Genomic DNA, 144,179 nt, shown 5'->3' with positions numbered 1-144,179 from the left:
TGATGATTAAAGTTTATTAGTGAATGATTCGTGACGCCACCTGTGGTGTTCGACAATGAAGATGTTAAGCTGACACTGCAGACAGATCCTCTGGGACAGATGATGTGGTGCAGCAATGATGTTGTGGCCCTCCACAGTTAGGGCAGTAGTCCCAGGGCAGTGTAGGTGAGGAGGTAGGGAGGAGACGTAGATGGTGCAGTGTCAGGCACAGCGATGTAGCAGTGCTAAGTGTGTTGGCGCAGGAATAAGCAGAGGACACCAGGGCATGTAGTTCCAAAGCTTTACTCACAGTCTTTTGTGCATACAGGTGACCGCCTCGGTGCCGTGTCCTCCAGGTCAGGGGCTCAGCCAACCTCCAGGCAAGATGAAGTACTCCGTTCCAACACTCCGCCAACATATGTGCCTTTTCTGAACGTCTCCCTCCTTAGCGCTCGTAGTGAAGTACTCACAGTACTGAGTTACACTGGAGTTCATCTTTTCTGATGTTCTTAGAACTCTACTTGTATGGCAGACAGCTGTAGCCTGCTTCGGTGACTCCTTGCTACTAAGTCCCGGCTCACTCTCGTTGCTGTTGTGCCCCCACGTCTTGTGTGGGAATAAAGTGGTGACAACTTCTATTCCTCCGGTGTCTGTCGCAGGACCATTAGTATCCATACAACCTCGGGGACCGGACCCCGACCTTGCACTCAGAACTTGAGGAAGGGCTCTGCTCTAACCCTAACCCTTAGTTCTCTTCTTCTCCTTACGTTCTGTACAAACTATCTTTTTTATGGAGAATTAGGCTTTCTGAATATCTCTTTCCTGTGCCAGCAGACTCAGGTCACTGAAGTCTGCTGTAGCACTTCCTTCATCCATCCCTCTCAGGGGATCTTCTCTTACAGACTGACCTAGTCAAACTTCCCAGTCGGACTGACCTAGTCCTAATGATCTCCCGCTCTCTCTTGTGCAGACTAAGCTCCACCCACCTCCCAGCACTCTTCATGTTCCAAGCAGGGAGCCACCAAAGGTGCTTTGCTACACTACTATGTTGTGTGGGATGCAGGTGTTGGAGTGTGGTCAGGTGTCTCCACCTTACCTGAATGGTGGGGTATCACACCTCAGGAGGAGGTGCAGTACCTCTGTGGCGACTGAACCCTCAGGGGTGCCACATACCCCCCTGTTAAACACAGCACGTCCATGGGCTGCAAGTGAAACAAAGATATTACAAAATAAGGAACATACAAAATTTTTGAATTCTAAATAAACAGTTCTTATCTAAACTTCCCAATTTGGGAGGCACTGTCTCTTGAACGTTGCAAACAACTTAACTAACTATCCATACTTAATATATATTAAAAGCTATATTACCTAATTTAAAGTGCTATTGGATAATAATAATTACTAAGAAGTTTACTGCTAATTCAAGTACCATCATCAACACATTTTTCCTTTTCTTTTGTCTTTTACATTTTCTATACTCTCCTTCCTCTAAACCATGAGTGACAACCGCTGATGCCTGGTTCGTCACCTGTATTCAAATCTTTATTCAAATTTCACATATCTTTATTCCTAATCAAATACCTAGATACTACTACAAACCTATTCTATTGCTATCAACATTTTTATACGGCATATTATACAATACTTCACATTAAGACATCAATAATTCTTGAAAGTGCTGGACACCGCTCCCAGCCAGGATTTCTTGCAGTGTCCTTAGGTTGGAGCAATGCTCCAGGTTGAGGTAGTCCTTATCAATAAAAGACCTATGTAAAACCAAGAGAGGGCACCTTAAGGGTTGCAACTATTTACAACACAGTTTGTGGATCACTCATTGTCCATGACCTCTGCAGTTCAGTAAAAATGCTGCCGACGCAACTAGGCAAAAACTGGAATCAAAAAGAAAAAACATAATAAACAAGAAGGCACAACGATGCTAATACCCTCCTGGGTAACAGTTTAGTTATTTGGGGAATGTTTCTCTAGTGGTGGTCTCCTCCTGGGGTGGTGGAAGCTGGGTTGTTTTGCTGCTTTGCTAATTCCACATGTGTTAATTCATAGTTTTGATGCCTTCAGAGTGAATCTACAATTTTCATAGTCATGAAAATAAAGAAAACTCTTTGAATGAGAAGGTGTGCCCAAACTTTTGGTCTGTACTGTATCTCTGTATACAGGAAGCTGTCCCTAATGACTGCAAACCAAATCTTATGTATCTCATTATACATGGATCCCCCCTCTAGTTGCGGCTGCAGGTAGAATCTTATGTATCTCTGTATACATGGAGCTCCTCCTAGTGGTGGCTGCAGACAGGATCTTATCATTTATCTCTTTACACAGGGAGCTCCCCCTAGTGTTGGCTGCAGACAGAATCTTATCATGTACCTCTGTATACAGGGAGCTCCCTCTAGTGGTGGCTGCAGGTAGAATCTTATGTATCTCTGTATACAGGGAGCTCCCTCTAATGGTGGCTGCAGACAGGATCTTATCATGTATCTCTGTATACAGGAAGCTGCCCCTAATGACTGCAAACCAAATCTTATGTGTCTCTTTATACATGGATCCCCCTAATGGTGACTTAACATTATGAGCACATAATTTGTTTTCATTTGGTGTCAGTTTAAGAATATTGCAATCATTCATAATAATTTTTGAACACTCATGATTTTCTTGATACAATATTGCAAAGGTTGATGGAGAGGTCGGTGATATGTTTCTATTCTAGATATACTGTCATGGGGATACCATGACGGAGAGGAGCAAGAAGATTGTGGCTTCTGGTTGCACAAATTCCTGCACTTATTGGAACTCCTTCAACATCCTATTAAACAGAGCAGGTTTTTCTTGCTTTGTCATGGCAAGGGTTAATCAATTCAGTTGATCTCCTGGAGCTCTCCATCATGAATTATCTCAGCTGTTCTGTGTTGGACACTCCCCTCTGGTACATATGCATGTCAATGGCACATGGGAATTGCCAGTGATAGTTTTAGGCTGGTTTTCATACTTTTTTTGCTCTGCGTTTTTGCGCAAACATGCGCATGCATTTTTTCCAATATATAAACATGGGTGCGCATTGTCACGTGTTTATACGCGTTTGTATGCGCATACTTTTTTTGTAGTGCATGCCCAGGTGCGCAAAATGCAACTTGTTGCATTTTTTGTGCATCTGACCTGTCTCGAAAAAATGCATGCGCACACAATGCGCACGGAATTCACCCAAAAACACATTAAAGTCTATGGGTGTCAGCATTTAAAAACGCATGCTTTTTTTGTAAAAACCATGCGCACAAAACAAGAAAACGCATTAAAAACACATGATGTGTTTTTTATGCGCGTTTGCACAGCGCACGCACTGCAGCGCAAAAAAATGCAAGTGTGAAAGTAGCCTTACTTCCTGGTGTGGTGGTGAAGGAGAAAGTTCATTGTTTGCAGTAGTTATTTGGAGAGTTTTTCTGGAGACTGCTGCCTGGAGTTGCTATGCTTGTTTTTCTTTATCCTCTCACATTTGGTTTCCCCTTCCTATACCTCCCCTGTTTCCCACTCTGCTGTTTTTTGAGAATATTTGTATGATTGTAGTTTTCTTTCATCCCTGTCTTCCCTTGTTTGTCTAGTTAGTGTTTTCCTATATACCCCAGCTCCTCACCTCCCTGGGTTGGGGAGGAAACAGACAAAGGTTAAGTTAAGTTGCATCTCCACCTTCAGGAGTAATTCGGGTTACAGGCATAGACTAAGGCACTCCTAGTTAGAGGGATTAGGTAGGGTGGGAACTGCAACAGAGAGAGGGTCCAGAAGACCATGAAGTATGGTTATACTACTCCTGCACTGATTAGAACTGTTTTACCATCATATGAAACAGTGCAGATTTGTCCTTGGTGTAATGGCAATGGTTAATCAGTTCAGTTGATCTCCTGGAGCTCTGGATCCTGAATTGTCTCAGCTGTTCTGTGTTGGCCACTTCCCTCTGGTATATATGTTCCCCAGTGGCACTTGTGAGTTGCCAGTGACAGGTCTACTTCCTGATTAGGTGTTGGAAGAGAAATTCAGTTTTTGGAGTGAGTGGTTGGAGAGTTTTTCAGAAAATTGCAGCATGGAGTTAGTTTGTGCGTTTTTCCTTATTCCCCTTCTTATACCTCCTCTGTTTCTTAAGGTACTGTCACACTTAGCGATGTACCAGCGATCCCGACCAGCGATATGACGCGGTCAGGATCGCTGGTACATCGCCACACAGGCAGATCTCACCAGCGACATCGCTGGGGACGGGGGTCGCAACTTACCTGTCACACTAGGCGATCCTGCTTCCTCCCGCCCGGCTCCACGCGTTGCTTGTCTCTCCACAGGAAGCGCCGCAGGAAGCTGACGACCAGAAACAGTCCTGGAGGTTCTCGCGTGATCAGCGATAACCAGTGGGGGAGCGGGCCGTTGGTAAGTATCATACACAGCGATATCGCTAGCAATATCGCTATAACGTCACAAGTTATAGTGATATTGCTAGCAATATCGCTTAGTGTGACAGGCCCTTTACTCTGTTGTTTTGTGAGTATATTTGAATGATTGTAGTTTCACTTCATCCCTGTCTGTCTTCTCTTGTCTGTCTGGTTAATGTTTCTTATACAATTCATCTCCTTGCTTCCTGGGTGGGGGGATGAGATAAGGGTTAAGTTAGGAGCATAAATAGGTACGAGAACATGGCATCTCCACCTTCAGGAGTAATCCGGGGAACAGGGAGAGACTAGAGCGCCCCTAGTTTGAGGAATCGGGAAGATGCCCACACTCCTGATCACTGCGTGACATATACAGTTCTGATACTATCTTCTGTGATACGGATTACACCAGGTTTACTGATGATGATAAGTCTTCATCCTCGCACCATGTGACAGTGCTTTGCCTGAGGGTGAAGTTGCATCGTTGCGTTCATAACTTGTGTCTATTTTGGGTAGTGAAGAGCTTCACCTCTGTATCTGGAAATTCCCATTAGATTTCTGTCACCAGTTCTTGATACACGGCCAAGTGGAGTCAGAGCTGATGGCATTTAGAGAAGCGCTGCGTTGGGTTGTTTGTGTTTTTTTGCTCTGTTCCATAGTTCATATTTTGCTACATTGGTTTATACCAAGCTCCAGTCCTCCATCTCAAAGGGGGGTTACACAAGCAGGGCCGCAGGGGGCTAATGAGTCATCAGAGATGCTGCATAGATGGGAATAGTGGGACGGGGTCTTCTTATAGTTTGCCTGGGGTTTGTGACAATGGCAGCTTTGACTTTTATGGGTTGATCTTCTGTTTGTAAAACAACGAGAACATTGGGGCTAAAAGTAATGTCCCACTAGTGTTGCTCTATTGATCCATAATACAAAACCAGTGAGGACAGGACTCACATCACCATCATTATGTGAGGAGGAGGACACTCCGGGAAGAATAACAATACAAAGTGAGTCGGACAGTATCACAACTCCTCCACAATTCTCAGACAAATACTTTTGAAAAATCGTAATAACATATTGTGGCTTTAGGTAATATAAGTCTATAACCGAGAACTGATATCAAGACATAGTCAGCAATCACAATAAACTGCATTGGGCTCTGCAACTGCAAAAAAAATTACGGAGACAATACTGTAGTTTTTTTATGCACTGAGAAAAAAGTGCCTTATTGTTCACATACGGTCCATAAAATTTTGTATGTTTGACAACTGTGATCAACATGCGAGGCCATCGCCTCATGTTCCCGCGATGAAGGCTCGAGATGAAGACGAGTCTGTTGGAAAAGATCACAAAAGATAAAGTCTGTTTCTAAGGCCGGGGTCAGACTGCCGCCGGCATTCGGATTGGAGCATTCCGCTGCATAGAAATACATGCAGCTGAACGCTCTGATCCGAGTGCCGCCGGCAGTGCCGGGTATTGACATGCGAGACTCGTCCGAGTTTCTCTCAAGTCTGACCCCGGCCGAACCGAGACCATTGTAATAAGAAAACCAGAAGGTAATATAAAAAGACTGAGAAAAATACAGTCAATGTATCTATCTATCTAAATGTCTATCCATCCATCCATTGTCCTGCCCTGCGCTCAGTGCTTGGGCCGCTCCATCTGGCACATGTGACTGCACTGTTCCCTGTGTATTCTATCAGTCACATTGTGTTATGGACCCCTGATCAGATGTGACGGGTGCAGATCCCGCATTTTTACATCTTCATTGTGCTTCTTCTCTTCTATGTTCAGTTTCTAGTGAATGGAGAAACGTGCCTCAACCCTGTATATGAAGCCTCAGCATCACTGATATCAATCACCATGTTCTTTCTGATTCTCATGCTTTATAACTTGTTGCCTACTCATTTTCAGGGGTTTGTCTTCATCAGCATTCTATCAGCATTATAGGTGTGGGAGCTTCCTTCATCTCACTTCCCAGCATGTATTGCTTGCCCTAAATTGCCCCATTTTAATAATAGACTCCCACCCCACTTCCTGTGGAGAGAGAATAACCTGCCCTTGCTTCCTGTCAAGACAAAACCCTGCCTTCTGCAGAGACTAGGACACGCCCCTGCTTCCTGTGGAGACAAGGACCCACCCCTGCTTACTGTGGAGACAAGGACCCAACCCCACCTTCTGTAGAGACAAACACCCGCTCCTGCTTCTTGTAGAGACAAAGACCTGACCCCGCCTTCTGTAGAGACAAGGACACACCCTTTCTTCATATAGAGAAGCGAACCCGACCTCGCCTTCTGTAGAGACAAAGACCTGCCCCTGCTTCCTGTAGAGACCATGACCCTCTGCCACCTTCTATAGACACAAGGACCCGCTCCTGCTTCCTGTAGAGACCATGACCCTCTGTCACCTTCTGTAGACACAAGGACCCGCTCCTGCTTCCTGTAGAGACCATGACCCTCTGCCACCTTCTGCAGACACAAGGACCCACTCCTGCTTCCTGTAGAGGCCATGACTCTATGCCACCTTCTGAAGACACAAGGACCCGCTTCTGCTTCCTGTAGAGGCCAAGACCCTCTGTCACCTTCTGTAGATACAAGGACCCGCTCCTGCTTCCTGTAGAGACCATGACCCTCTGCCACCTTCTGTAGACACAAGGACCCGCTTCTGCTTCCTGTAGAGGCCATGACCCTCTGCCACCTTCTGTAGACACAAGGACCCGCTCCTGCTTCCTGTAGAGACCATGACCCTCTGCCACCTTCTGTAGACACAAGGACCCGCTTCTGCTTCCTGTAGAGGCCATGACCCTCTGCCACCATCTGTAGACACAAGGACCCGCTCCTGCTTCCTGTAGAGACCATGACCCTCTGCCACCTTCTGTAGACACAAGGACCCGCTCCTGCTTCCTGTAGAGGCCATGACCCTCTGCCACCTTCTGTAGACACAAGGACCCACTCCTGCTTCCTGTAGAGACCATGACCCTCTGCCACCTTCTGTAGACACAAGGACCCACTCCTGCTTCCTGTAGAGACCATGACCCTCTGCCACCTTCTGTAGACACAAGGACCAGCTCCTGCTTCCTGTAGAGACCATGACACCATCCCTACTTCCTGTAGAGAGAGACAAAACTCCGCCCCTGCTTTCTGTAGAGAAGAGGACCTGACCCCGCCTTCTGTAGAGACAAAAATCCACTCCTACTTCCTGTAGTGAGAATGACCCTCCAGTGCTTTCTGTAGAGACCAGGACCTCAATGTGCTGTAGAGACAAAGACCCTGCTTCCTGTAGAGAGAAGGACCTGTCCCTGTTTCCTGTAGAGAGCATGTCACTCTGCCTCCTTCTGTAGAGACAAGTCAAGGACATAAAATGCTAGGGAGAGGCATCTATGGAGGTCCCAGACCCTTTATATGATCTTTATCACCTAATGAATGGTTGATAATCCCTTTAACTATGAGGAGTTTCCATGTGATGATACATTTGTTTCTGTGTCGCAGAAACATTTGATATATTTTGCTGGTTTTCGTCTACAGGGTTATGATATGAAAGCCTGTGACTGACGAGGGGGCCGCGTCCTTCCTCCTCCCCCTCTCAGCTGGGACTTCCTATGTGCTGGAGCAGAAGACGCGTGTCACAACCATTTTAATGGTGATTGTTATTAAAGGCGTCTAATTGTAGGTTATTCAAAGGTCATATTTAATGTTCTCATCTGAGATGTAAAAGTGACGTCTCCGCTGTAGAGTACAACAGCCGCGCCACAGATAGGAAAAGCCTCAAGGAGGCATCAAACAAACCTGAACCTCAGCAGCCTCGAAAGGCTCCGGAATTCAAAGCTCGACCTTCGCTGTCATTCACGTTGCTTCGTTGGCGTTTTCTGAACTTTGGGATTGTTTTGCATAAGTAATTGGAAGATTGTTTAATGCGACTGATGTGATGACAATGATTAATTAGATTAATATTTGCTTGGTGTTCCAATCCCACTCCTCCCCGTGTGGCTTTGTAGAATTAGCAGCTTGTTTAATTCTTGCGTTAATTGATTTCTTAATATAAGTTGCGAATGTTAATTGAGACGTCCTCTTGTCAGCTCAGGCCTGGAAATATGGTGGCTGGGAAGGGGGTACGACCTGCTCGTATGTTCTGGGAGATTTCCTGAGGAATGATCACTCTCAGTACTGCAGGATGGTAACCGAAAACATTTCTCTTCTGAAATCCTCTGTGCTGCTGAGGACCCTGGTCATTCTATGCAACCTTTCTAATATCCACACCATGGGCGGACATACCGCCCGTTCAACCGGTGCACTGCATCGGGGCCCAGAGCCTCCAGGGGGCCCTTCAATGTGGCTAATGATGAGGGCAATCTGGCCGTTTTCTCCGGGCCCAAGATTCCGGGGGACCCCTGGCCAGATTGCCCTCATGTGTAGCGGCGGGCAGGGAGCGATCCAAGCAGCTCCGCTGCCTGCAAGAGGGAATAGCAGGAGCCGAGCTGCAAGGACCCGTCCTGCTTCCTATCTGACACAGAGAGGAGCATTGCTGAATGACGTCATTATTCAGCGGCCGCTGCTGTGCCAGAGCGAGGAAGCGCGGGTGATGCTGCGGACAGGTGAGAGGAGAGAGGTGGTGTCTGTGTGTGTGTACAGTATGTGTGTATGTCTGTGTTTGTGTGTATGTGTGTGTATGTCTGTGTGGATGGGCGGACATACCGCCCGTTCAACCGGTACACTGCACCGGGGCCCAGAGCCTCCAGGGGGTCCTTCAAGGCAGCTAATGATGAGGGCAATCTGGCCGTTTTCTCTGGGCTCGAGGCTCCGGGGGGCCCCTGACCAGATTGCCCTCATGGGTAGCGGCAGGCAGGGATCGATCCAAGCAGCTCCGCTGCCTGCAAGAGGGAATAGCAGGAGCCGAGCTGCAAAGACCCGTATTGCTTCCTGCCCGCCGCCAGCGCTTCCTGTCTGACACAGAGAGGAGCACCGCTGAATGACGCCATCATTCAGCGGCCGCTGCTGTGCCAGAGCGAGGAAGCGTGGGTGATGCTGCGGACAGGTGAGAGGAGAGAGGTGGTGTCTGTGTGCGTGTATATGTCTGTGTGTGTGTGTGTGTGTATGTCTGTGTGTGTGTGTATGTATGTATGTGTGTATGTGTGTGTGTGTATGTATGTCTGTGTGTGTGTGTATGTATGTCTGTGTGTGTGTATGTATGTCTGTGTGTGTGTATGTGTGTGTGTATGTCTGTGTGCATGGGCGGACATACCGCCCGTTCAACCGGTGCACTGCACCGGGGCCCAGAGCCTCCAGGGGACCCTTCAAGGAGGCTAATGATGAGGGCAATCTGGCCGTTTTCTCCGGGCCCGAGTCTCCGGGGGGGCCCTGACCAGATTGCCCTCATGGGTAGCGGCGGGCAGGGAGCGATCCAAGCAGCTCCGCTGCCTGCAAGAGGGTATAGCAGGAGCCGAGCTGCAAAGACCCATCCTGCTTCCTGCCCGGAAGCACGAGTGATGCTGTGGACAGGTGAGAGGAGAGAGGTGGTGTCTGTGTGCGTGTATATGTCTGTGTGTGTGAGTATGTGTGTGTATGTCTGTGTGTATGTGTCTGTGTGTGTATGTCTGTGTGTGTGTATGTATGTATGTCTGTGTATGTGTGTATGTATGTATGTGTCTGTGTGTATGTCTGTGTGTGTGTGTATGTATGTGTGTATGTATGTGTATATGTTTGTCTGTGTGTGTGTCTGTGTGTGTATGTCTGCGTGTGTGTGTGTATGTATGTGTGTGTGTGACTGTGTGTGTATGTATGTCTGTGTGTGTATGTCTGTGTGTGTGTCTGTATGTGTGTATGTATGTCTGTGTGTGTGTATGTTATGTGTGTATGTGTATGTCTGTGTGTGTATGTGTATGTCTGTGTGTATGTCTGTGTGTGTGTAGGTTAGCCTGACCCTGGAGGACATGAGGAGAAGACCGTGATGGGGAGAGAAGGCCATGATGCCTGGGGTGATGGGAGAAGGCCTTGAGGGGGTAATGGGAGAAGGCCATGAGGGGGTAATGGGAGAAGGCCATGTGGGGGTAATGGGAGAAGGCCATGTGGGGGTAATGGGAGAAGGCCATGATGGGGGTGATGGAGAGAAGGCATTGATGGGATCATGGGAGTGATGGGGAGAAGGCAATGATGGGAGTGATGGAGAGAAGGCAGTGATGGTGTAGGGAGGTTGACCTGACGGATGGATCTGCCTGTAGTGAAGGGCAGAGGGATAGCTCAGTGTAGGAATGAAAGTGCTGAGATGAAGAGAAAAGGGTGCCATGCTGTACAGTGACCATTAGAGGGCAGTGAGGAGAGTAGGAGAGTGACTGTGTAACTGCCATTGGTCAGGATAGCTGTCAGGTGATAGTGGGCGGAGAAACCAGGGCTGGTAGTATAAAAGGCTTAGGGAAGGTTCTAGAAGTTCCCATCAGCCAGGGGAGCTCACTAGATAGGAGGGCCTGCCGTAGAGAGAAAGACGGTATAAGGCCCTTAGAGAGTAACAGACAGTTGAGACAGTCACGGGGGGTGGCCCAAAGGACAGTAGCAGCAGACGGTCTGAGAGTACCAAGTGACGGTGTACTTTGAATGGTGAAGCACTGTGGTGGATGTGCCTACGGCAGCCATAGTCGACATAGTCACCAAGGATGCCATGCCGTACAAAATAAGAAGTGTAGGTACCCGGGTCTGTGTATAAAGGAAATGCGAGATTCCTGTGGCGAAGTGCAGAAGTCGTCAGAAAGGCGGTGAATAAACGCGGACCTGTTGAACTCAATTTCTGTCTCAGTCTCAAGTCTGTCGGCATCAAGACGTGGGTCACCCCCCATTCTTGTAGGATCACCTTCCTCGCACCTATCCTACAATGGGGTGATGGAGATGGGAATGATGGGGAGAAGGCAATGATAGGAGTGATGGGGTGATGGAGCAGGCAATGATGGGAGTGATGGGGTGATGGAGCAGGCAATGATGGGGGTGATGGAGCAGGCAATGATGGGAGTGATGGGGAGAAGGCAGTGATGGGGTGAAGGAGAAGGCAATGATGGGAGTGATGGGGAGAAGGCAATGATGGGGGTGATGGGGAGAAGGCAATGATGGGGTTGATGGAGAGGAGGCAATGATGGGGGTGATGGGGGAAAAAAGAAATGATGATGGGATGGTGGGGGAGAATGCAATGATGGTGGTGGTGGAAAGGGCAATAAATGGGGGTGGTGGAGGAGGAAATGATGGAGGTGGTGGAATGGGCAATGATGGGAGTGGTGGGGGGAGAAAGCAAAGATAGTGGTGGGGAGAAGAAAATTATGGAGGTGGTGAAGAGGGCAATGATGGGGTGGGGAGAGGACAATAATGAGATGTTGCAAGGGGAGTAGGACAATGAGGGGTGTGGAGGATTGGGATGGGAGGAAGGGGGACTTATAATGGCCTTAGGAACAGGGGGAGGTGGAGGAAGACATTATTATCGTTTATTATGTCTTACACAGTCCCTTAGTATACAGTGTACTCACTATGTCTAACACAGTCCCTTAGTATATGGTATACTCACTAATTCTGTATAACACCATCCTTAGTTACACAGTTTCCTCTTTTAATATGTATAACATCATCCCTTATTATGCACCATCCTCTCTAGTTATACATGGTGCCGTCCCTTATTATATAGCTTTCTCTGCTGTAATGTCTCTTAAATAGTGAATTCTTGTTAATTTTGTTATTTACAGAGTCCTCTTTTATTACATAGTCCCCTCTCTTTTTAGATATAAAATGACTGCTGATCGAGGAGCCGGTGACCAAACTACCAGTCCATCAGCTCCTCCATTAGAAAGGAAGCTTTCCCTTGCTTCATCAGCCATCATTGCATTATACAGCTAACAAGACAGGACAGTATGTAATAAAAAACAGGGCTCCATATAATTCAATTTGTAAGGGACGGTACTGTACATAACAAGAGAGGGCACTGTGTAAGGAGACTATGTAATATATATACAAGCATGTGTGTGTGGCTATATATATATATATATATACACACACACATGCACACATAGCTTTGATGCCATAAAAGGAGGGGGGCCCAGACACATTTCTTGCACAGGGGCCCCAAGCTGTCAGTGTCCGCCCCTGATCCACACACTCCTCTCCTGTAATATTCTCTGCTGCTGATGGACCCAGTTCTTACCTCTATGTAGATCCCAGTCTGTGACCTCCCACAAGATCAGAACATTCCTCTCCTGAAATACTCTGTGCTGCTGGAGCATCATCCTGATTATTTAGTTCTTTGTAGCCCCCGCTCTCTATGCTGCTGGGAGACCCCTGTTCGTTACACCATATAACGGGGTCTGTGACCTCCTTTACTCCACCATTGTCACTCACATGTTTGTCGGTTCATTCATGGTTTCCTAGATTCCATATCCCCCTTATTGGACCTGTAATACCTGTTTTGTCCTGTAGTGGCGCTGCAGTCACAATATGCCTAACCCATATAGCGCAGGAGCTGCTAAATGAACTGTTCTTTGTGAGTCCAGAGATAAGAAATCCCAATGGAGAAGTCAAACTATTCTACATAATCAGGTAGATGGATGGAATCATCAGAGACCCGGAGAGCGGAGCGTAAGCCCAATAATCCTGACACGCAGAATGCAATAGTGACAACCGTCACAGGCTCCCGGTGTCCTGACAAACAAATGTCGTTAAAACTGTAGCAAAATGGACATTCAGTGGATTGTGTGCGATGTTGTGTACTAATATAGTATCACTCCAGGAAACAATAGGGAAGCAAGAAATGTATCCAAATATAAGGAAGGATACAATGACTCCCTGCCACCATACACACAGCGATGATGGAGCTCTGCTGCCCCCTACTGCTCCAGACTTGTCCCAGCAGATGAAACTGATGGAGAAGCTACAGTCATAGCAGATAATTTTTATTATTATTATTATTATTATTATTATTAATAATAACATGCTCCGCAGTACTTTACATTACAGAAAGACTTGTACAGACAATAAAGGCATTACAGAGTAACACACAATTCCAGAGGTGCCAGAAGCTACAGTTTTGGAGATGATAACATCCGGACAGTAATCATAAGGAGCCACCATTACTGCATGGTCGCGGTGTTCAAGGCCTGACCCCAAAGCCTCTAGTCTCTGGGCCCCTATTATGGGCTTTGCAATGGAGCCATAGAGCTATAAGTTATTTTTCTTTTCTTCTGACCCCTATAATAGGGACCCAAGAGATTCAAGTTAGGCCTCAGCCTCCTCTGTGCTCCTCTTACAGATTTTGTAATGTGTCCCCAGAGCTTTCTGTTCTGCTTCCGTCCCCCCTCCATATTTACAGTAAAATTAATTGCATTCATGCCCCCAAGGACATGACTCCTCTTACCTGATGAGAATTAATGGGATGAATACCGTAATGTCACATATCAGATTGCCAGAAGCCATAGCCCTGATAAAAAGAAACATTATTTATGCATCTTATATGGGCCACCATGGGAACTAGATACCTCCCAACCATCCCAGATCCAGAGAGCCAGTCTCCAATTTGTGGAGATGTCCTGCAGTCCTGGGAGGTCAGAGGTATGTCCTAACCTCAACTACACCTGTGTCCTCAGCTGAACACAATGGTGGAGCAGAGTGCCATCAGATCCATGCTTCTCCATTCCATCTAGGTAGAACCTGAAAGTCCTATAAGGATCTCAGGTCACAGGATGTTCTCACAGAACTGTGGTCTTGGTAAGTTTTCAGGCTCCATCTAGACTGGCAGCAGAGACAAGTCACACAGGAGAAGGGAGCAGGATGTGACCGGCAAGTGTGATGCTTGTGAGGTGGCATTAAATTGGGTAGGGGTCTGGAGGTGCAGCATTATACTGTGTGCTTAGGGGGATGTACTGTAGGGAAATCTTACTGTGTGAGAGGGGAAAAGTACTGGGAACATCATAGTACGTGTGTGGTGGGGTTTAATGTGGGGGCATCATACTGTGTGTGGGGTTGGGTGTAACGTGGGGGCATCATTCTGTGTGTGTGGTGGGAACATCATACTGTATTTGGGGAGTGCTGTGGGGGCCAAAATTTTGGTGTGGGTGCATACAAAGGGGCACTGTTAGACAAGTGTCTAAGAATAAAATAGAAATTGCTATGGTTCTCTCTGTATCAAGTGTCCCCCTTTACTTTATTTCAAAGTTGGCAGGTGTGCAGCCATAACGAGGGCAGTGGATGACACAGCATGTCCTTGTCATATGGCCGGTATAATTTAACAACTATGCTTACAGGCAAAGGTGATTAGAGGGGTCGGATGTAATTTGTCCATTTACTGACTCTCTGGAATCCTGAGGTTTGATTACAAATTCAGATATAAATGGTTGCACTGTCCCTTCAAAGAGACTTGGGCATCCTATTCAGGCGCAGTTCTTTGTTTCGGCCATATAGTGGCAGAAGATATCATATAACAATTTCTGTCCTTTCAAATATGTGACCCCACAGCAGGTGTCTAATTTGCTAATGGGAATGTATCATTTAGATATTATTATATGATTCTCCAGAGAGTATGTCATTCTGTGCCTACATATTGGCCTGACTATTGGGTATTTGCTGACATTACAGATATATTTCCGGGTACTTACTGACATTGCAGATATATTCCCAAGTATTTACTGACATTACAGATATATTAATGGGTACTTACTGACATTACAGATATATTCCCGGGTACTTACTGACATTACAGATATATTCTCGGGTATTTACTGACATTACAGATATATTACTGGGTACTTACTGACATTACAGATATATTCCCAAGTATTTACTGACATTACAGATATATTAATGGGTACTTACTGACATTACAGATATATTCCCGGGTACTTACTGACATTACAGATATATTCTCGGGTATTTACTGACATTACAGATATATTACTGGGCACTTACTGACATTACAGATATATTCCCAAGTATTTACTGACATTACAGATATATTAATGGGTACTTACTGACATTACAGATATATTCCCGGGTACTTACTGACATTACAGATATATTATTGGGTACTTACTGACATTACAGATATATTCCCGGGTACTTACTGACATTACAGATATATTCCCGGGTACTTACTGACATTACAGATATATTCCCGGGTACTTACTGACATTACAGATATATTACTGGGTACTTACTGACATTACAGATATATTCCCGGGTACTTACTGACATTACAGATATATTCCCGGGTACTTACTGACATTACAGATATATTCCCGGGTACTTACTGACATTACAGATATATTCTCGGGTATTTACTGACATTACAGATATATTACTGGGTACTTACTGACATTACAGATATATTCCCAAGTATTTACTGACATTACAGATATATTAATGGGTACTTACTGACATTACAGATATATTCCCGGGTACTTACTGACATTACAGATATATTATTGGGTACTTACTGACATTACAGATATATTCCCGGGTACTTACTGACATTACAGATATATTCCCGGGTACTTACTGACATTACAGATATATTCCCGGGTACTTACTGACATTACAGATATATTAATGGGTACTTACTGACATTACAGATATATTCCCGGGTACTTACTGACATTACAGATATATTTCCCCGGGTACTTACTGACATTACAGATATATTCCCGGGTACTTACTGACATTACAGATATATTCCCGGGTACTTACTGACATTACAGATATATTACTGGGTACTTACTGACATTACAGATATATTCCCAAGTATTTACTGACATTACAGATATATTAATGGGTACTTACTGACATTACAGATATATTCCCGGGTACTTACTGACATTACAGATATATTACTGGGTACTTACTGACATTACAGATATATTCCCGGGTACTTACTGACATTACAGATATATTACTGGGTATTTACTGACATTACAGATATATTCCCGGGTACTTAATGACATTACAGATATATTCCCGGGGTATTTACTGATATTGCAGATATATTCTCGGGTACTTACTGACATTACAGATATATTACTGGGTACTTACTGACATTACAGATATATTTCCCCGGGTACTTACTGACATTACAGATATATTCCCGGGTACTTACTGACATTATAGATATATTACTGGGTATTTACTGACATTACAGATATATTCCCGGGTACTTAATGACATTACAGATATATTCCCGGGGTATTTACTGACATTGCAGATATATTCTCGGGTACTTACTGACATTACAGATATATTACTGGGTACTTACTGACATTACAGATATATTCCCGGGTACTTACTGACATTACAGATATATTCCCGGGGTATTTACTGACATTGCAGATATATTCTCGAGTACTTACTGACATTACAGATATATTACTGGGTACTTACTGACATTACAGATATATTCCCGGGTACTTACTGACATTACAGATATATTCCCGGGGTATTTACTGACATTGCAGATATATTCTCGGGTACTTACTGACATTACAGATATATTACTGGGTACTTACTGACATTACAGATATATTCCCGGGTACTTACTGACATTACAGATATATTACTGGCTACTTACTGACATTACAGATATATTCCCGGGTACTTACTGACATTACAGATATGTTACTGGGTACTTACTGACATTACAGATATATTAATGGGTACTTACTGACATTACAGATATGTTACTGGGTATTTACTGACATTACAGATATATTACTGGGTACTTACTGACATTACAGATATATTCCCGGGGTATTTACTGACATTGCAGATATATTCTCGGGTACTTACTGACATTACAGATATATTACTGGGTACTTACTGACATTACAGATATATTCCCAAGTATTTACTGACATTACAGATATATTCCCGGGTACTTACTGACATTACAGATATATTCCCGGGTACTTACTGACATTACAGATATATTCCCGGGTACTTACTGACATTACAGATATATTCCCGGGTACTTACTGACATTACAGATATATTCCCGGGTACTTACTGACATTACAGATATATTCCCGGGTACTTACTGACATTACAGATACTGTATATTACTGGGTACTTACTCACATTACAGATATATTTCCTGGGGTACTTACTGACATTACGGATATATTCCCAAGTATTTACTGACATTACAGATATATTCCCGGGTACTTACTGACATTACAGATATATTCCCGGGTACTTACTGACATTACAGATATATTCCCGGGTACTTACTGACATTACAGATATATTCCCGGGTACTTACTGACATTACAGATACTGTATATTACTGGGTACTTACTGACATTACAGATATATTTCCTGGGGTACTTACTGACATTACAGATATATTCCCGGGTACTTACTGACATTACAGATATATTTCCTGGGGTACTTACTGACATTACGGATATATTTCCTGGGGTACTTACTGACATTACAGATATATTTCCTGGGGTACTTACTGACATTACGGATATATTTCCGGATATTTACTGATGTTACACATACGCTCGGCTGCTGGAGCCATAGGTTATATACAGCTGGGAAGTATTCGCCATTAGAGACGGCTGTGGGGGATGGATGTGTATATGATGGTTATTGAGGAGTAATAACATAGACTGTACACAGACCTCATATCATACAAGCCGGGGTCACAGCAAACCCTGATTCTCAGTGATACTTTATACAGTATTATTATCAGTACTGCTCTGCAGAACTTTGGGAAAGCTGGATGGGAAACCATATAACACCCATTGCATCTTCTCTTTGACCTTTCACCCAACTTTCCCAACTTCCTAAATGGCAGATTTATTGACCTTCTCGTCACGTTTGTCATGCAGGAGTCCTGAAAAGCTGGGTGTAGCATTTTTCAATCCTGCTTCTTTTCCACCTGAACTTTCCCTTCTTGTGTTATTTTCAGCCTAGATACAAGGTGAGATGTAAATGAGCAGAATCGTTGTCTCCAAGGAGACGCTGCGCAGCTTTTATTTCATACAATTAGATGCAGAAAGTAAAACTGAATTTTTCATTTCCCTCTGAATCCAGGCAGAATTTGGGGCCCGCATGGGGCCGCCGCCTGGGGCAGTGGAATTTCGGAGACGCCCACGCACCATTATTTATTGAACATGCCACATATTGATCGTGCCGCTTTCATATCAGGCAATCAACTTGTTAAAACCACATCCTAGAGGTAGAGAAATCCTCTAAGAGGCGTCTCCTGCGGAGATGGGGCACATCTGGTGACCCACATTCTTTGATACTGCTTCGTTTTCGACTTGCCATATAGCATTATCTTCAAGGATCTGATAAAAGAGAAATCACGCATCATTAATAACACCTCATGTGTCAAAGGAAGGCTAAACTGCAATACCAGGCTCAGCCTGTGCACAAGGGTGGCACTGTTTCTAAGAAAAAATAGACTAATCTCATAATCGCCTTTATTAATAAAGAGATTTCCAATCTGTTACATTGTATCACATAATTTAATGAATGTCCCACGTTACTGGCACTATGAAATTCTTACTATGATGCTATGTATCATGTCCAAAGGTCAATGATGTTATACATTATAGAGGAGGCTGTTTATGGGACATCCTGACAGAGATAATGCTGATTCTTGGATTTCTCCATTGTGCTTTTGTACAGGGAGCTGTCCGCTGCTCTGGTGCTGAAATGTTTGCTTCGAGCTTCCTGATGGGACCCCATTTACAGCGGAGGTCACTTTGCTGGATATTTGACCTCTATTCACCAGGACAGTCAGGTTCCACTCACACTATATGGAAATGCTGCAAATTTGCACCGTAAAAATCCACAAGGGAAAACAATTCAAGGTTTAATAAATCTCATCCACGTGGCTCGGACATAATCCATCAGAAATTGTCCTAATCTGCAGAGTCGGCAGCGAGCAGCACGTCACGGATTCTGTGGGGAATGGGGTGATAACTGCTGCATCTGTCAGGGCCTGAGGATGGGGCGCCCCACTGTACACTAAGAATAGGGGTCCTGTGTCCAGGGTCTCTGGTTGAATAAAGTGCATAACACCACCCAGTACACAAATGCTGCTCGTATATAACTAACCTGGGCAAAGTGTGGAAATCGGACTGGGCTACCTGACTTAGCCAAACGCTCCAAAACACTGGTCCACAGGCTGCACCATACGGCCGACCCGCATCCAGAATTCACCACCAAATAGTGGTGAATATAATGGAGGACAGAACCACCGACTCCTTCCACCAGTCACATGATGACGTCTGCTGTGCGGTGAGTCCGCGCACACCTCAAAGACCGGAGCAGAGCGCCGGGGGAGCGGGAGCGAGGTGAGTGTGTGTGGGTTTTTTCTTCTTTTTTTTAATGTGTGTTTTGGATTTGTTTCTGGACATAGAGAGATATATGATGGCTCAAACTGTATAAAGGGGGCTATGTGGGAACTCATGCTGTATATAATGAGGCTCTGTGAGGGCTCCTGCTGTATATAGGGGGCTCTGTGAGGGCTCCTGCTGTATATAGGGGGCTATGTGAGGGCTCCTGCTGTATATAGGGGGCTATGTGAGAGCTCCTGCTGTATATAGGGGGCTCTGTGAGGGCTCCTGCTGTATATAGGGGGCTCTCTGAAGGCTCCTGCTGTATATAGGGGGCTCTGTGAAGGCTCCTGCTGTATATAGGGGGCTCTGTGAGGGCTACTGCTGTATATAGGGGGCTCTGTGAGGGCTCCTGCTCTATATATGGGGCTCTGTGAGGTGCTCTTTCTGTATATAGGAGGCTTTGTGAGAGCTCCTGCTGTATATAGGGGGCTATGTGAGGGCTCCTGCTGTATATAGGGGGCTCTGTGAGGGCTCCTGCTGTATATAGGGGGCTATGTGAGAGCTCCTGCTGTATATAGGGGGCTCTGTGTGGGCTCCTGCTGAATATAGGGGGCTCTGTGAGGGCTCCTGCTCTATATATGGGGCTCTGTGAGGTGCTCTTGCTGTATATAGGAGGCTTTGTGAGGTGCTCTTGCTGTATATAGGGGGCTCTGTGAGGGCTCCTGCTGTATATAGGGGGCTCTGTGAGGGCTCCTGCTCTATATAGGGGGCTCTGTGTGGGCTCCTGCTGAATATAGGGGGCTCTGTGAGAGCTCCTGCTCTATATATGGGGCTCTGTGAGGTGCTCTTGCTGTATATAGGAGGCTTTGTGAGAGCTCCTGCTGTATATAGGGGGCTATGTGAGGGCTCCTGCTGTATATAGGGGGCTCTGTGAGGGCTCCTGCTGTATATAGGGGGCTATGTGAAGGCTCTTGCTGTATATAGGGGGCTATGTGATGGCTCATACTGTATAAAGGGGGCTCTGTGAGGTGCTCTTGCTGTATATAGGGGACTATGTGAGAGCTCTTGCTGTATATAGGGGGCTATGTGAGGGCTCCTGCTGTATATAGGGGGCTCTGTGAGGGCTCCTGCTCTATATATGGGGCTCTGTGAGGTGCTCTTGCTGTATATAGGAGGCTTTGTGAGGTGCTCTTGCTGTATATAGGGGGCTCTGTGAGGGCTCCTGCTGTATATAGGGGGCTCTGTGAGGGCTCCTGCTCTATATATGGGGCTCTGTGAGGTGCTCTTTCTGTATATAGGAGGCTTTGTGAGAGCTCCTGCTGTATATAGGGGGCTATGTGAGGGCTCCTGCTGTATATAGGGGGCTCTGTGAGGGCTCCTGCTGTATATAGGAGGCTATGTGAAGGCTCTTGCTGTATATAGGGGGCTATGTGATGGCTCATACTGTATAAAAGGGGCTCTGTGAGGTGCTCTTGCTGTATATAGGGGACTATGTGAGAGCTCTTGCTGTATATAGGGGGCTATGTGAGGGCTCCTGCTGTATATAGGGGGCTCTGTGAGGGCTCCTGCTCTATATATGGGGCTCTGTGAGGTGCTCTTGCTGTATATAGGAGGCTTTGTGAGAGCTCCTGCTGTACATAGGGAAACTATGTGGGTGCTCATACTGTGTGTAGGAGGCTACACTATTCCATACTTTTATTTGAGGTATACTACCAGTTGCCAGACATATAATGTAATATATACATGGTTGGACTCTGCCTATTCCAGCAATTATTACATAACCACGAGGAGGCGCTCTGCACACTTGCTGTCATGTGCCAAGTAGAGTGTCAGCCTTGTCTGCAATGTTTTGTTCACCGACATAGCTGACACTTGAGTTGTCACTTGACTTCAAGTCTGACTGCGCTGACCAAATCTTAACCCAGGCGGTGATAATGTCTTGTTGCTCGGAGCCCAAGGCTCCGGGGGGCCCATGGCCAGATTGCCCTCAGCATAAGCAGCATGCTGGGCAGGGAGGGGGGCCCAGACACATTTCTTGCACAGGAGCCCAAAGCTGTCAGTGTCCGCCCCTGGCCACCTTAGTACGTTTTTAAAAAGGGATCAAGCTGAAATAAGATAAGGAAAGCTTGGTTACTTTCAATACTTTTCACCTCTTTTCTATCTCTTACAGCATCACTGATGGTCTCAGCTTCTTGGTCCCATCTCACCACGTCAGAAGTGCTTCCTTAGCCCATCACTGGCGGCAGCGGTTACCTACTTCAGTCAGTAATTGATGAACTTGAAAGTGTTGTGCCCCTTGTCTAGAAAACCAGACCCCTCTGATAGACTGCAGCGGTGGCCGGTAACCTAGACAATTCAGATGTACAGTGTATGGGAGCTGCCCTTTGCTTTATGTCTCCCTTCTTGAGAACAGAGAGGCTGCACAGTTCCTTGTTTAACAAGTATCAGCAATTTTCGCCGTTTCTGGTGATGAAAAAACTTCTATAACTAATTTTTTTTTTTTTTTAGTAATTTAATTTTTTTTTTCTTTACTTGATTTAGAAAAATAAATGTACATTAGCTAATAATATAATTTGAGGCAGGTATCAGAATGTTCCGCTAAGAAATATTCTATAATAATTCTGGTTTGTGTATTTGCTACAATGTATCAAACCTGAGAGAATATCCTCTAATTGTGGCGATTCATGGCAGGGGATTTTATAATGCCATGAATCTGGCCTAAGGGATGACCACTTAGATTTCTCTAAGGACCACCATTGTCCGAATCTATGACCCCTTCAAGTTGCAGCCCATTTTCCATTTTTGCGTTTCTGTTTTTCGTTCCCCTTCTTCCCAGAGGCATAACTTTTATTTTTCCATCAATATGGCCATGTGAGGGCTTGTTTTCTGCGGGACAAGTTGACATTTTGAACGAAACCATTGGTTTTACCATGTCGTGTACTGGAAAATGGTAAAACATTTCCAAGTGCGGCGAAATTGCAAAAGAGGTGCAATTCCACAAATGTTTTTATTTTATTACCATGTTCACTAAATGCTAGAACTGAGCTGCCATTATGATTCTCCAGGTCCTTACGAGCTCATAGACATCAAACATGTCTAGGTTCTTTTTTATTTAAAGGGTGAAAAAAATCCAAAGTTTGTTAAAAAAAAAATAAAAAATGGCGCCATTTTCCGATACCCGTAGCGTCTCCATTTTTCGTGATCTCGGGTTGGGTGACAGCTTATTTTTTGCGTGCTGACATTTTTGTTGATACCATTTTGGTGTTGATGCGATCTTTTGATTGCCTGTTATTGGATTTTAGTGCAATGTTGCAGCAACCAAAAAAAAGTAATTCTGGCGTTTTGACTTTTTTTTTGCTACGCCGTTTACCGATCAGATTAATTATTTTTATAACTTGATAGATCGGGTGATTTCGAACGTGGCGATACCAAATGTGTATTTTTTTATTGTTTTATTTTGAATGGGGCGAAAGGGGGGTGATTGGAACTTTTATATTTTTTTTCTATTTTTTAAACCTTTTTTTTTTACTTTTTGCATGCTTTAATAGTCTGCATGGAAGACTAGAAGCTGAGATCTTGTGATCACATCTGATACACACCGGCGATGATCAGATCTCCTGTGTGTAGCACAAATGCTCACTTGCTATGAGTGCCTACCGTTGGGCGCTCATACCAATCCAAAAATGACAACCATAGGGGTCTCCTGCAGACCCCAGGTTGTCATGCCAACCCATAGGCAACCCACAGCCATGTGACATGGGCACCAATAGGCGGGATTAGCAGGTTAACAGCCGCAGGTGGATCGCAATTCCATCTATGGCTGTTAGGGGTACATGATAGCTGGAGCCGGAGCCCACATCAACGGGAGGGGCACAACATGCACAGTACAAGTATGGCACATGTCGTGAAGGGGTTAATATATTATTCACTTGCCAGAATACATAAGAAGACTTCAGTGCTTGAACTTGTCCTTGAATGTTGCTCAGACAAGGTCACAGCCTTGTTTTCTATGATACATAAGACTTGAAATGTTTCCCAAACTGTTTCTGCCTCCTGCTTTATGTTATGTGACTTAGTGACTCTGGGGGCATGGAAGTCATTGGCTCCCCTTGCACAGATGAAAATTTGCCCTGATTGATTTTAATCTATTAACATTACTGAGACATTAGCTGAATCTCCTCCGTCTGGTGTTGTCTGTGTGCTGTTCATTTGGAAACTTCATTATCTATACATGAGTACAGAGACATTCCCTGACTGATGATACAGTATCATTGCTCCGGAGAAAACTGTAGAGGGGTAGTTTTGTCCTCATTCACATCTTTCATCTATGTCTTATTTTAAGAGTTTTCCTGTCTAGACAACCCATCGTGAAACAAGGAGATCCTTAATGGAGAGCTGTTCACTTTATCACCAGCAAATTACCAAGTGAAGGCAAGTTCACCAGTAAATTTAGGTAGACCCATGGCAGATCCAATGTCAAAAAGGCTTTCTGTGATTAAGCAAATTCTTTATATCTATTGTGTTAATATTTACTTAATAGAATTAGCATTGTAAATCACATCCTGAGATCTAGAATTACATCCTGTTTTATATGCCAGAGCTGCACTCCCTATTCTGCTGGTACAGTCACTGTGTACATACATTACATTACTGATCCTGAGTTACATCCTGTATTATACCCCAGAGCTGCACTCACTATTCTGCTGGTGCAGTCACTGTGAACACACATTACATTACTGATCCTGAGTTACATCCTGTATTATACCCCAGAGCTGCACTCACTATTCTGCTGGTGCAGTCACTGTGTACATACATTACATTACTGATCCTGTGTTACATCCTGTATTATACCCCAGAGCTGCACTCACTATTCTGCTGGTGCAGTCACTGTGTACATACAGTACATTACATTACTGATCCTGAGTTACATCCTGTATTATACTCCAGAGCTGCACTCACTATTCTGCTGGTGCAGTCACTGTGTACATACATTACATTACTGATCCTGTACTGATCCTGAGTTACATCCTGTATTATACTCCAGAGGTGCACTCATTATTCTGCTGGTGCAGTCACTGTGAACACACATTACATTACTGATCCTGAGTTACATCCTGTATTATACTCCAGAGCTGCACTCACTATTCTGCTGGTGCAGTCACTGTGTACATACATTACATTACTGATCCTGAGTTACATCCTGTATTATACCCCAGAGCTGCACTCACTATTCTGCTGGTGCAGTCACTGTGTACATACAGTACATTACATTACTGATCCTGAGTTACATCCTGTATTATACTCCAGAGCTGCACTCACTATTCTGCTGGTGCAGTCACTGTGTACATACATTACATTACTGATCCTGTACTGATCCTGAGTTACATCCTGTATTATACTCCAGAGCTGCACTCACTATTCTGCTGGTGCAGTCACTGTGTACATTACATTACTGATCCTGAGTTACATCCTGTATCATACTCCAGAGCTGCACTCACTATTCTGCTGGTACAGTCACTGTATACATACATTACATTACTGATCCTGAGTTACATTCTGTATTATACTCCAGAGCTGCACTCACTATTCTGCTGGTGCAGTCACTGTGTACATACATTACATTACTGATCCTGAGTTACATCATGTATTATACTCCAGAGCTGCACTTGCTATTCTGCTGATGCAGTCACTGTGTACATACATTACATTACTGATCCTGAGTTACATCCTGTATTATACTCCAGAGCTGCACTCACTATTCTGCTGGTACAGTCACTGTATACATACATTACATTACTGATCCTGTACTGATCCTGAGTTACATCCTGTATTATACTCCAGAGGTGCACTCATTATTCTGCTGGTGCAGTCACTGTGTACATACATTACATTACTGATCCTGAGTTACATCCTGTATTATACTCCAGAGCTGCACTCACTATTCTGCTGGTGCAGTCACTGTGTACATAGATTACATTACTGATCCTGAGTTACATCCTGTATTATACTCCAGAGCTGCACTCACTATTCTGCTGGTGCAGTCACTGTGTACATAGATTACATTACTGATCCTGAGTTATATCCTGTATTATACCCCAGAGCTGCACTCACTATTCTGCTGGTGCAGTCACTGTGTACATAGATTACATTACTGATCCTGAGTTATATCCTGTATTATACCCCAGAGCTGCACTCACTATTCTGCTGGTGCAGTCACTGTGTACATAGATTACATTACTGATCCTGAGTTATATTCTGTATTATACCCCAGAGCTGCACTCACTATTCTGCTGGCTCATTCTCTGAAATGTTTTAATAAAATCAAAAATATCATAATGAAATATATTCCCGTTTTACACCAAGACGATAAGTTACATGACATTTGAATAGAAGTTCATCCAGCCTATATGAAAAACCACACGACAAACTCAACCTTGTTAATGATTTAGGGATTTTATAGATGTTTTTGCAAAAAAATGCAATATGTGTCAATATTCTAAAAGCCTGCAAAAATACTGGACTATCATAAGGTCAATTCCTTCATTAATTGTGAAACATGCCATGTGGTATATTGTATCGACTGCACTGTTTGTAGAGTCAAATATATGGGATTCACGAGTCGTAAATTGAAAAAAAGAATTTCTCAACACATTTACAACATTAATAACAACAATATTACATACTTAGTAGCAGTTGGACAATTTTTTAGAACAACATGAGGGGAAATTGGATAGCTTTAGTTTTTTCTGGCATAGAGAGAGTTACAACTCCTAAACATGGTGGTAGCTGGCAACATAAATTGTACAAGAGAAGTTTTCGGGATTGTCACACTAGACACTAAACTGCCTAAGGGAATGAATTCTAAAGCAGATGCTATGTTTATTTATTGAATAACATTCTATACAATATTATATTATTGATATGTTACCTCCCCACAGACACAGGTATTTATTGCTACATATTATATATATATACCCTGTTTGTAATCAGGCTTATGGTACGGAATGTTTTTGCGTGATTGGTAATTTGTTGCACATGTGAAGTTTATTCCTGCCCAGACACATTTCTTGCACCGGGGGCCCCAAGCTGTCAGTGTCCGCCTCTGATCAGACGCCATGACAATGATGCTCTTCTTCCTCCATTAGTGGTCAGTCACCTCTGTTCTCCAGGTTTGAGCTGAAAAAGTGTCAGGGTGGCTGGAGACCCCTGATCTACATGTAATTCTTTCTGTCATCCTTCAGAGGCCTCACACAGAGTCTATTAGTATTCATGCTGGAAGAGTGCGACAACCAACTGTACCTCACACCTGCCTCACTCTAGTGGGGGGGGAACAGGGTTCCTATGGTAACACACGAAATGTATCAGTCTATAAGAAGTTACAGGCGTCCGACACAGTATAACATACACAATAAGCCTACAATGTATATACAAAAAATATATACAGGCTGCATAACAAACAGTATACAATATACACCTATACACACACATATATACAGTATATACTGTATATATACACACACATACAGTATACACATATATATATTGCACAATTTATAGTAACCTAGATGAGATATGCACAAACAATGCATAATATAAACTCTCAAAACATTATATATATTTACACAAACCACTAGAAAATATACACAATGGAGATGGTATACCAGCCACGTTGCGTGTATGACTGTCATGTGTCGTGCACTTACTAACAATACATTATCAGTAGATGTGAAGTCACCGGCCCTATTATAATCTGACTCATTTATCAAAGTGTTTGGTAAATCTGGGGCAGCCCATCATTGTCAAAACTAATCAGATAAGGTTGCAATATTTTACAACACAGTGTTGCGTTTAGGCCATGAAGACTTCCCAGTGAAATCACATCCCTTTATTGTACATGGTGCAAAAGCTTCTAAAAGTAATATATATGATGCAAATCATGAAAGAAAGATTTTTGGCAAAAAATTGCTCTGGCACATATAGCAGAACACATAATGCATGCTCCAATGTACATACGATGCATCCAGTAAAATATACACAACTCACCCACACAATACACACACACACAAATAATTCAAAGCACAAAGCAATATAAACCAGCACTATAATATACAGAATCTACACAGTACAATCTACAAAGCACAATGCTATATACACCATACAATCTACACAGTTTACATAATTAAATTGCATTATATTGCATGCAATAAGTATTTGATCACCGACCAGCGAGCAAGAATTCTGGCTCTCACAGACCTGTTAGTTTTTCTGTAAGAAGTCCTCCTACTCTGCACTCCTTACCTGTATTAATTGCACCTGTGTGAACTCATTACCTGTTTAAAAAACACTTGTCCACACACGCAAGAACACTCTAACCTCTCCACCATGGCCAAGACCAAAGAGTTGTCTAAGGACACCAGGGACAAAATTGTAGACCTACACAAGGCTGGGATGGGCTATGGGACAATAGGCAATCAGCTTGGTGAGAAGGCAACAACTGTTGACTCAATTATTAAAAAGTGGAAGAAACACAACATTATTTTAAATCTTCATCGGTCTGGAGCTCCATGCGAAGTTTCACCTTATGGGGTAAGGATGATTCTGAGAGAGGTCAGGAATCAGTCAAGAACTACATGGGAGGACATGGTCAATGACTTGAGGAGAGATGGGACCATAGTCTCAGACATTACCATTAGTAACACACTATGGAATCATGGATTAAAATCCTGCAGGGCACGCAAGGTCACCCTGCTCACACCAGCACATATCCAGGCCCGTTTGATCTTCCCCAATGACCATCTGGATGATCTAGAGGAGGCATGGGAGAAGATCATGTGGTCAGATGAGACCAGAATAGAACTTTTTGGTGTAAACTCCACGCTCCCTGTTTGGAGGAAGAAGAAGGATGATTACATCCCAAAAACACAGTCCCAACTGTGAAGTATGGTGGGGGAAACATCATACTTTGGGGGTGCTTTTCTGCAACGAGGACAGGATGACTGCACATGGGGTAATGTACGGCAAGATTTTGGCCAACAACCTCCTTCCCTCAGTAAGAGCATTGAAGATGGGTCGTGTCTGGGTCTTCCAGCATGACCATGACTTGAAATGCACAGCTGGGGCAACTAAGAAGCAGTCTCCGCAAGAAACATTTCAAGGTCCTGGAGTGGCCTAGCCAGTCTCCAGACCTGAACCCAAGAGAAAATCATTGGAGGAGCTGAAACTCAATGTTGTCCAATGTCAGCTTTGAAGCACGAAAAATCTGGAGAAGATCTGTATGGAGGAGTGGGTCAAAATCCCTGCTGCAGTGTGTGCAAACCAGTCAAGAACTACAGGAAATAGAGCAAAATTTGGACCTTGCCCCCCTCATGTTCGTCAGATGTATGGGACGGGAAGGGCAACACTTCTGAGTGGGACCCCAACCCGGTAACCTTCAATACAACTTGATGACGCACCCTAATAGTGGAGGAGAACCTCAGCAGATGACCGCGCTGTTGCTGAAAATAATGTCTATACAAAGACCAACATGAATATTACCACCATATGGTCAGTGGTAAATACCAGTCCTACAGAACATATAAGTGATTACAGCACAGTTACAGATGGTAACATGACTTACCGCTGATGTTTTTTCTGATGGAATCGTTCACTTTTCACGCCTTTTCCATCTGGCCCAGACCGGCAAGACAACTTCTTCCAGCCAGGACTCAGCTGCAGAGATTACAGCAAAGACACATTTCATGTCTCATATTTTCAGCACTGTCACCAATGGGACTATTCTCAACCTCCACAAACTCCTTATCCTGCTGATACCCCAATGATGAGCCACTGCTGCCATTTGTGTCCCTATTACTGCCCCTGCTGTGTGGTTCTCTGTGTGTCTTATAATTTCTAAAGCAACCCTCTAGAATATAATAATACGAGGTGCAAGTGTCTTGGAAAACAGTGCCCACTGTTGTGAACACTTGTGACCTGACTACTGAGTTTGGGCTCCCTCTGGTGGTTGCTGCGGGTAATGGAGCTGGTTGGGTTGACAGAAGTCAATCACCTGAAGAGGATAATTGGAGGTCAGGTGTTACAGACTGGGAAGATTTAAGTCAGCAAGCTTCACTCAGTTGTTGCTGGTGATTTGGTTTTCTTCCTGTGCATTTTGAAGTCCGCTTGCCCCCTGCTTGGTCCTGCATCGTTCAGATAAGTTATTTGTTTGCTAGAATCTTTTTGCATTTGATCCAGTTTTTGCCTTTCTCTGCTTTCTGCTTTTCTGTGTTGGTTCAGCATTGATCCCTGCTGGGACCAGTGCTGGACCCAGTTCCCTATGCCACAGCTTATGTCAGTCTGTTCAGTATTGCTAGTCCCATGTTATATCAGTATCTTTTGCTTTGCTTCCAATTCACACCAGAGTGCTGATCTAGTGGGGGAGATGTCGTGTGGCCTCAGTATTTTTGCATATCAGACGTGTTGGATTTTTCTTAGGGTTTTTTGCGTGATTGCAGACAGTATCTTTCCTGTCTTGTTCTATCTAGACAGTTTGGGCCCCATCATTTGCTTACGCTATTTTCTGCCTGTGTTTGTGCCTCATCTTGTTTCACCAGCAATATATGTTTGGGGGCTATCTATTCCTTTGGAGTTCTACTCCGGGGTAGTTTAGCTTTCCCCTTTCTTGCTTTAGGCTTTGTTAACTCTTTGGCTGTGCCGAGGTGTCTAGGGCATCGTAGGTACCTCCCACGGCTAATTCTAGTTGTGTTGTTAGTTTTAGGGGTCTGCAATCCGCTTAGTTACCAACCTTTCTGGTTGCCTAGCTTGTTCCCCGGCTATCCTCCTTGGTGACCTAATCATAACAGCCCACATTTTGCCCCCTAGAAAGTAATAGTGCCCTATGTGTGCCCATATGACAGTCACAAAAGATCCTCAAAAGCTAGACCTCATGCCGCGATCCATAGAAATTCTGGAACAAATGAGAAACAAAGTAATTGAGATCTATCAGTCTGGAAAAGGTTATAAAGTCATTTATCAAGCTTTGGGACTACAAGGGAACCACATTGAGAGCCATTAACCACAAATGGCAAAAATATGGAACAGTGGTGAACCTTCCCAGGAGTGGCCAGCCAACCAAAATCACCCCAAGAGCGCAGCAACAATTCATCTAAGAGGTCACAAAAGACCCCACAACAACATCCAAAGAACTGCAGGCCTCACTTGCCTCAGTTAAGTTCAGTGTTAATGATGACTCTACCATAAGAAAGAGTCTGGGCAAAAATGGCCTGCATGGCAGAGTTTCAAGACGAAAACCACAGCTGACCAATATGAACATAAAGGTTTGTCTCAGTTTTGCCAGAAAACATCTTGAGGATACCCAAGACTTTTGGGCGAATACTCTGTGGACTTTTTGGAAGGTGTATGTCCCATTACTTCTGGCGTAGGAGTAACACAGCATTTTAGAAAAGGAACATCATACCAACAATACAGTGTGATGGTAGTGTGATGGTCTGGGGCTGTTTTGCTGTTTCAGGATCTGGAAGACTTGCTGTGGTAAATGGAACCATGAATTCTTCTATATACCAAAAAATCCTGAAGGAGAATGCACGGCCATCTATTCGAGACCTCAAGTTGAAGCGCACTTGGGTTATGCAGCAGGACAATGATCCAAAACACACCAGCAAGTCTACCTCTGAATGAATTAAGAAAAACAAAATTAATACTTTGGAGTGGTCTAGTCAAAGTCCTGACTTTAAACCGATTGAGATGCTGGGACATGACCTTAAAAAGTCAGCTCATGCTCAGAAACCCCCAATGTGGCTGATTTACAATTCCTCAAAGATGAGTGGCCAAAATTCCTCCAGACCGTTACAAAACACTCATTGTCATTTATCGCAAACGCTTGATTGCAGTTGTTGTGGTTAAGGCTGGGCCAACCAGTTATTAGGTTTATGGGGGCAATCACTTTCTCACACAGGGCCATGTAGGTTTGGATTTCATTTTCCCTTAATAATAAAATAATTCATTTATAAATGGAATTTTGTGATTACTTGTGTTATCTTTGTCTGATATTTACATTTGTTTGGTGATCTGAAACATTTAAGAATGAGAAACATGCAAAAGAAAAGGAAATCAGGAAGGGGGCAGACACTTTTTCACACAACGGTATGCCCCCCATCCTGGGCCCGTTTCAGAAATACATGTAACCCATCCTGGTATAATGTATAAAAAATAAAAATTTTGAAGCGATAACAATCCTGTCATTGCCGGAGAATTTTTGTTTTTCCTGCATTTTCACTTCAACCTGAACCAGGGCAGCTTTGTGTGATGATCTCTGTCCTATTGAATATGGTGAGCTGACTCTCCCACTTCCCACTTCATGGTTGTTTATATATCCTGGTACAATGCCACCCCCCCATCCTGGGCTTCACCCAGTAGTAATGTCCCTGTTCTGTTGCTCTCCTCAAACAAATATAAAAAAAATAAATAATTCTACTCCCCTTCCCCCATTCCCATGATGTGCGATGTCCTCTTCCATAGCCAGCAGAAGAGTTAGGAACTGACTTCATCATTCAAGAGATGGGCAACAGATGTCGTCACTGCCATGCAGGGTCGTACTGGACCACCGGAGAATCAGAGGATTCTCCGGTGGGCCCAGGCACTGACACCTGCTGGCCTACTGGCCAGCAGCTGCCTAGGGCTCCCACTGCTCCAGGGAGCCCCCTGCTAAAGAAAAATTAATATTCACGTGTCTCCATGCCCCATGGGCGTGGAAAGGAGTGAATACCATTTCACTTTAATAGCGGGCAGCGTTAGCCGCAGGCTGCAGCTAACACTGCCCGCATGTAAAGCTCCACCACCACCGCTCCACTCTCTCACACACAAAGCACCGCACCGCATACATACACGCAGGAAGACAGACACGCTGCCCCCCCACCTCTCCACAAGTTCCCTGCAGAACATCCCGGCGTCCTGCAAGATTCTTCCTGTCTGAGACAGTGCAGCTGGATGACGTCATCATTCAACGCGCGGCTGTATCAGACAGAAAGCTGCTGGCAAGGAATAAGCTGCCAGGATGTGCTGTGGGGGAAATTGTGGAGAGGTGAGTGGGGCTGTGTGTGTATGCGATGCGGTGCTTTGTGTGAGAGAGTGGTGCGGTGCTGTGTGTGTGTATGTGGTGCGGTGCTTTGTGTTTGAGTGAGAAATAGTGCTACTGTGTGTGTATTGGAGATGTGTGTATTGGAGATTGGCAATGATGGAGTGGTGGGGAAGGATGATGGAGGTGGTGAAATGGGCAATGATGGGGTGGTGGGGCAGAAGGCAATAATGGTTGTGGGGGAGGCAATGATGGAGGTGTTGAAATGGGCAATGATGGGGATGGTTGGGGAGAAATTAATGATGGTTGTGGTGTAAAGGACAATGATGGTAGTGGTGCAAAGGACAATGATGGTGGTGGTGAGGGAGGAGGCAATGATTAAGGTGGTGGAATGGGCAATGATGACAGTTGTGGGGGAGAAATCAATGATGGAGGTGGTGGAAAGGGCAATAATAGGAGTGGTGGGGGAGAAGGCAATGATGGAGGTGGTGATGAGGACAATGATGGGGGTGAAGGGGGAGAACAATGATGGAGGGGGAGAGGGGCTGCATTATACTTTATGAGGGGGCTACATTATATTCTGTGGGGGGACTGCATTATTCTCTCAGGGGACTACATTATATTCTGGGGGGCTACAGTATATTCTATGGGGGGTTGCATTATGTTCTGTAGTGGGGATGCATTATTCTCTCAGGGGACTACAATATATTCTGGGGGGCTACATCATACTATATGAGGGGGGCAGCATTATGCCCTATGAGGGGGCTACAGTATACTCTGGGGGGCTGCATTATATTCTGTGGTGGGACTGCATTATACTATATGAGAGGGGCTGCAGTATACCCTATGAGAGTGCTACACTATATTCTATGGTGGGGAATGCATTATACTTTATGAGAGGGTTGCGTTATATTTTGTGTGGTGCTGCATTATATTCTATGAGAGGGGGCTGAATTATATTGTATGAGAGGGGGCTGCATTATATTCTGTGAGGGGAGCTACATTATTTTATGGGGGGGTTGCATTATATTCTATGAGGGAGGCTACATTATTTTCTATGAGCGAAGCTACATTATATTCTATGAGGAGGCTACCCCAACACCTGCTACATAATTAAGACGTGTACTACCTTATATTATAGAAAAAAAACAAAACAGGCAGAGATGCTTACTTGTATAAACAGGCCTCAATACAAATGCACTAACAGGGTGCAGCAGACCCAAGTAAAATGGCAGCTGCACAAGTGCAATAATACCTAATGAAACAGCCAGCCTACAATCAGGGATTGGCCGTGTGGCACACCAGTGCAAAAAAATAATCCGTATGTGACAATGTTCACACAGGGAATGCAAACCTGATATTAGCACGTTTTACCGCACAATTGGTGGTCTTGTATTTATTTCTATGTTGCTACATAGTGGGCCCCAATGATTTTCTCTGGTGGGCCCAAGGAACTACAGTCCAACGCTAGCTGCACTCACTATTCTGCTGGTGCAGTCATTGTGTACATACATTAGATTACTGATCCTGAGTTACATCCTGTATTATACTCCAGAGCTGCACTCACTATTCTGCTGGTGCAGTCACTGTGTACATACATTACATTACTGATCCTGAGTTACATCCTGTATAATACTCCAGAGCTGCACTCACTATTCTGCTGGTGCAGTCACTGTGTACATACATTACATTACTGATCCTGAGTTACATCCTGTATTATACTCCAGAGCTGCACTCACTATTCTGCTGGTGCAGTCACTGTGTACATACATTACATTACTGATCCTGAGTTACATCCTGTATTATACCTCAGAGCTGCACTCACTATTCTGCTGGTGCAGACACTGTGTACATACATTACTGATATTGAGTTACATCCTGTATTATACCTCAGAGCTCCACTCACTATTCTGCTGGTGCAGTCACTGTGTACATACATTACTGATCCTGAGTTACATCCTGTATTATACCCCAGAGCTGCACTCACTATCCTGCTGGTGCAGTCACTGTGTACATACATTACATTACTGATCCTGAGTAAGGGTACGTGCACACGCTGCGGAATCCGCTGCGGATTAATCCGCACGGATTTTGCAAAAACCGCAGATAATCCGCAGGTCCAAAGACCTGCGGATTATCTGCGGTTTTGCCTGCGGTTTGGTCCTGCGGATTCACTATCTCCACAATGGTGGAGATAGGAACCCGCAGCGGTTTCCGCAGAAAGAATTGACATGCAATTCTTTCTGCGGATTCAAAACCGCAGCAAATCCGTGCGGTTTTTTCCGCAGCGTCGGCACAGCGTTTTTTTTTTTCCCATTCAAATGAATGGTACTGTACACCGCAGCTAAAACTGCTGCGTGTCCGCAGCGGCCAAAACCGCTGCGGAAACGCAGCGGAATCCGCAGCGTGTGCACACAGCCTTACATCCTGTATTATACTCCAGAGCTGCACTCACTATTCTGCTGGTGAAGTCACTGTGTACATTACATTACATTACTGATCATGAGTTACATCCTGTATTATACTCCAGAGCTTCCCTCACTATTCTGTTGGTGCAGTCACTGTGTACATACATTACATTACAGATCCCCTATGGGGGGCTACATGATACCCTATGGGGGGCTGAATTATACCCTATGAGGGTGCTACATTATATTCTATGGGGGTGCTTCATTATACCTTATGAGGGGGTTGCATTATACTCTAAAGAGGCTACATTATATGCTATGGGGGGCTTCATTATACTCTATGATGCTGGTTGCATTATTTTCTAAGGGAGCTACATTATGTTCTATGAGGTGGGCTACATTATACTATTTGAGGTCTGCATTATATTCTGTGAGGGGGCTACATTATACTATATGAGGGGGCTGCATTGTACTCTATGAGGGGGTGACTTTATATTCTATGAGTTGGCTACTTTACATTCTATGAGGAGGGCTACCCCAAGCCCGGCTACATTATTAAGATGTGTACTACCTTATATTATACCCTGATATTAGCGTGTTTTACCACACAATTGGTGGTCTTGTATTTATTTCTGTGTAGCTACATAGTGGGTCCCAAGAATGATTTCCTCTGGTGGGCCCAAGGTGCTCCAGTCCGATGCTGCTGCCATGCACCGCCAGTGACTGTCCCATCTTCTGCCCCTTCCTGGTATTCTGCCCCCCATCCTCGGCCCTTCCTGGTATACTGCCCCCATCCTCGGCCCCATCCTTGTATACTGCCCCACTTCCTCGGCCCCATCCTTGTATACTGCCCCCCTTCCTCGGCCCCGTCATTGTATATTGCCTCGTATTAGGCCTCTTTCTGGGATACTGCCCCACATCTTAGGCCCCTTCCTTATATAATATCCCCAGTCCTGGGCCCCATCCTGTATAATGTCAATTCTTTTGCTCTTTGACAACACATTTAAAAAAAAAATAAACTATTTTCCTCAACTTACTCTACTCCCACAAAAATGCAGTGCCCACTTCAATAGCCGGCAGCTGACTTCTGTGTGCAAGTCATAGACGGCGCATCAAGTCACTGCCACTCATGACAGTCATGCCAATGTCAGCTAACAGCCTCTGACTGGCCGGTAGCATGTATTGCAGTAGTTCTCTGCGCTGCAGTATATTTCATCTGAATGTGCATTCTCAGACAGACACCCAGCTGCTGGCATTAGCGGCCCCTCTGCCACGTGAGCCCGGTCGTGATCCCACTCTCAGCGACTATGATCATTATGCCCCTGTTTACAACACCAATATTTTAGAACTAGTAGAGCAGCACAGTAAAATCTGCACCCACTTGGCCCCATTTAAGCTGCACATGTACCTCTACGGCTTTATGACTTTTTTTTAACACCCCTAAACATTCAAACCCTTTCTATTGAATGTCACTTGAACTGCGGGAGAATAATTGCTCTAAAGTTGTTTTTAAATGGTATCGCTATTAAATACATCTTCGCTCCTCTCCCACTGATGTCTCGCAGAGCTTTATTGTTCGTTTCAAGAAAGTTGCCAACTAAAGTACAGTAAGTATTACAGGGACTTTGTAAGATTCCTGCATTACCAATGAAATGTTTTCTTTTTCCATCCTCCACTCTCCAAAGTGTCAGATAATTTACATATGCAGGAAACCACAGCATAAAACAAAATAACGACTATAATATTGCTCCATATGTGCAAGAATATAACTACCATAATAGTGCCCCTAGTGCCCCCTATGTAAAAGAATATAACTACTATAACACTGCCCCTATGTACAAGAATATAACTACTATAATACTGCCCCCTATGTACAAGAATATAACTACTATAATACTGCTCCTATGTACAAGACTATAACTACTATAATACTGACAATATGTACAAGAATATAACTGCTATAATACTGCCCCTATGTACAAGAATATAACTATTATAATACTGCCCCTATGTACAAGAATATAACTACTATAATGCTGCTTCTACATACAAGAATATAACTATTATAATACTGCTCCTATGTACAAGAATATAACTACTATAATATTGCCCCTATGTACAATAATATAACTACTATAATACTGCTCCTATGTACAAGAATATAACTACTATAATACTGCTCCCTATGTACAAGAACATAACTACTATAATACTGCCCCTATGTACAAGAATATAACTACTATAATACTGCTCCTATGTACAAGAATATAACTACTATAATACTGCTCCTATGTACAAGAATAAAACTACTATAATACTGCTCCCTATGTACAATAATATAACTACTATAATACTGCTCCCTATGTACAAGAATATAACTTTTATAATACTGCTCCAATGTACAAGAATATAACTACTATAATACTGCTCCTATGTACAAGAATATAACTACTATAACACTGCCCCTATGTACAAGAATATAACTACTATAATGCTGCTCCTATATACAAGAATATAACTACTATAATACTGCCCCATGTACAATAATATAACTACTATAATACTGCTCCCTATGTACAAGAATATAACTACTATAATACTGCCCCTATGTACAAGAATATAACTACTATAATACTGCTCCCTATGTACAAGAATATAACTATTATAATACTGCTCCTATGTACAAGAATATAACTACTATAATGCTGCTCCTATATACAAGAATATAACTACTATAATACTGCTCCTATGTACAAGAATATAACTACTATAATACTTCCCCTATGTACAATAATATAACTACTATAATACTGCTCCTATGTACAAGAATATAACTGCTATAATACTGCTCCCTATGTACAAGAACATAACTACTATAATACTGCCCCTAAGTACAAGAATATAACTACTATAATACTGCTCCTATGTACAAGAATATAACTACTATAATACTGCCCCTATGTACAAGAATATAACTAGTATAATACTGCTCCTATGTACAAGAATAAAACTACTATAATACTGCTCCCTATGTACAATAATATAACTACTATAATGCTGCTCCCTATGTACAAGAATATAACTTTTATAATACTGCTCCAATGTACAAGAATATAACTACTATAATACTGCTCCCTATGTACAAGAATATAACTACTATAACACTGCCCCTATGTACAAGAATATAACTACTATAATGCTGCTCCTATATACAAGAATATAACTACTATAATACTGCCCCTATGTACAATAATATAACTACTATAATACTGCTCCCTATGTACAAGAATATAACTACTATAATGCTGCTCCTATATACAAGAATATAACTCTTATAATACTGCTCCTATGTACAAGAATATAACTACTATAATACTGCCCCTATGTACAAGAATATAACTACTATAATACTGCTCCTATGTACAAGAATATAACTACTATAATACTGTCCCTATGTACAAGAATATAACTACTATAATACTGCTCCCTATATACAAGAATATATCTACTATAATACTGCTCCCTATGTACAAGAATATAACTACTATAATACTGCTCCTATGTACAAGAATATAACTACTATAATACTGCTCCCTATGTACAAGAATATAACTACTATAATACTGCTCCTATGTACAAGAATATAACTACTATAATACTGCTTCCTATGTACAAGAATATAACTGCTATAATACTGCCCCTATGTACAATAATATAACTACTATAATACTGATCCCTATGTACAAGAATATAACTCTTATAATACTGCTCCTATGTACAAGAATATAACTACTATACTACTGCCCCTATGTACAAGAATATAACTACTATAATACAGCTCCTATGTACAAGAATATAACTACTATAATACTGCTCCCTATGTAAAAGAATATAACTACTATAATACTGCTCCTATGTACAAGAATATAACTACTATAATACTGCCCCTATGTACAAGAATATAACTACTGTAATACTGTTCCTATGTACAAGAATATAACTACTATAATACTGCTCCCTATGTACAAGCGTATAACTACTATAATACTGCTCCTATACAGTTGTGGCCAAAAGTATTGACACCCCTGCAATTCTGTCAGATAATACTCAGTTTCTTCCTGAAAATGATTGCAAACACAAATTCTTTGTTATTATTATCTTCATTTAATTTCTTAAATGAAAAAACACAAAAAGAATTGTCCTAAAGCCAAATTGGATATAATTCCACACCAAACATAAAAAAGAGGGTGGACAAAAGTATTGGCACTGTTCGAAAAATCATGTGATGCTTCTCTAATTTGTGTAATTAACAGCACCTGTAACTTACCTGTGGCACCTAACAGGTGTTGGCAATAACTAAGTCACACTTGCAGCCAGTTGACATGGATTAAAGTTGACTCAACCTCTGTCCTGTGTCCTTGTGTGTACCACATTGAGCATGGAGAAAAGAAAGAAGACCAAAGAACTGTTTGAGGACTTGAGAAACCAAATTGTGAGGAAGCATGAGCAATCTCAAGGCTACAAGTCCATCTCCAAAGACCTGAATATTCCTGTGTCTACCGTGCGCAGTGTCATCAAGAAGTTTAAAGCCCATGGCACTGTGGCTAACCTCCTTAGATGTGGACGGAAAAGACGTAAAACAGTGTCAACCCGTTCTATCCGTCGGCGCCTGAATGAAAAGGGACTGTATGGTAGGAGACCCAGGAAGACCCCACTTCTTACCCCGAGACATAAAAAAGCCAGGCTGGAGTTTGCCAAAACTTACCTGAAAAAGCCTAAAACGTTTTGGAAGAATGTTCTCTGGTCAGATGAGACAAAAGTAGAGCTTTTTGGGCAAAGGCATCAACATAGAGTTTACAGGAGAAAAAAGAGGCATTCAAAGAAAAAAACATGGTCCCTACAGTCAAACATGGCGGAGGTTCCCTGATGTTTTGGGGTTGCTTTGCTGCCTCTGGCACTGGACTGCTTGACCGTGTGCATGGCATTATGAAGTCTGAAGACTACCAACAAATTTTGCAGCATAATGTAGGGCCCAGTGTGAGAAAGCTGGGTCTCCTTCAGAGGTCATAGGTCTTCCAGCAGGACAATGACCCAAAACACACTTCAAAAAGCACTAGAAAATGGTTTGAGAGAAAGCACTGGAGACATCTAAGGTGGCCAGCAATGAGTCCAGCCTGAATCCCATTGAACACCTGTGGAGAGATCTAAAAATGGCAGTTTGGAGAAGGCACTCTTCAAATATCAGGGACCTGGAGCAGTTTGCCAAAGAAAAATGGTCTAAAATTCCAGCAGAGCATTGTAAGAAACTCATTAATGGTTACCGGAAGCGGTTGGTCGCAGTTATATTGGCTAAAGGTTGTGCAACCAAGTATTAGGCTGAGGGTGCCAATACTTTTGTCTGGCCCATTTTTGGAGTTTTGTGTGAAAATGATCAATGTTTTGCTTTTTGCTTCATTCTCTTTTGTGTTTTTTCATTTAAGACAAATTAAATGAAGATAATAATACCAAAGAATTTGTGATTGCAATCATTATCAGGAAGAAACTGAGTATTATCTGACAGAATTGCAGGGGTGTCAATACTTTTGGCCACAACTGTACAAGAATATAACTACTATAATACTGCTCCCTATGTACAAGAATATAGCTACTATAACACTGCCTCTATGTACAAGAATATAACTACTATAATACTGCTCCTAGGTACAAGAATTTAACTACTATAATACTGCCCCTATGTACAAGAATATAACTACTGTAATACTGCTCCTATATATAATATAACTACTATAATACTGCTCCTATGTACAATATAACTACTATAATACTGCCCCTATGTATAAGAATATAACTACTATAATACTGCCCCTATGCACAGGAATATAACTATTATATTCTTGTCCAGAGGGATAGTACTATAATAGTTATATTCCTGTACATAGGGGCAGTATTATAGTAGTTATATTCTTGTACATAGGAGCAGTATTATAGTAGTTATATTGTACATAGGAGCAGTATTATAGTAGTTATATTCTTGTACATAGAGGCCACTATTACAGTAGTTATATTCTTGTACATAGGAGCAGTATTATAGCAGTTATATTCTTGTACATAGGGCAGTATTATAGTAGTTATATTCCTGTACATAGGAGCAGTATTATAGTAGTTATATTCTTGTACATAGGAACAGTATTATAGCAGTTATATTCTTGTGTATAGTGGGCAATATTATATTAGCTATATTCTTGTACATAAGGGGCAGGGTTATAGTAGTTATATTCTTGTACACAGGAGCAGTATTATAGTAGTTATATTCTTGTACATAGGAGCAGTATTATAGTAGTTATATTCTTGTCCAGAGGGACAGTACTATAACTACTATAATACTGCTCCTATGTACAAGAATATAACTGCTATAATACTGCTCCTATGTATAAGAATATAACTACTATAATACTGCTCCTGTGTACAAGAATATAACTACTATAACACTGCCCCTTATGTACAGAGCGAGCAGGGACCCATGAGCGCTCCTCTGGTCCATATCCCTTCCAGTGGACCAGGTACTGCAAAGAGCGGCGCACCCACCGAGAGTCCACAATATGTCCGACCTCATGACCCTCCACCAGCACTGGAGGAACAACAGACTCAGAGTCCTCTTTGACAGACCCTGCGGGTTTCAACAGAGATTTATGGAACACATTGGATATTTTTAAAGAGGCGGGGAGATGCAACCTATATGCCACTGGGTAGACTATCTCCATAATCTCATATGGATAAATGAACTTTGGTCCCAACTTCGCTGATGGTACCTTTAAGTTGATGTTATGTGTGGAGAGCCAGACCTTCTCTCCCACCTGAAACATGTCTCCCGAAGTTCTCTTTTTGTCAGCAAAATATTTGTATCTCCCCTGGGCCCGAGAGATATTACGCCGGACTTCAGCCCAGAGGTTTTTTAACCGTTGAATGGACCCCTCTGCCCCTGGACAACTGGAATCCACCCGTGAAAACTCCCCAAAATGCGGATTAAACCCATAATCAGGAATGGGGATATTTTGGTGGACTGACTCACCCGATTGTTAAAAGCGAATTCCGCCAACGGTAATGCATCACACCAATCCTCCTGTCTGGCGGAGGTCAGACACCTGAGAATTTGTTCCAGAGATTGATTGGTGCATTCTGTCTGACCATTACTCTCCGGGTGATATGCCGACGAGAAGGAGAGTGAGATGCCCAATTTCATACAGAACGCCCTCCAAAATTTGGCCAAAAACTGCACACCTCTGTCAGACACAACATTCAGGGGTACCCCATGCAGTCGGACCACATGCTGCACAAACAACCTTGACAATGTTTCTGCTGAGGGTAATGCTGCCAAGGGAATGAAATGGGCCTGTTTAGAAAACCTATCTACAGATCACGGTATTACCCCTGGAAGGTGGAAGGCTGGTAATAAAATCCATGGAAAGGTGAGTCCATGGCCTATCAGGAACCGGTAAAGGTATGAATTCCCCAGCCGGTCGGTTATGCGAGCTTTTGGAACAGACATACATGCCACAAGCAGAAACAAAATCCTTGACATCGGACCTTAGTGAAGGCCACCAAAAACCCCTGGCTACTGCCTCTCTAGTGGCCGTGATACCTGGATGAGAACTCAGCCTAGACTCATGAAACTCCTGCAGAAGTCTAGGCTGCAATGAATCTGGAACAAACAGTTTATCCCCTGGCCTGGTTTCTGGAGCTAGGGCCTGAGCCCTTAGAATTTCTTGTTCCAACTCAGTTGAGACCCCCGCTGCTACCACCCCTGGAGGAAGAATGGAGGACGGCGGCTCAGGGGGAGACACTGGATCAAAACTTCTGGACAAGGCATCCGCTTTAACATTTTTGGACCCCAGTCGAAAAGTAATGGAGAACTGAAATCATGAAAAAAAAAGTGACCAACGGGCTTGTCTAGGAGTAAATTTTTGTGATCCATGACAACCGTGATAGGGTGAGCCGCCCCTTCCAAAAAGTGCCTCCATTCCTCAAACGCCAGCTTGACCGCAAGAAGTTCTCTATTGCCTACATCATAGTTTTTCTCAGCTGAGGAGAACTTCTTGGAGAAGAAGGCACAGGGTTTGAGATTGGTAAGGGTGGCCGGACCCTGGGTCAGCACAGCCCCCACCAGTAAGTATTACAGGGACTTTGTAAGATTCCTGCATTACCAATGAAATGTTTTCTTTTTCCATCCTCCACTCTCCAAAGTGTCAGATAATTTACATATGCAGGAAACCACAGCATAAAACAAAATAACGACTATAATATTGCTCCATATGTGCAAGAATATAACTACCATAATAGTGCCCCTAGTGCCCCCTATGTAAAAGAATATAACTACTATAACACTGCCCCTATGTACAAGAATATAACTACTATAATACTGCCCCCTATGTACAAGAATATAACTACTATAATACTGCTCCTATGTACAAGACTATAACTACTATAATACTGACAATATGTACAAGAATATAACTGCTATAATACTGCCCCTATGTACAAGAATATAACTATTATAATACTGCCCCTATGTACAAGAATATAACTACTATAATGCTGCTTCTACATACAAGAATATAACTATTATAATACTGCTCCTATGTACAAGAATATAACTACTATAATATTGCCCCTATGTACAATAATATAACTACTATAATACTGCTCCTATGTACAAGAATATAACTACTATAATACTGCTCCCTATGTACAAGAACATAACTACTATAATACTGCCCCTATGTACAAGAATATAACTACTATAATACTGCTCCTATGTACAAGAATATAACTACTATAATACTGCTCCTATGTACAAGAATAAAACTACTATAATACTGCTCCCTATGTACAATAATATAACTACTATAATACTGCTCCCTATGTACAAGAATATAACTTTTATAATACTGCTCCAATGTACAAGAATATAACTACTATAATACTGCTCCTATGTACAAGAATATAACTACTATAACACTGCCCCTATGTACAAGAATATAACTACTATAATGCTGCTCCTATATACAAGAATATAACTACTATAATACTGCCCCATGTACAATAATATAACTACTATAATACTGCTCCCTATGTACAAGAATATAACTACTATAATACTGCCCCTATGTACAAGAATATAACTACTATAATACTGCTCCCTATGTACAAGAATATAACTATTATAATACTGCTCCTATGTACAAGAATATAACTACTATAATGCTGCTCCTATATACAAGAATATAACTACTATAATACTGCTCCTATGTACAAGAATATAACTACTATAATACTTCCCCTATGTACAATAATATAACTACTATAATACTGCTCCTATGTACAAGAATATAACTGCTATAATACTGCTCCCTATGTACAAGAACATAACTACTATAATACTGCCCCTAAGTACAAGAATATAACTACTATAATACTGCTCCTATGTACAAGAATATAACTACTATAATACTGCCCCTATGTACAAGAATATAACTAGTATAATACTGCTCCTATGTACAAGAATAAAACTACTATAATACTGCTCCCTATGTACAATAATATAACTACTATAATGCTGCTCCCTATGTACAAGAATATAACTTTTATAATACTGCTCCAATGTACAAGAATATAACTACTATAATACTGCTCCCTATGTACAAGAATATAACTACTATAACACTGCCCCTATGTACAAAAATATAACTACTATAATGCTGCTCCTATATACAAGAATATAACTACTATAATACTGCCCCTATGTACAATAATATAACTACTATAATACTGCTCCCTATGTACAAGAATATAACTACTATAATGCTGCTCCTATATACAAGAATATAACTCTTATAATACTGCTCCTATGTACAAGAATATAACTACTATAATACTGCCCCTATGTACAAGAATATAACTACTATAATACTGCTCCTATGTACAAGAATATAACTACTATAATACTGTCCCTATGTACAAGAATATAACTACTATAATACTGCTCCCTATATACAAGAATATATCTACTATAATACTGCTCCCTATGTACAAGAATATAACTACTATAATACTGCTCCTATGTACAAGAATATAACTACTATAATACTGCTCCCTATGTACAAGAATATAACTACTATAATACTGCTCCTATGTACAAGAATATAACTACTATAATACTGCTTCCTATGTACAAGAATATAACTGCTATAATACTGCCCCTATGTACAATAATATAACTACTATAATACTGATCCCTATGTACAAGAATATAACTCTTATAATACTGCTCCTATGTACAAGAATATAACTACTATACTACTGCCCCTATGTACAAGAATATAACTACTATAATACAGCTCCTATGTACAAGAATATAACTACTATAATACTGCTCCCTATGTAAAAGAATATAACTACTATAATACTGCTCCTATGTACAAGAATATAACTACTATAATACTGCCCCTATGTACAAGAATATAACTACTGTAATACTGTTCCTATGTACAAGAATATAACTACTATAATACTGCTCCCTATGTACAAGCGTATAACTACTATAATACTGCTCCTATGTACAGTTGTGGCCAAAAGTATTGACACCCCTGCAATTCTGTCAGATAATACTCAGTTTCTTCCTGAAAATGATTGCAAACACAAATTCTTTGTTATTATTATCTTCATTTAATTTCTTAAATGAAAAAACACAAAAAGAATTGTCCTAAAGCCAAATTGGATATAATTCCACACCAAACATAAAAAAGAGGGTGGACAAAAGTATTGGCACTGTTCGAAAAATCATGTGATGCTTCTCTAATTTGTGTAATTAACAGCACCTGTAACTTACCTGTGGCACCTAACAGGTGTTGGCAATAACTAAGTCACACTTGCAGCCAGTTGACATGGATTAAAGTTGACTCAACCTCTGTCCTGTGTCCTTGTGTGTACCACATTGAGCATGGAGAAAAGAAAGAAGACCAAAGAACTGTTTGAGGACTTGAGAAACCAAATTGTGAGGAAGCATGAGCAATCTCAAGGCTACAAGTCCATCTCCAAAGACCTGAATATTCCTGTGTCTACCGTGCGCAGTGTCATCAAGAAGTTTAAAGCCCATGGCACTGTGGCTAACCTCCTTAGATGTGGACGGAAAAGACGTAAAACAGTGTCAACCCGTTCTATCCGTCGGCGCCTGAATGAAAAGGGACTGTATGGTAGGAGACCCAGGAAGACCCCACTTCTTACCCCGAGACATAAAAAAGCCAGGCTGGAGTTTGCCAAAACTTACCTGAAAAAGCCTAAAACGTTTTGGAAGAATGTTCTCTGGTCAGATGAGACAAAAGTAGAGCTTTTTGGGCAAAGGCATCAACATAGAGTTTACAGGAGAAAAAAGAGGCATTCAAAGAAAAAAACATGGTCCCTACAGTCAAACATGGCGGAGGTTCCCTGATGTTTTGGGGTTGCTTTGCTGCCTCTGGCACTGGACTGCTTGACCGTGTGCATGGCATTATGAAGTCTGAAGACTACCAACAAATTTTGCAGCATAATGTAGGGCCCAGTGTGAGAAAGCTGGGTCTCCTTCAGAGGTCATAGGTCTTCCAGCAGGACAATGACCCAAAACACACTTCAAAAAGCACTAGAAAATGGTTTGAGAGAAAGCACTGGAGACATCTAAGGTGGCCAGCAATGAGTCCAGCCTGAATCCCATTGAACACCTGTGGAGAGATCTAAAAATGGCAGTTTGGAGAAGGCACTCTTCAAATATCAGGGACCTGGAGCAGTTTGCCAAAGAAAAATGGTCTAAAATTCCAGCAGAGCATTGTAAGAAACTCATTAATGGTTACCGGAAGCGGTTGGTCGCAGTTATATTGGCTAAAGGTTGTGCAACCAAGTATTAGGCTGAGGGTGCCAATACTTTTGTCTGGCCCATTTTTGGAGTTTTGTGTGAAAATGATCAATGTTTTGCTTTTTGCTTCATTCTCTTTTGTGTTTTTTCATTTAAGACAAATTAAATGAAGATAATATTACCAAAGAATTTGTGATTGCAATCATTATCAGGAAGAAACTGAGTATTATCTGACAGAATTGCAGGGGTGTCAATACTTTTGGCCACAACTGTACAAGAATATAACTACTATAATACTGCTCCCTATGTACAAGAATATAGCTACTATAACACTGCCTCTATGTACAAGAATATAACTACTATAATACTGCTCCTAGGTACAAGAATTTAACTACTATAATACTGCCCCTATGTACAAGAATATAACTACTGTAATACTGCTCCTATATATAATATAACTACTATAATACTGCTCCTATGTACAATATAACTACTATAATACTGCCCCTATGTATAAGAATATAACTACTATAATACTGCCCCTATGCACAGGAATATAACTATTATATTCTTGTCCAGAGGGATAGTACTATAATAGTTATATTCCTGTACATAGGGGCAGTATTATAGTAGTTATATTCTTGTACATAGGAGCAGTATTATAGTAGTTATATTGTACATAGGAGCAGTATTATAGTAGTTATATTCTTGTACATAGAGGCCACTATTACAGTAGTTATATTCTTGTACATAGGAGCAGTATTATAGCAGTTATATTCTTGTACATAGGGCAGTATTATAGTAGTTATATTCCTGTACATAGGAGCAGTATTATAGTAGTTATATTCTTGTACATAGGAACAGTATTATAGCAGTTATATTCTTGTGTATAGTGGGCAATATTATATTAGCTATATTCTTGTACATAAGGGGCAGGGTTATAGTAGTTATATTCTTGTACACAGGAGCAGTATTATAGTAGTTATATTCTTGTACATAGGAGCAGTATTATAGTAGTTATATTCTTGTCCAGAGGGACAGTACTATAACTACTATAATACTGCTCCTATGTACAAGAATATAACTGCTATAATACTGCTCCTATGTATAAGAATATAACTACTATAATACTGCTCCTGTGTACAAGAATATAACTACTATAACACTGCCCCTTATGTACAGAGCGAGCAGGGACCCATGAGCGCTCCTCTGGTCCATATCCCTTCCAGTGGACCAGGTACTGCAAAGAGCGGCGCACCCACCGAGAGTCCACAATATGTCCGACCTCATGACCCTCCACCAGCACTGGAGGAACAACAGACTCAGAGTCCTCTTTGACAGACCCTGCGGGTTTCAACAGAGATTTATGGAACACATTGGATATTTTTAAAGAGGCGGGGAGATGCAACCTATATGCCACTGGGTAGACTATCTCCATAATCTCATATGGATAAATGAACTTTGGTCCCAACTTCGCTGATGGTACCTTTAAGTTGATGTTATGTGTGGAGAGCCAGACCTTCTCTCCCACCTGAAACATGTCTCCCGAAGTTCTCTTTTTGTCAGCAAAATATTTGTATCTCCCCTGGGCCCGAGAGATATTACGCCGGACTTCAGCCCAGAGGTTTTTTAACCGTTGAATGGACCCCTCTGCCCCTGGACAACTGGAATCCACCCGTGAAAACTCCCCAAAATGCGGATTAAACCCATAATCAGGAATGGGGATATTTTGGTGGACTGACTCACCCGATTGTTAAAAGCGAATTCCGCCAACGGTAATGCATCACACCAATCCTCCTGTCTGGCGGAGGTCAGACACCTGAGAATTTGTTCCAGAGATTGATTGGTGCATTCTGTCTGACCATTACTCTCCGGGTGATATGCCGACGAGAAGGAGAGTGAGATGCCCAATTTCATACAGAACGCCCTCCAAAATTTGGCCAAAAACTGCACACCTCTGTCAGACACAACATTCAGGGGTACCCCATGCAGTCGGACCACATGCTGCACAAACAACCTTGACAATGTTTCTGCTGAGGGTAATGCTGCCAAGGGAATGAAATGGGCCTGTTTAGAAAACCTATCTACAGATCACGGTATTACCCCTGGAAGGTGGAAGGCTGGTAATAAAATCCATGGAAAGGTGAGTCCATGGCCTATCAGGAACCGGTAAAGGTATGAATTCCCCAGCCGGTCGGTTATGCGAGCTTTTGGAACAGACATACATGCCACAAGCAGAAACAAAATCCTTGACATCGGACCTTAGTGAAGGCCACCAAAAACCCCTGGCTACTGCCTCTCTAGTGGCCGTGATACCTGGATGAGAACTCAGCCTAGACTCATGAAACTCCTGCAGAAGTCTAGGCTGCAATGAATCTGGAACAAACAGTTTATCCCCTGGCCTGGTTTCTGGAGCTAGGGCCTGAGCCCTTAGAATTTCTTGTTCCAACTCAGTTGAGACCCCCGCTGCTACCACCCCTGGAGGAAGAATGGAGGACGGCGGCTCAGGGGGAGACACTGGATCAAAACTTCTGGACAAGGCATCCGCTTTAACATTTTTGGACCCCAGTCGAAAAGTAATGGAGAACTGAAATCATGAAAAAAAAAGTGACCAACGGGCTTGTCTAGGAGTAAATTTTTGTGATCCATGACAACCGTGATAGGGTGAGCCGCCCCTTCCAAAAAGTGCCTCCATTCCTCAAACGCCAGCTTGACCGCAAGAAGTTCTCTATTGCCTACATCATAGTTTTTCTCAGCTGAGGAGAACTTCTTGGAGAAGAAGGCACAGGGTTTGAGATTGGTAAGGGTGGCCGGACCCTGGGTCAGCACAGCCCCCACCCCTACTTTAGAAGCATCCACCTCCACAATGGATGGTTTGGATGGGTATGGTTGTACCAACACCGGGGCAGACATGAAACATTTCTTAATCACTGAAAAGGACTCCTTAGCAAGTACAGACCAATTTTTTACATCAGTGCCCTTCTGGGTAAGATCCGTGAGTGGTTTAACCACTTGTGAGAAACCTTTAATGAATCTTCGATAATAGTTCGCAAATCCTAAGAAGCGCTGGAGCCCCTTGAGATCTCGAGGCTGAACCTAGTCAGCTATTGCCAGCACCTTCTTAGGATCCATACGAAACCCCTCACAGGACACAATCAACCCCAAAAAAGACAGTTCCTGTACAAAAAATGAACATTTTTCCAATTTAGCGAACAATTGGTTCTCCCTGAGTCTCTGGAGAACTGTCCTTAGATGTTGCAAGTGAGATTGACTGTCCGGGGAATACACCAAAATGTCATCCAAATAAATAATAACAAAACGGCCTATCAGGTCAGAAAACACAACATTGATGAAATTCTGGAAAATAGTGGGTGCATTAGTCAACCCAGACGGCATAATCAGGTTCTCAAAGAGTCCTTCTGATGTGAGGAATGCATTTTTCCACTCGTCCCCTTCCCGAATCCTTATCAGATTGTAGGCCCCCCACAGATCTAACTTGGGGAACCATTGGGCCCAGGCTAACTGGTTACATAAGTCTGGGATGAGGGGAAGCGGGTAAGTGTTCCTAACCGTTATCTTGTTAAGCTCTCGAAAGTCGAGGCATGGCCGCAAACCACCATCTTTCTTCTTCACAAAGAAGAATCCTGCTGCCACCGGTGACACAGAAGGCCTGATATGCCCTTTGTGGAGACTCTCAGCTATGTACTCCTTCATGGCTTGGCGCTCAAGCCCAGACAAATTGAACAATCGAGCCTTAGGTAACTTGGCTCCGGGTACTAAATCAATGGCACAATCGTAGGGTCTATGTGGTGGCAGCGCCTCAGCCTCACTTTCGGAAAAAACGTCTTTGAAATCCTTCAGGTACTCCGGAATACTTTCCAGAGCGACAGACGACACAGACACGGATTTAACAGTGCTAACAAGATGTCCCAGGTTACCACATTTATCATTGCATCCCCATTGAGTGATTTCCCCTGTAACCCAATCAATGGTAGGATTATGGCGTTCAAGCCAAGGCATCCCCAGTACCAGTCCTGCAGGCAAGTTATCTAGCACAAGACAACTTAGTTTTTCCACATGAGTGGAAGCCACTTTTAGAGAAAAAAGTTCAGACCTGCAACAGATACCGCCCTGGGTAAGAGGAGACAGGATCCTGAAGCCTGACTGTCCCTATCTTATTGAGAGTCACAACTTTGGTATCAGATTCACAGCAGAACCACAGTCAACAAAAGCAGTAGTCTGAACAGGACCATAACCAAGTTCCAGTTCCACCTGCAGCACCATTTTTGCACGTGAGGAAAATTGTACCTGAAGGTCTGGGTAGCCTCCTCGACTACTACCCAGACCTAGTCATTTCCCGCCATCTTGGAGGATGACGGACAGGATGGGCAGTCCTTCTTCCAGTGTCCGGATTCCCCACAATAGAAGCACAACTGCTTCTCCCGGCGGCGTCTTCTTTCTTTTTCCTCACAGGTGACAGCGCTCACCTCCATAGCCACAGGAAGAGTCTGGGTCTCATCTCCACTGAAGAATAACGGTGTTTCCCTTTGCATAACACCTCTAGCCCACAGTCTGCAATCCATGCGAACCGCTTGGGTCATGGCATCCTTCAGGGAGTCAGGCGGAGGATGGAGTGCCAAAGCATCCTTCAGACATTCACACAGACCTCTGTGGAACAGCCCCTGAAGGGCGGCATCAATCCAGGAAATCTCGGCTGCCCAACGTCTGAATTCAGTACAGAACCATTCTGCCGAGTGCTGCCCCTGACAGACACTCATCACCTTGTCCTCAGCCAACCGCACTCTATCAGGCTCATCATAAATAAGCCCTACGGCTTCAAAAAACGCATCCACTGACATTCTCTCTGGGGCAGAAGAGGATAGCGAAAATGCCCAGGCTTGTGGGGACCACCTAAGCAGGGACATAACTACTCCCACCCTCTGTTTCTCATCCCCAGAGGAGCGGGGTCTCAAAGAGAAAAAGAGCTTACAGCCCTCCTTAAATGCCCTGAAATCATCTTTGTTACCAGAAAACGTATCTGGCAATTTAACCGGGGATTCGGGTGGGACCAAAATGACATCTCTATTCCCCACCTGCTGGAAGCCTGCAGACAGTACCCCCTGAACTGAGTCCTCAACCTGCTGTTGAGACTGGGCCAGAGCTTGGTGTTCCAAACTAAGCTTCTGCAGTGACTGAGTCAAGCATTTCACCTGCTCAGATAAAGCACACATTGGGTCCATGCTGCAGAAGTGAGTAGAGAAAAAAAAATTGCAGGCCAGTTATAATGTCAGGAGGAATGTGGTGCGGTTCAGGCACAGAGGTGCCAAGGAGGACCTGCCGGACAGGAGGCTGGTGGTCAGGGAGCACCTGTGCCACCAGATGGGGTTTGCGCCGGTTAATATCTTGGCGGTCATCAATCTGCCAGACAGACAGGGCTATGATATCAGCTTTAAGCTCATGTCTGATCTGGACAGATTCTGGGCCAATTTCCCCAAGTTCAGGGACGCTGATGGCTGGAATAAGTTCAGCTTCATTCCAATATCTAAGCCGGATACCGCCATGGTTAATATCATCTTTTGGAATGAGGCTGTTCCCCCGCAGGACATTGTGGTGTGGCTCCAGAGGCATTGTAACCTTGTCTCAGACCTCACCAAAAACATGGATGAGGACGGTATATGGACCGGTGAGTGGAAGGTGCTGGTGAAACTGCGCCAGCACAACATCACGGCTCACTTACTCAACTCCTTCTTTATCGGGAGGGAGAAGGGAGTTTGCTTCTACCCTGGGCAGCCATGAAAGTGTTTTAAGTGTGGTAAAGTAGGTCACCTGGCAAACACCTGTACCATGGTAAAGTGCAGCCTGTGCGGGGAAGTCGGCCACTTAGCGGCAGATTGCCAGAACATCAGGTGCAACCTCTGTGGGGAGGTCAGCCACCCTCACAGGGACTGTCCAGATGCCTGGCACAATATATGCAAGCTCCTTCCTGATGAGGAGTTAGTGACAGGGACAGAGGCTCAGGAGGAGGAGGCTTTAATGTCAGGGACAGTACTGACCCGGTCAAAGGTCCATCAGGGGTCCGCTCAGGTAACATCAGAGCAGCTTTGCACAGAGGGCACAGAGGGGAGCATGGAGGTCGTCCCTTAGGTCCACGAGCCACATACAGCAACTACTTCGGTATCACCATCTCTAGAAAGTGGCTGTAATCAGGTAAAAAGGAAAAAAAAGGACAAGACCTCCCATAAACCTGAGGAGGAGTATGTCACTAGCCAGGGTGGCAGGAAAAAAGTCCAGAGTTCGGCAGGTGTGATGGTCGTGTCCAATAAGTTTGATGTTTTGTCTGAGTCTGATGGGGACTTGGAGGAAGAGATAAAAAGAATGAGACTGAGTATGACAGGGATGTAGCGGACCATCCCCCTACGAAACAGAAGCCCGTACCTGCTGACACTCAGATACAGTCTGACATGGAGACCGGTGGTAGTCAGAACATCTGTGACCCAGACTTATGATGATGGCTTTTACATCTCTGCTCCTCTGTTGTGGTATTGTGATGGCGGATTTCTCATTAAAAATAACATCCAGTAATGTGAACAGCATTAAGGTGAGGAGGAAGAGGCACGCTGTCTATGACCATCTCCGATACCTGGACGCAGATGTCATCTTTCTTCAGGAGACGCGGCTGACGACTCAGGGGCTTATGAGGGAATCTGAGAGGGAATGGCGGTCTGGTCCCTCTTTTTGGTCACTGGCTGTGGAGCCATACGCCGGGGTCGCCATCCTGTTTAACACCAGGGATGTGACAGTACATAGTATGACGGAGGTGGTTATGGGAAGGTGTCTGGTCCTGGAAGTCACTGTCCATGGGAGGCGACTCCGGCTTATTAACATCTATGGGCCACAGATGGTGACTGACAGGATACAGTTATCTAATGATGTCAAGCCTTATCTGTTCACCTCTCTTCCAGTGATAATGGCGGGGGACTTTAATGCCATACTGACATCAAGTGACAGCTCCTCAGGTAGAACCATGACGAGGGATGGTAGGATCTTGAATAACATAGTCCTGCAGGCCGGATTAGGTGACGTCTTTAAACGGGGAGGTCGAAAGCCAAAATTAACCTATTCCTGCTCCAATTGAGGCAGTAGAATAGATCTGGCTTTTGTAAGTCCCATGGAAGTTACTGGTGCCATGAGTGAGAGAGTCGTCCCATACTCAGACCATCTTGCCCTATATTTCTGCCTGGGGGCTGCTAAGCGAGCTGATGTTGGTAGGGGCTTATGGAGACTCAATTCCAGCCTCCTCCATGATGTCTCTATCCAGAGTTGTGTCCACTCCCTTTTGCAGGGTCATCTACAGAGAGTGGACTTCTATGACAACATGGCCGACTGGTGGGAGGACGTCAAGGATGATATCAGATACCTCTTGAAGAGACTGTCAGTTAAGAAAGGCAGGAGTAAGTATAGCCAGTACCTAAGGCTGTGCAAAGAATTGGAGTCACTCTATTCTGAGGGCGGGGGTAACAAAGAGAAGATCGGCCGGCTGAAATCTGAGATAAGGCAGTATCAGTACAGCAGGTATACCTACTTGGTTCTCAAATGGGATTATGGGGTCTTAGGGGCACCTGATCCCTTTGAGAATTGCCGGGAGCGGATGGCCAATAAATCGGTCGCAGGTCTCATTGACTCCCAGGGTGTATTGCAGGAATCTCGGGAGGGTATCCTGGGGGTTGTGAAATCTTATTATACTGACTTGTTTCAGAGGAAGGCTTTGGATAAACATGAAAGGACTCAATTCTTGGAGGCAACTCCAACGCCTGATACTAATGATCTGGACTTTTCTCCTTTGACAGCAGAATTAACGGTGGAGGAGGTTAAGGAGGCCATTGATAAGTTACATCTGAAGAAAGCACCAGGTCTGGATGGTATAACAGCAGAATTTTATAAGAAATTCAGAGACCTCCTGGCTCCAATTCTTGTGGATGTTTACAAAAATTGTCTAGAAAATCACCTGATGCCTCCATCCATGAGAGTGTCCTCATTAATTCTGCTGTCTAAAGGTAAGGAGCCGAGCGACATCAAGAACTGGAGGCCAATTGCCCTCTTGAATGTTGACAGGAAGATTCTGGCAAAGATCCTGTTTTCTAGGTTAGTCTGCTGAAAGTGGTTGCCTATGAGGATGATGTGACGCTGGTGATATCTAATCCTCATGAGGTGCAGATGTTGTCTGTGGCCATCAGAAGTTACTCAGGGGCCTCCGGGTCTCTTGTCAACCTTGAGAAGAGTCAAGCTCTGTGGACATTGCAATCTGACCCAGACTTTGATTTGCCACAGTTTGTTAAGGCCTCCACCCATATTAAGATCTTAGGGGTTAATTTTGGGAGGGAAGATAATGCCTGCCTAAATTAGGGGGAAAAATTGGAGACCGGAAATGCAAAGGTTCAGCGATGGAAGAACTGGAGGCTGACTTACAGAGAAAGGGTTGCTATGTTGAAAACTTACCTGGTCCCCGTCATCTTGTATGTCTCTGTCGTTTTTCCTTTGCCTGAATCCTTCTTGGAGAGGCTTCTCAGTCTGTTCTTCCAGCTCTTGTGGGGAAACAGGATGAACCTGATAAAGAGGGGGATAACGTACCTACGGCTGAGTGAGAGCGGGCTGGATAAGTTAAATCCAAGGGTTTTCTTTGACTCCTTGTTTCTGAAAGTAAATTTTGGGAGCATGGATTCAAACAGTAGCTCCCTGTGGGCGAATAGTATCAGGTATTGGATATTGCCTTTTGCAGAATCTTGGGTGCGAGGCGGCAGTCTCAAGAGGAGGAGATGGACGGGTGACCACCTTCCCCAGTATCTGGAATATGGTCTGAAGTGTGTCAGGAAGTCGGGACTGGAGAAGTCCTACATTGAGAGTAAGGCTATGTGCCCACGTTGCGTGTTAAAACGCACACCAAAAACCGGACTCCTTCCCAGAAATCGCGCGGTTTTTTCCACGCGATTTCACCGCGATTTTACCGCGATTATGATCGCGATTTTTCCGCGATTTTCGTGTGTGATATTCAAGCACTTTCCAAGCGATTTGAAGCATCGCTTGGAAAGTGATTGACAGGTTGGTCACACTCGCCATACATAGTGTTTGACAAGCGTGACCAGCTTTTTACTATTGAGGCTGCCTTTGCGGCATCAATAGTAAAAGATGGAATGTTAAAATGCTAAAAGAAAATAAAAAAATCGGGGTATATTTACCTTCCGGCGTCCCGTGCTGCATTCCCGGGCCTCAGCGTTCCCAGTAATGCCTTGCGAGACCTGTGATGATGTAGTCTCGCGTTGCTATAGCGATCACGCGAGACCGCTGGAGTCACGCGAGACTACGTCATCACTGGACCGTGCCGCAAGGCATTACTGGGAACGCTTAGGCCGGGAATGCAGCGCGGGACGCCGGAAGGTAAATATACCCCGATTTTTTATCTTTTATTCTTTTTTTTACAGGGGTATGGTACCCAGGGCCTGGAGGACAGTCTCCTCTCCTCCACACCGTGGGTACCAACCGCACATGAGACGCTTAACTTCCCGCATGGTGGGCATAGCCACATGCGGGAAGTAAGTGATTCTCATGCATTCCTATGGGTGCGGAATCGCGGCAATTCTTTGCGATTCCGCACAAAAGAATGAGCATGCTGCAAATTTTTCCGTGATGCGATTCCGCCGCGGATAAAAGCGCAGCATTAGCACAGCATGTGCGGAATGCCATAGGAATGCACGGGGGGGCGTTCTGTACACGATTTTTAAACGTTTTCGCTGCGTTTTCGAGCCGAAAATCGCTGCAAAAACGCTTAAAAATCGCTACGTGGGCACACAGCCTTATACGAGGAAAGATCTGTGTGCTCATATATGTGGGACTTTCTTCCACTCTCCACTGACCCTAAGAGATTGTGCCACCAGGACCATTCAGGACAGTCTCAGATTCCTCAACGGGAGGCGACTTCCAGCAAAGTTTTTTTGACATTGCTTGGCTGTCGCTACATGGGAAGCTCTTTGTGAGGGGGAACTTAAAATATTTAAGTGTTTCGGATCGGAACTGTCCCCTTGGTTATCAGCAGGAGGAAACCATGGAGCATTTTATTTGTGATTGCTGGGGAGGTAGGGAAATATGGACGGAAGTATCGACCAAGCTGAAAATCCCCAGACTGCTGCCCATGAATTACCCTAACATTATCTATGGTGTCCCATCCACTGACGGTAACATCGACAGGGGGACAATGTACCTGATCATTACCACCATTAAGTATTACCACTGGCACATGAGAACCCGAGTGTCCCTCCACAGCGAGCCCTTCCATCCCGTCACCGCAGCCACAAAGATACTGTCCGAGCTCAGAAGGATAAGAGCGTTAGAGATAAAGAAAAGTCAGAGTAATGGGAAACTATGGAGGAATGTGTCTGTGGGATAATAACATGATCGTGTTACTAAAAGTGTTTATTTCATATTCTTCCTTCCACAGGAGTGAACTCTAAGTTACCTTTTTCCTAATGTATTAATATAGTTGTATAATTATTGTCTGATGCATTTATGAGATTTTATGTTTTGTATTAAGGAAGAATTCTGTTTATTTTAATTGTATTTGTTGGTTTTGTATAATAAAAATTGCCCCTTATGTACAAGAATATAGCTAGTATAGTACTTCCCACTTTACACAAGAATATAACTGCTGTAATACTGCTCCTATGTACAAGAATATAACTACTATAATACTGCCCCTATGTACAAGAATATTAGTACAATAATACTACTCCTATGTACAAGAATATAACTACTATAATACTGATCCTATGTAGAATATAACTATTATAATACTGCCCCTATGTACAAGAATACAACTACTATAATATTGCTCCTATGTACAAGAATATAACTACTATAATACTGATCCTATGTAGAATATAACTATTATAATACTGCCCCTATGTACAAGAATATAACTACTATAACACTGCTCCTATGTACAAGAATATAACTACTATAATACTGCCCCCTATGTACAAGAATATAACTACTATAATACTGCCCCCTATGTACAAGAATATAACTACTATAATACTGCCCCCTATGTACAAGAATATAACTACTATAATACTGCCCCTATGTACAAGAATATAACTACTATAACACTGCTCCTATGTACAAGAATATAACTACTATAATACTGCCTATGAGTACAAGAATATAACTACTATAATACTGCCCCTATGTACAAGAATATAACTACTATAATACTGCTCCTATGTACAAGAATATAACCACTATAATACTGCCCCTATGTACAAGAATATAACTACTAGAATACTGCCCCCTATGTACAAGAATATAACTACTATAACACTGCTCCTATGTACAAGAATATAACTACTATAATACTGCCCCTATGTACAAGAATATAACTACTATAATACTGCTCCTATGTACAAGAATATAACCACTATAATACTGCCCCTATGTACAAGAATATAACTACTAGAATACTGCCCCTATGTACAGAATATAACTACTATAATACTGCCCCTATGTACAAGAATATAACTACTATAATACTGCTCCTATGTACAAGAATATAACCACTATAATACTGCTCCTATGTACAAGAATATAACTACTATAATACTGCCCCTATGTACAAGAATATAACTACTATAATACTGCTCCCTATGTACAAGAATATAACTACTATAATACTGCCCCTATGTACAAGAATATAACTACTAGAATACTGCCCCCTGTGTACAAGAATATAACTACTAGAATACTGCCCCCCTGTGTACAAGAATTTAACTACTATAATACTGCTCCTATGTACAAGGATATAACTACTATAATACTGCCCCTATGTACAAGAATATAACTACTATAATACTGTCCCTATGTACAGGAATATAACTACTATAATACTGCCCCTATGTACAAGAATATAACTACTAGAATACTGCCCCCTGTGTACAAGAATATAACTACTAGAATGCTGCCCCCTGTGTACAAGAATATAACTACTATAATACTGCTCCTATGTACAAGGATATAACTACTATAATACTGCCCCTATGTACAAGAATATAACTACTATAATACTGCCCCTATGTACAAGAATATAACTACTATAATGCTGCCCCTATGTACAGGAATATAACTACTATAATACTGCCCCTATGTACAAGAATATCACTACTATAATACTGCTCCTATGTACAAGAATATAACTACTATAATACTGCTCCTATGTACAAGAATATAACTACTATAATACTGCCCCTATGTACAAGGATATAACTACTATCATTGTGTCTCCTCTTGGTGAATAATATAGATCTAATTATTCTTCTTGGTTTTTTTTCTCCCCAGTGATTCCTTTGGATGAGACATCTCCGTTTTCATCTGCAGATCAATAGTGACGCCCTGATATCTTCATTATTGAATTGATTTTCTTGTTTTTGTTCCTTACTTCCAGGGCTGGTGAGACGTTTAATCTGGAGGTTCCTTGTTTCTTTCCCCATTGGATCATTATGATAATAGCCTCAGTTTCCTTGCAGGCTTCTCACATTTGACACTTTGCATGTTTTCTGACTAGAGACCTATTTCCCAGGGCCTGTATCCGGCCCTCACCTGCAATGCTACCCTTGTAATACTGGGGTCCTCCTATGTGGCAGTGGGGTCTTTGGCCCCATATTAGGCTCGGGAGCCTTTTGCTCTTTTTCAGCTTCTTCCAATCATCCATTCAGGGTGCTGACGCTTATGTGTAACCCACATCGAGGACCGTCACCAACTTCCCGACACCGTCTACATCTGCTGGACACTTCGCTGTCAGTCGCTCTGTCCCTAAGGAGCTTTTGTTTCCATAGGAACCTATTTAACCATCGCCTCACTTTATAAATGAACCTCGCTGCAGAATACTCCGCCACCGACACACAAATCTGTGCCAAGGCGTTCACACTAGAATAGCTCGCCATGGATACATCACCCATGCATCTGTTCCCTTCTCTCCGTCGGATGGACAGTTAAGCGTTAAACTTGGATGGCACAGGAGGCTTACCCCTATCAGAGCACCATTGGCAGAAGACAGTGCCTGGTCAGTGCATGCAGGGCTGGGTATGAGCCTGGCAGCAGCAGGTTGGGTCACTCAGGTCTCAGTACCAGTTGTTACCCTCCCCTCATGTAAAAACCTAAGGAAGCCCAAGAGGATGAGCTCAGCTGAGGTCGCCCTGGATCTGTAGAAAAGGGTCTACTCCACCATCAACCATGGACCTCTCCTTCATGGCAGCTCAGGTAAGACTGAGTGCTCTCCATCCATTGCTGCTCCTCTTATTGCACATGAGAAAGTGCAGGATGTGTCAGGGATACTGAGCATGAACATCCCAGGAGGCACCATATAATCATGGACCTAACTGTATTACTAAGTAACTATTATTAGTAGTAGTAGCAATTAGAATTGTATCATTGTGACACACGGATGTCATCAGCTCTGCAATCTTGTTTTATGAGAAAGTGTAACTAACCAGGGGTAATATTACACTATATGCACAGTACCAGGGGTAATATTACACTATATGCACAGTACCAGGGGTAATGTTACACTATTTACACAGTACCAGGGGTAATTTTACACTATATGTACAGTACCAGGGGCAATGTTACACTATATACACAGTACCAGGGGTAATGTTACACTATATACACAGTACCAGGGGTAATGTTACACTATATACACAGTACCAGGGGTAATGTTACACTATATGCACAGTACCAGGGGTAATGTTACACTATATGCACAGTACCAGGGGTAATGTTACACTATACACAGTACCAGGGGTAATGTTACACTATATACACAGTACCAGGGGTAATGTTACACTATACACAGTACCAGGGGTAATGTTACACTATATACACAGTACCAGGGGTAATGTTACACTATATACACAGTACCAGGGGTAATGTTACACTATACACAGTACCAGGGGTAATGTTACACTATATACACAGTACCAGGGGTAATGTTACACTATATGCACAGTACCAGGGGTAATGTTACACTATATACACAGTACCAGGGGTAATGTTACACTATTTACACAGTACCAGGGGTAATGTTACACTATATGCACAGTACCAGGGGTAATGTTACACTATATGCACAGTACCAGGGGTAATGTTACACTATATGCACAGTACCAGGGGTAATGTTACACTATATGTACAGTACCAGGGGTAATGTTACACTATATGTACAGTACCAGGGGTAATGTTACACTATATGCACAGTACCAGGGGTAATTTTACACTATATACACAGTACCAGGGGTAATGTTACACTATATGCACAGTACCGGGGTAATGTTACACTATATGCACAGTACCAGGGGTAATGTTACACTATACATAGTACCAGGGGTAATGTTACACTATATGCACAGTACCAGGGGTAATTTTACACTATATACACAGTACCAGGGGCAATGTTACACTATATGCACAGTACCGGGGTAATGTTACACTATATGCACAGTACCAGGGGTATTGTTACACTATACACAGTACCAGGGGTAATGTTACACTATATGCACAGTACCAGGGGTAATGTTACACTATATGCACAGTACCAGGGGTAATGTAAAACTATATATACAGTACCAGGGGTAATGTTACACTATATGCACAGTACCAGGGGTAATGTTACACTATATGCACAGTACCAGGGGTAATGTTACACTATGCACACAGTACCAGGGGTAATGTTACACTATATACACAGTACCAGGGGTAAAGTTACACTATATACACAGTACCAGGTGTAATGTTACACTATATGCACAGTATCAGGGATAATGTTATACTATATGCACAGTACCAGGAGTAATGTTATACTAGAAGCACAGTACCAGGGATAATGTTAAACTATACACACAGTAATAGGGATAATGTTACACTATGTACACAGTAAAAGGGGTAATGTTATCCTATGTGCTCAGTACCAGGGGTAATGTTATACTATATACACAGTACCAGGGGTAATGTTATACTATATGCACAGTACCAGGGGTAATGTTACACTATATACACAGTACCAGGGATAATGTTACACTATATGCACAGTATCAGGGGTAAAGTTACACTATATACACAGTACCAGTAGTAATGTTACACTATATGCACAGTAGCAAGGATAATGTTATACTATATGCACAGTACCAGGAGTAATGTTATACTAGAAGCACAGTACCAGGGATAATGTTATACTATGCACACAGTAACAGGGATAATGTTACATTATGTACACAGTACCAGGGATAATGTTATCCTATGTGCTCAGTACCAGGGGTAATGTTATACAATATACACAATGCCAGATGTAATGTTATACTATATGCACAGTACCAGGGGTAATGTTATACTATATGCACAGTACCAGGGATAATGTTACACTATATGCACAATACCAGGGATAATGTTATACTATACACACACAGTAAGAGGTATAATGTTAAACTATGTACACAGTACCAGGAGTAATGTTATCCTATGTGCTCAGTACCAGGGGTAATGTTATACTATATACACAATACCAGGGGTAATGTTACGCTATATGCACAGTACCAGGGGTAATGTTACACTATATGCAGAGTACCAGGGATAATATTATACTATATGCACAGTACCAGGGGCAAAGTTACACTATATACACAGTACCAGGGGTAAAGTTACACTATATACACAGTACCAGGGGTAATGTTATACTATATGCACAGTACCAGGGGTAAAGTTACACTATGTACAGAGTACCAGGGATAATGTTACACTATATGCACAGTACCAGGGATAATGTTATACTATATGAACAGTGCTAGGGGTAATATTATACTATATGCATACTACCAGGGGTAATGTTACACTATATGCACAGAATCAGGGATAATGTTACACTATGTACACAGTACCAAGGATAATGTTATACTTAATGCACAGTACCAGGAGTAATGTCATGCTAGAAGCGCAGTACCAGGGGTAATGTTACACTATATGCAAAGTACAAGGGATAATGTTATACTAAATGCACAGTACCAGGGGTAATGTTACACTATATACACAGTACCAGGGGTAATGTTATACTATATGCACAGTACCAGGGGCAATGTTATACTATATGCACAGTACCAGGGGTAATGTTACACTATATGCAAAGTACCAGGGATAATGTTATACTAAATGCACAGTACCAGGGGTAATGTTACACTATATACACAGTACCAGGAGTAATGTTATACTATATGCACAGTACCAGGGGCAAAGTTACACTATATACACAGTACCAGGGGTAATGTTATACTATATGCACAGTACCAGGGGTAATGTTATACTATATACACAATACCTGGGGCAATATTATACTATATACACAATCCCAGAGGTAATGTTATGCTGTAAGCACAGTACCAAGTGTAATATTATACTGTAAGCACAGTACCAGGGTTAATGTTACACTATATGCACAGTACCAGGGGTAATGTTACACTATATGCACAGTACCAGGGGTAATGTTACACTATATGCACAGTACCAGGGGTAATGTTACACTATATGCACAGTACCGGGGTAATGTTACACTATATACACAGTACCGGGGTAATGTTACACTATATGCACAGTACCAGGGGTAATGTTACACTATATGCACAGTACCGGGGGTAATGTTACACTATACACAGTACCGGGGGTAATGTTACACTATATGCACAGTACCAGGGGTAATGTTACACTATATGCACAGTACCAGGGGTAATGTTACACTATATACACAGTACCAGGGGTAATGTTACACTATATGCACAGTACCAGGGGTAATGTTAAACTATATATACAGTACCAGGGGTAATGTTACACTATATGCACAGTACCAGGGGTAATGTTACACTATATGCACAGTACCAGGGGTAATGTTACACTATGCACACAGTACCAGGGGTAATGTTACACTATGCACACAGTACCAGGGGTAATGTTACACTATATACACAGTACCAGGGGTAAAGTTACACTATATACACAGTACCAGGTGTAATGTTACACTATATGCACAGTATCAGGGATAATGTTATACTATATGCACAGTACCAGGAGTAATGTTATACTAGAAGCACAGTACCAGGGATAATGTTAAACTATACACACAGTAATAGGGATAATGTTACACTATGTACACAGTAAAAGAGGTAATGTTATCCTATGTGCTCAGTACCAGGGGTAATGTTATACTATATACACAGTACCAGGGGTAATGTTATACTATATGCACAGTACCAGGGGTAATGTTACACTATATACACAGTACCAGGGATAATGTTACACTATATGCACAGTATCAGGGGTAAAGTTACACTATATACACAGTACCAGTAGTAATGTTACACTATATGCACAGTAGCAAGGATAATGTTATACTATATGCACAGTACCAGGAGTAATGTTATACTAGAAGCACAGTACCAGGGATAATGTTATACTATGCACACAGTAACAGGGATAATGTTACATTATGTACACAGTACCAGGGATAATGTTATCCTATGTGCTCAGTACCAGGGGTAATGTTATACAATATACACAATGCCAGATGTAATGTTATACTATATGCACAGTACCAGGGGTAATGTTATACTATATGCACAGTACGAGGGATAATGTTACACTATATGCACAATACCAGGGATAATGTTATACTATACACACACAGTAAGAGGTATAATGTTACACTATGTACACAGTACCAGGGGTAATGTTATACTATATGCACAGTACCAGGGGCAATGTTATACTATATGCACAGTACCAGGGGTAATGTTACACTATATGCAAAGTACCAGGGATAATGTTATACTAAATGCACAGTACCAGGGGTAATGTTACACTATATACACAGTACCAGGAGTAATGTTATACTATATGCACAGTACCAGGGGTAATGTTACACTATATGCACAGTACCAGGAGTAATGTTATACTATATGCACAGTACCAGGGGCAAAGTTACACTATATACACAGTACCAGGGGTAATGTTATACTATATGCACAGTACCAGGGGTAATGTTATACTATATACACAATACCTGGGGCAATATTATACTATATACACAATACCAGAGGTAATGTTATGCTGTAAGCACAGTACCAAGTGTAATATTATACTGTAAGCACAGTACCAGGGTTAATGTTACACTATATGCACAGTACCAGGGGTAATGTTACACTATATGCACAGTACCAGGGGTAATGTTACACTATATACACAGTACCAGGGGTAATGTTACACTATATACACAGTACCAGGGGTAATGTTACACTATATGCACAGTACCAGGGGTATTGTTACACTATGTACACAATACCAGGGGTAATGTTACACTATATGCACAGTACCAAGGGTAATGTTATACTGTATACACAATACCAGGGGTAATGTTATGCTGTAAGCACAGTACCAGGGGTAATGTTTTACTATATGCACAGTACCAAGTGTAATGTTATACTGTAAGCACAGTACCAGGGGTAATGTTATACTATATGCTCAGTACCAGGGGCAATGTTATAGTATATGCACAGTACCAGGGGTAATGGTATACTATATGCACAGTACCAAGTGTAATGTTATACTGTAAGCACAGTACCAGGAGTAATGTTACACTATATGCACAGTACCCAGGGTATTGTTACACTATGTACACAGTACCAGGGGTAATGTTACACTATATGCACAGTACCAGGGGTAATGTTATACTATATGCTCAGTACCAGGGGCAATGTTATAGTATATGCACAGTACCAGGGGTAATGTTATGCTGTAAGCACAGTACCAGGGGTAATGTTATACTATATGCACAGTACCAAGTGTAATGTTATTCTGTAAGCACAGTACAAGGGGTAATGTTACACTATATGCACAGTACTAGGGGTAATGTTACACTATATGCACCGTACCAGTGGTAATTTTACACTATATGCACAGTTCCAGGGGTAATGTTATACTATATGCACATGACCAGGAGTAATGTTATACTATAAGTGCGGTACCAGGGATAAATTCAAATTCAAAGAAGCTTTATTGGCAGGACTAAATACACATTAGTTTTGCCAAAGCAAGTGTACAGAAGGGAATGGGGATAGGGACTGCAGGAATGTTGGGTAGGAACTGTAGGAAAGGTGGATGGGGGCAGATCCAGGATGGGGCCATAGAAGTCCATGGCATAGGGAAGGTGGATGGGGGATGGGGCAGATCCAGATAATGTTATACTATGCACACAGTACCAGGGATAATTATTATTATTATTATGCATTTATATAGCGCCATTTATTCCATGGCGCTTTACATGTGAAAAGGGGAAATATAGACAAGTATAATAAACATGTGTAAGACAAGGGACACACAAGTACATAAGGAGAGGGTAATGTTATACTATTTGCTCAGTACCAGGGGTAATGTTATACTATGCACACAGTACCAGGGGTAATGTTATACTATATGCACAGTACCAGGAGTAATGTTATACTAGAAGCACAGTACCAGGGGTAATGTTACACTATATGCACAGTACCAGGGGTAATGTTACACTATATGCACAGTACCAGGGGTAATGTTACACTATATACACAGTACCAGGAGTAATGTTATACTATATGCACAGTACCAGGGTAATGATACTGTGCGTATAGTATAACATGTATAGTGTTCATCTTATAATTGTATAATGCAGATATTATACATTGTCATGTTTTAATAATCCGTAGTGCAGTTTATAACAGTAGTTTATAGTTGAGTACAATATTATATTATATAATAGCATGGTGTAGTGTATCAGAGTATAATATGGTACAATATGGTACAAATTCGTTTTATAATACGGTTTTATGTGACATGTTACAATGTAAAATATTATGGGTATTTTATTTCAGCACAGAGCAGAGTATAAGTGTTCAGTGCACTATAATGGTGTAATAGGATGTGATCCCATAGTATACTAGAGTAGTTTATTGGACGGTGCAGTATAGTGTGCACCCTCTTACAATAGTACAGCCCATTAAAGTAGAATATAATAGCACAGTACTCGTATCTTACAGCACATTTTATGACGTTGTATGACGGTTATGTCAAGTGGAGCTGATTTTGTGGCACTGTGGAGCAATCTTTTATAGTACAATAAAATATATTGGCATAGTACGGTATTTTGGAGCATGTTATGGGGTGACGCAGATCAGCATGTTACATGAGAGTGCAGCACGAGAATCAATGAATCTAACAAATGTATCAGCGGTGTCCGGGAACAAGCGCCTGGGTCTGTGGCCGCAGACACGTATCAGCGGTGTCCGGGAACAAGCGCCTGGGTCTGTGGCCGCAGACACGTATCAGCGGTGTCCGGGAACAAGCGCCTGGGTCTGTGGCCGCAGACACGTATCAGCGGTGTCCGGGAACAAGCGCCTGGGTCTGTGGCCGCAGACACGTATCAGCGGTGTCCGGGAACAAGCGCCTGGGTCTGTGGCCGCAGACACGTATCAGCGGTGTCCGGGAACAAGCGCCTGGGTCTGTGGCCGCAGACACGTATCAGCGGTGTTCGGGAACAAGCGCCTGGGTCTGTGACTGCAGAACCGTATTAGCGGCGTCCGGGAACAAGCGCCTGGGTCTGTGGCCGCAGACACATATCAGCGGTGTCTGGGAACAATTGTCTTAGTCTGTGGCCGCAGACGCATTTCAGCGGTGTCCGGGAACAAGCGCCTGGGTCTGTGGCCACAGACACGTATCAGCGGTGTTTGGGAAAAAGCATCTGGGTCTGTGGCCGCAGGCACGTATAAGCGGTGTCCGGGAACAAGCGCCTGGGTCTGTGGCCACAGACATGTATCAGCGGTGTCCGGGAACAAGCACTGGGTCTGTGGTTTGTCAGGTCTAATATGTATATTTGGCTTTGTCCACTTTTTGCATTAAACGGCTAATAGTTAAATGAAGAGGAGTGTGTGATTCTAGGCAGGAGTCTCTGGGTCTGAGCTCGGCTGCACCACTCTGAGGAATCTGGCACATGATCTGATGACCGGACTGCCTGCCTTCATACACCTCAATAAGTGTGGGCCACTGCACATGCCGCCTGTCCCATAGCCATTATCCGGTATTACCGCCCCTCCCTCGACGCACAGTTACGGTTTGTTTTAATGAATTAATTTTCAGCTTAATGACTTCAGTCCCCGATGATCAACAGCGATCAGCACCTCCCCCACCGAATACATCACTCGGTGTAGTAAACATGAAGAGAGAAGGAAGATCCGGCACTGGAGACTTAATAAAATCCACGATAAGTTTTATTCACATAATTTCATGATAAAACCATAAAGGGGAAAACAGACCCCCACGCCTGACGCGTTTCGAACCTTACACCAGGTTCTTCCTCAGAGACATGAAACAAAACAGTTCACAAAATGATTATAAACATTCCTAATCAGCAGAGGGACTCCACACATGTGTATAATCAAAGAGGCAGACAACTAAGCCCTCAAATCACTGGTGGAGTCACTCCCTTGCAAGAAGAAAGAAAAAAAAAAAAAAAGGAAAAGACCAATACAACAATGGACAAGACATAGAATAAATAAAAACATGTGCAATACACACGTATAAATGCATAAATACATAGCAACTATCAAATGACAAAAAAAAAAAAAAAAAAACCCCAAAAAAAAAAAAAAAATTAAAAAAAAAAAAAGTACACAGCTTCCGAGCCGCCTATCCATCTATCTACAAAAAAACTGGCTAGCAGCTCCACATAGTGTGAACAAGTGCAAGCTGCAATGACTGCAAAATACACAACAAAAGCGCAAAGCAGCGTCTGTAAGGACCGAAACTCAAAGACTGAGGACATAAGATGTGAAATGCATTACTGCTAAATAAACTGTGAAGTGCATTACTGCTAAATAAACTGTGAGATCTCATGTATTCAGTGTTTGCATATGTCTTGGCCCTTACAAACTGTGGCTGTGCGCTTTTTTGTCTATTTATTATCTATCTAGTATCTGTCTAGTATCTATTATCTATCTATCTATCTATCTATTATCTATTATCCATTATCTATCTATCTATCATTTATTATCTATCTAGTATCTATTATCTCTATCTATTATCTATCTATCTATCCCATATCTATCTATCTATCTAGTATCTATTATCTCTCTATCTATCTATCATCTATATATTATCTATCGGCCAGCAGCTACGATAAAAGTTGCGTAAAAACTTTTGAAACATTTCAAGCAGTTTTACACCATAAAATTGACAAAAGCTACTGGATGAATATTGGCCTATGGTTCTTTTTCTAAAGCCCCATCCACTCATTACTTATAGTCTTAGAGGTTCTCCCTGCTGACTGCTGTACAGTAGAGTGAGTCTACATGTGACACAGACTTGTTTCAGGTTGTTCCTGTGCAATAAATATGAAGGCATGAAAATGTTACATTGTGCGACATTTAGATACAATCACATAAATCAAGTGATGGAAAATGTAAGAAAAGCAAGATCAAAACAGACTGCTGTTAGAAGCGTTGTATGGTCTATGGAGGAACGATGGGTGATGAGAGAAAGCAGTGCCCTAACTCCACAATCACTAGAGCTTATGCCTACTATACAGGGACCACTCCAGCATCAGCTGCACATCTGCTTGGTTGGGGGGGGGTCACTCGCATCAGCAGCCTGGATCCTCTGTGTGTTTGTGGGGGTCAATTACTGAACTGAACTGAAAGTCATGAGGACGTATAATTGCTTAATGTAAAGGAAATCCAGTTGGACAGCCCCTTTAAGTGATGGAAAATGCTGGTGACAAGTTCACTTCAACAGACCATGATATCAAGTGACAAGTATTCAAATGGCGATGTCAGGAAAATATGAATATATTTACATTCTATGTACACTTCCAGGGTTCGTGCTGCCCTTCCTCCCATCACTTTTGAGCAGTGTCACACTGAGCTCATGTGCAGGCTCGTCGCTGCAGCATCCAACCCCCCCATCCTTTTCCCCACTGATGGAATATCCACTCACCCCTCCTTCCCCCTATACCAGTTTGTGTAATGTGAGACCCTGGTTGGCAGGCTCAAACAGGAAGTGAAGGTTTGAGCACATGCTTTCTTTGTTACTTCAAACCCAAATTTAATAACACAGAATAGTCATAGATGCAGGAAACTTATATTTTTGGAGTCTGCAAAATTAAAGCTATCCACAGGTGGGTTTTGAAGCTTGTGCAGCTACCAGAAATTGAGAAATGGATTTCTGCCCATTCCAGCCTTTTGTTTTCCTTGCTCTATAAACATACGACCACGACCTCCGCGCTAATTACGCTATCCTGTGGGTGGGCTCCTGACCCGATATTGTTATTAATGTCAGATGAGGAGCTGTGGCAGCAAAGTGTTCTGGGGGTTTTTGGGAGACCCTGGCAGTGATGGAACGGGGGTTATGTGTGTATTACTCACCTGAGACTGGGGATGTACATACCGCCCTCACTGCAAAGCAGCCTTTCTGGCGACTACTTATCCTAGGTGTACTTCCCTGACTGACCTGAGTAAGAGGGGTGCCAGAGAGCTGCAAGTTCCAAACCAAAACTGGAGAGTGGGATGACAACTGACAACTGGGGTGGGCAACCACACACCCCCTGTTCCTGACAGGTGATATCATGGCACTCGTAGATCATTACTATCCGGCTGTGCGGTATAAAGAACACGATGGAGCTGTTCTTCATGATTGTGCACCATGAACATCTGTTATGTACAATAACAGCAGAGTCTGAGACACTATAGAGACTGGAAATATCATATACATGAAACTTGTGGTGGCTGCAGACAGAATCTTATCATGTTTCTCTGTATATTGGGAGCTCCCCCTAGTGGTGACTGCAGACAGGAGATTATCATGTATCTCTGTATACAAGGAGCTCCGCCTAGTGATGCAGACAGAATCTTATCATGTATCTTTGTATATTGGGAGGTCCCCCTAGCGGTGACTGCAGACAGGATCTTATCATGTATGTCTGTATACACAGAGCTCCCTCTAGTGGTGACTGCAGACAGGAGCTTATCATGTATCTCTGTATACAAGGAGCTCCGCTCCCCCTAGTGATGACTGTGGACAGGATCTTGTCATATATCCCTGTATACAGGGAGCTCCCCCTAGTGGTGGCTGCAGACAGGATCTTATCATGTATCTCTGTATACAGGGAGCTCCCCCTAGTGGTGGCTGCAGGCAGAATCTTATGTATCTCTGTATACAGGGAGCTCCCCCTTGTGATGGATGCAGGGAGGATCTTATCCTGTGCCTCTGTATACAGGGAGCTCCCCCTAGTGGTGGCTGCAGACAGGATCTTATCATATATCTCTGCAGACAATAATAATAATATATCTTTTATTTATATAGCGCTAACATATTCTGCAGCGCTTTACAGTTTGCACACATTGTTATCGCTGTCACCATTGGGGCTCACAATCTAAATTCCCTATCAGTATGTCTTTGGAGTGTGGGAGGAAACCCACGCAAACACAGGGAGAACATACAAACTCCTTGCAGATGTTGTCCTTGGAGGGATATGAACCTAGGACCTCAGCACTGCAAGGCTGCAGTGCTAACCACTGAGCCACCCTGCTGCCATGGTTTGTATTGTAACCCCTGACATCTCCAGTTATTTTGTAGACTGCATCACTGGCATTTTCTCCTTTGCTTTTAATACTGAGCACAAGTGTTCCAAAATACATAGTTGCATTGGTTGAAAAAAAGACCTCAATCCATCAAGTTCAACCTTTCTCCACCAATTGTCCATGTTGTCACTAAATTATACACCATTCAGTTTCCATAAGACAAGTCTTGCTATTACCTGTGTGAAAGGATGAGAATAAAGATCTGAAATACCCTGTAAATTCCACCCCGTCATCATCCCTAAGCCAGTAAGTTAGGAGCGTTCCTGCTGCTGAGCCATTTGGTGTCGTACCCTATATGCATCACATTACAGGCCAGAATGGGGGCTGCCGACAAGAAATGCAGTGGTGCAAACTCAGACTGTCAGCTCTTCATCACGCAGTTAAATGAACCACCCATGAATTACGGGAATGGAAAAGTGGAATGCGATGTAAACGGTTTTTTATGTTTTTATCGTTGTATCCCAAAAAGATTTACAAATCATGAACATTTTTAAGATCTCTGCTTGCTATGAGCAAATGAAAACATTGGTGCATGGATTGTGACTTAGCTGATATGTCGGAAATTTTAGCCTCTGTAAATCATTGACTACAAACAGGGATCTTAAAACTGACAATTTGGCTGTGAATAAATTGCACAGATTCTTCTAGTAGAGGTGACCTTCATGCTGTAGGAAATAGATTTGTCGGAAGCTTGTTACATGTACATGGGAGCTAGTAGTGTGCGGGGGGGGGGCCTACTCCTGATGATTTGTAGGGTGTCCATCAGGGTTACCCTTGGGAAAATGTTGGTGCTGCATTATTACTAAAGCAAATCAAATACTGATCTGTGTTAAATGAGCAAGGAAAGTTCAGTTGGAATTCTATGTGATAAGAAAACATTTTTTGCAAAAAACGAGAGGAGTTCGGGATATGTATCAGCGTTCATGCAGAGCCCGTATACATTACCCACACACACTAAGGGGAGACCCGCGACTGATGTCTGGGTTTCCGTCCCTTCCAGCCAATGAAACGCTAACTTTGGTTTTGGTTGGAGAATCAACCGTCTGTTTTACTAAATCAAATTCCACTTACTCCTCCTCATTAAAATACCAGAGCGCTCCGAAAACTGATTTAATGGAATGTGAAAAGATCCTTTAGAGCATTTATACATAATTCAGAACATTTCCCGCTCACACAATCTCTCGTCTTAAATCATATTCTGCCAGGAGATCTCCATCTGCATGGAGCAAAGTGAGTGAAAGCGGAGAGGAGCTGATCGATAGTTTGGAATCAACTAATGAGGTTCGCAGGTTCCCATGAATTGGAACAGTTTGGGATGTAATTTATGTGAATTGGCAGAAAAATGCACCAGGCTGTGTCACACACCAGTTGTGGTTTCCCACAATGCTCTGCAGCAGTGGTCCAATGCAGCCAATTAGGGGGAAGTATTACAGTAAGGACCCCCGGGCTGGCATTAAGTGCCATTGTATGCTTTTACAGCATAAGGATAGCGGTCACACTGCACAGTTCATTCACAGGGATAGAAAAAGGTCAAGATTATATTGCATTGCACTACTGCACCAAGGCAGCAGCATGATAGTTAGTCTGTGAATAATAATCCAAACATTCCAGTGAGATAGGAAGGTGCTAGACCTACAGCATCAGTGTGAGAATCTGTGTGAGATATAGAGAGGTGCTAGACCTATAGAATCTGTGAAATATAGGGAGGTGCTAGAGCTACAGAATCTGTGTGATATATAGGGAGATACAAGACCTACAGAATCAGTGTGAGATATAGGGAGGTGCTAGACATACAGAACCTGTGTGATATATAGGGAGATGCAAGACGAACAGAATCAGTGTCAGATATAAGGAGGTGCTAGACCTACAGAATCTGTTTGAGATATAGGGAGGTGCAAGACCTACAGAACCTGTGTGATCAGGGGTGGATTAAGGGTAGCCAGGGCCCGGGGCAGTTCAGACTCTGTGGGCCCCCCTCGTCACGTGACGGGGGTCACGAATCGTAGAGCCGCACTCCGCATAGAGAATAATGGAGCCTCCAGCACCGACCTCCACCCGCAGAGCCGCACTCCACATAGAGAATAATGGAGCCTCCAGATCCGACCTCCACCCGCAGAGCCACACTCCACATAGAGAATAATGGAGCCTCCAGATCCGACCTCCACCCGCAGAGCCACACTCCACATAGAGAATAATGGGGCCTCCAGCACTGACCTCCACCCGCAGAGCCACACTCCACATAGAGAATAATGGAGCCTCCAGATCCGACCTCCACCCGCAGAGCCACACTCCACATAGAGAATAATGGAGCCTCCAGATCCGACCTCCACCCGCAGAGCCACACTCCACATAGAGAATAATGGGGCCTCCAGCACTGACCTCCACCCGCAGAGCCCCACTCCACATAGAGAATAATGGAGCCTCCAGCACCGACCTCCACCCGCAGAGCCACACTCTACATAGAGAATAATGGGGCCTCCAGCACCGACCACCCGCAGAGCCTCACTCCACATAGAGAATAATGGGGCCTCCAGCACCGACCTCCACCCGCAGAGCCGCACTCTACATAGAGAATAATGGAGCCTCCAGCACCGACCTCCACCCGCAGAGCCCCACTCCACATAGAGAATAATGGGGCCTCCAGCACTGACCTCCACCCGCAGAGCCCCACTCCACATAGAGAATAATGGGGCCTCCAGCACCGACCTCCACCCGCAGAGCCCCACTCCACATAGAGAATAATGGAGCCTCCAGCACCGACCTCCACCCGCAGAGCCGCACTCCACATAGAGAATAATGGAGCCTCCAGCACCGACCTCCACCCGCAGAGCCGCACTCCACATAGAGAATAATGGAGCCTCCAGCACTGACCTCCACCCGCAGAGCCGCACTCCACATAGAGAATAATGGAGCCTCCAGCACCGACCTCCACCCGCAGAGCCGCACTCCACATAGAGAATAATGGAGCCTCCAGCACCGACCTCCACCCGCAGAGCCGCACTCCACATAGAGAATAATGGAGCCTCCAGCACCGACCTCCACCCGCAGAGCCACACTCTACATAGAGAATAATGGGGCCTCCAGCACCGACCTCCACCCGCAGAGTCGCACTCCACACAGAGAATAATGGAGCCTCCGGCACCGACCTCCACCCGCAGAGCCGCACTCCACATAGAGAATAATGGAGCCTCCAGCACCGACCTCCACCCGCAGAGCCGCACTCCACATAGAGAATAATGGGGCCTCCAGCACCGACCTCCACCCGCAGAGTCGCACTCCACACAGAGAATAATGGGGCCTCCAGCACCGACCTCCACCCGCAGAGCCGCACTCCACATAGAGAATAATGGAGCCTCCAGCACCGACCTCCACCTGCAGAGCCGCACTCCACATAGAGAATAATGGGGCCTCCAGCACTGACCTCCACCCGCAGAGCCGCACTCCACATAGAGAATAATGGGGCCTCCAGCACCGACCTCCACCCGCAGAGCCGCACTCCACATAGAGAATAATGGAGCCTCCAGCAACGACCTCCACCCGCAGAGCCGCACTCCACATAGAGAATAATGGGGCCTCCAGCACCGACCTCCACCCGCACTCCACATAGAGAATAATGGGGCCTCCAGCACCGACCTCCACCCGCAGAGCCGCACTCCACATAGAGAATAATGGAGCCTCCAGCACCAACCTCCACCCGCAGAGCCGCACTCCACATAGAGAATAATGCAGCCTCCAGCACCTACCTCCACCCGCAGAGCCCCACTCCACATAGAGAATAATGGAGCCTCCAGCACCGACCTCCACCCGCAGAGCCGCACTCCACATAGAGAATAATGCAGCCTCCAGCACCTACCTCCACCCGCAGAGCCCCACTCCACATAGAGAATAATGGAGCCTCCAGCACTGACCTCCACCCGCAGAGCCGCACTCCACATAGAGAATAATGGGTCCTCCAGCACCGACCTCCACCCGCAGAGCCGCACTCCACATAGAGAATAATGGAGCCTCCAGCACCTACCTCCACCCGCAGAGCCGCACTCCACATAGAGCATAATGGAGCCTCCAGCACCGACCTACACCCGCACTCCACATAGAGAATAATGGGGCCTCCAGCACCGACCTCCACCCGCAGAGCCGCACTCCACATAGAGAATAATGGAGCCTCCAGCACCTACCTCCACCCGCAGAGCCGCACTCCACATAGAGAATAATGGAGCCTCCAGCACCTACCTCCACCCGCAGAGCCGCACTCCACATAGAGAATAATGGAGCCTCCAGCACCGACCTCCACCCGCAGAGCCGCACTCCACATAGAGAATAATGGAGCCTCCAGCACCTACCTCCACCTGCAGAGCCGCACTCCACATAGAGAATAATGGAGCCTCCAGCACTGACCTCCACCCGCAGAGCCGCACTCCACATAGAGAATAATGGGGCCTCCAGCACCGACCTCCACCCGCAGAGCCGCACTCTACATAGAGAATAATGGAGCCTCCAGCACCGACCTCCACCCGCAGAGCCGCACTCCACATAGAGAATAATGGGGCCTCCAGCACCGACCTCCACCCGCAGAGCCGCACTCCACATACATGGCTGCTCTCAGTGCTCTGTGCTGTGCGCACAGGACCTGTGATGAGGTCACAGGAGGGGAGGAGACAGGGGTCACATGATCGGGGGCCCTGACACCTTCCCTCCTGTGATCTCATCACAAGCCTTTGCACGCTACCAGCAGCATCAGCGTTCACGCTACTTGTAGATGCTGCTGGTAGCAGAGCACATAATGCCGCCCCCACGGTCACTCACTTGTAGGTGGGGAGAAGATGGAGTGCCATTGCACCAGCCAGCAGGAATGTGGTGGGGGCCCCCTTAGAAGCTCTTGTGGTGGGGGCCCCGGGGCTGAAGCCCCGCCTGCCCTGCCTATAATCCGGCCCTGCGCGGTGGCGGATTATAATGGGGCAATTTACTGGCCTGGGCTGTGGGCCCCTTAACCCCACTGGGCCCGGGGCAACTGCCCAAATTGACCTCATTATAATCCGCCACTGTGTGTGATATATAGGGAGATGCAAGACGAACAGAATCAGTGTCAGATATAAGGAGGTGCTAGACCTACAGAATCTGTTTGAGATATAGGGAGGTGCAAGACCTACAGTAACTGTGTGAGATACAGGAGGTGATAGATCTACAGAATCAGTGTGAGATATAGGAGATGCTAGACCTACAGAATCTGTGTGAGATATTGGGAGAGGCAAAACCTACAGAATCACTGTGAGATATAGGGAGGTGCAAGACCTACAGAATCTGTGTGAAATATAGGGAGATGCTAGACCTAAAAAACCAATGTGAGATATAGGGAGGTACTGAACCTGCAGACATAGTGAGAAATATAGCTTCAATGTCAGTGAGTCTATGACGTCATTTATCTGTAATATACTCCCAAAACAAAACTTGAATGACAACATTTTGCAATCTTCGCACACTGTAATTGCAAATTGTGCTAGTGAGAAAGAATCATAAAACCTAGGCTTGTGTGTCACAGGCAAGAAAGCCATCATTTTAATTTTGTACACATCACATATTTTCAAAATTGCCCCACATAGAAGTTATTTCCTTGTACATAGGAGCAGTATTATAGTAGTTATATTCTTGTACATAGAGGGCAGTATTATAGAACCGTAGTTATATTCTTGTACATAGGGGGCATTATTATAGTAGTTATATTCTTGCACATAGGGGGCAGTATTATAGTAGTTATATTCTTGTACATAGGGGGAATTATTATAGTACCATAGTTATATTATTGTACATAGGGGGCATTATTATAGTAAAACCAAAATCATATAATACCCTTATAAAAAAATATATACTTTATTAATTAAATAACCAATAGGGTCACGCCACCAAAAACACAACACAAAACCCAACAATAGTGAAAAAGTGTCCAAAAATTAAAATCATATAGATGTGGGGTTTAGCCTAGGTATCCCTGTTGATGTCTATTATTTACTCCTTCCTTACCGCGGAGGTTGGCACCCTAGGGGGGAACGTTGTGGCGCCCCCGCTCAACGATGGCTATCCCTAGGGGCCCTGTTAAACCCTACCGCCACTATGGGTTCCCTACCCTGATGCTAAAGGGACCCCTATCGATAACAGAGACAATCCTATAATAAGGAGGACCCTATACCCCACAATGTAAAAACACAGTTAGGAACACATTAATATTATGGCAAACAAAGGTGGTACTCAAGATATGTCTAGTGGTCTTTCTTTAATTGAAAGAGTAGATAAAAGGCATATCTTCAAGACTCTTCATTCACATATAGATATTACTTTCAGCCTGTTCAGTGAGCCACAACACAGATATAAACAACTGTGACCAGCAGAGGATACAATTCTATCCCATTTGATTTTTCATTAATGTCTCTGCAGGTTCACGATATATAATATAGCCCACAAGAGCCATAGCCATGAGAGACCTTGAAGAGCTATGCAATTAGAACCACACATATTTGAGCTTTAATCCACATTGATAAACTGTACATCCCCTCATGACATGGGGCAAATAATCTCAAAGTCATCAGTGGAAATGCTCAATAATAATGGTAATGAAATGGATACTTATCAATTCATCCACCAGTTGCCATATTGCCTATAACGCCTCTACGTGTTTCGCCCCACCTGGGCTCATCAGGAGGCCCGATCTCGACTAGTGTCCTGGTGTGGTCTTATTATTGAGCATTTCCACTGATGACTTTGAGATTATTTGCCCCATGTCATGAGGGGATGTACAGTTTATCAATGTGGATTAAAGCTCAAATATGTGTGGTTCTAATTGCATAGCTCTTCAAGGTCTCTCATGGCTATGGTTCTTGTGGGCTAAATTATATATCGTGAACCTGCAGAGACATTAATGAAAAATCAAATGGGATAGAATTGTATCCTCTGCTGGTCACAGTTGTTTATATCTGTGTTGTGGCTCACTGAACAGGCTGAAAGTAATATCTATATGTGAATGAAGAGTCTTGAAGATATGCCTTTTATCTACTCTTTCAATTAAAGAAAGACCACTAGACATATCTTGAGTACCACCTTTGTTTGCCATAATATTAATGTGTTCCTAACTGTGTTTTTACATTGTGGGGTATAGGGTCCTCCTTATTATAGGATTGTCTCTGTTATCGATAGGGGTCCCTTTAGCATCGGGGTAGGGAACCCAGAGTGGCGGTAGGGTTTAACAGGGCCCCTAGGGATAGCCATTGTTGAGCGGGGGCGCCACAACGTTCCCCCCTAGGGTGCCAACCTCCGCGGTAAGGAAGGAGTAAGTAATGGACATCAACAGGGATACCTAGGCTAAACCCCACATCTATATGATTTTAATTTTTGGACACTTTTTCACTATTGTTGGGTTTTGTGTTGTGTTTTTGGTGGTGTGACCCTATTGGGTCTTTTATTAATAAAGTATATATTTTTTATAAGGGTATTATATGATATATGAGACTTAATTGCTGTCTACAAATATCTAAAGGGCTGTCACATTGTAGAAAGATCAACTTTATTCTCATTTGCACAAGGAAAGACTAGAAGCAATGGGATGAAACTGAATGGGAGGAGACACAGATTAGATATTAGAAAAAACTTTTTGACAGTTAGAGTGATCAATGAGTGGAACAGGCTGCCACGAGAAGTGGTGAGTTCTCCTTCAATGGAAGTCTTCAAACAGAGGCTGGACAGACATCTGACTGGGATGATTTAGCGAATCCTGCTTTGAGCAGGGGGTTGGACCAGATGGCTCAGGAGGTCCCTTCCAACTCTACGATTCTATGATTCTATGATTCTATGATTTTGGTTTTGAGACCCTTGAGCATCTAAATTGATTTATGCATTAATATAGTAGTTATATTCTTGTACATAGGAGTAGTATTCTAGTAGATATATTATTGTACATAGGGGCAGTATTATAGTAGTTATATACATGTACATAGGGGGCAGTATTATAGTAGTTATATTCTTGTACATAGGAGCAGTATTATAGTAGTTATATTATTGTTCGTAGGGGCAGTAATATAGTAGTGATATTCTTGTATATAGGAGCAGTATTATAGTAGTTATATTCTTGTATATAGTAGCAGTATTATAATAGTTATTTTCTTGTACATAGGAAGCAGTATTATAGTAGTTATATTCTTGTATGTAGGGGCAGTATTATAGTAGTTACGGTATATTCTTGTACATAGGAGCAGTATTATAGTAGTTATATTCTTGTACATAGGAGGCAGTAATATAGTAGTTATATTCTTGTATATACAGGGCATTATTATAGTAGTTATATTCTTGTACATAGGAGCAGTATTATAGTAGTTATATTCTTGTACATAGGAGCAGTATTATAGTAGTTATATTATTATTCGTAGGGGCAGTAATATAGTAGTGATATTCTTGTATATAGGAGCAGTATTATAGTAGTTACATTCTTGTATATAGTAGCAGTATTATAATAGTTATTTTCTTGTACATAGGAAGCAGTATTATAGTAGTTATATTCTTGTATGTAGGGGCAGTATTATAGTAGTTACGGTATATTCTTGTACATAGGAGCAGTATTATAGTAGTTATATTCTTGTACATAGGAGGCAGTAATATAGTAGTTATATTCTTGTATATACAGGGCATTATTATAGTAGTTATATTCTTGTACATAGGAGCAGTATTATAGTAGTTATATTCTTGTACATAGGAGCAGTATTATAGTAGTTATACTCTTGTACATAGGAGGCACTATTATAGTAGTTATATTCTTGTACATAAAGGAAGTATTATAGCAGTTATATTGTTGTACATGAGGGCTTTGTTTTAGTAGTTGCACAGTGGACTTTATTCCTTACTTATTTTGCTAGACTCGTTCAATAGGGAATCCAAGCCAGAGAGTAAGAAGAACGAGGAAAGATTGAATCCTGTGAATAATAATAATTTTTGGACTTCACATGCACTAAAATGAAAAGTCCAGAAAAACATGTCACTCAATTATTGATTTTTATCATGCTTTGGACATGAGTTATCTGAGAATCTTGGCCATATAAAATGAAGGTAATATTTTGCACTAGATGACAATACCTCTGAACATTTTACATCACACATAATTGCTGCCCGAGCCTTAATCAGAATGATATCGAGCTGGCCCAAGGATCAGGTATCAGTCGGCATCATTATACCCTGCAATTGGGATGTGAGACTCCAGCTGGAGCGCTCCAGATACATTAAAAATAAGCTCTGCTAATTGTGGGGGAAGGGGCGCAATGTTCGGTTATTATTATATTTTACTGATGGAAATGATTTATGAGTATAATCTCTGCCTGAGAAAGTCAAAGCAAGAAGCAAATGCTCTAGATTGTCCTGTGTAATGTTGTTTTGAACAATACATGGAGATTTGTAGTGAATTATGTGAATGTTTGTGACGCTGGGAATACTTATACAATTGCATTAATAAATCATAGGAAACAAATACAATTCTGCAGAACTTGAGACAATAAGTCCGATACAACATTTACTAGAAATGTTTACTTTTCATTATCTTTTATCAGATATTTCTAAAACTCAGCATATAAGATCTCACCCCCCCAACAGATGATTGTTTTTATAATAATAAACTTATGAAAAAAAATTCCATCTGCAAAAAAAAAAGAAAACAAGGTTTTTTTGGTCACGGTCTCTGCTGTCACTAACACGATTTATTTTTGCTGTCAAAGGTTGGAAACTGTTAGCAGAGACATGAAATATTCATAGTATCGCTGAGGTGGATATTAGCATGTCAGACGGGAGCAGTAAACATTTCATTCAGTGGAAGAAAAAGACACATTTTAGTTTTCAAACATTCACAATCAACAAAAATGGCAACAATTAGCGGCTTTTCGGTAATTACTGACACGCATCTGTTTCACTGCCAATATGTACAAGGATATTACAACTATAAGGCCACATGCACACATTGAGTATTTGGCAAGTTGTTTACCCCAGTATTTGTAAGCCAAAACCAGGAGTGGAAAGGTCAGAGGAAAAGCATAAGGCTGGAGTCAGGCACAACGTATAAAAATACGGACCGTATTTTACGGTCGTAATACGCAGAAATGTTCCCTGAACAGTGATCCGTATGTCATCCGTTGTCAAGGTGTAGCTGCGTTTTTTGCGCATTTCATTTCATGTATTTTTTTATATGTCTGTGACTAATAATTAGATTAGGGTATGTGTGTAAAATTTGGTACATGTAGGTGTTAAATTAAGGGGTTAATGCATTGGAAAAAATTGCCCAGAAAAGGCACATCTATAAGATGCGCCTCTCCTGGCACTTAGCCTCTCTATTCCCATTGCCCTGTAGCGGTGGCTAATGGGTTAATAATCCATCAGCAATCCATCAGAAGGGGTTAACTGGTTTACAATGGGACCGGTGCTAATGCGTTGTAAACCAATTAACCCCTTCTGATGGATTGCAGCAGGGGACCTGACTGACCAGCGGAGAGGTATGTATATTGTTGCTTTTTTGTTTTATTTTTTTTTTTACAGGACCATGTTTTTTATGGATTAGCAGAGGAATAAATTTGGTCAAAAACTTGGTGTCTTTATTTCATTTAAAAAAATTTTAATTAGTGTCTGTGTGTGTTTTTTTTAACCCTTTCCTAGTCGAGGGTTAATAATGGAGAGGTGTCTTATTGACACCTCTCCATTATTACATAGTAACATAGTAACATAGTTATTAAGGTTGAAGGGAGACTTTAAGTCCATCTAGTTCAACCCATATCCTATCCTAACTTGCCCTAACATGTTGATCCAGAGGAAGGCAAAAAAAAACCATGTGGCAACAGGAAGCTTCACATTGGGGAAAAAAATTCCTTCCCGACTCCACATACGGCAATCAGACTAGCTCCCTGGATCAACGCAATATTAAGGAGACTAGTGTATATACCCTGTAATATTATACTTTTCAAGAAAGGCATCCAGTCCCTTCTTAAATTTTAGTAGGGAATCACTGATTACTAGAGTTGAGCGACTTTTGGTTTTTTAGGGTCGCGTTTCGTTTCGTGAAACCCGACTTTTCCAAAAGTCGGGTCGAGCAAGATCGTCCGATTATAGGGAAAAGTCGGGGTCATCCCGAAACACGAAACCCAATGTAAGTCAATGGGGAATAAAAGTCGGCAGTGAGAGGAGGACAGGAAACACACCTACAGTGCCCATTTGAATGCCAAAAGCATCAATTCTTCTTACTTAAGCTTGTCAACCTTAATTAACTTCATAATACAAGTTACGCACTGAAAAATGGGGGTTATTTGGCTAAAGTTGTGGGGGGGGAGGGCTGGCTGCAGGTTTTCATGTGCCCTGGGTGAAAGAGCGCCCCTTTAACACATACCACAACTCATCATGCTCCGATACGGCAGAGAAATAGCGGTATAGTACAATGAAAAATACCTCACTTTTTACATCTCATGACGAGGCCCATCTATTTCTCCATACAGAATCATTGGTCCCATATAATGTTTGAAACAGTATATGATGAGCTCCACATAATGCTACAGTATATGTTGGTCCCCATGGATGAAGCTCCACTGTCTTATGGGCCCAAATAATGCTCCAAACATAATGGGCCCCATTTCTAATGCTCTAGTGTATAATGGGCCCTGTAAATGCTGCTCCAGTGTCTGATGTCCACCTTTGGAATGTTCCAGTGTATGGTGGGCCCCATCTATCATTCTCCAGAGTATAGTGCTCCCCAAAAATTGCTGTCCCAACATTGAAAACAATCAAATAAGTCTCCTCGCTAGGGAATCCCTGTACTTGTCTGGATTCCTCGTCGTCCCCATCTTCCATCTCACTGCACAGTATTTCAACTTTGCAAGTGCTGTGATCCTGAGCAAGCAGGGGGGGGCCCACTCGTTGGCGACGGCACTGGCACAGGGCCCCTGATAGTACGGTGGTGTGTCTGATGGCGGGTGGGCCGAACCTGCACTTTCATCTGCAGCTTCCTCTTTGTCACCGTGTAAGATGGAACTGTATATGGGAAGGGTAACCTGAGTTTCATCAGGGTCAGATTCAGGTCGTGTAGCGTGCGAGGGGAATGTAGTGGTCTGGGTCAATGTACCAGCAGATTCATCGAGCAGTGGCTGGGCATCAGTGCACTTGTGTCGCCCCCAGGAGTACGGTCGCCACAGTGGCATTACCTTCTTCCTAGGGAGTGTGATGTCATGCTTGGGAGCAACGAAGGATCTCTCTAGCAGGTTAACTGATTGGGCGGCGTTATTCCCACGAGTCATGACCCTCCAAACAGCGTTCATGAAGGCAAAGTGTTTGTTTTACGTGGGCAGTATGGTTGCAAAGCTGAACCTTAAAGGAATGTCCAGAAGGGCACCACCAGGAGTGGAGCCTACGGTTAAATTCGACTCTACCTGGGAAACCTCAACCATGCCAGCTACAGAACAGATGCACACATTGCAAGCTTAATTCCGTTAACGAACGAGACTCCGTCATGCCCCGCGGTCCAAGTCCGGCTTACTAGAGGGACACGTGAGGCTCTGGCACATGAGATTGGCCAATAACTGGTGTGTCATGCCCTTACATGTCCGTGGCTGCATGTGCGCTACACTGAAAAGGCCAGCGTTTGTCGCTTACAGGTGCAGATAACCCGCTGAACAACGTTAGTGATGGGCATCACTGATTACAATTATTACCCGCGAACAATGATTTCCCAGTAAGTGCAGGTCAACCGCAGTTCCGGAATTAGGCCTAACCGTCATTCCTGAAAAAATGAAAAACTTACGTGTGCAAACCACAGGTGCTGTAGCTTGCTTAACAGCTCGCCAGCCGTTCTCACGCCCAGTATGGATTACACGTGATTGCACAAAGGTGAGAAAGGGTACCGTATCCCCAGGTAACATGTATGGATAGCGTACACATTCAAAATATATGTCTCAGGAGGCAGGCTCAGACGGTGTTAGGCCCAGTATGGATTGCACAAAGGTTAGAAAGGGTACCATATCCCCGGATAACATGTATGGATAGCGTACACATTCAAAATATATGTCTCAGGAGGCAGGCTCAGACGGTGTTAGGCCCAGTATGGATTGCACGTGATTGCACAAAGGTTAGAAAGGGTACCGTATCCCCGGATAACATGTATGGATAGCGTACACATTCAAAATATATGTCTCAGGAGGCAGGCTCAGACGGTGTTAGGCCCAGTATGGATTGCACGTGATTGCACAAAGGTTAGAAAGGGTACCGTATCCCCGGATAACATGTATGGATAGCGTACACATTCAAAATATATGTCTCAGGAGGCAGGCTCAGACGGTGTTAGGCCCAGTATGGATTGCAAGTGATTGCACAAAGGTTAGAAAGGGTACCGTTTCCCCGGATAACATGTATGGATAGCGTACACATTCAAAATATATGTCTCAGGAGGCAGGCTCAGACGGTGTTAGGCCCAGTATGGATTGCACGTGATTGCACAAAGGTTAGAAAGGGTACCGTATCCCCGGATAACATGTATGGATAGCGTACACATTCAAAATATATGTCTCAGGAGGCAGGCTCAGACGGTGTTAGGCCCAGTATGGATTGCACGTGATTGCACAAAGGTTAGAAAGGGTACCGTATCCCCGGATAACATGTATGGATGGCGTACACATTCAAAATATATGTCTCAGGAGGCAGGCTCAGACGGTGTTAGGCCCAGTATGGATTGCACAAAGGTTAGAAAGGGTACCGTATCCCCGGATAACATGTATGGATAGCGTACACATTCAAAATATATGTCTCAGGAGGCAGGCTCAGACGGTGTTAGGCCCAGTATGGATTGCATGTGATTGCACAAAGGTTAGAAAGGGTACCGTTTCCCTGGATAACATGTATGGATAGCGTACACATTCAAAATATATGTCTCAGGAGGCAGGCTCAGACGGTGTCAGGCACAGTATGGATTTGCCGGCCCAGACTACACAGCGGAGGAGCAGGGAGAGGTAAAGATTGCAAATGCTGGGGCCCTGCCCAAGCAAGGGGGGCCCACTCGTGGGCGTCGGTACTGGCACTGGGCCCCTCATAGTACGGCGGTGTGTCTGACGGCGGGTGTGCACCACCACCGTCAGAGACACTTGATTGCACTATGAAGGACCCTGTACCAGTGCCCGCACCCAAGAGTCGGCCTACCCACCTGTCCAGGGCAACGGCACTCGCGCGGTGTCGTGCGCTAGGTGGTGACCCCGGCCATGGGGGGGGGGGCAGCACAGTTAGGGAGTTTTAGAAAGTGGCATATGTTGATGTTGGACATTCAGCTGATGCAAAAGGTGAAATAGGTCAAGTCCCAGGAAGAGGTGGACCAAAGCAAGCCATTTTTCTGTCACCCTATGTGTCATCAGAGGAAGGTGGGACAAAATCCTTGGAAACCCATGCGTGGTTCATTTTAATGAAGGTTAGATCATCCACATTTTGGGTTGACAGACGGGTCCTTTTTTCTGTCAGGATTGATCCAGCTGCACTGAAGACTCTTTCCGATAGCACACTTGCAGCTGGGCAAGCGAGCTCCTGTAAGGCATATTGTGCCAATTCAGGCCAGGTGTCCAGTTTAGCGGCCCAATAGTCAAAGGAGAATGACCTGTGTGGGAGAACATCGATATGGGAGGAAAAGTAGTTTGTAACCATAGTTGACAACTGCTGTCTCCTGTCACTTTCCATCGATGCAGTATTACCAGTTGTGTGAGCGGTACTTGAAAAATCAGTCCACAACATTGTCATGAAACCCCTGTCTCCAACGCCACTTCTGCTGTGTGCACCACGAATACCTCTGCCAAGCTGCCCCCGGCCCGTACGGCTCGTGTGAGAACCATCACCGCTGCTGTGTGCTGGGAATGCCTCAAGCAACCGATATACCAGAGTTGCTTGTTAATTAGCCAATATTAGGTCAAGGTTCTCCTGTGGCATGATCTTTTGTAATTTGCCTTTATAGCGTGGATCCAGGATGCTGGCCAACCAGTAGTCGTCATCGTTCATCATTTTGGCAATGCGTGGGTCCCTTTTTAGGATCTGCAAGGCATAATCTGACATGTGGGCCAATGTTCCCGGTGTCAATGATGCACTGCGAGTGCTGGTTGGAGGAGCACTTTCTGGCAAATCCACATCCCTCCAGTCACGCACAAACCCTGTACCAGACCTTGCTACGCCAACATTTTCACTTGCCCCACGAGATGCATCCTCCTCCCCTAAGTAATCATCCCCATCATCCTCCTCCTCCTCTTCTTCCTCCACCTCGTCCAGGAGAGGTCCCTGAGCAGACAATGGCTGAATGTCATCAAGGATTCCCTCCTCCTCTTCCTCCTCATCAACATTGGCTACAGACGCCTGCTCCTTAAGGTGCGTCAAAGTTTGCATGAGCAGACGCATAAGTGGGATGCTCATGCTTAGGATGGCGTCGTCTGCGCTTACCAGCCGTGTGCATTCCTCAAAACACTGAAGGACTTTACAGAGGTCTTTCAGCTTCGACCACTGCACACCTGTCAACTCCATGTCTGCTCTCAAAGTGCCTGGCCGTGTATCCTCCCACAAATGCATTATGGCCTGCCTCTGCTCGCACAGCCGCTCCACCATGTGCAGGGTGGAGTTCCACCTTGTTGCAATGTCAATAATGAGGCGGTGGTTGGGAAGGTGGAGCAATCGCTGCAGCTTCTGCATACGAACGGAGTGTACAGGCGACCGGCGGATGTGCGCGCACAGTCTTCGCACCTTCTGGAGCAGGGCTGTTAACTCCGGATAATTTTTGAGGAAGCACTGCACCACCAGGTTCAAGGTGTGAGCCAAGCAAGGTATATGGCTGAGTTTTGAAAGGGCTATGGCTGCCACAAAATTACGGCCGTTATCACTAACTACCTTGCCTGCCTCAAGATGTACACTGCCCAGCCATGACTCAGTTTGTCGCTTCAAGTACTCGGCCAGCACCTCGGCGGTGTGTCTGTTGCCCAAACACATCATCTGCAACACAGCCTGCTGACGCTTTCCACTAGCTGCTCGATAGGGGGACACATCGTGTGCAACAGTGGCAGCTGCAGATGGAGTGCACGTACGACTGCGCTCTGTGGACGAGCTTTCGCTTCTGGAGGAGGAGGAGGAGGAGGGTCGAACACCTACAGCCAACTGTTTCCTATACCGTGGGCTAGGCAGCACTGTCCCACCACCGCTGTCCCCTGTGGACCCTGCATCCACCACATTAACCCAGTGCGCAGTGATGGACACGTAACGGCCCTGGCCATGCCGACTGGACCATGCATCAGTTGTGAGGTGCACCTTTCCGCTCACTGACTGCTTGAGTGCATGGACAATGCGGTCTTTCACATGATGGTGGAGGGCTGGGATGGCTTTGCGAGAGAAGAAGTGGCGACTGGGTAGGTCATAGCGTGGTACTGCATAGGCCATGAGTTCGCGGAAAGCTGTGCTTTCCACCAACCGAAAGGGCATCATCTCTAACGAGATTAGTTTGGCAATGTGGGCGTTCAAACCCAGTGTACGCGGATGAGAGACTGAGTACTTTCTTGACCTACTCATAGTGTCTGGGAGGGTGAGCTGGACTTGAGAGCTGCATATGGTGGAAGTAGTGGTGGACAGGGCGGACTGAGAGAGGGTTGATGATGGTGATGGAGTTGGTGTTCTTTCTGATGGCCTAGAATCAGTCTTTCGTTGATATAACAGTGGGATTCCCTGACTGCTGTGGCCTTGCAACGACACCTCAACATTTGCTGCTGTGCTAACCGGTGGGCTTACAGTGGGGGAAACAATGTAGCGTTGCTGACTACCTTCGTTGTGATCAGTTGCACATGTGGCACTTGAGGTTTGGTGTTGTGTCCACGCTTACAAGTGCATGCTGGTTAAATGTCTAAGCATGCAACTGGTATTCAAATTTTTCAGATTTTTCCCTCGGCTAAAGGTCTTTGCGCACTTCTTACAGATAACCTTGGCCTGATCATGAGGATTTTGTTCAAAAAAGTGCCACACTGCACTCTTCCTACTTTGGCAGACATTTTGCGGCCTAGCACGCTGTGATCTTTTGACCCTCTGGACAAGCTGTCCAGCAACTCTTTTGATGTTTCATAGAATCATAGAATCATAGAATCGTAGAGTTGGAAGGGACCTCCTGGGCCATCTGGTCCAACCCCCTGCTCAAAGCAGGATTCGCTAAATCATCCCAGTTAGATGTCTGTCCAGCCTCTGTTTGAAGACTTCCATTGAAGGAGAACTCACCACTTCTCGTGGCAGCCTGTTCCACTCATTGATCACTCTAACTGTCAAAAAGTTTTTTCTAATATCTAATCTGTGTCTCCTCCCATTCAGCTTCATCCCATTTGGAACCTGTCTTTGGAGTGCTCCGGGCCTGCCAGATAACAGCTGTTGCGATGTCGATGTCTGCTGTGGATACTCCTCATCTGATCTATTGGAAGCAGCACCCTCTTCCCCCAATGGATGCCAATCTGGGTCAACAACTGGGTCATCCATCACCTCCTCTTCTATGTCATGTGCACCTTCCTCTGTGTCACCGTGTATGGTGGTATAGTGTGCGGGAAGGGGCACCTGAGTCTCATCAGGGTCAGAATCTGGCTCTGTACACTGCGAGGACAATGTAGTGCTCTGAGTGAATGTACCAGCAGAATCATCCATCAGCGGCTGTGCATCAGTGCACTCCATGTCAGATTCATCTTGGCCTGGGTAATTCACCATTTCACTTGATAATCCAGGCATGGTATGTGAAAACAGCTCCATGGAGTAATCAGTAGTATGGCCTGCGTCATCCTTCAATCTTGGTTGGGGTGAAGGACACAAGGAAAGGTGTGGTTCATGAACATGAGCCTCCAATGACGACTCAGTGCTTTTACTTTTTACAACTGAAGAAGAGGAGGCGATAGAGCTGGAGGCTGAGTCAGCAATGTAAGACAAAACTTTTTCCTGATGCTCTGGCTTTAAAAGCGATTTGCCAACTTCTAGAAAACTAAGCGTTCGAGGCCTTATGTAGCCAGACGATGACGCAGGCTCAACACCTCCTGCATTCGGTCCTATTTTGCTCTTGCCACTACCATCAGATCCACCACCAACACCATCATTACCAGCTGCCAACCCCCGCCCAATTCCACGGCCTCTTCCACCAGCCTTCCTCATTTTTGGTTGAAATGTAGACAAAATCCAACAAACTATATAGTAATGTAAAACAAGGTACAAGGTGTCTATAGGACAGGGGAGATTTTGAATTTCTGCACACACTTGTGGACACTGGACACTTTTGGATTGTGTGAGGCCCAATGATATCTGAGCGCTATGTGACAGGCTCGATGGCACAGCTGTGACCAAAGTGACTAGAGGATAAGGGAGATTTTGAATCTCTGCACACACTTTTGGACACTGGACACTTTTGGATTGTGTGAGGCCCAATGAATATCTGAGCGCTATGTGACAGGCTCGATGGCACAGCTGTGACAAAAGTGACTAGAGGATAAGGGAGATTTTGAATCTCTGCACACACTTTTGGACACTGGACACTTTTGGATTGTGTGAGGCCCAATGAATATCTGAGCGCTATGTGACAGGCTCGATGGCACAGCTGTGACAAAAGTGACTAGAGGATAAGGGAGATTTTGAATCTCTGCACACACTTTTGGACACTGGACACTTTTGGATTGTGTGAGGCCCAATGAATATCTGAGCGCTATGTGACAGGCTCGATGGCACAGCTGTGACAAAAGTGACTAGAGGATAAGGGAGATTTTGAATCTCTGCACACACTTTTGGACACTGGACACTTTTGGATTGTGTGAGGCCCAATGAATATCTGAGCGCTATGTGACAGGCTCGATGGCACAGCTGTGACAAAAGTGACTAGAGGATAAGGGAGATTTTGAATCTCTGCACACACTTTTGGACACTGGACACTTTTGTATTGTGTGAGGCCCAATGAATATCTGAGCGCTATGTGACAGGCTCGATGGCACAGCTGTGACAAAAGTGACTAGAGGATAAGGGAGATTTTGAATCTCTGCACACACTTTTGGACACTGGACACTTTTGGATTGTGTGAGGCCCAATGAATATCTGAGCGCTATGTGACAGGCTCGATGGCACAGCTGTGACAAAAGTGACTAGAGGATAAGGGAGATTTTGAATCTCTGCACACACTTTTGGACACTGGACACTTTTGGATTGTGTGAGGCCCAATGAATATCTGAGGGCTATGTGACAGGCTCGATGGCACAGCTGTGACAAAAGTGACTAGAGGATAAGGGAGATTGGATTGCTTTTAAAAAAGCAGTTTGCAGAGCAGTGGGTAAACAGCAATGCCAGCCTGTCAGGAAGCCTTAAAAGGCAGCCCAACAACCAACACCACTGATACACCACAATATAGCCTCCCCTTGCACTGCACACACAGTGACTGGTGTGTTGTGCAGGCCAAATTGCTAGCAGCAGAAGCAGTTTTTTTGTCTTCTTCCCTGCCTAACGCTCTCCCTACAGAATCAGCAGCAACCTCTCCCTATACTGAGATCGGCAGAAGTAAGATGGCGGTCGGCGTGCACGCCCTTTTATACCCCCTGTGACGCCCACCAAAGCAAGCCAATCACTTGCATGCCCTTCTGAAAGATGGTGGTGACCCCTGCCTATGTCATCACGTTGCCCACAGTGTCCGTGGATCCTGATTGGCTGAAAAAGAGCGCAAAACAAACTTTTGAAACGCGACTTTGGCGCGTAAGTCGCCGACCTCGTGGCCGACCTCATCCTAGGGTCGGGTTTCGTTTCATGAAACCCGACTTTGCCAAAAGTCGGCGACTTTTGAAATTTTTCGACCCGTTTCGCTCAACTCTACTCATTACAACATCATATGGCAGAGAGTTCCATAGTCTCACTGCTCTTACAGTAAAGAATCCGCGTCTGTGAGTATGCTTAAACCTTCTTTCCTCCAGACGTAGAGGATGCCCCCTTGTCCCCGTCACAGGTCTAAGAGTAAAAAGATAATTAGAAAGGTCTTTGTATTGTCCCCACATATATTTATACATTGTAATAAGATCACCCCTAAGCCTTCGATTCTCCAAACTAAATAACCCCAAGTGTAATAACCTGTCTTGGTATTGCAGACCCCCTAGTTCCCTAATAACCTTGGTCGCTCTTCTCTGCACCCGCTCCAGTTCAGCTATGTCTTTCTTATACACCGGAGACCAGAACTGTACACAGTATTCTAAGTGTGGTCGCACTAGTGACTTATATAGAGGTAAAATTATGTTCTCCTCATGAGCATCTATGCCTCTTTTAATGCATCCCATTATTTTATTTGCCTTTGCAGCAGCTGCTTGACTCTGGCCACTAAATGTGAGTTTGTCGTCCACCCATACACCCAGGTCTTTTTCAGTGACTGTTTTGCCCAGTGTTTTACAATTAAGCACATAATTATACAACTTGTTCGTTCTACCCAAGTGCATGACCTTACATTTATCCCCATTAAAGCGCATTTGCCATTTATCAGCCCAAGCTTCTAGTTTACATAAATCCTCCTGTAATATAAAATTGTCCTCCTCTGTATTAATTACCCTGGAGAGTTTAGTGTCATCTGCAAATATTGAAATTCTACTCTCTATGCCCCCTACAAGGTCATTAATAAATATGTTAAAAAGAAGCGGGCCCAAAACTGACCCCTGTGGTACCCCACAGCTAACCGTGACCCAGTCCGAGTGTGCTCCATTAATAACCACCCTTTGTTTCCTATCCCTGAGCCAGCTCTTAACCCACCTACACATATTTTCCCCTATCCCCATTGTTCTCATTTTATGTATCAACCTTTTGTGTGGCACCGTATCAAAAGCTTTTGATAAGTCCATGTACACCACGTCCACTGCATTCCCTTGGTCCAGTCCGGAACTTAACTCTTCATAAAAGCTTATCAGATTAGTCTGACAGGAACGGTCCCTTGTAAACCCATGTTGATATTGGGTCATGAGGTTATTCTTCTTCAGATACTCCAGTATAGTATCTCTTAGAAAACCCTCCAGGATTTTACCCACAGTTGAGGTTAAACTTACTGGCTTATAATTTCCATGTTCAGTTTTTGTCCCCTTTTTGAATATTGGCACCACATTTGCTATACGCCAGTCCTGTGGTACAGACCCTGTTATTATGGAATCTTTAAAGATTAAAAATAGTGGTCTATCTATGACTGTGCTTAATTCCTGCAGTACTTGGGGGTGTATCCCATCCGGGCCCGGGGATTTGTCAATTTTAGTGATTTGTAGACGCCGCCGTACTTCCTGCTGGGTTAAGTAGGTGACATTTAATGGAGAATTTTTATCCCTGATCATGTTATCCGTCATGGGATTTTCTTGTGTAAATACTGTTGAAAAAAAGTCATTTAGCATATTGGCTTTTTCCTCATCCTCATCCACCATTTCACCCAGACTATTTTTAAGGGGACCAACACTATCATTTTTTAGCGTCTTACTATTTATGTAGTTAAAGAATATTTTGGGATTATTTTTACTTTCTCTGGCAATGAGTCTCTCTGTCTCAATCTTTGCTGTCTTGATTTTCTTTTTACAGAATTTATTTAATCTTCTGTATTTATTTAATGCCTCATCACTACCTACTTGCTTTAATTCTCTAAATGCTTTATTTGTATCTCTTATTGCGCCCCTTACAGCTCTATTTAGCCATAGTGGTTTCCTCCTATTTCTCGCATGTTTATTCCCATACGGTATATATTGTGCACAGGTCCTATTCAGGATGCTAATAAACGTCTCCCATTTTCTTTGTGTATTTTTATGTCTCAGGATATCGTCCCAGTTAATTGCACCAAGATCATCTCTCATCCGTTGGAAATTTGCCTTCCTGAAGTTTAGTGTCCTTGTAACCCCTCTACTACACATCTTATTAAAGGATACATGAAAACTTATTAATTTGTGATCACTATTACCCAAGTGACCCTCAACCCTTACATTTGATATGCGGTCTGGCCTGTTGGTTAATATTAGGTCTAGCAGTGCCCCCCTTCTTGTTGGGTCCTGAACCAGTTGTGAAAGGTAATTGTCTCTCATCGTTGTCAGAAACCTATTACCTTTGCTGGAACTGCAGGTTTCGGTTCCCCAATGTATTTCAGGGTAGTTGAAGTCCCCCATAATAATGACTTCTCCTTGAGTCGCAGCTTCATCTATTTGCTTTATGAGGATATTCTCTGTAGCTTCCATTATTTTTGGAGATTTATAACAAACCCCTATCAGTAATTTATTATTTTTCCCCCCTCCCCTTATCTCTACCCACAGGGACTCTACATTTTCATTAGATTCATATATATTATCACGAAGGATGGGTTTTAAGGATGATTTTACATATAAACACACGCCTCCCCCTCGCTTATTTGTTCGGTCATTTCTGAACAGACTATAGCCCTGTAAATTAACCGCCCAGTCATGGCTCTCATCCAGCCATGTCTCAGATATCCCCACCATGTCATAATTATGTTCCAACAACATTAACTCCAATTCCTCCATTTTGTTGGCGAGACTTCTGGCATTCGTATACATGCACTTTATGTATCTCTCTGTACCTCTATTCTTTCTTAAATTATTAACTGTTCTAACCCCACCCCACATGCCACCTCCACCCCCAATGTCATTATTTGTGCCCAGGTCTCTATCTGCACTGTCTTCCACTCCTATAAAAGGAATACCCTCCCCCCCGTCCCTAGTTTAAACACTCCTCCAACCTTCTAGCCATTTTCTCCCCCAGCACAGCTGCACCCTCCCCATTGAGGTGCAGCCCGTCCCTAGCGTAGAACCTGTAGCCAACTGAGAAGTCGGCCCAGTTCTGCAGGAACCCAAACCCCTCCTTCCTACACCAATTCCTGAGCCACTTATTAACCTCCCTAATCTCCCGTTGCCTCTCTGGCGTGGCACGTGGTACAGGAAGTATTTCCGAAAATACCACCTTGGAGGTCCTTGCTTTAAGCTTACAGCCTAATTCCCTGAAATCATCTTTAAGGACCTTCCACCTACCTCTAACTTTGTCATTTGTGCCAATGTGCACCATGACCGCTGGATCCTCTCCAGCCCCTCCCAGTAATCTGTCAACTCGATCAGAGATGTGTCGGACTCGAGAGCCAGGTAGGCAGCACACCGTTCGACGATCCCTGTCTTTGTGACAGATTGCCCTATCTGTTCCCCTAATAATTGAGTCTCCCACTACCAGAACCTGTCTGGCCTGCCCTGCTCTCCTATTTTCCCCCTTACTGGAGCAGACACTCCTCCGGCTTTCAGAGGACATGCCTTGCTGCAGCAGTGCTACTCCTGCACTAACACTCCCCTCATCTGCCAACTTAGCAAACTTATTGGGGTGTGCCAGATCAGGACTAGCCTCCCTGGTGCTCTTCCCTCTACCCCGCCTTCTAACTGTCACCCAGCTAGCTGCTTCATTGTCCTGCAGCTCCAACCTAGCATCCCCCCCCTCATCTATCCCATTGAGCATCTGCTCAGTGAGCAGAAGACTCCTTTCCATATTGTCTATGGATCTCAGTGTTGCCAGCTGCACATTTAGATCCAGTATCTGGGCTTCCAAATGCACAATGTGCTCACATCTTGCACAGCAGTATGCACCCTCGACCGGCTGTTCAAGTATTAATATAACAGCAATTCAGTAAGACCTCCCTTGGAAACTCCCTGAATCTAAAGTCACTGAATTTCAAGTCACACACTTACCACAGTTCGCACTTACGCTCAGGTCACACTCAGCTCGTTCACACTCGCTCAGGAAGAAGATTTAAAAGAGTTTTTTTTTTTTTTTTTCCCTATTACCAGCACACCACCTTGCTGCTCAATGCACTTCCAAAAAAAAAGTGACATTAACCCATTATTATCCCATTAGCCACCTCTACAGCGCAATGGAAATAGAGAGGCTAAGTGCCAGAAAAGGCGCATCTTATACATGTGCCTTTTCTGGGGTGTCTGGGGGCAGATTTTTGTAGTAAAGGGGGCCAAAAACAATGGTCACTCTCAAGGCTATTAATATCTGCCCTCACTCACTGGCTTTCCCTCTCTGGTTGCGAAATTACTGCGGGAGCCCACTCAATTTTTTTCAATGAATTAACCCCTTTATTTAGTACCTACATGTCCCAAATTTTACACACAAACCCTAGTATAAATATTAGTCAAAGACATAAAAAAAGTAAATGAAATGAAATTGTTTACTGTATGTAAACCATGTGTTATTTCATGTCGGGTTTTGTATTGATTTTACAGAAGCCGACAATAGATTTAGCGGCTATTCTGCTATGTAGAACTCTATGAAATGTAAATATATAGATGTCTCAATGACGTGTGTGTGTATGTATATATATATATATATATATATATATATATGTGTGTGTATATATATATATATGTATTCTATGTGTATATATCTATTCTTTCTATTCTTTATGAAATATGTCAGTGTGATTTTCAGTATCGCAAAATGAATTACCGGCTTTTGTTAAAGGACTCCACTGCGTATTTCTCGCAAGCCACACGTCTGGTCCATGTATAATCTGTATTTTTCTCGCCCCCATAGACTTGCATTGGCGTATTTTGGCCGTAACACGCTGACAATCGCAGCATGCTGTGATTTTCTCAGCCTGTAAAATACGACTGAGAAATATACGGATGATGGGTGCTGCTCCATAGAGAAACATTGGTCCGAGTGCAATGTGTAGCTTTAGCGCCTCGCACTCGTCCGTATTTCTCGCTAGTGTGACGCCGGCCTAATAGAAACATTTGCACCACTTCTGCATTTTTCACTCACTCCTGGTTCTGGCTTACAAATACTGGAGTAAAAAAATTCACCAAATGCTCAATGTGTGCATGAGCTGTAAGGCTAAGTTCACGCTGGTGGTTTTGCAGCATTTTTTGATGCATTATTTTATTCAAATTTTCAGCTTAATTTTATAGTACCAGCAAAGTCTGAGATTTTGGAAATCTCATACACACCTTGTTTTGTTTTTATCTCATCAGGATTTTGTGCTTTGCATGATTTTTTGCACAATGGAACGTGTCACTTTCAGCATTTTGTCAGTATTATTCACCCACTGAAATGAATGGGTGTTGAAAAATGCTGGAAAAAAACAACCAAAATCGCAGTTATCAGGGTTAGCTGCATTTTTTTGTGCTAAAACCTGATTCTATGGAATTACATTTTTTTGAGCGGTACCACGTGACCTCTGAAGGCAGGAAGGGAAACAGTGGAGAAGCTGGGGGGCTGCAGAGACCGCGCCGGGGGGGTTAGTATGATCTTTCACACCCCCGCTCCCCCTCCCCCGCCGACCCCCAAGTATATGACTCGTGTATAAGATGAAAAGGGTACATTCAGCCCCAAAAAATGGGCTGAAAATCTCGTCTTATACACGAGTATATATGGTACTATGATACTGCTCTTATGTACAAGAATATAACTACTGCAATGCAACCAGGTGTATTTTGCCTTAGTGCACATGAGCACTAAGATGTCGTTTAGTGCACCTGGGTATGGGTTGCGAATAACTATGAGAGATGGGCGGGTCTGGCTACCCATATACCTCCCCTGTGGGTGTGGTTACAGCTTATGTAATGGAGGCTGTTGTTTGGCACAGGGTCTGTGTGCAGTGAGGGAGAAGTCTTCCTGTGTATGTGGCTCCAGACTGAGCCTGAGTGCTGGACATTACCCCTGTCTGTGTGTCCACAGGCCTGAGGGAGCAGAATCCTGCCAGGACTTGTGTGAGGTCAGGGTCATGCGACCTGGCCATGTGAGCTAGCAGTGGCTGGTGTCTTGGAAGAGTAGGAATTCCCACACAGCTCTTGGAGGAGCTAGAGGACTGTGCCATGGACACTGATACTTTGTTTTGCCTGCTCTAATGGCTGTTTTCCTTTTTGTTGGTGCTTCCAGGTTTATGAAGCAAATAAACCCACATGTTCTTTGAAAGGAACATGCCTCCTGTCTTCCTCCTGTCGCACCTGTGTTCAATCCCTACGTTACTATGATACTGCCCCTATGTAACAGAATATAACTACTATAATACTGCCCCTATGTAACAGAATATAACTACTATAATACTGCCCCCTATGTACAAGAATATAACTATTATAATACTGCCCTGTTATGAACGAGTCACCGTAGGATGCAAAATCAGAAATGCTAGCTAAGTCCAGAAAATCAGAGAAGTTGGCAGCTATCGGATTGCAGACCCCTGAACCTATCAACAACAACTAGCAGTAGCCGTGGGGGGTTCCTACGGTGCCCTAGACCCCTCGATCACAGCCGGAGAACTACATAGCCTAAAGACAGAAAGGGAAATCTAAACTGCCCCAGAGCAGACCCCAAAGCAATAGGCAGCCCCAACATATAATGACGGTGAAGCAAGAAGAAAAAACACTAACACAGATAGAAAGATAGACTGAGCAAATGATGGGGCCCAAGCTAACTAGATAGGACAGGATAGAAAAGCTGCTGTCTGCAATCCACCAAAAACCCTATCAACACAAGAGCCAACAGACTGACAGGGAAAAAGGCCCTGAAGACGCTAGGCTTCAAAAAGACTATGTCAGTACTCAGGTATTTTCTGAAGACAGAGCAAAAAGACACAAAGGAATTCAGCTCACCCCAGCAGGGAATGGCAGAATCCAGAAAAGCAAGGCAAAATAAAACCAAAACACAAATGCAAAAAGCAAGGCAGAAAACTTAGCTTTTGAGGAGCAGGAATCAGACTGGTCTCCTAGAATCCCTCAGAGAAATCACCAGCGAGGCAGAAGGGCGTCGGCTGCCTTATATCCAGTCAGCAACTCCGGTCACCCAGTCATCCTCCACCAGCTCAGGTGTTTGGCAATCAGCCTCACTACCTTCCTTCACCAGAAGAGAGAGTTCATCAGACCTCAATGGTGAAGGGGAAAATGAACTCACAACACTGCCCCCTATGTACAAGAATATAACTACTATAATACTGCTCCTATGTACAAGAATATAACTACTATAATGCTGCTCCTATGTACAAGAATATAACTGCCATAATACTGCTCCTATGTACAAGAATATAACTACTATAATACTGCTCCTATGTAAGGAATATAACTACTATAATACTGCCCCCTATGTACAAGAATATAACTACTATAATACTGCTCATATGTACAATAATATAACTACTATAATACTGCCCCTATGTACAAGAATATAACTACTATAATTCTGCCCCTCGTGTACAAGAATAAAGCTGATGTCTCGATTTGTGCTGAATAGCAGGAAAAGGCGACAACTACTCATAAATTGCTGAAACAGTCTTTTTGTTATGCCTTAACCACAGTCCTCCATATACTCAAACAGCCAATAACATTGAAGCTTGACAATATGGTAATTAACTAACCACTCCTTTCTATACGTAATTATAAAACCATGTATGTGCAATAAACCTTCAGAGTATTGAGGGAATGTTATCCTGTAACAATGAGTATACAGTGTCATTTCTTTGAGCTCTCAAAATACTCAGCTTAATTGAGAACGGCAAAACACATGTATAGATTTATCCCAACCAAATTTCCATAACACAAGAATATCACTACTATAATACTGCCCTATATGTACAAGAATATAACTACTATAATATTACTCCATATGTACAAGAATATAACTACTATAATACTGCTCCTATGTACAAGAATATCACTACTATAATACTGCCCCTATGTACAAGAATATAACTACTATATTACTGTCCCTATGTACAAGAATATGACTACTATAATACTGCCCTATATGTACAAGAATATCACTACTATAATACTACCCCTATGTACAAGAATATAACTACTATAATACTGCTCCTATGTACAGGAATATAACTACTATAATACTGCTCCTATGTACAAGAATATCACTACTATAATACTGCCCCTATGTACAAGAATATAGCTACTATAATACTGCCCCTATGTACAAGAATATCACTACTATAATACTGCCCCTATGTACAAGAATATCACTACTATAATACTGCTCCTATGTACAAGAATATAACTACTATAATACTGCTCCTATGTAAGGAATATAACTACTATAATACTGCTCCTATGTGCAAGAATATAACTACTATAATACTGACCCATGTACAAGAATATCACTACTATAATACTGCCCCTATGTACAAGAATATAACTATAATAATACTGCTCCTATGTACAGGAATATAACTACTATAATACTACTATGTACAAGAATATAACTACTATAATACTGCCCCATGTACAGGAATATAACTACTATAATACTGCCCCTATGTACAATAATATAACTACTATAATACTGCCCCTATGTACAAGAATATCACTACTATAATACTGCTCCTATGTACAAGAATATTACTACTATAATACTGCCCCCTATGTACAAGAATATAACTGCTATAATACTGTCCCTATGTACAAGAATATAACTACTATAATACTGTCCCTATGTACAAGGATATAACTACTATAATACTGCCCCTATGTACAAGAATATAACTACTATAATACTGCCCCTATGTACAAGAATATAACTACTATAATACTGCCCCTATGTACAAGAATATAACTACTATAATACTGCTCCTATGTACAGTAATATAACTACTATAATACAGCCCCTATGAACAAGAATATAACTGGCATAATAATGTTTTGGTTAAAAAAACCCATTTTGTTTGCACTTTAACAAAAGTACATTTAAGGCTGCGTTATCATGATCAGGAATAGCAATGTTTTGGATGCATTGTATTGTTGCTGCATCCCAAAGGCTGCGTTTCATTTGCTGCACTTGTCAATATATGGAGATTCACCTCATCGATTGACATAGATCAGGTTATAATCCGTAGTGGACATTCGCGTCTCTGCTATAGAAATTAACACGCTGCGGCTTGGAAACCTGATCGCGGGTGAGTTTACGCAGCGGTAAATAGAAGCACAGTGGATGGGATTTCTATAAATTCATTCCATTGTGCTTCTAATGTAGAAATTCTGCTATTCCTGCTTGTGGGCACGTGGCCTTAAAGTTATGAAGAAAATGAACACATTTCCGTTACTGCAGGCAGTAAATTATATTACAGATGTAGCATGGAGAAACATTTGGAATTTTGAACTTATAGCAAAATAAATGTCTATAAATCAGCTTTTTATGTAGATATACAGCGTCATGTAAAAGATTGGACACCCCTGGTAAAAATTAGTGTTATTGTGAACAGTTAAATAAGTTGTTAGCTACTTAGAAAACTTCTTCTTATACCCCTCACTTGGCCACCATAAAATAATAAAGCATATACTCCGCTCCCATGCCGACTCCGTCCCCGTGGTGCCAAAATTCAATCTCCTGTTGCTTCCATGGCATTGTTGTGACATGTGACGCCAGCACCCAATCAGAGGTGGTGTCGCTGTCACCGCTTCCTGTCCAATTGTGCATGAAAAGGAAGTCAGAGATTAGCTGCAGCCCAGACTTCCTCTTTATGTTTGACTTGTACGAAGGTGGAAACTGTGACGCCAGCTGTGTCACAACAACCACACGGGAGACCCGGGGAGAGCGAATGCTGACACCGCGGGAACGGCGTCAGAACAGAAGGTGAAAATAGGCTTTATTTTTTATAGAGGCCAAAAAGTTTGATCAAGAAGGGGTTGTCGTAGTAGTAGACACCCCATTTAATCAAGTTGAAGATGAGATGATCTCTAAAAGGCCTAAAGTTACAGATGACACATTTCCTTTGTATTTTAATTAAAAAAAAAAGGAAAATGTTCCAGTTCAAATGTTTGGTCAACCTTGGAGATTTGTGTGCTCAGATAACTTTGTCCAAGGTTTCATATCTTAATTATCCTGTTAGGGTTATGACTTGTTCACTATCATCATTAGGAAAGACCAGGTGATGCAAATGTCCAAGCTTTATAAAAACCCAACCTCCTCTAACCTTGTTCCAAAAAACATCAGCGATCAGCCATGGGATCTTCTAAGCAGCTGCCTAGCACTCTGAAAATGGTGGAGGCCCACAAAGCAGGAGAAGGCTATTAAAAGATGGCAAAGCTTTTTCAAGTTGCCCTTTCCTCAGTTTGAAATGTAATTAAGAAATAGCAGTTAACAGGAACAGTGGAGGTCAAAGTAAAGTCTGGAAGACCAAGCAAAATTTCAGTGAGAGCAGCTCGTAGGATTGCTAGAGGGACAAATTAGAACCCCTGCTTGATTATAAAAGTCCTTTGGAAAGATTTAGCAGACTCTGAACAGTAGGACCATGTACCACAACTCCAGAGACATCTGCACAAATATGGCCTCCATAGAAGTCATCAGAAGAAAACCTCTCCTGCATCCCCATCATATATCTCAGCTTCTGAAGTATGCAAAAGAACATCCAAATATGCCTGATGTATTCTCAAAACAATTTCTATGGACGATGAGGTAAAATAAAATTTTTTGGCCACAATGATCAAAGGTATGTGTGGAGAAAAAGGGCACAGAATTTCAGGAAAAGAACATCTCGCCAACCATTAAGCATCAGGGTGGATCAATCTTGCTTTGGGGTTGTGTTGCAGCCAATGGCACACGGAACATTTCATGGGTAGAGGGAAGAATGGATTCAATGAAATTTCAACAAATTCTTGATACAAACATAAACACATCTGTAAAAAGCTGAAGATGAAAAGAGGAAGAGGATGGTTGCTACAAATGGATAATGATCCTAAACACACATCGAAATCCACAATATACTACCTCAAAAGGCACAAACTGAAGGTTTTACAATAGCCTTCACAGTCCCCTGATCTGAATTTCATTGACAATCTGTGGCTAGACGTCAAAATAGCAGAGGATCCAAGATGCCCCAGGAATCTCACAGAACTGGAGGAATACTCCAAGAAAGAAAGGAGGAAAATCCCTCAAACAAGAATTGAAAGACTCTTGTTTGGCTACAAAAAGCATTTCAAGCTGTGATACCTGCAAGAGTGGGTGCTACTAGCTACTAACCATGCAGGGAGCCCAAACTTCAAACTTTTGCATCGGCCCATTTTCCTTTTTGTAATTTAGAAAATTTAAAAGATGAAACTACATATGTCTCATGTGTAACTGTAAGCCTTTTAGAGATCATTTCAAAGGGACAGTGGTCAGAATTGTAAAAATTGGTCTGGTCATTAACATGCAAACCACCCTTGGCAGTAAAGGGGTTAATAGATAGATGTTTCCTGTTGGCGGCTCAGCACGTGCTGGGTATAATCTTTCTGCCTCATGCTCTTTATTGGGGTTAAAAGGAAATCTGTCAGCAGGATTTTACGCCCCAAAATGTTCATGTAGCTCTTTGAAGCATAAGTAATACCTTTTACATTACGAAAAATTCTAGAGATTTTGCATAGAAAAGATAGTAGCATAATGTGACAGTTCAGGTTATACTATCTGGCTATACCAATTGGACAGTGAAAGAAGAAACTCCCATACCATATAAGAAAAATACAAAGAAATGGAGTGCTGACTTCATATATACTGTATATAAGTAAATACATTTTATTAATCACAATCAATAATTAAAACAAACAGTAAGAGGTGTACATAAAGAAGAAAACTACAGAAACCCCCCAGGGGATGATTAGAATGATGGGGTTATCACAATACAGGGAAATCAATTGTGACAAATGTATGCCCAAATATACTGGGTCTATCACATGGGATCACCTAGTAGCACTTGCTCTAATGCTATTCCTCCAAGGAAATCAGACCCATCTATATACAGTTGTGGCCAAAAGTATTGACACCCCTGCAATTCTGTCAGATAATACTCAGTTTCTTCCTGAAAATGATTGCAAACACAAATTCTTTGGTATTATTATCTTCATTTAATTTGTCTTAAATGAAAAAACACAAAAAGAATTGTCCTAAAGCCAAATTGGATATAATTCCACACCAAACATAAAAAAGAGGGTGGACAAAAGTATTGGCACTGTTCGAAAATCATGTGATGCTTCTCTAATTTGTGTAATTAACAGCACCTGTAACTTACCTGTGGCACCTAACAGGTGTAGGCAATAACTAAATCACACTTGCAGCCAGTTGACATGGATTAAAGTTGACTCAACCTCTGTCCTGTGTCCTTGTGTGTACCACATTGAGCATGGAGAAAAGAAAGAAGACCAAAGAACTGTCTGAGGACTTGAGAAACCAAATTGTGAGGAAGCATGAGCAATCTCAAGGCTACAAGTCTATCTCCAAAGACCTGAATGTTCCTGTGTCTACCGTGCGCAGTGTCATCAAGAAGTTTAAAGCCCATGGCACTGTGGCTAATCTCCCTAGATGTGGACGGAAAAGAAAAATTGACAAGAGATTTCAACGCAAGATTGTGCGGATGTTGGATAAAGAACCTCAACTAACATCCAAACAAGTTCAAGCTGCCCTGCAGTCCGAGGGTACAACAGTGTCAACCCGTACTATCCATCAGCGTCTGAATGAAAAGGGACTGTATGGTAGGAGACCCAGGAAGACCCCACTTCTTACCCCGAGACATAAAAAAGCCAGGCTGGAGTTTGCCAAAACTTACCTGAAAAAGCCTAAAACATTTTGGAAGAATGTTCTCTGGTCAGATGAGACAAAAGTAGAGCTTTTTGGGCAAAGGCATCAACATAGAGTTTACAAGAGAAAAAAAGAGGCATTCAAAGAAAAGAACACGGTCCCTACAGTCAAACATGGCGGAGGTTCCCTGATGTTTTGGGGTTGCTTTGCTGCCTCTGGCACTGGACTGCTTGACCGTGTGCATGGCATTATGAAGTCTGAAGACTACCAACAAATTTTGCAGCATAATGTAGGGCCCAGTGTGAGAAAGCTGGGTCTCCCTCAGAGGTCATGGGTCTTCCAGCAGGACAATGACCCAAAACACACTTCAAAAAGCACTAGAAAATGGTTTGAGAGAAAGCACTGGAGACTTCTAAGGTGGCCAGCAATGAGTCCAGACCTGAATCCCATAGAACACCTGTGGAGAGATCTAAAAATGGCAGTTTGGAGAAGGCACCCTTCAAATATCAGGGACCTGGAGCAGTTTGCCAAAGAAGAATGGTCTAAAATTCCAGCAGAGCATTGTAAGAAACTCATTGATGGTTACCGGAAGTGGTTGGTAGCAGTTATTTTGGCTATAGGTTGTGCAACCAAGTATTAGGCTGAGGGTGCCAATACTTATGTCTGGCCCATTTTTGGAGTTTTGTGTGAAATGATCAATGTTTTGCTTTTTGCTTCATTCTCTTTTATGTTTTTTCATTTAAGACAAATTAAATGAAGATAATAATGCCAAAGAATTTGTGTTTACAATCATTTTCAGGAAGAAACTGAGTATTATCTAACAGAATTGCAAGGGTGTCAATACTTTTGGCCACAACTGTATAATGCACCCATAGCATGTTGGTCTTCCTAACATTGTATAAGCGATGTAGAGAGGTGCCTGCGGCAAGTATAGCCCATAAGTGCCACCCATATAGTCAATACGATAAATGTCAGTTTCCCTGAGGAGAACTTACCCATGTTAAAGTGCCAGTGCAGAGTTCTCAGGGAAACTGACATTTATCTAGTGACTGTATGGGTGGCACTTATATACTAGCTGAAGAGCCCGGCGTTGCTTGGGCATAGTAACTAACTATGGTTAGTTATAACAAATTATAATGATTATATCTACAGCTCTGGCAAAAATTAGAGACCACTGAAAAATTTTCAGTTTGTCTGATTTTTCTCTTTCTAGGTATATTTTGAGTAAAATGTAAATTGCTCTTTTATTCTATAAACTACTGACAACATGTCTTTGCGTTTCCAAGATCTAAATTTTGTATTTATTTTCAGAAAATGAGAAATGGTCAAAAGAACAAAAAAATGCAGCACTTGCAGACCTCAAATAATGCGAAGAAAACTAGTTCATAATCATTTAGAAACAACAATACTAATGTTTTAACTCAGGAAGAGTTCACAAATCAATATTTTGTGGAATAACCATGATTTTAATCACAGCTTTGCACGCTTTCCACTAGTCTTTCACACTGCTTTTAGGTGACCTTCTGCCACTCCTGGAACAAAAATTTAAGTAGTTCTTCTTTGATGTCTCGTGACTATCCATCTTCCTCTTGATTACATTCCAGAGGTTTTCAATGGAGTTCAGGGCTGGAGATTGGGCTGGCCATGACAGGGATTTGATGTCGTGGTCCTTCATTCACACATTGATTGACCTAGCTGTGTAGCTTGGCGCATTGTCCTGCTGGAAAAACCAGTTCTCAGAATTGGGGAACATTGCCTGAGCAGAAGGAATCAACTGTTTTACCCTTCGCCATGACAGCACCCGCTGGTGGTATCGGATCCGCCCCTTTGGAACAGGAAACCCAACAGAAAGATAAAAGGGGGAGGTCCGCCTTTCCTCCTCAATTTTGGTTTCCTGTTCCCAGGGAACCCCAGGATTATCCTTCAGGAAGACATACCTGGGCCTGTGCACGCCGCCTGTACAGTATCCGCGAGAACGGCAGGGGCTGTGGTCCAGAGGCAGCATCGGGGAGGTTCCGTTAGACGGCTCCCCCTCGTCTGACAGATGGAGGTGATGACCGGGTCCGGGAGGGGCCGCCCGTTCTCACCTGGGAGCGCGCCAGGTAGAGCCCATCTCTCAGAGGCCGCCGCTGCAGGAGCAGTAAGAGTGCCAGTGGCGCGAAGAGAAAAAAAAAATAAAAAAGCCAAGCAGCGGTGGCGGCAGCGTCAGGGTGAGAGGCGCGGGCCGCATACAGAGCGGCAGCGCGGGAGCCGGCCGGCGCAGATGCTCTATGCCCCGGAAGTAATGGGTGAACTTCCGGGGCACGATGGCTAAGGCAGCGCAAGTGCGCAAGGCACGAGTGAACCAGGAAGGGAGGAGGAGCGACTTCCGAAAAAAAAAAAGAGAGGGAAAGGATATTTAAACAAAGCACGGCGGGCCATGTCATTTCCAGGGGAAGTGCACGCTCCAGCAGGGGACTCCGCTGGGGTCAGCTCCTCCAGGGACCGCGCTGCCAGGGGATCCACGGACACCGCTCACAGGAGTGAGGCGGGAGAATCAAGATCCAGGACGGGTCTCAGCCTTCTGATCCGGTAAAGCTTCACTGGGTGAGTGTGCAATATATATATACTCTGCCTATTAAGCTGACATTCCCCCTCTCCTTTCGCCATGTCTCCTCCTCTTCCAGGCGAAGAAAAAAGAAAAACCCAAACACAAAGAATGCGCTTTATGCACTCAGCCTCTCCCTGACTCCTACCCCAAAAAGTTCTGTAAGCAATGCACCAGAGAGACTAGACAAGGGACCTTAGTGTCATCAAAGGACATTCGGACTATAATTAGGGAGGAACTACAGGCTATCACCCGTGCCAGTACTCCCTCAGAAACTAGGAGCAAAACACAAGTGACTCTCAGCTCAGATTCGGAGGAGGAACAGGGGATAATCTCCGATTCCTCACTCATGTCATCATCATCATCGTCATCAGAAATTGAGGGACGATCATGCATTCCCCTGGATAGTGTGGATAACTTAGTCAAATCCGTAAGGAACACTGTGGGGTGTGAGGAGACAAAGGGCTTCCAAACCACGCAAGAAATAATGGTTGCAGGTTTGGCAGAAAGGAAAAGGAGAGCGTTTCCAGTAATACTGGCAATTAAGGCCCTAATAAAGAGAGAATGGGAAAAACACGATCAAAGAAGTTTTCTCCCATCGGCCTCAAAGAGGAAATATCCATTTAGCGATGACGAGCTTTTGAAATGGACCAAAATTCCATAGGTTGATGCAGTAGTAGCTTCTACCTCGAAGCAGTCAACTATTCCAGTAGAGGACGCGGGCTTACTGTCCGACCCACTAGACCGTAAAGCAGAGTCATCATTAAAAAGGTCTTGGGAATCTACTACAGGCATTTTTAAGCCAGCAGTAGCCAGCACATGTACCGCCAGGTCAGTGCTCGTGTGGTTGGACCAATTGGATCAACAGATCGAGCAGAAGGTGTCTAGGGAAAAACTACAGGCCGCTATTACATTTTTTACAGGGGCGGCAGCCTTCATGGCTGATGCATCGGCAGACACCCTGCGGCTAGCAGTGAGATCGGCGGGTCTTGTAAACAACGCCAGGCGGGCACTATGGATGAAAAGCTGGAAGGGGGACGCACAAAATCTAAGATTTGCGCAATCCCGTGCGAGGGTGAGTTTCTCTTTGGGAAAGCCCTAGACGACATACTCCCCAAAGCAAAAGAAAGAAAGAAGGCTTTTCCTGATTCTTCCTGAATCTTTAAAAGGCGACCGTTTGGGAAAAGGAGACAAACGGATAGATCAACTAGATGGCCCACAAAAGAAGAGAAGCAAAAGGGTAGCATGTTTAGAGCTTCAACATTCCGGAAAGAAAATAAATACTGAACAATCAGTCCCCCCAGTAGGGGGCTAGACTGAATTTTTTTTTCTCAAAATGGGAACAAATAACTTCAAGTTCATGGATTCTAAGTATAATTAAAGAAGGAATAAAATTAGAATTCCTTCAAATTCCTCACGATTTATTTATCATAACCCGCCTTAACTCAATAGCGCAACAAAAGGCCCTCGAAGTAGAGATGCGGAGCCTACTATCCAAGGGGGTTTTAGTAAAAGTCCCAGGGGGACAAGAAGGTTGAGGTTTCTACTCTCCCTTATTTTTAGTTTCCAAACCAGATGGTATGTTTAGGACAATCATAAATTTAAGGAGGCTTAATACGTTTATAAAAAATTATAAGATTAAAATGGAATCAATCAGATCCACCATTAAACTTCTTTTTCTAAACGGTGTAATGGCGGGATTTGGCTTAAAAGATGCTTACTATCATCTCCCTATTCATGACAGATACCAAAAGTACCGAAGGGTTGCAGTGGTATTAGAAGGCAAGATCCATCATTTTCAGTATATGGCCATGCCCTTCGGTCTCTCTACAGCACCGAGAATCTTCACCAAAGTGATGTTAGAGGTGATGGCCTATCTTCGTCAGAAAGACACCCTAATCGTGCCTTACCTGGATAATTCTTAGTTATCGGGAACTCGATCACTCAGTGTACTGGACATGTGGCTGATACGGTCTCATCTTTGCAGGATCATCAACTTCCAGAAGTCCAGACTGGTTCCACACTCCCTTCAGATGTTCTTAGGGTTCCAGTTAGACTCTACGACCCAGAAATGTCTGCTCCCTCAGGTAAAAATTGCGCTCATAAAAGAAAAAGTTGAGGCAGCAATGAACAGACTACGTATGTCCCTGAGAGAGGCAATGTGTCTATTAGGGTCGCTCACTTCTTGTGCCCCGACAGTCCAGTGGGCCCAATATCACATCCGCACACTGCAACATTAGATCCTCCAAGAGGACAGGCGACACGGTGGTCACCTCGAGAACAAGATAATCTTATCCCAGGATGTCTTGACTTCTCTAGAATGGTGGCTAGATTGTAACCATCTGTCCACAGGAATCCCATGGGTAATAATACCATCCCATATCTTAACCACTGACGCTAGCCCCCACGGCTGGGGAGCCCATATGGGGAATAGCTTCTGTCAAGGAAGGTGGAGTAGGGACGAACTGTGCTACTCATCTAATTTAAAGGAGCTGACGGCAGTATATCATGCTCTACATCATTCTTCCACAGCTCCAGCAGAACAGCCAAGAGGCAGACTTCTTAAGCCGAGGTCATTTGGAAGATCAGAGAGGACAAGGTGAGAGTAATTTTGATAGCACCATTCTGGCCCAAGAGACCGTGGTTCTCATGGCTACGAACCATGTCGGTGTCAGATCCTTGGGTTCTCCCTTTGATTCCCAACCTACTCTCCCAAGGCCCTTTTTTCCACCCCCAAGTGGACAGCTTACACTTGACGGCATGGAATTTGAAAGGCAGCTACTAAGATCAATAGGGTTTTCTGAAACACTAATTGCTACGCTCCTACAGAGCAGGAAGCAGTCCACTACTGATTTATACAAGAATATGGAAAAAATTTCTGCAGTTCCATACAACCCCTTATAACACAGAAATCCTGATAGTTCCTATCTTGGAATTTCTACAAAAAGGGAAAGACTTAGGTCTAGCAGTAAACACGCTGAAGGTCCAAGTGTCCGCATTAGGGGCACTGTATGGCCACAATATAGCAGAGAATAAGTGGGTATCACGATTTATTACAGCTTGCGAACAATCGGATCCTGTTCACATACCTGCAATCCCTCCGTGGGACCTAAATTTGGTCTTAGATGCCCTAACGGAAACTCTCTTCGAACCAATAGACACAGTATCTCTAAATTATTTGTCACTCAAGACGGCCCTTAGTAGCACTAACGTCTGCTAGGAGGGTGAGCGACATCCAAGCTCTATCCATAGACCCGCCCTTTTTTCAGATATACCAGGATAGGTTGATATTAAAACCAGATCCCTCATACCTTCCTAAGGAATCAACAAAATTCCATAGATCTCAAGAGATACTCCTCCACCCCTCCTTTAGAGATCCCTCCACTCCTGAGGAGCAGAAATTCCACACTTTGGATGTTAGAAGAACTGTCCTAAAATACATTGAGAGGTCCAGGGGCTGGAGGCAGTGCAGGGCTCTGTTCATATCTTTTCAGGGCTGTAAAAAAGGGTACGGAGTCACGAAGAGCACCTTATCCCGATGGATCAGGGATGCCATCCATTTAGCCTACTCCGCGAGAAGTGAAGATCCTCCAGAGAACATCAGCGCGCATTCTACCAGAGCAATGGCATCCTCCTGGGCCGAGAGGGGAGACGTTCCAATCGAAGCCATATGTAAGGCGGCAATTTGGTCAACCCCTTCTACCTTCTATAATCACTATAGACTTGACCTTTCATCAACTTCGGACCTAAGCTTTGGCAGGACTGTCCTTGGCACGGTGGTCCCACCCAGGTGATGGTCTCTGAATCTCTCCAGTGGGTGCTGTCGTGGCGAAGGGTAAAAAGCCGGATTACTTACCGGTAATGCTCTTTTAATGAGTCCATGACAGCACCCGCTCACTTCCCTCCCTATCAAGATATCAATAGCAATAAATACACCACATATTAAAGTGTATCTCCTAAAGATGAATAAGTAAATTTGGAAATGCAAAGACATTGCCTAACTCTTGGCGGTCCTCCTGGTACTCTGAAATACAAAACTGAGGAGGAAAGGCACACCGCCCTTTTTATCTTTCTGTAGGGTTTCCTTTTCAAAAGGGGCGTATCCGATACCTCCAGTGGGTGCTGTCGTGGACTCATTAAAAGAGCATTACCGGTAAGTAATCCGGCTTTTTTCCAGGATAACCTTGTATGCGGCTTGACTCATACATCCTTCGCAAAGATTAACCTGCCCAATTCCAGCCTTGCTGAAGCATCCCAAGATCATCACCGATCCCCCAACAAATTTCACAGTGGATGCAAGACACTGTGGTTTGTATGCATCTACAGGTCTCCGTCTAGCCATTAGAAGACCATGTGTTGAGCAAAGCTGAAAATTAGACTCCAGTCCTGTATGGTCTAATCCTTATGGTCTTTGGCAAACTTCAGCCTGGCTCTCCTTTGCTTCTCATTGATGAAAGGTTTTTTTCTACCTTTACATGACTTGAGCCCTGCCTCTAGGAGCCTGTTATGAACTTTTCTTGCTGTGCACTTCACTCCAGGCTGCCATTTGCCATTCCTTTTGTAGGTCACTTGATGTCATCCTGCGGTTGCTGAGTGACATTCGAATAAGATCACGGTCAACCCGGTCAGTGGAGAGTCGTTTTCGCCCTCTGCCGGTCTGTAGCTTTGTTGTCCCCAATGTCTGCTGCTTGACCTTGTTGTAAATGGACTGCCATCTTAGAAATTTTAAGGATGGAGGCACATGACACTCACTCTATCACTCTGCTAGTAAAGCCAGAATTGAGCCCTTCTTTTCCTCACTCACAACTTTTCTTTTCAACTCCTTTGGCATGGTTAAAAGTTATTTTTTCATTCCTATTACTTTCGGGATATTACTAGCACTTTTTTTGCCATCCAGCTTGTCCTATTGCAAGAGGATTGTGAACACCACAGCAGGGTTTTTTATACTTTCCTTCATTAAATAAGATTTGGTTCAGCTGATCACCTAATAAGAAGCACTTTAAGTAGAATGAGGTGTACTCTGGTTGGAATTCAACTGACACTTGAATGGAATGGCTGTCAGACATGTAGAGTAGCCAGAGGCATAGCTAGGGTTTTGGTTCAGGGGGCGAGAAACTTCTGAGTGGGCCCCTTACCAGGTAACCTTGATTATAAATGGGTGACGCCCCTTAATAGAGGAGGAGTTCCTCAGCAGATGACCGCGCTGTTGTTGAAAATAATCGCTATATAAAGACCAACATTGATATTACCGCCATATGGTCAGTGATAAATACCAGTCCTACAAAGCATACTGTATAAGAGATCACAGCACAGCTACAGATAATGACTTACAGCTGACGTTCTTTCTGAAGGAATCGTTCACTTTTCATGCCTTTTCCATCTGGCCCAGACCAACATGACAACTCCTCCAGCCAGGACTCGGCTACAGAGAATATAACAGAAATAAAGATTATTATTATTATAACAAAGACACACTTCTCAGATTTTCAGCACTGTCCAAGACGGGACTATCCCGAACCTGCCCAAACTTCTCATCCTGCTGATACCCCAATGCCGAGGCACTGCTGCCGTATGTGTCCCTATTAATGCACCTGCTGTGTGGCCCTGTGTGACCTCTAAATTTTAAAGCAGCCCTCTAGAAAATACTAAGGTCGGGTGCAAGTGCCCTAGAAAACAGTGCCCACATTTTGTCCCCTAGAATGTAATATTGCCCTGTGTGTGCCCATTTGACAGTCACAGTAACCTAAGTTGCCCTATAACAATAAGTGCCCACTTTACATTTAATAAGGTCCAGAGTCCCCCCTGTACAGCTCCCGTATACACAGTATGATGCTCTCTTATACACAGCATAATGCCCTCTCACTGTATATACAGTCATATGTAAACGTTTGGGCACCCCTATTAATGTTAACCTTTTTTCTTTAGAACAATTTTCGTTTTTGCAACAGCTATTCCAGTTTCATATATCTAATAACTGATTGACTCAGTTATATTTCTGGATTCAAATGAGGTTTATTGTACTAACAGAAAATGTGCAATCTGCATTTAAACAAAATTTGACCGGTGCAAAAGTATGGGCACCCTTATCATTTTCTTGATTTGAACACTCCTAACTACTTTTTACTGATTTTCTGAAGCACTAAATTGGTTTTGTAACCTCATTGAGCTTTGAACTTCATAGCCAGGTGTATCAAATCATGATAAAAGGTATTTAAAGTGGCCACTTGCAAGTAGTTCTCCTATTTGATTCTCCTATGAAGAGTGGCATCATGGGCTCCTCAAAACAACTTTCAAATGATCTGAAAACCAAGATTATTCAACATGGGCCGCATTTGACACTGTGGATCACCAGCTCCTCCTCACTATGCTCCGCTCTATAGGCCTCAAGGACACAGCCCTCTCCTGGTTCTCCTCCTACCTCTCTGACCGCTCCTTCACTGTATCTTTTTCCGGCTCCTCTTCCTCTTCTCGTCCCCTTACTATCGGGGTCCCGCAGGGCTCAGTCCTAGGCCCCCTCCTCTTCTCTTTATACACTGCCCCTATTGGACAAACAATCAGCAGATTTGGGTTCCAGTATCATCTCTATGCTGATGACACCCAATTATACACTTCTTCCCCTGACATCACCCCTACCCTAATTCAAAATACCAAGGATTGTCTGTCTGCTGTCTCTAGCATCATGTCCTCCCTCTATCTGAAACTAAATCTCTCTAAAACTGAACTTCTTGTGTTTCTCCCCTCTACTAACCTCACTCTACCTAACATCGAAATAACCCTGGAGGGTTCAACCATAACTCCCAAGCAGCATGCCCGCTGTCTTGGGGTCATATTCGACACTGAACTTTCCTTTACTCCGTACATCCGATCACTCAGTCGCTCTTGTCACCTGCATCTTAAAAACATCTCCAGAATCCGACCTTTTCTCACCTTTGACACTGCTAAGACTCTTACTGTCGCTCTTATTCATTCTCGCCTGGACTACTGCAACTCTCTTCTGATCGGTCTCCCTATTACCAAACTTTCTCCTCTCCAATCCATCTTGAATGCGGCAGCCAGGGTCATATTTCTGTCCAGCCGCTTCACCGATGCCTCCATCTTGTGCCAGTCATTACACTGGCTACCTATTCGCTACAGGGTCCAGTATAAACTCATCTCTCTCACCCACAAAGCTCTACACTGTTCTGCACCGCCTTATATCTCCTCTCTCATCTCTGTCTATCGCCCTACACGTGCCCTCCGTTCTACAAATGACCTAAGACTAACATCCCCCGTAATCCGAACCTCGCACCTCCGCCTCCAAGACTTCTCTCGTGCTGCTCCAGCTCTCTGGAATGCACTTCCCCAGGCGATCAGACTGATACCTAGCCCTGACCTATTCAAGCGCGCTTTGAAAACCCATCTCTTCAAACAAGCCTACCACATCAACTACCCAGCAAGCTAACTTTGCCCTGTTCCCTCCTTCCAAATATTATTCTGAATCTGCACCCTACTATTCATCTGTCTCCACACCCTTCATGCACATGATAACTGCACTTGATACTTGTCTATTGCACTTAAACACACGGGCTGATGACCGGATCATGCAGCTTTATATGAAAATCCCTATTATAATTGCCAGACCTGAATTAACAAGCATTTTTCACCTACTGTGTCCCCCCATTTCCTTGTAGATTGTAAGCTTGCGAGCAGGGACCTCACTCCTAATGTCACTGTTTGAATTGTCTTAACTTGTATTGAATTTATTGTCTGTACATGTCCCCGCTTAATTGTAAAGTGCTGCGGAATATGTTGGCGCTATATAAATAAAAATTATTATTATTATTATAACATAGCTTTTCAGGGGGAAGGATACAAAAAGTTGTCTCAGAGATTTAACCTGTCAGTTTCCACTGTGAGGAATATAGTAAGGAAATGGAAGAACACAGGTACAGTTCTTGTGAAGCCCAGAAGTGGCAGGCCAAGAAAAATATCAGAAAGGCAGAGAAGAATGGTGAGAACAGTCAAGGACAATCCACAGACCACCTCCAAAGACCTGCAGCATCATCTTGCTGCAGATGGTGTCACTGTGCATCGGTCAGCAATACAGCGCACTTTGCACAAGGAGAAGCTGTGTGGGAGAGTGATGCGAAAGAAGCCGTTTCTGCAAGCACGCCACAAACAAAGTCGCCTGAGGTATGCAAAAGCACATTTGGACAAGCCAGTTACATTTTGGAAGAAGGTCCTGTGGACTGATGAAACAAAGATTGAGTTGTTTGGTCATACAAAAAGGCGTTATGCATGCGCTGTATTGTTGACCGATGCACAGTGACACCATCTGCAGCAAGATGATGCTGCAGGTCTTTGGAGGTGGTCTGTGGATTGTCCTTGACTGTTCTCACCATTCTTCTTCTCTGCCTTTCTGATATTTTTCTTGGCCTGCCACTTCTGGGCTTAACAAGAACTGTACCTGTGTTCTTCCATTTCCTTACTACGTTCCTCACAGTGGAAACTGACAGGTTAATTCTCTGAGACAACTTTTTGTATCCTTCCCCTGAAAAGCTATGTTGAATAAACTTTGTTTTCAGATCATTTGAGAGTTGTTTTGAGGAGCCCATGATGCCACTCTTCATAGGAGAATCAAATAGGAGAACTACTTGCAAGTGGCCACTTTAAATACCTTTTGTCATGATTTGATACACCTGGCTATGAAGTTCAAAGCTCAATGAGGTTACAAAACCAATTTAGTGCTTCAGGAAGTCAGTAAAAAGTAGTTAGGAGTGTTCAAATCAAGAAAATGATAAGGGTGCCCATACTTTTGCACCGGTCAAATTTTGTTTAAATGCAGACTGCACATTTTCTGTTAGTACAATAAACCTCATTTGAATCCAGAAATATAACTGAGTCCATCAGTTATTAGACATATGAAACTGAAATACCTGTTGCAAAAACCAAAATTGTTATAAAGAAAAAAGGTTAACATTAATAGGGGTGCCCAAACTTTTACATATGACTGTATACTGACCCCTTAATATCGCCCAAACTATTTAATGGCTCCAACACTGTATGATGGCCCCGTCACTATAACCACCACACTGTATGATGGGCCCCTAGATAGCCTCCATATAGCATAATACACCAGATAGTTCTCAATGTAGTATAATGCACTCCAAATAGGCCTCCACATTGTATAATGCACTCCCCATAGGTTTCCGTACTGTATAATGCACTCCCCATAGGTCCATCGCCTCCATATAGTATAATGCACACCCCATGGGGCTCCATATAGTATAATGCGCTCTCCATAGGCAGACTCTATACTGTATAATGCACTCACCATAGGCAGACTCTATACTGTATATAATGCACTCCCTATAAGCAGACTCTATAGCGTAATGCACCCCCATAGGCAGCCTCTGTAGTGTAATGCACCCCCATAGGCATCCTCTATAATGTAATGCACCCCCATAGGCAGCCTCTGTGGTATAATGCACCCCATAGCCTCCCACTGTAGTGTATACACCCCCATAGCCGCCCTCTGTAGTGTATGCACCTCCATAGTCGCCCTCTGTAGTGTATGTACCCCCATAGCCACCCTCTGTAGTGTATGCACCCCCATAGCCACCCTCTGTAGTATATGCACCCCTATAGCAACCCTGTGTAGTATATGCACCCCCATAGCCACCCTCTGTAGTATATGCACCCCCATAGCCATCCTCTGTAGTATATGCACCCCCATAGCCACCCTCTGTAGTATATGCTCCCCCATAGCCACCCTCTGTAGTATATGCACCCCCATAGCCAACCTCTGTAGTATATGCACTCCCATAACCACACTCTGTAGTATAATGCACCCCCCATAAACTTAATACTCACCTCTCTGTCTCCTCCTCCTGGTTCCTGCGCTTCTCCCGCTCATCTCCGACTGCAAGCGCCGAGTACTGACGTCATCGCGCCCACTGTCAGTGTCAGCGTCAGTGACGTCAGGCGTTGACAGGGGGATGATGGGAGAAGGAGCGCTCGCTCCTTCTCTCATCAATGTGGTTAGCTGTATCGGCATGTAGCCGACACAGCTGACCCTGCGATGACGGGCGGGGGGCCAACTGCTGGCATGGCACAGGGCCCCCCGTCGCACTGCTCAGGGGCCCATAGCGGCCGGGTGGCAGAGCAGGGAGATCGATTCTCCCTGCTCTGCTGCAGAATGCAATTGTATCGGCGCGCTGTGCACACCGATACAGTTACAGTAGCGTAGCTCCGGGTGGGCACCCTCAGAGCGCGAGGCCCGGGGCCACTGCCCCCTGGTAGCTACGCTACTGAGTAGCTGATTTTTATAAAACTGTGCAGTGGTTTCTTAATTTTTGGCAGAGTTGTGTATATATACATATATATATATATATATATATATATATAAAGCTGATTGCATAGCCCCGCCCGCTCCGCATAGTCACTCTCACTCTAATATCCCACACCATCTCATCAGCCAGAGCCACCGGACTACTACCCCTAATATCCCATATCATCCCGTCAGCCAGAGCCACTGGACTAGTACCCCTAATATCCCACATCATCCCGTCAGCCAGAGCCACTGGACCACTACCCCTAATATCCCACATCATCCCGTCAGCCAGAGCCACCGGACTACTACCCCTAATATCCCACATCTTCCCGTCAGCCAGAGCCACTGGACTAATACCCCTAATATCCCACATCTTCCCGTCAGCCAGAGCCACTGGACTACTACCCCTAATATCCCACATCATCCCGTCAGCCAGAGCCACTGGACTACTACCCCTAATATCCCACATCTTCCCGTCAGCCAGAGCCACTGGACTACTACCCCTAATAGCCCACATCATCCCGTCAGCCAGAGCCACTGGACTACTACCCCTAATATCCCACATCTTCCCGTCAGCCAGAGCCACTGGACTACTACCCCTAATATCCCACATCATCCCGTCAGCCAGAGCCACTGGACTACTACCCCTAATATCCCACATCTTCCCGTCAGCCAGAGCCACTGGACTAATACCCCTAATATCCCACATCATCCCGTCAGCCAGAGCCACTGGACTACTACCCCTAATATCCCACATCTTCCCGTCAGCCAGAGCCACTGGACTACTACCCCTAATATCCCACATCATCCCGTCAGCCAGAGCCACTGGACTACTACGCCTAATATCCCACATCTTCCCGTCAGCCAGAGCCACCGGACTACTACCCCTAATATCCTACATCATCCCATCAGCCAGAGCCACTGGACTACTACTTCTAATATCCCGCATCATCCCGTTAGCCAGAGCCACCGGACTACTACCCCTAATATCCCACATCATCTCGTCAGCCAGAGCCACCGGACTACTACCGCTAATATCCCACATCATCCCATCAGCCAGAGCCACCAGACTACTACCCCTAATATCCTACATCATCCCATCAGCCAGAGCCACCGGACTACTGCTACCAATATCCCACATCATCCCATCAGCCAGAGCCACCGGACTACTACCCCTGACAAGATATAGAATAAACGGGCACCATCCACAATGTCAATTTAGGTGGGATCGCCTAGTGCATATAAATGGATTGACATGAAAACACATAAAGAAAAAAAAAGTATATGCACACAAATAGGGATCACCACAAGGATATGATAATCAAAAAGTATCAATTTTATTAATGGACACAACAAACAGACACTTTGTTTAAAAACAACTAAAAAGTCTGAACAACCAGACACTGATAACAAAACAGAGACAATGGGTCATTTTGATAAATAGTTAAATACTATGGGTCCTAATGCCAACCATTCAGTATAATGCCAGGTATCTGCTAGTTACCATAACCTAGGGTCTATCAAATCAATTGCAATGACAATCATGACCTTGGATCAAAAATACCATATTATCAATAATTACTAAGGTTACATAGAGATTCTACATATGCCATGAATAGAAAATTGAATGCTTATCATGTTGCCAACACAAATAAACATACATTAACAAGTCCCTTTCCCTAGCATGATATCACCTGGTTTCTGAGGATGAACAAGCTACCGGGTAGGTTACATGGGACCCCCAAACCCACGCGTATCGACACAGTGATGTGTCTTTCTCAAGGTCAGTGTAATGTTCTGTTGAGATCCTTTATATATACCTATCCAATTAGTAATCACTCTTACCAGCTGAGTTTCAAGTGGGGGAAAAAAAAGGTGGATCAGTTCTGAGTTTAATGAGGCAGCGTCCTGCTCCCATCAGTGCGCAGGCGCCTGTATTAACTGACGGAAGTACCATGGAGTTGCCCTTACTAAGCATCTATTTCCACTGCGCACGCGCCCAAATGTTTTGCCAAGAGTTCAGTACTTCCTCCTCTACTCAGTACTGAATCAGTAAAGATGCACAAGCACAATGTTCTCCAATACACAGGCGCCTGCAGCAGCAAGAAAAAAAAAAAAAATCTCAAGCAGCGTGCGGGCGCCCAGGAAGGATCCTTCCCCTCAAGGAGACCTCAGGCCGATGAAAAATGCAACTTTATCTGTGCACTCAATATCACGGCGCCCATATTTAATAGCACAATCGTCCTTGCTAAGAGCACCATAGGGATCTAGAGAAGATCATATGTCACATCAGTACATCCAAGCGCAGGCACCAAAACTTAATGCGCTAAAAGCAGACAGAACATTACACTGACCTTGAGAAAGACACATCACTGTGTCGATACGCGTGGGTTTGGGGGTCCCATGTAACCTACCCGGTAGCTTGTTCATCCTCAGAAACCAGGTGATATCATACTAGGGAAAGGGACTTGTTAATGTATGCTTATTTGTGTTGGCAACATGATAAGCATTCAATTTTCTATTCATGGCATATGTAGAATCTCTATGTAACCATAGTAGTTATTGATAATATGGTATTTTTGATCCAAGGTCATGATTGTCATTACAATTGATTTGATAGACCCTAGGTTATGGTAACTAGCAGATACCTGGCATTATACTGAATGGTTGGCCTTGGGACCCATAGTATTTAACTATTTATCAAAATGACCCATTGTCTTTGTTTTGTTATCAGTGTCTGGTTGTTCAGACTTTTTAGTTGTTTTTAAACAAAGTGTCTGTTTGTTGTGTCCATTAATAAAATGGATACTTTTTGATTATCATATCCTTGTGGTGATCCCTATTTGTGTGCATATACTTTTTTTCTTTATAAGATTATCCGTAAGCCATAGCCACTGGACAACTACACCTAATATCCCACATCATCCCATCAGCCAGAGCCACCAGAATACTACATTATTATCCCACATCATCCCATCAAAGCCACCGGACTACTACCCCTAATATCCCACATCATCCCATCAGCCAGAGCCACTGGACTACAACCCTAATATCCCACATCATCCCGTCAGCCAGAGCCACGGGACTACTACCCCTAATATCCCACATCATCCCATCAGAGCCACCGGACTACTACCCCTAATATCCCACATCATCCCATCAGCCAGAGCCACTGGACTACTACCCCTAATATCCCACATCATCCTGTCACCTAGAGGCACAGGACAACTACCCCTAATATCCCACATCCTTCAGCCAGAGCCACCGAACTACAACCCCTAATATCCCACATCATCCCATCAGCCAGAGCCACCGGACTGCTACCTCTAATATCCCACATCATCCCGTCAAAGCCACCAGACTACTACCCCTAATATCCCACATCATCCCGTCAGCGAGAGCCACCGGACTACTACCCCTAATATCCCACATCATCCCGTCAGCGAGAGCCACCGGACTACTACCACTAATATCCCACATCATCCCATCAGTCAGAGCCACCGGACTACTACCCCTAATATCCCACATCATCCCGTCAGCGAGAGCCACCGGACTACTACCACTAATATCCCACATCATCCCATCAGTCAGAACCACCGGACTACTACCCCTAATATCCCACATCATCCCGTCAGCGAGAGCCACCCGACTACTACCACTAATATCCCACATCATCCCGTCAGCGAGAGCCACCCGACTACTACCACTAATATCCCACATCATCCCATCAGTCAGAGCCACCGGACTACTACCCCTAATATCCCACATCATCCCGTCAGCGAGAGCCACCGGACTACTACCACTAATATCCCACATCATCCCATCAGTCAGAGCCACCGGACTACTACCCCTAATATCCCACATCATCCCGTCAGCCAGAGCCACCGGACTACTACCCCTAATATCCCACATCATCCCGTCAGCGAGAGCCACCCGACTACTACCACTAATATCCCACATCATCCCGTCAGCCAGAGCCACTGGACTACTACCCCTAATATCCCACATCATCCCATCAGCCAGAGCCACCGGACTACTACCCCTAATATTCCACATCATCCCGTCAAAGCCACCAGACTACTACCCCTAATATCCCACATCATCCCATCAGCCAGAGCCACCGGACTACTACCCCTAATATTCCACACCATCCTGTCAGCCAGAGCCACCAGAATACTACCACTATTATTCCACATCATCCTATCAGAGCCACCAGACTACTACCACTAACATCCCACATCACCTGTCAGAGCCAACATTTTCATGTTGGCGCTGTTACACTGCTTAAATATAGTGTATATACTGTGTATATATATGTATAAGATTAGATTTTTCTTATATATATACCGTATAATATGTATAAATTAGATATTTATTTTATGGGGCTTTGCATGGTCTAGTGAGTGTGGCTGTGCGGAGTGGGCGGAGCTTGATACACACACACACACACACACATATATATATATACATACGAGTACACTCATTTTTATATATATAGATAGTTCTGATTTTCTTGGAGGAATAGCATTAGAGCAAGTGCTACTAGGTGATCCCACATGATAGACCCGGTATATTTCGGCATACATTTGCCACAAATGATTTCCTTGTATTGTGATAACCCCATCATTCTGATCATCCCGAGGGACTTCGGAAGTTTCCTTCTTTATGTACACCTCTTACTGTTTGTTTTAATTATTGTGATTAATAAAATGTATTTACATATATATATATATATATATGAAGTCAGCACTCAATTTGTTTGTTTTTGCTAATACCCTTTCATGTCTAGCCCATTCCTCTATTTCTGAGAAATTGGCGTTTTAATGGATTTCGAAATAAGGCTGAAGAGCTATGATAGATCCGAAGCCCCTGTCACTTGAGCTCTTTTCCCCACCCAGCCCCACTTCTTCCTGATTAAATATCATGGAAACACAGCTGGGGGAATAACATAGATCCCCCCACTGTTACCAGATGACACCGGAGAGATCACCAAGATCACACCGACTGCTGCTACCAGTTTGTCATGGGATCGCAACTCCGCTGCCTCCAATCATCAGGATAATTACGCCATTGTCTGACGAGTGATGGATGACCCCGCGGCTGCTTCCGCTACTAGGCTGATTATTAGGGAACTCACAGCCAGCATACAGTATGGTATATACACCTCTGATTGCAACATGTGGAATATATATACCTCCCGTCTGGTCACTGCCAACTCCACAATAGTGAAAAACACCACTAGCTGCCACCACCAATCATTTATACAGGCCGATTGAACACCCATTACAGGTAATCTATGGCTTCAGGCAGCGGCATAACTACAAAGTTATGGGCCCCGGAGTGAACTTTCAAATGCCCCCCCCCACCCTGGTCTGCCACTAGGAATTTCGGGGCCCCATACTGGCAACATTTTTGGGGCCCCCTTGAGACCAGTCCAGGCTCCATCCCTCGAACTGTCCACAGCCCCGCCGCTTCCATAACTCCACCCCCACATAGAGAATGAAAGGAGCGGAGGACAGGTGTTTGACTTGCTACAACATAGAATATAATGTCGCCCCTCAAGTTATATAACACAGCCTCCCCCATAGAATATAGTTTCCCCCCATGGTATATAACACAGCCTCATAGTACATAGCACAGCACCACATGGTATACAGCACAGCACCACATGATATACAGCACAGCACCACATAGTATAGAGCACAGCCCCACATGGTATGGAGCACAGCACCCCCCATGGTATACAGCACAGCACTCTCCCCATGGTATACAGCACTGCATCGTATACAATCTCCCATAGTATACAGCACCCCATGGTATATAGCACAGCACCCCCCATGGTATACAGCACCCCATGGTATACAGCCCCCCATGGTATACAGCACTGCATGGTATGCAGCACAGCACCCCCCATGGTATACAGCACCGCATGGTATATGGCACAGCACCCCCTCCATGGTATACAGCACAGCACCTCCCATGGTATACAGCACAGCACTCTCCCCATGGTATACAGCACCACATGGTATACAATTTCCCATGGTATACAGCACCCCATGGTATATAAAGCACAGCACCCCCCATGGTATACAGCACCACATGGTATACAGCCCCCCATGGTATATAGCACTGCATGGTATGCAGCACAGCACCCCCATGGTATACAGCACCGCATGGTATACAGAACAGCACCCCCCATGGCATGCAGCACCACATGGTATACAGCACAGCACCCCCTCCATGGTATACAGCCCCCCATGGAATACAGCACAGCACCTACCATGGTATACAGCCCCTCATGGTATACAGCACAGCACCCCATGGTATACAGCAGCCCCTCATGGTATACAGCACAGCACCCTCCCATGGTATACAGCACAGCATGCCCCCATGGTATACAGCACCCCCATGGTATACAGCCCCCCATGGCATACAGCACAGCACCCTCCATGGTATACAGCACAGCATCCCCCATGGTAAACACCTCCCCATGGTACACAGCACAGCACCCCCAATGGTATACAGCCCCCCATGGTATACAGCACAGCACCCCCTGTATTATACAGAATGCCCCCATGGTATACAGCACAGCACTCCCCCATGGTATACAGCCCCCCATGGTATACAGCACAGCACTCCCCCATGGTATACAGCCCCCCATGGTATACAGCACAGCACTCCCCCATGGTATACAGCACAGGACCCCCATGGTATACTGCACAGCACCCCCCATGGTATACATCCCCCATGGTATACAGCACAGCACCCCCATGGTATACATCCCTCATGGTATACAGCACAGCACCCCTCATGGTATACAGCACAGCACCCCTCATGGTATATAGCACAGCACCCCTCATGGTATACAGCACCTCCCCATGGTGCACAGCACCCTCCCATGGTATACACCCCCCTGGTATACAGCACAGCAACCCCCATGGTATACACCCCCCATGGTATACAGCACAGCACCCCCCATGGTATACACCCCCATGGTATACAGCACTCCCCCATGGTATACAGCACAGCACCCCCTCATGGTATACAGCACAGCAACCCCCATGGTATACACCCCCATGGTATACAGCACAGCACCCCCTCATGGCATACAGCACATCAACCCCCATGGTATACACCCCCCATGGTATACAACACAGCACTCCCCCATGGTATACAGCACCCCCCATGGTATACAGCACCCCCATGGTATACAGCACCATGGTATACAGCACAGCACCCCCATGGTATATAGCCCCCCTGAGAATGGCCCCACAGTCCTGGCGGTACTCGCTGTTGCATAAAAAAAACTCTCCTCACCTTCTCATGCCTGCGCTGCTGGTTGCTCCTGTCTCCTGCTCTGTCTGATACACAGTGAGAGCGTGATCACGTCATTGCGGACCCGCTGTGTCAGAGGCAGAGCGGGGAATGATGGGAGAGGGAGTATCGGCTGACGCTCTCTCCTCCATCACTGCTTTGAACTGTGGTGGCGTCATAGACGCCGGTATAGTTCAATGTGATGGGGTGAGTCAGCGCTGACATGGTGCGTCTCTGACCCTCCCCTCCCACCCAGCCTGCCCCGCCACTGGGGCCTGATGCGGGCCCCCTCTTTTCATAGGGGCTCCATACGCCAGTCAGGGCATTAATTCCCACACAGCAATGGCATAAAGTGAGACTAGGGACTTTTTTTTTTAAGTGGCGGAGGAATACAGTGCGGAAGGATACCTACCTTCCGTCATTGGATTCCTGCAGCCCGTAGAGAACGGCAGCATCATCTGATGCTGCAGTTCTCTACCCAAGATCGTTGTGGGACACACTCGTGGACTGCTTCGGATCGTGGGTGAGTATTTTTGTGGTTTGTTATGTTAATATTTATCCCGGAAAAGACAATGGCTTCGGGGAACAATGTGACAAGTATTGGTAAGTATGTTACTCTATGTTATATGTACTGTATGTCTATGTATGTATTGTATGAATGTATTGTATGTATGTAGTATATATGTGGTATGTATGTAGCATGTAGTATGTATGTAGCATGCATGTAGTATGTATGTAGCATGCATGTAGTATATATGTAGTATGTATGTAGCATGTAGTATGTAGCATGCATGTAGTATATATGTAGTATGTATGTAGCATGTAGTATGTATGTAGCATGCATGTAGTATATATGTAGTATGTATGTAGTATGTATGTAGCATGCATGTAGCATGCAGTATGTATGTAGCATGCATGTAGTATGTAGTATGTATGTAGCATGCATGTAGTATATATGTGTTATGTATGTAGCATGTAGCATGCATGTAGTATGTATGTAGTATATATGTGGTATGTATGTAGCATGCAGTATGTATGTAGCATGCATGTAGTATATATGTAGTATGTATGTTGCATGTAGTATTTATGTAGTATGAATGTAGCATGTATGTAGTATGTAGTATGAATGTAGCATGTATGTAGTATGCATGTTGTATGTATGTAGCATGTAATTTTTTTTTTTTTTTTTTTACATTTAACACATTAGCCGGATGATGGGACTACTACTGTCCCATCATTGGCTAATGTGTCAATCACTGTCATGGTAGCAGGCATCGCCCGATGGGACTTGTAGTCCCATCGGACGATGCTTGCACAGACCCCCGGACATCAGCACAGCCCCCCGGCAGGCCGGCACAGCCCCCCGGCAGGCCGGTACAGACCCCCACAGGGTGCACAGACCACCGGCAGGCCGGCACAGCCCCCCGGCAGGCCGGTACAGACCCCGGGCAGTCCACACAGCCCCCCGGCAGGCCGGCACAGCCCCCCCGGCAGGCCGGCAGAGACCCCCGGAAGGCCCGAAATGACGGCGCATCATGATGCGCACACACCGCGCATCATGATGACGTCAGGCCGTCAATCAACTGAACTTCCGATTCCGATGCCGAATTCCGATATTGAAAAAATATCGGAAGTCGGTATCGGAATTCCGATACAGCAAGTATCGGCCGATACCCGATACTTGCGGTATCGGAATGCTCAACACTATTTAAAATATAAAAAGATGATACAAAATGGGAACAAACAATACAATAAATACAAATACATAAAATAAAAAGGAATAACAAAAGAAAATTACTAAACCTGATGTCACGGAAATGGCTCAGAGCTTAGCAGAGGAAGGTGCTCCGATTGGAAATCGGACAGAACCCACAGTTAACTGTACCTTCCAAATTCTGACAAATGGTCCAAACTCAAATACTGCCTTTTATTTGATCACGATAACGCTCACATACCTCCCCTTTATCAGCTCCTGTGGGAACCGGTTGTTGGATGTGCTCGGCCCTTCACAATTTTATGTGATCCCCAACTTACAGGATAGCTTCTTGGATGTTCCAGGCATTAGATATTGTCGTCATATTTCCTATCATGATTTTCCCTTTACAGAGGGATCAAACCTGACCTGGATAGCATCATCTATCTTTCTGTTAAAAAGTTGGAGGGGTTTTAATGATCTTAAAGTGATGTGAATGACTGTTCTGTTCATTCCTTCTCTACAATGCCAGAAATCTGTTTCCCATAAATATCAATATTAGAGGACAGTAAACCCACGATAAGGGTAAAAGGACTTACAGTGATATTCCCAAAAATATTGGATTGATGCAAAACCCCCCAATATTCATATTTGGATGCCAGTGACCGAGTGTCTAAAACACTTAGAAAAATCCTTTAAACCTAGGATGGAAGAAAGGAAGCTCCTGCACTTCTCATGCTCTGCCTCAACAGATCTCTTGTTGTCTATTTCCCTGAGAATCTTCATTTAATTACCTGAACACTGCAAGGGGTCTCTGCTTCAAAGGAGCTGGAGGTGTCAGCTCTCTTTCTTTAACTTCCCCTTTTATAATTAATCCCAGATGTTCAATGTGATGGGGGAGGGTGATACATCCTGTCTCTGAAGATGTCTTATGGATTTTAATTTTTCTCTGACACTGACTAACAGCCTTTATGCTGCGTGACTTCAGGCAAAGGAGTCATCCATCAAGCAGAACTAAGGTGCCACTGGGTGCTGAACAGTGCTGGAGTGTGAGTGGCTTCAGATCTACCAAAGTTCTTTGGCCTCTCTTGCATATCAATTCAGATGCTGATTTCTCAGTAAAGGAGGAATGGACTATCCATGTAAAGGTATCGCTGGACTTATCTTTGAAAGAGCTACAGAGACATATAAATAGTTTTTGGTGCAAAATCATCCTGACAGATTCTCTTTCAGGATCAAGTATCGCCAGGACTAGTGGTGAAAAAATTTTATGTTTCTACCTGTTGCAATGTTTTATACTTTTAGCTGTATTTTTGTAAAAGCCAAGAATCCTGATCCCTGTCCTATAACATTTTATGTTTTATATGGTTTTATGTTTATGTACTGTTGTCCCTATGAGGATACTGATCACCTTTCTTTTTCCCTCCACAGCTCCCTGTTATGGGAGGAGCTTTTATGGACTCTCCGAATGAGGAATTTGGAACTGAATATTCCCTTTTCAACTCATCGGCCAATGTCCACGCCGCCTCATCTGCCCCAATTCCCCCTGAAGAACCAGCTCGCTCCTCCAATGATGCTATATTGTTATGGATTGCGATCATCGCCACTATTGGAAATATTGTAGTGGTCGGGGTGGTCTACGCCTTTACCTTTTAAGAAGGATGGAACTGTGGGCAACGGTGGTATGAGGCACAGACACTATTTTTTATTGATGTTCTTACGGTGTTCATAATTTACATCCTATCAAAAGGAAAAAGAAAAAGTCATGAAACATTTAACAAAGAGAAACAATGTTTTACTGAACAAAGGAAGTAAGTTAATGTGCTGTGCGGTCACATAGGCAGCGTGGCATGGAGCCCTGGACTTGGGCTGGACTTTTGACTATCGTTACAAGTCTTATTGTGAACTAGACCATATATGCCATTTACGTTGCCTCTGGATGCCATGGGCTCATGGAGTGGGAACAGTGGATTGGTTGGTCTCATCTACATTCCATTCTTTAGGAACAAGTATGGGGTCAAGAATTAGTGAGGAAAACCCAACTTGGGGTAAAGAATTGGTAAGGACAACCCAAGAGTCTGACTCAAGTTCTGCTCTTCTAACCTACGTAGGTTGTGAAGGGGGTAAACCAGGACAAAGAGGGATAAACCAGCCTAATTTTATTTAGTCTGTGGTTATCTAAAGGGATATTAATTAAGTGAATTCCCAGCTGCAGACAAAAGAAAACATGCGTCATAAGCTAATTAACTAATTATCTGGCGCTGAGAAATATGACAGTTTCCAAAGAGCAACCACAATGAAGTTAAGTAATGCGCGAATGCCTGATTTACATGGTAACTTCAGATAAGCAGCGGGCCCTAAGGGTCCAGCATCTGTGGGACCCCTACAGACATTCATTCTGTCCCATACATTCAATGGATCCCTGCCCAATACAATCAGTGCAGTAAATTGTATCTATCTGCACCACTAACAGCTTTTGTCTTAATAAGTGATGTCACCACTCCGGAAAGACGATGTCACTAATTGATGTCATTGTGCCAATTTAACAAGGCTCCATCATACACCAAATTGATTTATTCTAAAAACTGATTTGTGTAAATTAATAAGGGCTTTAATTCTTTTCTTTGGATTTTATAAGATGACAACATATAAATGCCACAAACTATTTTACCAGATCATTTTTATTATAATCTTTCAAGATTTGTCAAAAGGGTTTTTTTTTTTTGTAAATTTTAAAAAGAAATCTAGTTTTAAAAGCTAAAATGTATTATGTTGGATACTGGAGGTAAAGTTTTTTTTTCTAGAAAGTTTGAATTAAGAACAAAACACAAAAAAATTTTAAATAAATATTTCATAGAATTGTTTAATGCTAGGTAAAAAGAAAAATAGTTCTCATTTTTAAAACAATTCTTTTGATAAGTTCACTCGGATACTAGAAGTAGCGAATTATACCAAATAGGTAGCGATATCAAGGGAAACATGACGGAACCTTTTAAGGTCTTTAAGTTAATAATTACATTGCTTGTTAGGGCAGCAAAAGCCAAGATCACAGCTCCTTATTCTTACATATTTCATTGCTGAGAATAGGGTTCCTGAATCTGTATGATAATGAGCGCCAGCAAGGTCCTGGGTACGGCATTTTTCTTGTCATGTTCCCTTCCTTGTGCAACCCCAAAGTGCATGATTTACGCCTTTTGAACTCTGCGACATCAGTGATTCTGCTGGAGTATCTTGGATCTGGCCAGGAATTAATTGACCATATGCATGTGCAGTTTCTTTTTTTTGGTGTGGCAAAGTCAGCAAAATCAGGTTCAAGTGCCTGATCAGCGATGCTGTCATCCACAAAGGAAAGAGTGGCCATAAATGCACAGCACATAAAAATGAATAGGAACGCACGGTGCATATATGAGATCTCACCTGCAGTTGCAGTGAGGGAGCTGAGCTGAACTCGTGTTAATCAACCATATGAGGACAGCGGTATACTAAGTTCTGGTGCATTAGCTGGAAATTAACATGCTCTTGGTGCACTTTCTGAGAGTTTATTCACCCTCGGAGCACTTAATGAGAATTATCCTGCCATCAGTGCACTTTCAGAGTAGACATGCCCTCTGTGCACTCTGTGAGAGTCCATCAACCCTAGGTGCATTTTCTGTGATTCGGACCATCGTGGTTACACTTTCTGAGAATCAGTCCCCATCGGTGCAATTAATGAGAATCATCCCACCCTCAATGCACTTTCGGAGAATCGTTCCACCGTCGGTGCACTTTCTGAGAGTTGGCCCATCCTCTGTGCACTTTCTGAGAATCGAACCAACCTAGTTGCACTTTGTGAGAATCGGCCTCGCCTGCCCTCATTGCATCTTCTGAGAAACATCCCCTTTGGTGTACTTCCTGAGAATGGTGCACTTTCTGATTATCAGACCACCCTTGGTGCCCTTTCTAAGAATTGGCCCAGCCCTGTGCACTTCCTGAGAATAGTGCACTTTCTGATTATCGGACCACCTTTGGTGCACTTTATGAGAATTGGCCCAGCCCCGTGCACTAAGAGTCTACCCACCCTCCATGCACTTTCTGAGAGTCTTCCCGCCTCCATGCAGTTTCTGAGAATTGGCCTGCCCTTGTTGCATCTTCTGAGAATCATCCCACCTTGGTGCACTTCCTGAGAATGGTGCACTTTCTAATTATCGAGCCACCCTTGGTGCACTTTCTGATAACTGGCCCACCGCTGTGCACTTGCAGCCTCATTTACTTAAGGATCGAGAGCTGATTTTCTCATCACTGAACTATCCATTTACAACAAGTTAGTTATCTTTGTTTTTTCTTCTTTTACGCCACCCAGCCATGTAATTAGCTTGGACGTCCCTATAAGGCTGCTCTAATACTGGTGTATCACAGGCTCAATTTTCCTTCCATCTTTGGCTGTAAATCCAAGTGCAATCTTTATGTTGCTGTTAATTCTGGCTATTACACCAGCAGATGCATTTGCAGCAACCAGAATGAATCACACAAAGCAAAAACAAAAAATTCATCTCGAATATACCTAAATCTTCAGGTCCCCGGGGGCGATTGGTTCTGTTGCCAGCTCTACGTTGTTTTTGCTGATATTAATTAAATTGAACATAAATAACCAGAGCAAAGGCTCCAGGATTAGGAAATCATGGCTTCTTTCTTCCAAAAAACAGCGCCACACCTATGTACAGGTTATGTGTGGTATTACAGTTCAACCCCATTGGTGTGAATGCAGTTGAAGTGTAAAATCACACACAACCTGTAGACCATTTTTTGCCCTGATTCTTAAAGAAAACAACCGCTTTTGCCCCCTTTACATTTGAATGGACACCATGTAATGCTGTATAACTCCACTAGGAGCTGTCTTTAGTTTCAAAAACGGTTATTTTAAAGGCACAGCGCCTTTAAATGTGAACTTGCTACCTAAGGTATTTCAGGAAAATAGCCAAAAAATAGATAGAAAAAAGTAAAAAGTGTCGCTCAAACACTGCCAGAATTCTGCGAAAACACAGTGATAAAAAGATCCTTATATTTGTATGGACAAGCAACATTTCCACTATATTAAAAACAGTTAAGGGGTTAATGTATTTTCAGATTACGTGATTTATTATTTTTTTTTTATGTGGCGTTTTACTTGGAAATTTTTACTGTATTTTCGTGTATATGTATATAATCTAGTAAAAAAATAAAGAATTTAATAACAGTATATATTTGCCCACTTAATTCTTCGTTGACAAAAAGCTTTTTATTTTTTGCTTTTTTTTTGTTGTTTTGAGGCCCTTTATTCTAGATCATACACGTTACTACCAGTATTATTTTGTACCACAGCGATCAGTTTATAATAATTTTATTTTAGGCGGCGCTCCCCTTTTCAATGTCATATTTAATAACGATGCAACAGCGCCATAAATACATAATGAAGGAAATTCCTCAGCATCCGTTAAGACAAAGCAGGTTGCCATAATTGCACAAACATTTCGCCATAAGGGCTGGCGGAGTTTTCGTGAAGCCGTCGGCCGCCTTTTCAGTCCTAATGTTTAATTAATTACTCCCATCTTTGATGTTCTCTCTCTGAGGGCGATCAATATTTAACGTGATGTCTTAGAGGGGAAAGTGGATCCTGGTCTTTTAATGAGATGTTTCCAAATTGTTTCTTAAAAAGGTAAATCTAATTAAACGTAGGTAAGCGGCATTCTTCTAAAAGAGAAGCAATCACTGCAGAAATGAGAAAAAAAGAAGGGGGAGGTATGTAGACGATGGTGCTCGGATCAGGGTGAAACAGTAATTAAGCAACTCTTTGCTCAAACGTATGTTATTTGAATAGCAATTCATGTATACAGCCTGAGAGGATTGTATAAATTTTTTTATAAAATATCTTGTTCAATTCCTAAAGCATCTTGAACTTTAGGAGGAAACAAAAATGTCCCTCCGCCACTTTAAAGTGGATCAATACTAAGCGTTTAGGGGCTTTGATCAGATTTTGTCACGTGTTCCATGAAAAATTAACTGTTGGAAGGTATTTACTTCCTTCTGGGTGGATCTGAAAACTAGTCTGTACAGCATAGAGGCAGTTTACTATATTTTTAGGGGCATAACAAGGGTGCGACCGCCACCGGGCCCATACAGGAGGGAGACCTTCCACAGTCAGCACCTATTTCAACTGGATGTGTATCAGAGCATGCACTACTAAAGAGTATTGAGGCGCAGAGATCCTGCAAGGCAGTACACAAAGCCAGCCCATCAGAAATCAGCAGCTGATGTTGGCGTGATCGTCACAAGCAGCGCACGGCTGGCACACTGAAGTTTGTTGTCAGCTATAGAAGAGGACGCTGCACGTTGTGGAAGTGGAGGAAGGTAAGAATAATTGGTTATTTTTTTGGAGTGTGTTGTTAAAGAGTGAAAGAATGGACATTATACCAGGAAGGGGCCCAGAAAGGGGGAAATTATACCGGGAAGGGGCCCAGAATGGGGGAAATTATACTGGGAAGGGGCCCAGAATGAGGGAAATTATACTGGGAAGGGGCCCAGAATGGGGATTATAAAAGAAAGGGGTCCAGGATGGCGGTATTTTCCAAGGAAAGGGCCAACGATGGTGGATATTATATCAAGGAGAGTCCCAGAATGGAGGACATTACCAGGATGGGGCCCAGGATGTAGTACATTATACCAGGAATGGGCCAAAGATAGGGGATATTATACCAGGAACAGGCCCACGATGGGGTGATTATGCTAGGAAGGGGCCTAGAATGAAGGACATTATACAAGGAAAGGCCCTAGAATGTGGGATATTATACCTGGAAGGTCCCTAGAATGAAGGACATTAAACCAGGAAGGGGCTCAGAATGTGGGATATTGTACCAGGAAGGGGCCTAGAATGAAGGACATTATACAAGGAAGGGGCCTAGAATGGGGGATATTATACCAGGTAGTGGTCTAGAATGGAGGACTTTATACCAAGAAGGGGTCTAGAATGGAGGACATTATACCAGGAAGGGGTCCAGAATGGGAGATATTATACCAGGAAGGGGCCTAGAATGAATGACGTTATACTAGCAAGGGGCCTAGAATGAATGACATTATACTAGGAAGGGGCCTAGAATGAAGGATATTATACCTGGAAGATCCCTAGAATGAAGGACATTATACCAGGAAGGGGTCTAGAATGGAGGACATTATACCAGGAAGGGGCCTAGAATGGAGGTCATTATACCAGGAAGGGGTCCAAAATGGGACATATTATACCAGGAAGGGGTCTAGAATGGAGGACATTATACCAGGAAGGGGTCCAAAATGGGACATATTATACCAGGAAGGGGTCTAGAATGGAGGACATTATACCAAGAAGGGGTCCAGAATGGGGGATATTATACCAGGAAGGAGCCTAGAATGGGGGATATTATACCAGGAAGGAGCCTAGAATGGAGGACATTATACCAGGAAGGGGTCTAGAATGGAGGACATTATACCAAGAAGGGGTCCAGAATGGGGGATATTATACCAGGAAGGAGCCTAGAATGGAGGACATTATACCAGGAAGGGGTCTAGAATGGGAGATATCATACCAGGAAGCCCTAATAAAGTCCAAAATTATTCCCCAAACTCATGTGTTGAATTTTAAGAAAATGTGACTATAGCTTGCACTTTGGCTATGAATTTTTTCTCCTGTTTTGCTGAAATCTGTCATAAAATTAAAAAAAGTTATACATTGTTAGAATTATTTTTCTTCTATTCCATTTTCTTTTGCTAACAACTGTTATATTATTGGATCCTTATCCTTAGTTGTAAGGGACAAATTCGGCACCCTTTCCATTGAATTTTGTAAGCGCTCCTCACGCTGCACAACTGGTTAAAAACCATGGTAATAAAAGTGAAATCATTGCTCACATTGATACGATGATGAGAGTATTAATGCACTGTGGGTAATACTCCAGGACTGGCTACCCCTGAACAATATCACATTGGTGAATTCCTGGGAATGGTGGCAATGATTTCCTCAGCACTGAGGACAGCGGGGGCTGCACAATGTGGGCGTCTGGCTAGAGAATGACATAAGGCGAGCGACTCTGCCCTGCGATGCTCATTCCGAGCTCAGCTGCCAGTGTGACATTGAAATCAGTGAGTCAGAGTTATTCCAAAGACGGAAAATGGGTAAAGACAATTAAATTGGCAGAAGGCGAGAGACAGCAGAGAAACATCTGCTGCAAATACAGGATTCTCCTTTCATGAGGGGAAACAGTGCAAAATGGAGAACATAATGTGTCCACCATGACTAAAAATATCTCTAATGATGCAAAGAAGGAAAATAAAACAACATGAAATAGTCATAATAACAATGTAACCAAGGTACATCTCTGATACCTGATACTGCGCATAACATCTCCGGAATATAGACTTACTGAGTATTCATCCCACCAGTATAAAGCACCAATAATCTGTAAAGCAACATTGAAGTAAAGGATGGGATAGGGAACTGAACGTTATGTTGTGAGGGTGAAGAGTGAATGCAAATTATGAAATGGGGGACTGCAAATGATGAAGTGAGGGGAGGGGGACTGGAAATGATGAAGAGGGGAAGGGGGACTTCAAATGATGAAGAGAGGGAGAGGATGGGGGACTGCAAGTGATGGAGGGGGGACTACAAATGATGAATTTGTGGAGGGGGACTGCAATTGATGAAGCGGGGGGGATTTCAAATGAAGTGGGGGAGGGGACTGCAAATGAAGAAGTGGGGGAGGGACTGCAAATGATGAAGTGGGGGGAGGGGGACTGGAAATGATGAAGAGGGGGAGGGGGATTTCAAATGATGAAGAGAGGGAGAGGATGGGGGACTGCAAGTGATGGAGGGGGGACTACAAATGATGAATTTGTGGAGGGGGACTGCAATTGATGAAGGGGGGGATTTCAAATGAAGTGGGGGAGGGGACTGCAAATGAAGAAGTGGGGGAGGGACTGCAAATGATGAAGTGGGGGAGGGAATGCAAATGATGAAGTGGGGGAGGGGCTGCAAATTATTAAGTTGGGGGTGGGGGACTGCAAATGATAAAGTGGGGGATGCAAATGATGAAGTGAGCGAGGGGAGGGGGACTGCAAATGATGAATGGAAGGGGGGTGGGGAGAGCAAGTGATGAATTGAAGTTGGGGACTTGGGGGAGAGCAAATAATGATAAATTTTGAAAAAGGAGAGTAAATGATATATTGAGACTGATGGATGGGGCAGTAAATGATGAATTGGGGTTGGGACGCAAATAATGATAAATTCAGGGTGGAGGAGAGTAAATGATATATTGAATGTGGAGGAGAGAAATTGATAAAGAATCGAGGGTGGGGGTGGGAGAGAGAGAAGACATGAATTGGGGCGGAAGGGGCATGTAAATATAATAAACTAGCTGAAGAGCCCGGCGCTGCCCGGGCATAGTAACTAACTACGGTTAGTTATAACAAATTATAATGATAATATCTATACATATAAAGCTGAGTGTACAGCCCCGCCCACTCCGCATAGCCACATTCACTATAATTTCCCACATCATCCCGTCAGCCATAGCCACCAGACTACTACCACTAATATCCCACATCATCCCGTCAGTCAGAGCCACCGGACTACTGAGCCTAATATTCAACATCATCCTGTCAGAGCCACCGGACTACTACCCCTAGTATCCCACATCATCCCGTCAGCCAGAGCCACCGGACTACTGAGCCTAATATCACACATCATCCCGTCAGAGCCACCGGACTACTACCCCTAGTATCCCACATCATCCCGTCAACCAGAGCCACCGGACTACTGAGCCTAATATCCCACATCATCCCGTCAGAGCCACCGGACTACTACCCCTAGTATCCCACATCATCCCGTCAGCCAGAGCCACCGGACTACTGAGCCTAATATCCCACATCATCCCGTCAGAGCCACCGGACTACTACCCCTAGTATCCCACATCATCCCGTCAGCCAGAGCCACCGGACTACTGAGCCTAATATCCCACATCATCCCGTCAGAGTCACCGGACTACTACCCCTAGTATCCCACATCATCCCGTCAGCCAGAGCCACCGGACTACTGAGCCTAATATTCAACATTATCCTGTCAGAGCCACCGGACTACTACCCCTAATATCCCACATCATCCCGTCAGCCAGAGCCACCGGACTACTCCCCCTAATATCCCACATCATCCCGTCAGCCAGAGCCATTGGACTACTACCCCTAATATCCCACATCATCCCGTCAGCCAGAGCCACCGGACTACTCCGGACTACTGGGAGGGTCTAAAGTCTATATCTGGACATAGACAGACTGTCTCCGGAATGGTTGTAGATAAAGAGGGGCTTAATGAACTTAATCTATTCTTTAACAGATTTAATCACACACTGGCTGCTCCTGCCCCTGCATACCATTCACACCTCTCTGCTACAATAACCTCACCCCCTGCTGCAACTTGTCAACTGAGCCAGGGTCTGTTCTTCACAAGTACCCAGGTTGCAAAAGAACTGAATAAGATCAAAGTTTTGAAGGCTGCAGGTCCTGACGGCATCAGTGCAAGACTAATCAAAACCTGCGGGCACCAGCTCAGTGAGATCATTACATATCTGTTCAATATGAGCCTGAGAATAGGTATAGTACCACAACTGTGGAAATTATCGTGTGTGGTACCGGTTCCGAAGAAACCTTATCCGAAAGACCTTAATGACTATAGACCTGTAGCATTGACATCACACCTGATGAAGGTATTAGAGAGATTGGTTCTCACACGTCTCCGTCCTCTAGTGAGCTCGGATATGGACCCTCTCCAGTTTGCCTACATGCCGGGCATTGGTGTGGATGATGCCATTATCCACCTTCTAGATAGGACTCTCTCTCACCTGGAGAAACCTGGGAACACTGTGAGAATAATGTTCTTCGATTTCTCTAGTGCTTTTAACACCATACAGCCAGGTCTACTGAGAGACAAGCTGGGCCTTGTTGGTGTGGACCTCCAACTCTCCACCTGGATCCTTAACTACCTCACGAACCGACCTCAGTTTGTAAAGGTTCGGGACAGTGTGTCAGACACGGTGATCTGCAATACAGGGGCACCTCAAGGTACAGTTCTTGCCCCTTTTCTCTTCACACTGTACACTGCGGATTTTAGGTGCAACTCATCTAGCTGCTACTTGCAGAAGTATTCTGATGACTCTGCAATAGTAGGCCTCATCACAGGAGGTCATGAAAGAGAGTACAGAGACACTAACCAAGCTTTTGTGGAGTGGTGTCAGAGGAACCACCTTAGGATTAATTCCGGGAAGACCAAGGAATTGGTGGTGGACTTTCGCAAGGGCAAATATCCACCAGTAGTGGTGAATAGAGTTGAGCGACTTTTGGTTTTTTAGGGTCGCGTTTCGTTTCGTGAAACCCGACTTTTCCAAAAGTCGGGTCGAGCAAGATCGTCCGATTATAGGGAAAAGTCAGGGTCGTCCCGAAACACGAAACCCAATATAAGTCAATGGGGAATAAAAGTCGGCAGTGAGAGGAGGACAGGAAACACACCTACAGTGCCCATTTGAATGCCAAAAGCATCAATTCTTCTTACTTAAGCTTGTCAACCTTAATTAACTTCATAATACAAGTTACGCACTGAAAAATGGGGGTTATTTGGCTAAATTTGTGGGGGGGAGGGCTGGCTGCAGGTTTTCATGTGCCCTGGGCGAAAGAGCGCCCCTTTAACACATACCACAACTCATCATGCTCCGATACGGCAGAGAAATAGCGGTATAGTACAATGAAAAATACCTCACTTTTTACATCTCATGACGAGGCCCATCTATTTCTCCATACAAAATCATTGGTCCCATATAATGTTTGAAACAGTGTATGATGAGCTCCACATAATGCTACAGTATATGTTGGTCCCCATGGATGAAGCTCCACTGTCTTATGGGCCCAAATAATGCTCCAAACATAATGGGCCCCATTTCTAATGCTCTAGTGTATAATGGGCCCTGTAAATGCTGCTCCAGTGTCTGATGTCCACCTTTGGAATGTTCCAGTGTATGGTGGGCCCCATCTATCATTCTCCAGAGTATAGTGCTCCCCAAAAATTGCTGTCCCAAAATTGAAAACAATCAAATAAGTCTCCTCGCTAGGGAATCCCTGTACTTGTCTGGACAGGTGCTGTAGCTTGCTTAACAGCTCGCCAGTCGTTCTCACGCCCAGTATGGATTGCACGTGATTGCACAAAGGTTAGAAAGGGTACCGTATCCCTGGATAACATGTATGGATAGCGTACACATTCAAAATATATGTCTATACAGCATGAGGCAGGCTCAGACGGTGTTAGGCCCAGTATGGATTGCACGTCATTGCACAAAGGTTAGAAAGGGTACCGTATCCCCGGATAACATGTATGGATTGCGTACACATTCAAAATATATGTCTATACAGCATGAGGCAGGCTCAGACGGTGTTAGGCCCAGTATGGATTGCACGTCATTGCACAAAGGTTAGAAAGGGTACCGTATCCCCGGATAACATGTATGGATAGCGTACACATTCAAAATATATGTCTATACAGCATGAGGCAGGCTCAGACGGTGTTAGGCCCAGTATGGATTGCACGTCATTGCACAAAGGTTAGAAAGGGTACCGTATCCCCGGATAACATGTATGGATAGCGTACACATTCAAAATATATGTCTATACAGCATGAGGCAGGCTCAGACGGTGTTAGGCCCAGTATGGATTGCACGTCATTGCACAAAGGTTAGAAAGGGTACCGTATCCCCGGATAACATGTATGGATAGCGTACACATTCAAAATATAGGTCTATACAGCATGAGGCAGGCTCAGACGGTGTTAGGCCCAGTATGGATTGCACGTCATTGCACAAAGGTTAGAAAGGGTACCGTATCCCCGGATAACATGTATGGATAGTGTACACATTCAAAATATATGTCTATACAGCATGAGGCAGGCTCAGACGGTGTTAGGCCCAGTATGGATTGCACGTCATTGCACAAAGGTTAGAAAGGGTACCGTATCCCCGGATAACATGTATGGATAGCGTACACATTCAAAATATATGTCTATACAGCATGAGGCAGGCTGAGATGGTGTTAGGCCCAGTATGGATTGCACGTCATTGCACAAAGGTTAGAAAGGGTACCGTATCCCCGGATAACATGTATGGATAGCGTACACATTCAAAATATATGTCTATACAGCATGAGGCAGGCTCAGACGGTGTTAGGCCCAGTATGGATTGCACGTCATTGCACAAAGGTTAGAAGGGGTACCGTATCCCCGGATAACATGTATGGATAGCGTACACATTCAAAATATATGTCTATACAGCATGAGGCAGGCTCAGACGGTGTTAGGCCCAGTATGGATTGCACGTCATTGCACAAAGGTTAGAAGGGGTACCGTATCCCCGGTAACATGTATGGATAGCGTACACATTCAAAATATATGTCTATACAGCATGAGGCAGGCTCAGACGGTGTTAGGCCCAGTATGGATTGCACGTCATTGCACAAAGGTTATAAAGGGTACCGTATCCCTGGATAACATGTATGGATAGCGTACACATTCAAAATATATGTCTATACAGCATGAGGCAGGCTCAGACGGTGTTAGGCCCAGTATGGATTGCACGTCATTGCACAAAGGTTAGAAGGGGTACCGTATCCCCGGATAACATGTATGGATAGCGTACACATTCAAAATATATGTCTATACAGCATGAGGCAGGCTCAGACGGTGTTAGGCCCAGTATGGATTGCACGTCATTGCACAAAGGTTATAAAGGGTACCGTATCCCTGGATAACATGTATGGATAGCGTACACATTCAAAATATATGTCTCAGGAGGCAGGCTCAGACGGTGTCAGGCACAGTATGGATTTGACGGCCCAGATTACACAGCGGAGGAGCAGGGAGAGGTAAAGATTGCAAATGCTGGGGCCCTGGCCAAGCAAGGGGGGCCCACTCGTGGGCGTCGGTACTGGCACTGGGCCCCTCATAGTACAGCGGTGTGTCTGACGGCGGGTGTGCACCACCACCATCAGAGACACTTGATTGCACTATGAGGGACCCTGTGCCAGTGCCCACGCCCAAGAGTCGGCCTACCCACCTGTCCAGGGCAACGGCACTCGCACGGTGTCGTGCGGTAGGTGGTGACCCCGGCCATGGGGGGGGGAGGCAGCACAGTTATGGAGTTTTAGAAAGTGGCATATGTTGATGTTGGACATTCAGCTGATGCAAAAGGCGAAATAGGTGAAGTACCAGGAAGAGGTGGACCAAAGCAAGCCATTTTTCTGTCACCCTATGTGTCATCAGGGGAAGGTGGGACAAAATCCTTGGAAACCCATGCGTGGTTCATTTTAATGAAGGTTAGATCATCCACATTTTGGGTTGACAGACGGGTCCTTTTTTCTGTCAGGATTGATCCAGCTGCACTGAAGACTCTTTCCGATAGCACACTTGCAGCTGGGCAAGCGAGCTCCTGTAAGGCATATTGGGCCAATTCAGGCCAGGTGTCCAGTTTAGCGGCCCAATAGTCAAAGGGGAATGACCTGTGTGGGAGAACATCGATATGGGAGGAAAAGTAGTTTGTAACCATAGTTGACAACTGCTGTCTCCTGTCACTTTCCATCGATGCAGTATTACCAGTTGTGTGAGCGGTATTTGAAAAATCAGTCCACAACATTGTCATGAAACCCCTGTCTCCAACACCACTTCTGCTGTGTGCACCACGAACACCTCTGCCAAGCTGCCCCCGGCCCGTACGGCTCTTGTGAGAACCATCACCGCTGCTGTGTGCTGGGAATGCCTCAAGCAACCGATTTACCAGAGTTGCTTGTTTATTAGCCAATATTAGGTCAAGGTTCTCCTGTGGCATGATGTTTTGTAATTTGCCTTTATAGCGTGGATCCAGGATGCTGGCCAACCAGTAGTCGTCATCGTTCATCATTTTGGCAATGCGGGGGTCCCTTTTTAGGATCCGCAAGGCATAATCTGACATGTGGGCCAATGTTCCCGGTGTCAATGATGCACTGCGAGTGCTGGGTGGAGGAGCACTTTCTGGCAAATCCACATCCCTCCAGTCACGCACAAACCCTGTACCAGACCTTGCCACGCCAACATTTTCACTTGCCCCACGAGATGCATCCTCCTCCCCTAAGTAATCATCCCCATCATCCTCCTCCTCCTCCTCTTCTTCCTCCACCTCGTCCAGGAGAGGTCCCTGAGCAGACAATGGCTGAATGTCATCAAGGATTCCCTCCTCCTCTTCCTCCTCATCAACATTGGCTGCAGACGCCTGCTCCTTAAGGTGCGTCAAAGTTTGCATGAGCAGACGCATAAGTGGGATGCTCATGCTTTGGATGGCGTCGTCTGCGCTTACCAGCCGTGTGCATTCCTCAAAACACTGAAGGACTTTACAAAGGTCTTTCAGCTTCGACCACTGCACGCCTGTCAACTCCATGTCTGCTCTCAAAGTGCCTGGCCGTGTATCCTCCCACAAATGCATTATGGCCTGCCTCTGCTCGCACAGCCGCTCCACCATGTGCAGATTGGAGTTCCACCTTGTTGCAATGTCGATAATGAGGCGGTGGTTGGGAAGGTGGAGCAATCGCTGCAGCTTCTGCATACGAACGGAGTGTACAGGCGACCGGCGGATGTGCGCGCACAGTCTTCGCACCTTCTGGAGCAGGGCTGTTAACTCCGGATAATTTTTGAGGAAGCACTGCACCACCAGGTTCAAGGTGTGAGCCAAGCAAGGTATGTGGCTGAGTTTTGAAAGGGCTATGGCTGCCACAAAATTACGGCCGTTATCACTAACTACCTTGCCTGCCTCAAGATGTACACTGCCCAGCCATGACTCAGTTTGTCGCTTCAAGTACTCGGCCAGCACCTCGGCGGTGTGTCTGTCGCCCAAACACATCATCTGCAACACAGCCTGCTGACGCTTTCCACTAGCTGCTCGATAGGGGGACACATCGTGTGCAACAGTGGCAGCTGCAGATGGAGTGCTCGTACGACTGCGCTCTGTGGACGAGCTTTCGCTTCTGGAGGAGGAGGAGGAGGAGGAGGGTTGAACGCCTACAGCCAACTGTTTCCTATACCGTGGGCTAGGCAGCACTGTCCCACCACCGATGTCCCCTGTGGACCCTGCATCCACCACATTAACCCAGTGCGCAGTGATGGACACGTAACGGCCCTGGCCATGCCGACTGGACCATGCATCAGTTGTGAGGTGCACCTTTCCGCTCACTGACTGCTTGAGTGCATGGACAATGCGGTCTTTCACATGATGGTGGAGGGCTGGGATGGCTTTGCGAGAGAAGAAGTGGCGACTGGGTAGGTCATAGCGTGGTACTGCATAGGCCATGAGTTCGCGGAAAGCTGTGCTTTCCACCAACCGAAAGGGCATCATCTCAAACGAGATTAGTTTGGCAATGTGGGCGTTCAAACCCAGTGTACGCGGATGAGAGACTGAGTACTTTCTTGACCTACTCATAGTGTCTGGGAGGGTGAGCTGGACTTGAGAGCTGCATATGGTGGAAGTAGCGGTGGACAGGGCGGACTGAGAGAGGGTTGATGATGGTGATGGAGTTGGTGTTCTTTCTGATGGCCTAGAATCAGTCTTTCGTTGATATAACAGTGGGATTCCCTGACTGCTGTGGCCTTGCAGCGACACCTCAACATTTGCTGCTGTGCTAACCGGTGGGCTTACAGTGGGGGAAACAATGTAGCGTTGCTGACTACCTTCGTTGTGATCAGTTGCACATGTGGCACTTGAGGTTTGGTGTTGTGTCCACGCTTGCAAGTGCATGCTGGTTAAATGTCTAAGCATGCAACTGGTATTCAAATTTTTCAGATTTTTCCCTCGGCTAAAGGTCTTTGCGCACTTCTTACAGATAACCTTGGCCTGATCATGAGGATTTTGTTCAAAAAAGTGCCACACTGCACTCTTCCTACTTTGGCAGACATTTTCATAGAATCATAGAATCATAGAATCGTAGAGTTGGAAGGGACCTCCTGGGCCATCTGGTCCAACCCCCTGCTCAAAGCAGGATTCGCTAAATCATCCCAGTCAGATGTCTGTCCAGCCTCTGTTTGAAGACTTCCATTGAAGGAGAACTCACCACTTCTCGTGGCAGCCTGTTCCACTCATTGATCACTCTAACTGTCAAAAAGTTTTTTCTAATATCTAATCTGTGTCTCCTCCCATTCAATTTCATCCCATTGCTTCTAGTCTTTCCTTGTGCAAATGAGAATAAAGTTGATCCTTCTACAATGTGACAGCCCTTTAGATATTTGTAGACAGCTATTAAGTCTCCTCTCAGTCTTCTCTTTTGCAAACTAAACATTCCCAAATCCTGCAACCTTTCCTCATAAGACAGGGTTTGCAGACCGGTCACCATTCTGGTCGCTCTTTTCTGAACTTGCTCCAGTTTGTTGATGTCTTTTTTAAAATGTGGTGCCCAAAACTGGACACAATATTCCAGATGAGGTCTGACCAAAGAGGAGTAGAGGGAAATAATGACTTCACGTGATCTAGACTGTATGCTTCTGTTAATACATCCTAGAATTGCATTTGCCTTTTTTGCTGCTGCATCACACTGTTGACTCATATTCAGTCTGTGATCTATTAGTATACCCAAGTCTTTTTCACATGTGCTATCACTTAGCCCTATTCCTCCCATTCTATATATGCTTTTTCCATTTTTATTGCCCAGATGTAGTACTTTGCATTTCTCCCTGTTAAAAACCATTCTGTTAGTTGCTGCCCACTTCTCCAGTTTATTTAAATCTTTTTGAATCCTCTCTCTCTCTTCTCTAGTATTAGCTATCCCTCCTAGCTTTGTGTCATCAGCAAATTTAATCAGTTTACCCTCAATTCCTTCATCTAAATCGTTGATAAAGATGTTGAACAATACAGGGCCCAGGACAGAGC

At 43.9% G+C, this 144,179-nt stretch overlaps 1 protein-coding gene and 1 pseudogene across 1 annotated transcript; both read left to right on the top strand.

Moving 5' to 3' along the window:
• The first annotated feature begins 52,285 nt into the window (after positions 1-52,285).
• LOC141092207 (zinc finger CCHC domain-containing protein 3-like) lies at positions 52,286-53,191 on the top strand (annotated as a pseudogene).
• Positions 53,192-59,571: 6,380 nt separating this feature from the next.
• On the top strand, positions 59,572-131,443 carry CUNH14orf132 (chromosome unknown C14orf132 homolog). The gene is made up of 2 exons (XM_073578049.1): positions 59,572-60,346; positions 127,660-131,443. Exons 1-2 carry the CDS (start codon positions 60,320-60,322, stop codon positions 127,882-127,884), a joined length of 252 nt encoding a protein of 83 aa, XP_073434150.1. The 5' UTR covers positions 59,572-60,319; the 3' UTR covers positions 127,885-131,443.
• Positions 131,444-144,179: the final 12,736 nt, after the last annotated feature.

This window comes from Dendrobates tinctorius, unplaced genomic scaffold (genome assembly GCF_039654945.1).
Source record: "Dendrobates tinctorius isolate UK_male_01 unplaced genomic scaffold, ASM3965494v1 ptg000058l, whole genome shotgun sequence".
In the NCBI taxonomy this organism is placed as follows: domain Eukaryota; kingdom Metazoa; phylum Chordata; class Amphibia; order Anura; family Dendrobatidae; genus Dendrobates; species Dendrobates tinctorius.
Note: the sequence above shows the minus strand (reverse complement) of the source record. Positions and strands in the feature narration are given on the sequence as shown.

Bases quoted from the DNA above. Each gene is read 5' to 3' on its own strand.
- CUNH14orf132 (XM_073578049.1), top strand. From the start codon at position 60,320: ATGGACCTCTCCTTCATGGCAGCTCAG. The intron at 60,347-127,659 runs GTAAGACTGAGT...TTCCCTCCACAG, and splicing joins TCTCCTTCATGGCAGCTCAG to CTCCCTGTTATGGGAGGAGC.